At 57.0% G+C, this 134,143-nt stretch overlaps 7 protein-coding genes and 1 non-coding gene across 18 annotated transcripts; 3 read left to right on the top strand and 5 right to left on the bottom strand.

Moving 5' to 3' along the window:
• Nucleotides 1-28,682: 28,682 nt before the first annotated feature.
• CRABP1 (cellular retinoic acid binding protein 1) lies at nt 28,683-34,724 on the bottom strand. Its single transcript, XM_037053445.1, has 4 exons — nt 34,571-34,724; nt 33,934-34,112; nt 32,086-32,199; nt 28,683-28,968 (listed from the first exon to the last, which is right to left on the bottom strand). The coding sequence occupies exons 1-4, from the start codon at nt 34,638-34,640 to the stop codon at nt 28,918-28,920; spliced, it is 414 nt and encodes a 137-aa protein (XP_036909340.1). The 5' UTR covers nt 34,641-34,724; the 3' UTR covers nt 28,683-28,917.
• A 636-nt stretch (nt 34,725-35,360) lies between these two features.
• On the top strand, nt 35,361-56,294 carry SKIC8 (SKI8 subunit of superkiller complex). Of its 5 annotated transcripts, none has more exons than XM_037053440.1 (12): nt 45,220-45,289; nt 47,111-47,198; nt 47,891-47,941; nt 48,496-48,523; nt 50,232-50,337; nt 50,687-50,859; nt 52,346-52,494; nt 52,677-52,770; nt 53,141-53,234; nt 54,708-54,800; nt 55,251-55,329; nt 56,001-56,294. In XM_037053440.1, the coding sequence occupies exons 3-12, from the start codon at nt 47,930-47,932 to the stop codon at nt 56,088-56,090; spliced, it is 918 nt and encodes a 305-aa protein (XP_036909335.1). In that variant the 5' UTR covers nt 45,220-45,289; nt 47,111-47,198; nt 47,891-47,929; the 3' UTR covers nt 56,091-56,294. The 5 variants fall into 5 exon arrangements, with proteins under 5 accessions (XP_036909339.1, XP_036909334.1, XP_036909335.1 ...); XM_037053441.1 differs by lacking the exon at nt 45,220-45,289 and adding an exon at nt 45,631-45,725; XM_037053444.1 differs by lacking the exons at nt 45,220-45,289; nt 47,111-47,198 and adding an exon at nt 35,361-35,509.
• On the bottom strand, nt 40,982-66,689 carry DNAJA4 (DnaJ heat shock protein family (Hsp40) member A4). 3 transcript variants are annotated; one of them, XM_037053437.1, is made up of 8 exons: nt 66,366-66,689; nt 63,273-63,453; nt 61,435-61,539; nt 60,284-60,511; nt 59,971-60,201; nt 58,892-58,992; nt 58,556-58,798; nt 40,982-40,994 (listed from the first exon to the last, which is right to left on the bottom strand). In XM_037053437.1, the coding sequence occupies exons 1-7, from the start codon at nt 66,495-66,497 to the stop codon at nt 58,583-58,585; spliced, it is 1,194 nt and encodes a 397-aa protein (XP_036909332.1). In that variant the 5' UTR covers nt 66,498-66,689; the 3' UTR covers nt 40,982-40,994; nt 58,556-58,582. The 3 variants fall into 3 exon arrangements, with proteins under 3 accessions (XP_036909332.1, XP_036909331.1, XP_036909333.1); XM_037053436.1 differs by lacking the exon at nt 40,982-40,994 and having other exon boundaries at nt 57,100-58,798; nt 66,366-66,688; XM_037053438.1 differs by lacking the exons at nt 40,982-40,994; nt 63,273-63,453 and having other exon boundaries at nt 57,100-58,798; nt 66,366-66,447.
• Nucleotides 66,690-73,013: 6,324 nt separating this feature from the next.
• On the top strand, nt 73,014-100,039 carry ACSBG1 (acyl-CoA synthetase bubblegum family member 1). Of its 4 annotated transcripts, none has more exons than XM_037053426.1 (16): nt 73,014-73,605; nt 74,275-74,415; nt 82,870-82,968; nt 83,885-83,985; nt 88,348-88,568; nt 88,865-88,953; nt 89,181-89,301; nt 91,345-91,425; nt 91,514-91,663; nt 91,964-92,128; nt 92,773-92,954; nt 93,778-94,008; nt 94,629-94,846; nt 96,211-96,350; nt 96,742-96,988; nt 98,465-100,039. In XM_037053426.1, the coding sequence occupies exons 2-16, from the start codon at nt 74,309-74,311 to the stop codon at nt 98,548-98,550; spliced, it is 2,238 nt and encodes a 745-aa protein (XP_036909321.1). In that variant the 5' UTR covers nt 73,014-73,605; nt 74,275-74,308; the 3' UTR covers nt 98,551-100,039. The 4 variants fall into 4 exon arrangements, with proteins under 4 accessions (XP_036909321.1, XP_036909324.1, XP_036909322.1 ...); XM_037053427.1 differs by lacking the exons at nt 73,014-73,605; nt 74,275-74,415 and adding exons at nt 79,272-79,531; nt 80,063-80,232; XM_037053429.1 differs by lacking the exon at nt 82,870-82,968 and having other exon boundaries at nt 73,015-73,605.
• Nucleotides 99,284-111,716, bottom strand: IDH3A (isocitrate dehydrogenase (NAD(+)) 3 catalytic subunit alpha). Its single transcript, XM_037053431.1, has 11 exons — nt 111,611-111,716; nt 109,670-109,732; nt 107,560-107,643; nt 105,942-106,056; nt 104,926-105,113; nt 104,305-104,438; nt 103,532-103,634; nt 103,366-103,430; nt 102,487-102,571; nt 101,914-102,066; nt 99,284-100,638 (listed from the first exon to the last, which is right to left on the bottom strand). Exons 1-11 carry the CDS (start codon nt 111,635-111,637, stop codon nt 100,555-100,557), a joined length of 1,101 nt encoding a protein of 366 aa, XP_036909326.1. The 5' UTR covers nt 111,638-111,716; the 3' UTR covers nt 99,284-100,554.
• A 2,520-nt stretch (nt 111,717-114,236) lies between these two features.
• On the top strand, nt 114,237-123,326 carry CIB2 (calcium and integrin binding family member 2). Of its 2 annotated transcripts, XM_037053435.1 has the most exons (7): nt 114,241-114,419; nt 117,027-117,061; nt 118,100-118,154; nt 119,077-119,188; nt 120,469-120,616; nt 122,622-122,817; nt 123,158-123,326. In XM_037053435.1, the coding sequence occupies exons 2-7, from the start codon at nt 117,049-117,051 to the stop codon at nt 123,177-123,179; spliced, it is 546 nt and encodes a 181-aa protein (XP_036909330.1). In that variant the 5' UTR covers nt 114,241-114,419; nt 117,027-117,048; the 3' UTR covers nt 123,180-123,326. The 2 variants fall into 2 exon arrangements, with proteins under 2 accessions (XP_036909329.1, XP_036909330.1); XM_037053434.1 differs by lacking the exon at nt 118,100-118,154 and having other exon boundaries at nt 114,237-114,419.
• Nucleotides 123,327-123,420: 94 nt separating this feature from the next.
• On the bottom strand, nt 123,421-130,448 carry SH2D7 (SH2 domain containing 7). Its single transcript, XM_037053430.1, is given in 7 exon segments — nt 123,421-124,684; nt 126,010-126,423; nt 126,425-126,676; nt 127,803-128,015; nt 128,300-128,465; nt 129,209-129,298; nt 130,191-130,448. Coding segments are annotated over 7 exon segments (1,434 nt in total). The 5' UTR covers nt 130,439-130,448; the 3' UTR covers nt 123,421-124,633.
• A 2,234-nt stretch (nt 130,449-132,682) lies between these two features.
• LOC118992106 (U2 spliceosomal RNA) lies at nt 132,683-132,881 on the bottom strand. Its single transcript, XR_005067552.1, has one exon. It is a non-coding gene; the product is annotated as a U2 spliceosomal RNA (small nuclear RNA).
• Nucleotides 132,882-134,143: the final 1,262 nt, after the last annotated feature.

Genomic DNA, 134,143 nt, shown 5'->3' with positions numbered 1-134,143 from the left:
CTTCCCCCCGATCCAGGATCTAATTCAGGGTCTATCACTGCGTTGGCCATTTTGCCTCTTTAGTCTCCTACAATCTGGAAGAACTCTGCTCTCTGTTTTCTTTTATGACATCGCCATTTTTGAAGATTACTGATCCGTTGATTTGCAGTGTGTCCTTTAACTTGGGCCAGCCTGATTGTGTCTGTGTGATTAAATTCAGACTGTGCTTTTGGCAGAATGCTACCTCAGTGATGTGTCCTTTTTAGTATCATGACCGGTGGCTGCGGATTTCACTTAGTGTCCGTTTGGTAACTGAGCCATCTCTTCAGTCTAAAATCAGAGCAGGATTTCAGGCCCGAGTCTGCGAGGCTCTAGGGCCCACGTTCTTACCGGTCCACAGCTTTGTCTCAGGTATTATAAGGTGTGGGGTGGAGGCACCCACATTTCCCTAAATCTGAGGATGGCTTATTGATAACAGCTCTGAGTGCTGTCACGTTCTTCCACTCTACGTTTTGGGTTTTTTTGTTTGTTTTTTTAATTTCACCCAAGGATGTTTATTGATTTGGGAGAGAGGAAGAGAGAGAGAGAGAAACATCCATTGGTTACCTCCCATATGCACCCTGACCAGTGATCAAACCCACAACCTAGGTGTGTGCCCTGACTGGGAATTGAACCCACAACACTTTGGTGCATGAGATGGCGCTCTGACCAAGTAACCTACCCAGCCAGGGCCAGTCTACATTTTAATCATACACAAGGCAACCCTACTTGATTTTTGATAGTTCCCAAATAAAATGCCAAATCTTAAAAAAATCAAAACCATGATAAACAAGGACACCCGCCACTCCATGGGAGCCACAGCTGAGCCTGGCTGGAGGTACAGTGAGAACAGCTGGCCACCAGCCCTTGGCACATGAAGTCAAAAGGAGCCATTGTCCACCCACAGCCCCGTAACCGAGCATTCTGCCCATCTGGTCACACGGAAGACAATTAGGAGGTTTTCCCTCTTATTTATTTATTTAATTTAAGCCTAAGGTTTTTATAAATAAAATTAATAAGATACTTATTAATAAGATACTTCCCATATATATAAATAAAAATCTTATTTATTTACTTGTAGAGATACGGGAAGGGAAAGAGAAAGAGAGGGGGAGAAACATTGATGTGCAAGAGATACATCAATTGGTTGCCTCTCTCACATGAAAAGCTGGGGACCAACCTGGCCAGCAACCCAGGCATGTGCCCTGCCTGGAAATCAAGTTCTTAACCTTTCATTTCACAGGCCAGCACTCAATCCACTGAGCCACACCAGCCAGGGCAGGAGGTTTTTCCTTTTAGCAGCTAAGAAGACACCACAGTTTGAAGGTTTTTAGAAACTTCCTGAAATCCCAGGTTTTTTTTCCAGCTGTTTAGGTTAAGAAGGTCAGCGCATGGTTGTGCTGGACAGCGCATGGACAGAAGACTATCCATGGAACTGTGTGGGATAAGACAGAAAAGAAAGTGAAAACACTCATTTCTCAGACCTACATATCCATTCCTAAAGGAAATAGGATGCCCACGAGGTGACAGCCGAGCAGGGCTGGGAAGCCAGGTTCCAGTCCCACATCCCTTCTGGGAATGTGAGCAGCTGCCTAGTCAGCGTGAGTGGAACCCTTGAGGACCACCCGTCAGTTCTCAGCCCTTCTGGGCTGTTCTGCCTGGGAGCCCAAGTTTATGCCCAGAAACTTGGCGGTGAAGTTCAGAGGTACAGCTTGGACTGCTATTGGAAAAGCAGCCTCTAGGGGGCAGCCGCAGGAGGCAGCTTTCCTCTGTCCCTCTGAGTGACGTAAATAGAGAAGGGGTGTGGGACCCTGGTACCGCCAGTTCATGAAACAGTAAAGGAACGAGATTCCCAATTGGACCCTCTAATATGGCAATAAAAACAATCGAGACACCCAAGATGTCCCTTTGAAAATGCCGCCGTGTCCCACCAGGCTCGCTCGGTTTCCCAGGAATGCGCCCCCGTCAGGACACTGCGCAACTCTGGGAATGGACTTTAGGCGGCTGCCGAACAGAAGGGTCAGGCTTGAGGAGCAGCACTGGCTTTGGAGGCCCTTCTTCTAAAGCCCATAATGTTAAAATCTGCCCTTCCCTCCTCAAATCACAGGTTCCCTGGACCTTCTGAAAAATTCCTCTCCCACGATGATATACATCGCCTTGATCTGACCAAGCACTGACTGGGCTGGGCTCAATGTACTAGCCGAGGGCTCTGGGCAAATGGAAGCCCGCTCAGGTCAGGCTCTTCTCCGGACGCCACAGGGGTCCTTTCTGATCATCAGGGGCTGGACCACCCGCCACTACATTTTCAAGACTCCCTTGCAGGTCGGGACCTGGTTGATTTCTTGCTGGTCAAAGGCACACGTGTGAGACTGACTCAGAGCTGAACTGTGTGAAGAAAGCACCAGGCCATGGGCATGCGTCTGCTGGCACAGAACGGGGTGGAGGTCACCCTTGGTAGCCCAGTTCTGCGGGGGAGTTTGTGACCCGTTCCCATAAGCTTAGCCTAGACAGAATCCCAAGGATTGGCTAGCTTCTCCACACCTCTCTGCATCAGCCAGTCCTGGATTGCAGGGGACAGGATCCGGTCTGGCTCACTTGAGCTCATCTAAGCAGAAAATGACTCTGTATGGGGTATGAAAGGGCTTTAAGGAGTTAATGGGGAGCTGAGGACACCCCATAGAGGTTAAGGCTGTTTAAAACACTCGTAGAGGCCCCAGGGGAGCTGCCCCACCTCCACCCCCCGCCCGCCATTTGTGTTCCACAGCGATGCCGCTGGGACCCAGAGGCCTCTCTGACCACCAAGCCATCGCAATTCTGTCAGAAACCACACCACAGGCCCCGCGGCAGCTCCAGAGTCTCATTACGTCTGCTGTGCTGGTTGCCAGGGATGCCGCGTGCCAGCTCTTTATTACTCCTAACATTTAGCGACTGGACACTGGAATTTCTGCAGGGGCCACTGAGGTTCAGCAGAGCCGGCACAGGTGTGGCTGCCCCCTTACCTGCACCTCGGGGTGAGACTACTGCCCTGGGCTGCCAGCAGGTCCAGGAACATGGAGGTCAGCTTCCCAGCCTCCGAGAGGAATCGATGCTCCGTGCCAGTCCGCCATCGACACTTTTCTGTGGACACTAAGTGGACTAACTGGATGTCAACAGCCCAGAACCCAGTCAGCACGACTTGTGTCTGGTGACAGGCTGCTCGCGGCTTCCAGAAGGGTGCCTGCTCAACCTGGGACAGTCTGACTAGAAAAGCATTTTTTGTTTTTTGTGTTTTAACACTGAGCTGAAACCAGTCCCCCGCTTTGCTTTCTGGGGCTGTTTACCAGCCCTCCAGAGATCTAAGGACAGTGACGATGATGTTCCCCGAAGTGTGCTCAGCAGCACTGAGAACACTGGCTTTGCAATGACAGAGGGGGCTCAGCCGGTGTCCAGAAACACGCCCCACTGTGGTTCCTACTTCCTCCCCCCATTTATCAGCACCCCACACACTTCTGGCACAACACCGTCCTACGGCACATCACAGCCACAGCAGCCATCAAGGTGCAGTGTCCCACTTGCGAGACTGCTGGTCCCACACTTCCCTACAGGGACCAAGTCCGTGCGCTGGGAGAGCCGAGAAGAGATGGAAGAGATGGAAGAGATGGCAGGACATCCCTGAGAGGACGATATCTTCGTGGCAACGAAGCAAATTCACTGCCATTGGCAACTCCCAGGCTCCTGAGAGGCTGAGAAACCAATTAATTCAAAACGCATTTGTACAGTACGCTAAATTGGTCACCAGAGGGAGTTTCGATATAACGGGAGCTTCGGCCAGACCAATCATTACAGAGCTTGCCTTCGAGGATTTCCCTCCTCCTCACCTCCCAGGTGCTCCCCGCACCTTGCACCCCGGGGGTCTCATCAGTGAGCAGGCAGGTGGCCGCTCCCCTTCTCCCACTTTTTGAGGAAGGGCACCTGGAGGTCAAGCAACTTTTTTTTTTTTTTTTTGCTTCATGCTAATCACAACCTTCTGTAGCTGTTATTTGCAAGTTCATGGGCTCTTTTTAGAGGCTTTGTCAGTCATTGTAAAAGCTGAATTGGCCTGCCGGCTGCTTTGACACGCTGGTGGTGAAGCTGAGGAGTCACACAGGAAAAAAGGCAGATTCCTCCTGCTTTCGGTGCTTACGCCTGCGCGTCAAAGAATGTGGTCAAAAACATGAGTTTATTGCTTCATAATCCTTCTTGGCTTCCTCTGTCGAATAAGTGTTATGGGCTATCCAGACTTGAGAATGCGACCCCCAAGAAATAAACAGTTCAGCTGGGAGAAGCTGTGGGTGTGGGGCGGAGGAAGACAAAGCCACTCTGGCTGGGGCCCGTGGAAAGCTCTGTAAGCAGTTGACAAAGGACAGGAAAACCAAACAACGCAAAGCACTGGGCTCCTTTCCAGGGCAGATCTGCGGGGCCAGCCGAGGGTTCCGGATGCCCTGGTCCTTGCCCTGCTCCGGGCTCTGTTCCCCAGCCTTGGCACCAAAGCGGTGCCTCCCAGTTTTCCTCCAGTAAATTCCCTGTGGCTTGAGCTCTCCCGAGCCCCTGGCTGATGAAGAGTTCCTCCTGGGCAGAAGAAATGAGTGAGCAAAGTTCTGGAAAAAGGGGAGACCGGACCTTTCACAGAGCTGGGACAGATGGTTCTCAAGGGCAGGGTGTGAACCTCCAACATTTTTTATATTGGATCCCGACCCCATGTTTACAAGTACCAGACACATAGTTGAAAACAGTGCCGCTGCTAATGTGAAATGTCTCCACGGGCTCAGCTGGTTGGATGTCATCTGGCAAAGCAAAAGGTCAGGGGTTCGATTCCTGGTCAGGGCACATGCCTGCTTGGCGGGTTCAGTCCCCAGTCCAGTTACATTTTTCTCACATCGATGTTTCTCTCCCTCTCTTTCTTCCTCCCTTCCCTTCTCTCTTAAAATAAAATAGATCTTTTAAAAAATACAATAAAATGTCTCCACAGGAGGAAACCAGGTACAAAGAACATCTCTGTATTATCTCTGCCAGCATCTCCATTTTAACGTAAGAGGGTTTTGTAACAGCGCAATGTGCCTAGTGAGACAGCGTCTGCATTTTTCTCCTCCAGAGCTCAGGTTTGTGGTCAGCAGGAAAAGGCGGTCAGACCCGGAGGTGGAGCTAAACCAAACCCACCCTGGAGAGGAGGCCGGGGAAAATCCAAGAGGCTAAGGCAGGATCACGTCAAGCTGAGCACCAGGGGGGAGGGAGGGAGGCCCCACTGGCAGAAGGACCTGCAGCTTCAGGGGAAGGTGTGAGCAATTGCCTCCTGGGCCCAGGTAAGTCTGCAGTTTGCTCCTACAAGCTGCTGGGCTGTGATGAAGGGTGTGTTGGCTTCCACTATAAAGGGCCCAGGAAGAGGGGAAGGGACTGAGATAGGAAGCACAGTAATGGATAAAGGAGAGAAGAGAAAACCTTGGCTTGCTTGAGAGGGAGAGAAACATCAATGTGTGGTTGCCTCGTGTGTGCCCCCTCCTGGGGACCTGGCCTGAAACCCAGACATGTGCCCTGACTGGGAATTGAACCGGCGACCCTTTAGTTCATGGGTCAGTGCTCAATCCACGGAGCTACACCAGCCAGGACGGTTGTCAGGATTTTTCTTTTTTAAATTTTTGCCCATCGAAGGGTAGTTTTCTAAAGGTCAGCATTATTGAGGAATAACTTCCCTGTGACCACAGGGCAGTTCGGATTCAGACTCTCCCTGTTCACAAGTGCGGCTCCACCTCAGTGCCTGGGCTCCAGGAATGGGGACAGTGTAGGGTCCCTCACCCTAGAAAGGGTCCTGCTGCTTGGTGTCTCACCATCTTCACCGATCCTGTCAAAGCCCCTGTCAAAGCCCCTCCCACGCAGCCATCACTGGGGACTCTACAGGTTTAAGTCCCCGAATGCATGCAAACCAGGTGCATCAATCACCCTGCTTCACGCTGCGAGCGGTTCTTGTTACCTCCCTGCAGGGGCGAGGGTGCAGAGGGGATGCAGTGAGCCTGCTCAGCCTGCGTCCACAGCCCTGTCACCCTCCTCCACCTCCCCTGTTGGAGCAGGACCCAGACCTCCAGGACTTGTGTCCCAACCCCGCCGTCAGCTGCTGTGGAACACGGGGGAGCTCTCCCCTCTTGGCCTCCGTGCTGTGCAGGGTGCTGACTTCCACGTGGGAGACAGGTCCGGAAACAGCCCAACACCGGCGAGACGCCAATCCTTCATCGCTCATCAGAGGCAATGAGAGGCTCCAGGAAAGCCACCGCCCCCCACCCCAGTCCCTGCGCCATGTGGCACTCATAGATCCAGCCCCAAGCCCTGGGGGAGGGGGAGGGGGAAGGGGAGGGAAGAGGCCCATATTTCAAGCATTCACCCAACACATGCAAGGCAGCCCAGCGGCCCTGTCAGAAGGGTTTCCTGGTCCCAGGAATGAATTACAGAGGCAGGTGGAAGTAGTTATCTCTGTTGAGAGAAACAGGGCACCGGAACTTGCTCAGAGGCCCTGAAAAATGACGGGAATGAAAACCAGATTCCACAGTCGGTGATGAGAGAGAGAGCGCGCGCACAAGCTGCCATTTCCCTGAGGGACCCGGGCTGGCTTGGGGCGGGGGGCGCCTATTAGGGTGGGAGAATGAGGTGCAGACCGCCCAGCGGCTCGCTCCAGATCACACAAGCTTTAGGACTTAAACACACACAATCCCTCCTTCCTAGCAGAGTCTCACCACCTCCCTGCAACCAACAGGGTTGCACCTTGGGAAAGGGCTCAGGAGGCCAGGTTTAAGTCTCCATGGTGCTGACGCAATCCATCAGCCAGCAGGGCCTCATAATTGCGCTTTTACCATTTTTACAGTAATGGTCTCATTGCATAGACAGCCTTTGGATGTCTGGCTAAAACATCTCTGTGTTCGTCCTACCATTCACTGGAATCTGCAGAGACAAAACTTTACTAGTAAGGGTTGGTTATAAATGAAAAATCCCAAAGTTGTAATTCAGCCGAAACACGGGGTTTTGAACCAGAGGTGGTCAAATATCTCCACCTCAGCCCCTCGCAGCTGTCCTGGCCCATGGACTTGGTTCCCTTACAAAAGTTGGGGACCAGAGGGGAGAGAGCACACTGCACACATAATGACTGTTGGGGCTGCATGTGCCGTGGGACGGGGTGTGCAAGCAGAGCCAGGAGTGTCTGGGGTGCTGAGAAATGGGGGGAGGAAGAAGGAACCGCAGTGGGACGTGTCTCTGAACACTGGGTCAGCCCCCTCCGGCCCTCCCCACACTCTCGGCAGCCACCCCCCCCCAAAGAAACAATATCGGCTTTGACTGCACCAGGAGACACAGGTTGAACCCCCAAGTTTTTAACTTTTTAAAATATTTATTTAATCGTCTATGAAATCCTCACCTGAAGATATGTTGACTGATTTTAGAGACAGAGGAAGGGGGAGAGAGAGAGAAACAGCAGCCAGTTGCCTCCCCAGAAGTGCCCCCCAAACGGATCAAACCCTCGACCTTAGGCAAGTGCCCTGACCAGGGATATAACCTGCGACCTTTCCATTCACAGGACCATGCTCCAACCAAGTGAACCATGCTGGCCAGGGCTCAGCCTGTGTTTCGTTAAATACTTTTACATTTATGGATTTATACGTACCTATGATCAATATGGATGGAGGACTGGATTTTCTCACTGAACATTTAAACAGAACCGGAATCTTCTCTTCTACCGCCATTTTCTGCTCCCGCTCAACAGTATACTTTGAGGGCTATCCACATGTGTCGCTTTAATTCATCCCTGTAACCTGCTGTGAAATGCTCCATTAAACGACTCCGCCATCTCGGCCCGAAGCAGTCTCTCATCGGTGGACATCCGTGCCGTTCCCAGTTCTGCGTGCGGACCAACACCCCGCGGTACAATCCCCGCGGGGTGTCTCCCGTGCGCAGGGGAAGCCAGTCTGGGCACGCACGGAGGGACCACCTCCCACCTCCCATTTCACCTGCTGCTGCCACGTTATCCTGCTTGGGAGGGAGCCGCCACGACGCCCTGTCGTCCTGCTCCCTCCGGACGAAAGTGGTTCCCAACACGTGGCACCACCGCTGGGAGCCTCCCTTCCCCCAGGGGCGGACCGAGCATGTGTGTCTACGTCCACCGTCCACAACGAGTGTCTCCTCGGAAAGGGCGGGACTCAACAGGTGGAGGGCACAGTCCTGCTTGACCGCAAACAGCGTACTGAGGTTGATGAATTACTTAACAACTAGCTCACGGCAATTCGCGTCAGCCAGCCAGACACAAACCGCCCTGACGACACAGCGGTCCTTGGATTGGCGGCTGCGATGAAAGAACTTTCCCAGAGGGCCTTGCGAGGCGGCCTCCAGTGCCTGGTAGGTCCCTCCTTGGGCTCCCCTGTGGGCGTGTCTCCCTGGAAAAATAATGCTGAACCTGGAGGGTGGCCCTCCCACAAGACTGCGCGTGCGCACAGGTAGGAAACTAGGGGCCCAGAGCTCGAGCTCTGAGACCTGCTCCCAATCCACCCCCCCACCCCCGCTGCCACACTTGTCCAGGTTGGCAAGGCTGCTGGCAGGGGGTCTCCATCCCACCCCGGAGAAGCCAGGGTGCAGCAAGCGGCGGGGCCACCTCCTGTCCCTGTCCTGCACCTGCTCCTTCCAGAGTCCCCGCTTTCAGGAAGGGAGGAAAACACAGGAAGCCGAGGAGTCAGATCTGGTTCCACTCCTGTCCACAGCTCTCCTCCCTTGGCTGGTACCCCCCTACCCAGGGCTCTGAGAACTGTCAGGCCCCCTAGGTGACAGGTTGGCTAACATATACAGGGTGTCAACTAAATGCTGGCACTCACTGAGGATTTCACAGGTAGTATTTTATTTACGATCCCCAGTAATCCCGTAAAGTGAAGACTCTAATGATTCCCGCTGTGCACTTGAGGGAACTGAGTCACGGATCAGGCGGTGAGGAAACTGGCCCAGGATCGCACAGATAACAAACACCGGAGCTGCGACCTCAGCCCTGATGGTCCCCAACCCTTCAACATCAGTAACACTGACCTCTCGTGTCCCTCTGGACTCCAGACAGGGATTCAGTGACCACGAATGATAGGAGCGGTCATGGAGTGTACCGTGACCATGAGAAAGGGCAGAATCATAGACAGGCAGACCCCGGTTCTGGTCCAGGTATCAGTTCAGCACAGCAGGGCCCTGGGAGCCCCCAGGTGGGGAGCAGAGGACAGGTGGGGGACACTGGCAGGGGGCTTGCAATGAGGCTTTGCGTGGCAGGGGGTCGGGCCCTGGCCCACCTAGACCTGTGAGGTCATTTCCCCTCTGATAGCCCTTAAAGCAGACCTGCGAGGGAGGTGGGCAGAAAGGTTGTCCTCCCCCAGGTAGGGCTGCTGAGGCCCAGGGCACTCGAGACTCAGCGACGCCCTCCGGCAGCTCCTGGGGGCTGGTCCCTGCAGAAGCTGCCTGTGCCCCAGACTCTGCAGGGAAAACACAGACAGAACTTCGCCTTGGGAAGGCTGCTTTCCAGGCCGACCTGTTTCTGAGGTCGGCAACCACAGTGGGACCCGCTTCTCTCTCTTTCTCAGTCCCTTGGGTCCCTCCAGGACCTGCAGGCTCCCACCGGGCCGCTCACAGTGAGCTCCCGAGAGAAGATCTGAAACCAGCCTTGCAGCATTACAGGAAGGAAGCGCTCGTAAGCACTTGTAACCCGGTGCTTCACAAACGGTATCGCGCCCCCGATCCTGGGGGATCTTGTTAAAAATGCAGTTTGTGAATCTGGATGAGGCTGAGGCTCTGGCGTAACAAGCTCTCTGAAGAACCTGCTGGCTGAGGACCACATGGGAGTGACAGAGATATGGGGCGAGTGCCAGCATTTAATTGACACCCAATATAGGTTAGCTAACCTGTCCCCTGTGGCTGGTGACAAGTTTCTAGGTCCTGGGGTGCGGGGAGAGCCTGGAGCCAGAGGTCTGGGCTCCTCACCGCCACCTTTGCAGTTGATGCTAGGAAAGCCACTTAACTTGCTGTCTCAAAGTCTCTGTCTGCCTGCAGAATAGTCCATGTTAGTATTTAGTAAACACCCGAATATTAGTAACAACCTAGGATAGTGTAATAATACCCACCTAATGAAATTACTAAATGAAAGGATTAAATGAAAAAAAATATCTACAGGGTACATAGTCCAGAGCTGGGTGTACAGAAACATCCACTAAAAGTTTTTTATCCTTCCAGGAGTGCATGCTTATTGATTTTAGAGAGAAGAGAAGAGAGGGAGAGACACAGACAAAGGAATGGAGAGGCTGGTAGAAACTCAAGCACCAAGAAGCCAGCAAGGAGGTGGGTAGGGAAGGGGTTCTTTCGGGCGTCTTTCGGGAAAGAGCAAGAAGCCCGGGTTCCCCCAGGCAGGTGGGAGGCCGGGGCCGGGGTCCAGGCTGAGGGTCTCAGCAGCTCGGTATGCGCAGGAGCCTGTCTGCAGGTTTCTCTTCCCCTCAAATCAGCTCCGCTCCGCAGAGTGTCAGCCTGCCTGTCTCCTGTGGAATATGAACGGTGCCCATCGGCTATTTGTCCTGCTGCCTTTAAATCGGTGTCACGCACAGCGTCCAGGTTGGGCCTGTTTGCAGGATTGGCAAAGCCATTCCTCTCCTCAGTGACATTTTCTGGGGGATAGCCTGGATTCATCATGAGGGACTGAGGATGGCCCTTGCCTGCTTGGGAACCACCTGACCCACTCCCCCATCGCCATCGGTGTCTGTGTGTCTGTCCTGCCAGGCCCCCCCACCCTCAGACCAGAGCTGGCGCCCAGCGCTCCCCTGACACACTGCAAGTGCATGCAAACCAACCCCGGGGAGCTTGCCAAACTGCAGAGTCCGTGACTAAAAGGACCTTTGGCCTCAGAGATACAGTTCTCTCTCTTCCTCGATGTTGTTCCCCAAGTCCTTCCAAACTTGGCAGAGACAACTCCTGCCTCCACGGCCCTGGGTCAACTTCCGGAGCCCGGCACGCAGTCAGATCGTCTGTCAAGAGAGAAAATGGATCCCACCGCCTGCTACGGATAGTCCAGGGAGTAAGAGGACTCAACTGCTCAGGAACAAGCATGCAGGGCTCCCACCAGTTTGGCCCCACCCAACCACAGCCCCCCACGAGGGGCCTGGACTCCAAATGGCTCAGCTCTTCAGACAAGGAAAGAGCGGGAGAGCTCCGGCTGGTGTGGCAAGGCTTCTTGGGTGTAGTCCCCTCGGCCGAAGGGTCTCGGGTTCGATTCCCAGTCAGGCCACATTCCCAGGTTGCATGCATTGGTAGGAAAGAAACAATATGCATTGGTGTTTCGTTCCCTCTCTTTCTCCCTCCCTTGCCCTCTCTAAAAATAAATAAATAACGTCTTTAAACAGTAAAATAAAATAGGAACTCAGTGAACACATGCAGGCTGGCAGACGGGACCTCGCTGGCGTCTCTCTGGGCCCACCTCAATCCTTGGCCCCTGGTAAAAGCAACGATGTCTCTAACCCTGGGGTCACACTTCTGATCCCCACCTCCGCCCCTGGAGCTGCAAGCCCTGCCCTACAAGCTGCACTGGTGTGGAGTCTGTGTGTTTCCTCCCCTGCTGATCCACGGGGCGCTTCCTGGGGCCAGGGGGTGCCGCAGCCAGAGGTTCCAGAACCTGTAGGTGGTCCCCCCTCGAGGCTCGTAATTACTTCCTGATTCCAGAGGCTCATTATGTGAGCAGCCCGCTGGGTGCCGCCCCATCTCAGCCGTCAGCGGGAGGCGCCTGGATTGCTCTGGGGGAGACAAGGACAGAGCTGGAAGGTCTGCTTGCATCCTCTCCCGGGGACAGGGACGGTGGCCCTGCCCTCTGGGTGCACCTGCCAGCCACCAGGGGTGGGGGCTCAGGGGGCACAAAGGCGGATTCGGCAGGAAAGGACTATTTCACAGCTTGTCCACAAATCCAGTGTGGAGCTTGAAACGGCGCTGACCACCTCCTACTGGGGGAGGGGATTGCTGCAAGGAGTTATCATCACAGCAGATGCCGGAATGAGTAATCGGGAGAGAAGCCTGGGAGAGTCACGTCCATTCATTCTCTTATATCCCAGGACCAGCAACCTGTCGGCAAGCCCCTCCCCTTCCCTGGAGGACTCAGGGACAAATGTTTATTTTGGAGGGGACATGGGAGGACCGAAGCCACTGCGAGTGGAGTAACTGTGTCACAGCCCCATCAAAAGAGGAATAAACATCAGTCCTGCACAGCACTTGTCCTAAAGCGCCTCCATGCGTTAACCCGTGAGATACCGCTTCTGTTATTCCCATCTCACAGAAGAGGAAACTGGAGGCTGGAAGAGGTTAGATAGCTGACTCAGTAAAAGGCCCGGCTGGGGTGTGAACCCAGGCAGCCGGCTCCCGATCTGTTGTCCTAACTCCACGGTTCTGCCCAGACCAGGCCTCCTCGGCAGACGGCGGCCATGAGAATCCTCAAGGATCAGTTTCTGCCCCCCCCCCCCCCCCCCCCCCCGTGCTCTGCCAGCCTCCCCAGAGCCTGGGCCCAACCCCAACAAAGCAGGGAGGGGAACCCCACGTGGACCGAGATTCGATTTCTACCACCTGCTAGGGCGCAGCCCGTCCCGGAGATCTGGGTCAGTGACAGATAAAAGGGGACTCTATGCACAGAGATGCGCTGCTGTCACAATAACCACCCCAGGTGAGAACAAAGACACACCTAGCTCGGCTGCCTCCTCCCATGGTTGGGGGGTGGGGACTTCCAGTCCCTGGGCTTGGGTCTCTCCCCGTCCGGGGGGCTGCCGGGGCTGCTGGCGGCGCCTGTCACCATGCTCGCTCACCCAATTAGGCCTGCCGGTCCTCCCTCATCTGGAAAGAATGAAGGCAGCCTAGGACTTGGGTCACTAATGCAAACCATTTGTGCAGCCGCAGGACACGGACGTGATCCGGGGACATTCCAGCTGCCCTCGCAAGAAAGAGGCCGCTGGTCAGTCTGGAGAGGGCGGGCATGCTGCAGGGAGGGACGTTTCTGGTCAGGCCAGACTCAGCCTCCCGTAACCACCCGGGACCTCTCCGGGAGGCCGGGTCCTGGCCATCCTTGGTTCCCCGCTTATGGGCTCTGGTGTGGGGGAGGGAGGCCAGTGACTTCAGAGATTCCAACTGGATGAGCTGGACACCCTCTCACTTCCTCACAGGCACGGCCCAAGACGCAGTCATGGGTTTGACACACCGAAGAACCCAGGAAGGAAATGCCCGCAGTTACCAACGTGCTTCACTTGACTGTCAGGTTTCCCTGACGCTCCTCGAGGCAGAGGTGCTCACCATTGGTTTGACCTCCACGCCCCAGCACGGCCCCGGGGGAGGCAGAGACGTGTTTTTACATCCGCTGTCTTCCTGCTCCATCCCCTGCATGGGACCCCTGACTCGCAGCCACTCGGCCACACCGATCCGGTTTTCATTCCTTGGGGACCCCCAAGCACTCGCCTGCCCCAGGACCATTACACGTGCTATTCTGGGAGGCCAACGCTCTTCCCTCCCTAGTTTGCACAATTAACCTCTAGAACTTCTGAGTGCTCAGCTCAGACATCACCTCCTCAGGGAAGGCAGCCTTCCTGTCCTTGGTCGGTGCCCAACACACATTCTCCCTAACACTTTATAACACTGCTTGTGGCGTCTGTCACGGTTGTCATTCCACTTTTTCATGCGAATCTGTGGTCAGTGTCTCTGTCTCCCCCCACACTGTCAACTCCACGAAGGCGGGGACCGTGTCACCAGGATGGCCTCACCCAGCGCCTGCGCCCCAGCAAGTGCACAGTGGAAAGGCCGACTGAGTACCAAGTGCTGAACACTCCCAAAACACAGGCGTTTGCCTCCTTGTGCAGAGCAGTGAACAGGACCGGAAAGGGCCAGAGGCAGGCTCTGAATCCAGTGCTGACTCAGGCACCAGCCTTCCCTCCACCTTCTGGGTGGTCAAAGAGTTAGGCTGGTATCAGGGATGGATGGCATCAGCCTTGCCTGTGAGTTTATAGGCATGAGGCGGTGCTTCCAACACCAATTGCAAAGTGCTTGCCCAAGACATGAGGCTGCTTGGGTTCAGCTCCCGGCCAGCCCCTCGCTGCCTAGCTAGGGTCCACAGTGCCCAGCCAGACAGTGAAGTGGTCCCGACCTCTGTCACTTCCAGCCCTGCTGGGTCACGAACTCCGAGAGAAACAGGGGCACGCCTGTCTCCCCACAGGCGTGACTGTTGCAGCCGGCAGGCCACATGCTCACCAACTGAGCTCTGGGAAATCGCCCTGGGCCCTGGCTTACAGAAGGCTCCGGGTCCACATGAAAGGCATTCTTGGAAAATGCCTCTACCCTCCCGCCCTCCCTTCCTCCCTCCCTCCCTCCCCTGCTGGAGAAGTGTGTGCTGAGAGCCGTGGCAACACTTGCTGGCCAGGACCAGTCTGAGAGGCAGCCGCCCCAGCCTGTGCAGATCTGCTCAACCCCGAGGCAGTTTCTCTCGTGTCCACTGTCCACTTGTCTAGAGGGACAAAGATGCTCTGCGAAGTGAACGCTGCGGACAAAGGGCCTCAGGTTCCCCACGCCTTCCCCTGGAAAGCTGCTTCCACATTCCAGACCCCCGTACAGGGCGGGGGAGGGGATGGGAAAGGGCTGTGGGGACCACGTCGTAACCGCCCCCCTGCACTGAATCCCTGTTTCATGTCTCCCACACTTCTTAGAAACTTCCCAGAAATGACAGCCGTGCTCAGGACTGGCCAAGAGGCACCTACAGCAGAATGCCCTCCCCTCCGTCTTCAGGGGCTGCCTCCTTGTTACTACCCCCAAGGACTCCGTTCAAATGGCACTTCCTCCAGGAAGGCCTCCCTGACCACCACCGCACCTCTGGATTTGTTTTATGTTCTTTACATCCCTTCTCAGTTCCGAACAGGAGGAAAAATGCAGCGTGAGCCGGAGCAGTTCCTCTGGACAGAACAATACATTCTGCTACCTGTGGCTAGTGGCTGTCCCATCGAGGGACAATGCAGTGCTCAGGTCTGCTGCGAGGAGCGTGATCTCCTGACCAGCCACGTCAGCACCCCCTCCAAGCCTATCAGGAGGGAGCCGGACTCCAGACTGACCGCACCAGACTCGCACTGTAACAAGATCCCAGGCGGTTCTGCGGGCATGCAGGAGCGTCAGAGGAGCGTTCCTCTGGAGCACGGCCAAGACGAAGGGGGAAGGAAGGAAAAGAAAGGACGAAGGGAAGGAAAAAAGGCTCCTGGGCAGCGAGCACACGGATCTGAGTCCGTTCGTCTTTTGCATGGAATTCCCTCAGCACCCACGCGGGGCGTCTGGACGTCCGTCCACTTCGGACGCAGCTCTAACGGCTTCGGCCGCAGGATTTGCTTTTCCAGCTGCGGCCCAGAGAGCGTGTCTGCCGCCTCGGACGCTGCTGGGGGAACCGGCGCAAAGCGCCAGGTCACCACCTATGGGCCGCGGTTCTGCAGGCCGGGGGCAGCAACCCCGTCCGGAATTTCCCTGCGACGTCCCTCGGAGCGTCTGGAATAATGAAACACATGCTCTGCGCCGACGAAATTCAATGTTCGAGCTACATCATAAAACGGCTTATTTATGGGCAGATTTTACATCTCCCTGCAGGGAGATAAGTTAGCGTGTGAGTCCTTGCCACTTCTCGTGGCCTCCCCTTGACATCTCAGGGGAACATATGGGGAGCGGGGGCAGGCGAGGGGCGGGGGATGGGAGGCTGCATACTCGTAAACCTGTGGTACTTACAACCGTCACCGAGGACGACAGTTCTGCTGGATTTGCAGGTTCAAGGCTGGGGAGGAGGGAGTTGAGTAGCATTCACTTCCCGACCGCTGACAAATCTGTTACTGTGGAGGGACTGAGGGGGAAAGAGCAGGCTGTCCCAGAGGCTAGGACCCTGCTGGGGGGGTTTGGGGTTTTTTTTTTTAAAGATTTTATTTATTTATTTAGACAGAGGGAAAGGAGGGAGAAAGAGAGGGACAGAAACATCAGTGTGTGGTTGCCTCTCACACGCCCCCTACTGGGGACCCGGCCCGAAACCCAGGCATGTGCCCTGACTGGGAATAGAACCAGTGACCCTTTGGTTCGCAGGCTGGCATTCAGTCCACTGAACCACACCAGCCAGGGCTCCCACTGGTCTTTCTTGGAGCAACAGAGCCACAAGCAGAGGAAGTGCCGCCCTGGCCCAGAGCGGGGACAGGCTGCTTACCTGTTGGAGGTGAGCAGGTGACTCAGGAAAACAGTTTTGTGCCTTGTTTTGGGAAAGCTGGAAATCTGCTCTCCCTGGGCTGCTTGGCCTTCGGCTTGGCTTTCTCAGCCTGGTCCCAGGAAGGGCAGAGATCAGAAGGGCCCCAACGCCCTCTCTACGCTGCAGAGATTTGCAGCCAGAACACCCACTAGGTCCTCATCTGCAGGCAGAATGCAGGCATCCCAGGGGCATAGACGGGTCACAATAGCAAAGGACCTCTTCGCTTCCCCTCGCCTCTCCGTGGAGCTCAGCGTTTCGTTCCACTGCAAATGCAGGGGACAAACCCCAGAGGCGGGAGCAGCGCCTGGACTTCTGTCCCAGCAGAAATGCCCCGTGTCTTCCTGTCATACCACCGTGGGTGCCAGTGTCTGCAGATCCAGTCTGTGTGCCTCCCTGCTTCAAAATTAGGGGTGTCATGAGACGCACTGCCTGGTCTTCATCGATGGGCTCCTGTTTATTACTACATCAGCTCTCAGACTCTTTTGATCCCCACGTTGCAATGTCATTTGTGCATTTGTAGTCCCATGCGTGTTATTTTATGTCTTCATTCCGAGCCCAGGTCCGAAGTACCAGAACAGTAAAAACAGTTTGGATCTGGTGCAGCCACAGGGACCTTACAGGGGGCAGGGGCTGCGGGTCACTCAGTGGATGGGGTGTCCATGTACAGGCCCCAGGACCCTGTCACAGGCTGAGAGGCCTCAGGGCAGCCGGCTCAGAGCTGGAGCGTCGAGTTCAGAGGGTGTACGAGAAAGTCCCGCTGGGGGAGGGCGGACGTGGAAGCGGGCAGATGAAGACGCAGTCGCCTGGCATCTCAGGGGACCCGGGGTGCCGCCCTGAAGCTGAAATGATCCTTCCGAGTTATCCTGGGTGGGAGTAAGGAGCCTGCCCTTTATGCCCCCACTTGAACCAGGTAGCATATGTGCTGACCCCTCGGAAAGGGGAGTGACTGTGGGGGACTAGGCTTCTCTTTCCCCAGGCAGCTGATGGCGGAGGGCCCCTTGCCCGCCACTGGGGAGGAAGTGGCTCCTTCCCTCAGGGAGCTGGGGGTGGCTCCGCCTAGGCCAGAGGCCGCTGCATCCCTGGATGGAATCCATCTCTGTCACTTCTAGGGACACCCCCCGGGACCCTGATGATTGCCGTTTGGGGAGCCCTTGGTTCCAGGTGATAAAACGGGAAGAAGCTCCAAGACTACAGTGTCGGCGGGATGAGTAACAGTCACCAGACAGTGCCTGGCAGAGCGTGGTGGCTGCTGGCCTGGTCTTTCGCCTCGTCAGGCACGGGGATGCCTTCCTCAGCCAAAGGGACACCATTCCTGTGCTTGGGACGCCGACAGTCCAGGTGCCCACGTGCCTGTCCTTCTGCTCTCGTGCTGCCAGGTGCGAGTTCCCTCTGCAGGGAGAGTCGGCGGCATCCGGCAGCTATAAAGGTGCCTACTCCGCACTTCTGCCCCTAGGTGCGAGTCCTGCAGAGAAACCTCCTGTGGGTGAAGTAACTTGCATGCGAGGAGATTCACCCAGGAGTTATTTATCACAGCACAGTCCTGGCACTGGCTGGATAAATTGTAGCGCGAACAAAGGACTCCTATGCGGTCACTAAAAAAAAGGGGGGTGGGGTGGGAAGGCAGCTTATCTATGTTGACATGGAAGAACCCAACAACCCTGCAAGGCATTATCAGAAAAAAAAAATGAAAAGGAAGTCACAGCACCACGTACAACATGTCACAGTTAAGCGGGAAAAAGTACGAGTAAGTCCACGACGGTGTTCAGCCAACCCGACGACTGTGAGAAAGAGGACGTCCGTCCATCCAGTTGGAACAACAGAAGCCGCTGGAGGTGCCTCGCACAGAACTGAACTCAGGAGACTGGTCGGAGGAGTGACGTGGGAGGTGAAGCAGCCCCGACACTGCCCAGAGGGGGAAGCGGCTGGGCCGTGAGCTGGACGAAGCCACAGGCTGTCACAGGCAGGCGCTGAGGGGGCAGCAGTCCCAGAGGGTCTGGAACCCTGGCGGAGGCCACTCAGGAGCCAGCGGAGGGGCCGCAGAGACAGAGGGAGGGAAACANCAACAACCCTGCAAGGCATTATCAGAAGAAAAAAAATGAAAAGGAAGTCACAGCACCACGTACAACATGTCACAGTTAAGCGGGAAAAAGTATGAGTGAGTCCACGACGGTGTTCAGCCAACCCGACGACTGTGAGAAAGAGAACGTCCGTCCATCCGGTTGGAACAACAGAAGCCGCTGGAGGTGCCTCACACAGAACTGAACTCAGGAGACTGGTCGGAGGAGTGACGTGGGAGGTGAAGCAGCCCCGACACTGCCCAGAGGGGGAAGCGGCTGGGCCGTGAGCTGGACGAAGCCACAGGCTGTCACAGGCAGGCGCTGAGGGGGCAGCAGTCCCAGAGGGTCTGGAACCCTGGCGGAGGCCACTCAGGAGCCAGCGGAGGGGCCGCAGAGACAGAGGGAGGGAAACAGGGCGTTCGTTCCCTCTCCTGCCCATCACCTCCCACTAGGTGTGTGGCCTTGGCGGAACCCACCTGAGCCAGCTGCCCCAGGCCCTTGGGAGACAGTAGCCGGGGAGGAGCAGCCTCCTGGGGTGCGAAGAAGGGTGAGGGGGTCTGGTGAGCCCCGGGTGTGCTGCTGAAACAGAGAACCCCTGGGGTCCTGTAAGGGGTGACAGGGAGGGAGACTTCGTCAGTATGAGGTGCCCCGTGGTACTTCTAAATTTTGTATGTGAACATATATTGCCTCTTTGAAACAAGATGCCTGCTTGACATTCCTGTTCAGTACATCAGAAAGGGCAAAGCTATTCCCTTTTAATTGCAAAACATCCTCCTGGAAGAAAATGCCTGCAAAATCCGCACCCTCCCCCCTCCAAAACCTCCCGTAATTACACCCCCAGAGACAGCTCAGCATTTCTCCTGTTCGCCTTTCACAAGTGTCCTCTTCAAACCCCTCCGCTCGCGGCCCCTCCCTGAGCGGAGGTGGGTGCGGGCTGAGTGCAGGGCGAGGGCCTGGCTCTCTCAGCAGCAGCTGGCCTGCCGGCTGGGCTCGCACCACATCTGCAGCCACTTAGGGAACTGGCGACGGGAGGCCTCCACTGGCAGCCCGCCTGCCTGCTGCCAGGGCGCCGGGCTCTCCACCGCCCCGCAGGGTGCTGCCCACCCCCTGAGGCTCTCACCCCCCAACCCCAGGAAACAGCCCCCATTGGCTGCCACCAGCCAGAGCCCTGGTGCCTGCAGGGAGGGATGCGGGTCCCTGGGCCCCTCTCGGTCCCGCCCTGGACCTACGTGCTCTGTGTTCAATATTCCACAACCATGAGCAGAGGAACAAGCCCAAGGTCACCTGCATTCCCTGAAGGTTAACCTGTGAACTCGAGGAAGAGGCAGCTGAGCACAGGGCGCAGAAGTCACTTGCCCGAGGTCAGAGGAGAACCCGGACTGAGGGCACTGGGAGGACACAGGCGTGGGCCCCTCCGCGCTGCCTCCCTGTACCCCCGGGGATCTCGCGTTGGTCGGAAAGCACTTCCCGACACACTCTCGAGGTCTTAGTTTTCTTGGCTGCGCAGTGGAATCACTTCGACAGGTTGTGATGAGGTTACGTTTGTCAAAGCCTCTGGCAGGAAACAGGTCTCGGCAACGGGAGGCCCCTTCCTCCTCCTCTGAAGGGTCCCTGTCCTGAACCCTCGGGGCCACCTGAGGCTCAGGTGGGAATGCCCACCTCTCTGCAGGGGCCTGGGGCGCCAGACCTGGGAGCTGGCTCCGATGGCCACCGCATCTGCGCCCCAGACCCGAGGCCAGATTTGCTAGACACACAGCCTCCCCTCTCCTCCCTGCCCAGGGCCGCGAGTGTGGGTTGGGTTGACTTTCCCTGTTATTAACATTCCCATGCCTGCTCTCCCAACCAGATTCTGGACAATTTTCCTAAGATGAGGAGAAATGGAAGCGCTCTCCGCGGGAGCCTGCGGCTCCTCGTAGGTGGGGCCATCAGGTTCGCTGAGAGATGAGCTTGTGTCAGCACATCTGGGGCTCCCCTCGGCTCCCAGCACACCTGCCGGAGCCCCAGGCCACGGTGCTATAAATAAGCCGCCAGGTCCACTACCAAACGGGACAGGTGCAGCCTTGTTTCTAGGCAGAGTCTCCAGGGCACAGGGCCCACGCCTGGCCCCTGGCCCAAGAGCTCTCCCATCTGGACGCAGAGGCCTCTGCAGCCTGGCTGTGGCGTCAGCTCCTCCCTGGTCTTCATGCCTGGCACAGCTTGGAGTGGGGGGGGGGGGCTGTCATTCACCTCAGTCTCATCCCAGGGCTGTCCTCTGCGAAGGTTCAGCAAGTTCATCCCTTGGGGGTGGAAATCCGCAGATGAAGGAGACACTGTGCTGGCCCCGTCTCCCCAGGATGTCAGAGCCCAGCCTGGCGAGGCCGGGACTCTGTACAATGAGGCAGAAGCAGGTATGGAAAGGACAGATGAGGCCAGGGGCACTGAGGTTTGCCCAGAGGGCTGAGGATGGCGTTCCAGTTGTCTCTCGCTCTGGAGCACACCGCCCCCGCACTTCCGACAGCCACGTGTGCTCGGCTTCCGTGGGTCAGGAGTTTGGACAGGGTCCTGTGGGGCTGCATGTTCCCTGCCTAGTATGCCTGGCACCTCCGCTGGGGGGCTCTCGTGGATGGAGGCTCAGGGGTCTGGGCTGGGCAGGCTCAGCCCGGACCGCCGACCAGACCGCCTACATGTGGCTCTGCATGCAGCCCGGTGGTCTCGGGAGCGTGGCAGTCTCGGGGTCATCGGGATTTTACGTGGTGTCTCCAGGGTTCCCAGCGAGGTGTTCCCAGTGAACAGGGCGGAAGCAGCCCGACCTTTTGTGACTCAGCGTCGGAAGACACACGGCAGACGGAAGACCTGACACACTCTGTTGGCCGAGGTTGTCAAGGCATCAGGTCACCCAAGGTACCTCCTGATGGGAGGCGAGGCCGAAACTTGCGGCCCTGCTTGGAAGCCACCACAGAAGGATTTCTGAGAGAGGTGCCCCTTGCCCTCAATCGTGAAGGCAGAGAAGTTGGCTGAGCAGACAAAGTGGGGAGGGCTCCAGGTTGAGGGATAAGCACATGCAAAGGCCCAGTGGCACAAAATGGCATCACCTGAAATAAATCCCATCAGATTTCCTGGGAATTCGCCGAAGGCGCCCTTCCTGCCAGCTTGCCATCCTCTGCGGGGCCACCTAGACAGCCAGGGACCTCTGTGCCGGGAGCTCAGACGCCAGCCCCTCCACCAGGGCCTTCCCTGATGAGGGGTTAAGTGACCTGCCCACATCCCAGCACCCTGGGGCCCCGGCTCCCAGCCCCTCAGGGAGCACAGAGGGAGACGCCTCTGGAAGAGGTTCGGGTGGGGTCCGGCCAGGCCCCAAGTTCCCGTCTCCAGCTTTCGGTTCAGAAACCCCCAAAGGCCTGGCCAGAACTGCCTGGGTGTGGTTTTTCAAAGCACCGAAGGCTCTGTGTATCCACTGGCCTCAGTCCCAGCCATTCTTTCCGTAATGGTTAGTTCTTCTGATTGCAGGCGTAAAAACACAGACTGGATTAAACACAAAAGGGAAATGATCGGTTTCTGTGACTAAGCTGTCCCGGGCGCGAGCCCCGGACATGAAGCAACATCAGAATTCTCTCCCTCTCTCTGACCCTCAGCCGTGTCTTTTTCCCCATGCTGGCTTCCTTTCTGAGCAGAGTCTCCCCAGGTAGAACCAGCAGACCAGCCAGAGGGCGACAGGTGTCCCCCGGGCATCAGCTGCAGCCCCACAGTGGGCCTAACTAGGCCTGCTCGGACCCCCACAGGGTTAAGGGGTAGCCTCACAGGACCCCCACAGAAGCACTTCCTTTCAAGAACCTGGGGTTCTGTACCCAGAAGGGGAAGGAAAACGTGAAGGGCACACAAGTCTTAGCTGCCACAGTCCTGGGTGTACTGGAAGTACGGGAAGCAGACGGAGCCTTGGGTGTCTGCCTGGAGCGGCTCCTTCTGATTCACACGAGGGGGGTGGGTGGGCACATGGACTCCAGCTGGGCTTGGCAAGGCGGGCCACACTTTCCTCGCCCCAGGGCTCCAGCGCCTCCTGGAAAACCCTCCTCATCCTCGTCCCGGTTCAGAGGCCGGCACCCCTCCCTGCAAGTGGCTGCAGTGAGTCATGAGTCACTCACACGCCCACAGCATTCTGCCTCTCCGTCTGGCTGTGTCTCGGTGCAGCTGGGATTCCTTGTCTGTCTCCTACCTGGCCTGAGACAGGCTGCATGAGGACAGAGGCATGTCCAAGCTGCCCTCCCTGCCTGGCAGGGGAAGATGCAGGGGCAGGTGGGCCCGGTCCAGGTTGGGAGCAGACAGGGTCAGAGGTCCCAAGAGGCAGTTGGCCTGATTTGCGTGTCTGCCTGCCTCCTTTCGATCAGCCTCTGGGGACGTTGCCCCTAGGAAGGAGCCGTGCGTGGAGCGCCTATGGGGCCACGACCCCAGGCCTCCGGAAAAGAGAGGGTGCTGGGCACCTCCGGGCTTCCCCGAGGATTGCTCAACCCTTCACTCCTGATGAAAACCAGATCCAGGAACTTGGAGTCTGACGTGAAACTGGATACACATCGCCGTGGGCAAAGGAAATTCGCTGTGTGAGAGGGACAGGCTGGCCAGCAGCCGGCGGGGCTGGGCAGGGAGGCTGAGCTTTCTGTCCAAAAGGCCGCCAGGAGCCCTGAGACACAGAAGCCCCCGGGGGACCAAGGGAGCTACCCGCCTCTCTGTCCCGTTCTTCCCGAGTCCTTCTCTTCGTCGGCTCCTTTGCTTCAGTTAGAAGACCTGCCTTTGATCCCTTACCAACCTTTATTTTGGGGGGATAAGGTGAGCTAACCTCTCGGAGCCTCAGTTTCGTCATCTGTATGATGGGGGTGAGAGCAGAACCTGCTTGGTTGGCTTATTACAGGACTGACAGAGATGCTCTGTGAAAAGCACTTTGTGCAAGACCCAGAAGACAGTAAGACCTTATTAAATGTCCCTTCTGTTCAGCTCCCTCCTTCCCTCCTTCCCATGAAACCATTCACACCACCCCTGATGGTCCTAGTGAGGAATGTACCTCCTGTCCCTAATGGCTGGTGCGGTGGAGGAAGCCCTCACTCTGGGGTCGTCGCTCTGGGGTCAGTCCTGCATCCGGCGGCCTCCTCCACGGCCTGACCCTCGGGGACAAAAGGGGACACCAGTGACACCTGCCTTGCCTGTGCCCCGGACAGCTGAGCCTCTCGCCTGGGGACTTAAGCTTCCAGCACTGCGCCTTCCTCCTGCCTGTCTTCTCTCGTCCTGCCGGTTCCTTCTCTTCCTCCAAAGCCATGAGTCAAGTAAACTCGCCGGGCAGGGAGAGAAACTCTGTGGCCGTGGGTTCGGTTGCTCTATTAGAAATCGCTTGAGGAGCACAGAAATTAACATTCCTGGCTCCAGCCCCAACCCAGAGAAGCAGAATCTCTGACTTCTCAAATAAGATTTTGTTTTGAATGACAGAAGTAATACAGGCTCACTCTCAACGCTGCCAATAATACAGAAATAACGAGAGTAAAACCAGCCAGGCCTCAGAGGTAACTGTTATTAACAGCTTGCTGTGTCTCCTCCAGGGTTTTGTGTTTTTCCTGGAACAAGCTGACCATGTAGTTTTAATCGTTACTCTTTTTTTTTTTTTTTTAGAAATGTAAAATCACTGGCACATCTTTCTGCGTTAGTGTACACGTGTCTCCCTTGTTCTGTTTGACACTGCGGATGCTTGCCGACGATTCACACGCAGCCAACCCAGCCTCTGCCTGCCCCTGGCAACCTCAGCCCCGCACTCGTGGGCACCCCAAGGCCCAGGGCCGAGTGCAAGCAGGCCAGGGCCACAAAGCCAGGGCTGGTAACTCGGGCCTCCTGGCGTGCTCTCTGCCTCAAACTACACACCCGCACTCACTGTTTTTTAAAAGGCGGTCAGAGAGGACATCACACTCATCTGAACCTATTTCCGAGAGCAGGGAAGAGGGGAAAAACCCCTAATGCTCATTTCAGTCCATGTGTTTCTGAGAACCGGATTCCTTTCCCAAAGTTTGTCCTAGTTTTCACTTTTCATTACGTTCTTTGTCAGAGTTTACGACTCCATATATTTTTCCTACACACCGTTTCAGAAGCCAACATTTTTCATGCTGGAATCCCGAACTCCCGCTCGCCCTGAGGATGACTGCTCAGAGACCTTGATCAGATTCCCCTTCAGGGACCCATAACCCTTCCCCGTCCTTCGCCTTAACTGATGAACCTTCTTCCCTTGTGGAAACAAATGGAATTATAAAAATTGTGACTGTCATCTATTTTTTTTATTGAGTACGTTTCTCGAAGTCGGCAGGAAACTTTCCCAGAAAGATAAATTACCCACTTGTAATAAATAGAACACATAATGTTTGCAGAACCCTCGTGAGAATTTGCTCTCTGCCCAGACATCATGCTTACTCTTGCTCCCAAAGCCACTGGAACACGAAGCCCGCCTCCCACGAGGTAAGAGGTGTGATTGGAAGTGACCGCTGCCCATCAAGTCACGCCCTCTTCCAAGAGCTTGCCCTCAAGCCTAGTACTGAGCTGCAAAGATTTCCCAGTTCCTCCTTCACCCCCATCCCCTGCCACAGGGGCTGGGTTGGAACCCGTTAGGTTTCTGAGCAGAAAGGAACAGAGGCTGTTCTCAGCCGACCAGAGTACGGGAGACACATGAATGTTGTTCAGCGCTGTCTTGGGCAGAAGAAGAAGGGACAAAGGACCACAGGGTAACTCTTGGCTGCGACCTGCCTCCTGGGCTCTCCTGACCCTCTCCCAGTGGCCAGACCACAGTCTCTTTGGAGAAGTGGCTGATGCCTGGTTGGGAGCAGGAAACGTGCGGAACGAGCCTGGAGCATGGCTCCTCACACCATGCGGCCAGGAAGTTCTCAAAGACGAAGAGGGCCCTCCCCCAAAGATGCGAAGGCCCATTTAAGGAGGCTCTCTCTGGCCAAGGGTGGACCACTTCCAACGTCCATAAGGATTAATAACTGCAACGAATTAAAGCACATCAAGTATATTTCCATCCACAAATTCACAGGGGCAATCAAAAAAAGGGGGGGGGAAGAACAACAAACCAAACCCCTAAAAACCCACAAAAATGCACGGGTCCTTTGTGAAGGGTGCCAGGACCACCAGCTCCTCGCTTCGGAACCAGGAAGTACAGGGGAAGAATCAAACACCATTTCTGCCTTTCTCGCACACGCGGCAGTTCAGGCCGACCACCTCGGAGAGGGCGGGGGAGTGTGTTTTCTTGGGACTGTCCCGGCTCGGAGAGGAAGATGGAATGGGGGGACAGTCCCGCTTGCAGCCTCCAGCGAACTGCGGGTCCAGCAGGAACCTCCGGTGGCTGCCAATACCCCCGAAAGGGGGGCAGTCGGACACTGAGTCATCTGCGGGGGGGACAGTGCACCCCCTCTTGCAGCGGCCTTGCCCAAAACATCACGCCACACGAGCTTCGAGGTCTCACCACCAACTTACAAGAAATACAGGGGACAGAAAGGATGACGGGCATGTCATCATCATAAGCCGGACCGGGGGAGCTTCACAGGACGGACAACCAGTTCCTCCCACAAGCATGATCAAAAACCCCACAGGGCGAAGGGGAACTCCCAGAGGAGCAGGTTCGGGCGAGGATAGGTCACACAACTCAGGCCCTGCCAATCACCGTGCCCTAACCCAGTTGCGATTGGTCCAGACCTGGTCACCAGACCCAGACCAGCTGCATAAGGAGCGAGAGCCTTCAGGTTCCAAGTCGGAGTCCCGGCCTCCAGGGCCAGTCCTGCCCCTGGGCCTCCAGGCCTGAGAGCCTCCGCAGCGTTTCTCTCCACCGGGGTGGGGGGGTTGGGGGCGGGGGGTCAGCACATTCTTTTATGCAAGAAAAACAGCTTTATTCTCCTTTGAATTTTTGTCAGAGTTTATTTGAGCCAAACTGATGACATATGCCGGGAGCAAGCTCTCAAATGTCCCTCCCACCCCGCCCCGCGAAAACGGCTTTATTAAAGTATAACTCACATACCATACAATCCACCCATTTAATATGTACAATTTGGTGGTTTTTAGTGTGTTCCGAATTCTCCAACTCCCACCCCATCAATTTTAGAGCATTTCATCGCCCTGAAAGGAACCCTGCACCAGTCCTCGCCCCTCCGCGCCCCCGCTTGCCCCCAGCGCCCCCAGACTGAGGCAGCCACCAGCATCGTTCCCGTGTGGGGGTTTGCCTCACCTGGCCATTTGGTGCAAATGGGAGCGTGTGCAATGCTCAGTCCCCTGAGACTGGCTTATTCCCCTTGGAGCGATGTTTTACAGGCTCACCCCTACCAGTGGGCCAGCAGTCCCAGCTGGTGCTGACCAACACCCACGCCCCTGTTTCCTGACGCACCTGGCGAGGCCACATCGGAGCAGATGAATCCCAGGCCACAGAGCCGGACCTTTCTGCTGTAAACCCGGGGGGGGGGGGCTGCGGGGCAGGAGAGGAAGACGTTCAGAGAAGGGTTTTTGTGAGGTTGTCGACGGGGCAGGTTTTCAGCCCACACACATGTGGCACATCCTAGGCCACACGTAACATGTGCACACACCTCACAGCAGCGATCCCCAGACCAGGCTCCGTAGAACCCTGGGGTCCCATGGGAGGGGGGTCCCCAGAGGGAAGGAGAAGCACTGTGTTCCTTTTTGTCCCCCTGGAAAATGAAGAAGAAACAGGATTTGAGGGAACCAGGATGCAGCCAATGTTGTGAGTGGGAGGGAGCCATCAATTCTAGATACCAACCCAGTCTTCCCCTCCCGAGAAGCCCACCACAGCCCCCTTCCTCCAGGAAGCCACCCAGCAATGCCTATGATACCCACGCTCTGCCCCAGGTAACGACGTCTGTGGGGCACTGAGCGTGCGCTTGCTGTTTCTGGTGAGCGATCAAGCCCCAGATGGGGAGAAAAAACCAGGATGGGGTGGCATGCTGCCCGTGCGCACGGGTCCTGGGGGCCCTGGGGTGCAGCCAGGCACTGGAGCTGTGTTCATGAGGCTATCTGGGAGGTTCGGGGCACAAGCAGAGGTGCCATGGAGCCCCCAGGCAAAGGGTGGCCCAGTGTGAGGCCCTGAGGACTCTGACCCCGAACCCAGGCCTGCCCTGCTGTGTCAGGGCCCAGTGGCTGTGGGGCTGTGAAAGGGGGGCAGTTAAAGGGGGGCGGTGGACAGAGCCCTTTGGCACTTTCTCGGGGAGGGGTCCCCACAGAGGCCCCAAGAAGCAGGCTGCAGGAGGGGAGCTGCATCCCGACTGGGCAGAAGACCCTGCCCCGGAGCTCCAGTGTGAGCGGTGGAAACTGAGTGGGACCCAGGTGCCCCTGCCCCACCCCAGGAGCAGAGCTGCCCCCTGGGCCGTGGAGGTGTGAGGGGTCGGTGAACCTGCCCTTGTTTCTTTCAGGTGCCCGGGCCTCAGGGGTCTGCCAACCAGTGAGCTCTTTGAGGGTGCCCCTCTTCAGGACTCGGCCGTGTCGGAACGCCGCCGCTCCACGGTTCTGCCAGGAGAGACGCCCCCAAGGAGCCAGGTCGCACCTGTGTGCGACACAGCATCCCCACGGGGAGGCAGAGGGTGCGGCTCCACGAACAAGGGAAACAGCCGGGCCAGCTGTCCCTGTGGGAATGTAGGGCTGGGGACGCCAGATTTCCCCAGTTTGTCTCGAAAGAGAAAGCCCAGATTTTCATGTGAAATCTCCTGTGTTTCTAAAGTAAAAGCTAGCAGCTGCAGCCCATCCATTTGCATGTTCAGATCCACTCTCTGCCTGGTTATGTCCTCGCAGGGTGAGTCTCTGGGTAGCACCCTCATCCCCCCCTCCCCCACACACTCTCCTGCCCTCTGGAGTCCAGCTGGGTTTGGCCAGTGGGCACAATAGGAGGATCCTTAACATCCCACTTCCAGGCAAAACCCAAGCAGCCCCCACTCATCCTACACTGGAGCCACGGCCTCAGGTTACAACTCCTGGGGTTCTCTGTCCCTTCTGCCTTCAGGCCGGGGTCAGGGTCTGCTGCTGCTTCTCCCTGCGCCCCTCCCATGCTTATGGGCCCTCTTCGCCCTGTCCATGTGAGCAGCCCCTTTATTCTGAGCTCTCGTCACTTCACCCTTTTGAATGTGTCCCCCTTTCCTGCTGGGAACCACCAACACCCCAATGAATGCAAAGAGCACACACCATAGTGAGCTCCACACACCTTCCGGTGCTGAGTGGGGGAGCCCAGCCCACAGCCCCTGGGAAGCTCTGGGCACGGCCCAGGCCAGCGAGGGCAGGGGTGGGGGGCCAGGCACAGCCCAGGGTCCAAGCAGAGAGACAGTGCAAAGAACAGAGACGCCTTGAGACGTGTCCAACCAGTTTAATGAAGAAACCGTGCAGATGCCAAACTAGGGGGCCAGGGACACGGCCCGGAGGCCTTGGGGAAGCTCTACCAGACGGGCGTGGGGAAATGGGACGCCTAATGCCGACAGCGGGGGCAGGGACGTCCACTGGCACCTCAGACCTAAGACATTCCTCGGGGAGGGGGGGGAGGACATGCACCGCACCCCCAGAGCAGGAGCAAGACGGCCGCAGTCACTCCCGGACATAAATTCTCGTGCAGACCACGTCATCGGCGCCGAACGTCTGCAGAAGGGAAGGAAAATGTTTAAAGCATATCACTAATAAGGCTACTTACTGCCCTGTTAAAAACTCTTTGAAACAGACATTCAATTTCCTGTGCCATGTGCTCACGCTAAGTGCTAAGGGCTTTTTTTCTTTCTTTCTTTCTTTTTTTCCTCCCTTGAGCTCTGTGTTGGCAGAGAGGCAGCCAGGGGTATAGAATTATGTTCTATGCAGTCTTCCTTTGCTCCTGGAACCGGTGAATGCTGACATCAGCCATCCACGTTTCCGGGCTTTGGTTTTGAAATTAAATTGAAACGGAGAGTGTCGTATTGGGCATTCCTGGAGCGATTTCTATCTCTCTTTATACGACTTCAAGGGAGACGGGGCTGGGGGCAGCCGGAGCCCTGGGGTCCAACGCTGACCAGCAGATGGGAGGGGTGGGAGAGGGGACAGAAGTGCCTCCCGGGAAGCAGCTGTCCAGCCGGGGCGACAGCCTGAGGCTGCAGCCCTAGCACTCAGTCACCTGCACGCTCGAAAACAGTCTCAGCTGCAAGAGCGCAGCATCGGCCCTTAACCACGACTTGGCCCGCCTCCACTCCTGAGACTCTTTGGATGGAATTGAACGAGATGGTCCCAAGGGCTCCTTCCCGCCCAACTCTACGGCTCTTTGTTTGCGGGTTTGCCACAGGGAGGACTCGAGCCACGGCACACGGGGCGGGGGGCGGGGGGGGGGGGGACTGGTCTCTCCCGGCCCCTGAAGTCACGTCGCCCGGGAGTCAGCTGAGTCGACTCTCCCAGACCGGCAGTTGCTCACGGGGAGTGGGACAGAAAAACCGAGATGCTTTTTAAAAATCAAAGCCAACCCCGCCCCCCCCAAAAAACAAGACTTCCCCAAGCTGCAGCCCTGACAGGGGTGTCTGTGTACAGAGGGATGATTTTCTGCTGGAGGGTCTCTATCTGTCAGATTCTCGCTGAGGTCTGAGGGTCCAGTGAGGTTGGAAGCCCTGGATCTGTGTGGACCCTCAGGTCCTCGCTGGGGTCCCTGGGTTGGGGATGAGATGCTGTCACAGAGCACGTGCTAGGACGTCGAGCCAAGGCGTGTGTTTCAGGGAAACACCGTCCTCGGTGGTTCCTAAGGAAGCAAATCCTCATCACGGCTTCCCTTCTCTGGAGGGAGCTCCTGCTCTGGACAGCCCTCTGTCCTGCCGTTTATCATCTCTGCATTAGCCAGGACAGTGGGCCATTCTGTGTGTATGCGCAGGGGGAGGGGAGAGCTCCCACCGACATTCACCTCTCAGAACCCAAACTCTCCGAGGAGGTTGTCACGGGAAGGCCCGAGTTCGCGGACTGAACTCTACCCGCGCTGAAAGGACTGGAGCTGGCACCTCACCCAGTCCGACTCGCGCCTCCAGGACACGAGGAGGATGCACTGTGTCTCCAGTCACATTTGAGACATCCTTCTCGGCCTGGAAACTGGGCTGAGAGGCTCCCAAAAGACACGGTAGAATGTTCCAGAGTGGTCTGAGGGCTGACACTCAGTTTTCAAAAGAGCTCGGGAAGCGATGTGCTGCTGGCCCCGGGGGACAGCTTATGTCAACGTCGCTGGAATTAATTTGCCTCTTATTATTCGAGGCAGCATCTCCCTGCATTTGGATGTGTTAATGAGGATAACTCTCGAGATAAAAGCCCGCATTTCATACTCCACACTCCGGGAATTAGCGCTCCCTTTGCAGTGCGTGTGCACGTCTGCCGAGCCACGGAGGCTGTGCCTGCGCGGTGGCGCCTCGCAGGGGTTGGAGGGGGCCAAGTCCCCCTGGCGGAACTGGGCTCGGGCGCTCTGGCTGCTGGGCTACTGCGGAGCTTCATCGGGTCAGCTGCTCACAGAGCGAACTGAGCCGACTCGGCCTCAGTCACACTCAAAAATTCTAGAACCATCTCCCTCTTTGCTAACTCTGGCACCGGTGAACCCGTGTGTGTCCTCTTCTCCTAAATGTCCTTGTCCCCGATTACCCCCACCCCCACCCCCACCGCGTCAGGTATTTGCTCCCTGGAAACAGCATTATCCAGGCTGCGGGCTAACCAGCTCCAGGAAGGAGAAAGCCTGGGAAATCGTCACAGGACAGGACGAGAGCAGCAAGCCTGGGCTACAGTCACAGAGACAGCTGAGTTCTGGACTTCTCACAGAGCAAGTGCGGAACCCCAGGGTGGAGAGGGACCTCGGGGAGCAGACTTCAACCTGATCCCTCCCCTCACATCCCGGGAAGGGAAGGGCCACGCCCACCCAGGTCCGGGCAGTGAGTCCTTCCCCACATTTCCGGGTGGCGCTGGGTGGGGCGGGCAGGCCGTCCTAGAGGGCGGGTGTGAATGACTCGCCTGTGGAGAACAGAGGCTCTTGCCTTCTGGTGACCCACAAGGGCCTCCGTTTCCTAGTCTGGTGGACCGAAGGTGGCTGCCAGGAAAGCCGGGTGTGTTCTGAATACAGAGGGAGAGTGACAGGGGTGTCCTGCTCTCCTGCCTAAACACATGATGAAGGCGGAGGCGGCCTGTGATTAAACTACGGGGGTGTCTAAGTTTGCCTCCTTCGGGTAAATTTTGTGTGGCCGGGGCTGCTGACCATATTTTAATCCAAATACTTTCAGGGTAGAGCCCGCCCTGCCCAGTTTTCAGGCCCCCTCCCCGAATGTCTGGCCCACACAGACACTTCCCAAGTTAGCAGGACTTGCCGGGCTCTGAAGGCCATTGGAATTTGTAAGTCTGGGAGCGGGGAGAGGGGCGGGAGGTGAAAACGTTCTCTGAGGCTCCCAGAGCTGATGTGAGGAAATTTCTGAAATCTTTCCCAGGCAGAGGAACGGGGAGTGAGAAGGGGAAAAAAGTGAACCCTGAGACCTCACAGGGCCCATGCCTCAGGAGTTGTTGGGGCAGGGAGCCAAGTCACCGCAGGGAGGGATCACTCTGGGGGGTGTCAGTCTAGCCCCCCGCGGTGCCTCACTGAACAATGAGGTCCTCTGACCCAAAGGGACACCTCAGGCTTTCTGCTAGCGTTTTACCCCGGGGCCAACAAAATCTCTCCCCAGGTGGGCAAGAGAGGACACGCTCACAGCGGCGCCCGGTCTGGGGAACAGGGTCAGGGGCCCTCACCAGGATCAGCTCGTCGTTGGCCAGCTCTCGGGTCCAGTAGGTTTTGGGGCCATCCCCCTCGAGGAGAGTTTGTGTGCAATGGATCTTGTTCTCATTCTCCCAAGTGGCCAAACTCTGTGGGCAGGAAAACCGTTAGCGACATGAATTACGGTCACGGCAGCCGGAGTGCCAGCAACAATGAGCGCCAGAGAATAACCGCTGCCTAGAGAAGCAACACATGGTCCCCGTCAGCAGGGCTCGGACCCCCTGCCGCGCCTCTGAGCCCAGCTTCAGGGCCCCGGGGGGCAGACGGCCGGGGCACGCGCATCCCTGGTCTCGCACAGACTCGAGGCAGCAATGCTCGGGCGGCCTTTATATCTCCAGGAATAAAATTCAGAGTGTGCAATGATCCATTTATAGACTACCCTTCAAGCAATTTGGATTTTAAGGGCAAGAACCCTCACGTCGGAACTACAAAATTTTACAACAGCCAAGACACCGTGTGTGTGTGCGTGTGTGTGTAACCACATCTGCAGGGAGATCGGGGGCTCTGGTCCCTCCCTGTGTGCGTGGATTTGGGGGTAATGCCAGCCTGCTGGGAGAAACGGGGGGGGGGGTCTCTGGCCCCGAGAATAAAAAAGCTGCCTGTTTCTAGGTGATGTCCCTCTAGGGAAAAAAGTGTAAAAACCACACTAGACAGCCCTCTGAAGAGTCCTCATGCTGACGGAAGTGGGAAGCAAAAGGAGCAGACTGCCGCCTCCCCAGTGTCTGCCCAAAGCAGAGAGACGCATGAGGCGGTGGGGCCCTTGGCATTTTTACCAGAATCGGGGTCTCTGGCAGTAGCCAGCATCCCTGTCCCCAACTGGAGCCCTGCCTGTCGCCAGGCTGTCTCTCTAACGACACTGCTGCTCTCCTGTTTTTACCATCAGTTTGGTAACAGGGGCTCAGATCCCCGCCTGGCTCTGAGCCTGGACATCACGTTCAGGCCGGGCTGACTCCGGGGGCCAAATTCCACGTGCTGGGTAAGTGTGCCCCTAGGGCTGCCTCACTGCATCCCTGTCTGGAACCCTGTGCCCAGGGAGTCGCCCCCCCACCCCACCCCAGCACATCACACAGGCACCACTCAGAGAAGGAGAAAACAACTCCTCACTCTCTGGAATGTTGTTAGTACTTTTTTTTTCTTAATACCAGGGAAAGAAAGACATGTCGCTTTTTATGTAAGAGGTGGCAGCAGCGATTATTTTCCCATCCGTCCTCAAAATGCTGGAGTAGCCAACCGTCCATTCCTCTCGGGGCGGGGGCGGGGGGGGGGGAGTCAACCGAACGCAAACTTGCCCATCTCCAATCCAGCCCCTTGCTCCCCGCCCCCACCCGGGGTTCAACAGGGACTGATACACGGAGAAATACAAAACTCTTGCCCTTGAGGACTGAGAGACAGAGAGAGCACTCAGTCCATTCCCAGCAGGAATCCGCCTTGCTTTTGGAAGGATTCCACCTATTCTCTAAGGAACCAGGGAGGGCGGGCGGCAGAGGTGCCGACAGAAAAGGTGGCGGCCACCTGCGACAGAAAAGGTGGCGGCCCTGCCGCTCCTGCTCCCTAGCCGCCCGCACCCGGGGTCGCCGCCAAGCGCTGCAGAAACCTCGGCAGGAGACGGCTTAGGGACGGCGCTGGAAGGGAAGGGTTAGGGCTTTCTCCCGCCCAGAGCGCCCGGCTAAGCAGATGTCTGAAAACCGCGGTGCACACGCCCTGCCGGAAAAGCGCGCCACAGGCTGCAGGGCCGGGGGGCGGGGTGGAACCCGGTGCGCGTGGCTGCGCGGTCCACGGGCCGGGTGCGGGGATACCGGGCGATGCCCAGCTCTGCAGCTCACCCTGCACTTGCGTCCATCCACGGTCTCCTCCTCAAAGCCTTCTCCGACTTTGAAGTTGATCTCGGTGGTGCGCACCGTGGTGGATGTCTTGATGTAGAACTGGTCCCCGTCCTGGCGGATCTCCACGTGCGGCTTGGACGCCGCCGCCACGGCCACCTTCCGCAGCATGGCGTTCACACCTGCCGGGAAGCACGCACGCCGCGGGCTCGGGTCCCTGGACTGGGGACAACTTCCACACCCTCTGACTGCAGGTAGGAGCCTTAAAATGGAGCCGTTATCCCCTTGCCTCGCTCCGATTTTCCGGATGAGAAAGTCAGAAAGGGTAAGTGAGTGGCTTTCCCTGGGAGAGCCTGGCTTCAAACTGAGTCCCCAAATTTAAAGTCCCTGACTCTCCTGGGACTCCAGAAATAAGTCTCTCCTCACGACTATCGGGCACGAGATAAAGGCAGAGCCGTCGGGGAAGGCGCCCAGCACCCAGCCAACGTGCGCTGGACGCGCGGGCCCACTCCCGCTCCTACACGGCGAGCGCCGAGGATATATCTCCCCGGGAACTTTCTGCTGCCGGGGGTCGGTCCCCAAAACCCACCCCCCTGAGGTGCCCGCAGCACCTCCAAGGGTTGCGTCCGAGCCCGCTTACCCAGGGCCTTGAGGAGCTCGTCGAAGTTCTCGCTGCTGCGCATCTTCCAGGTGCCGGCGAAGTTGGGCATGGTGGCGGCGGCGGAGGAGGAGGAGGAGGCGGTGGTGGTAGTGGTAGCGGCGGCGGCAGGCGCACTCGGAGCTGCACAGCCGAGACTGCGCTCTGCGCCCAGCGCGCGCCCCGAGTCTACGCAGAGCGCCCCTCACCCCGCCCGCTGCAGCCCCGCCCTCGGCCCCGCCCCCGCGGCCCCTCGCGGCCCGGAGCCCAGCCCCCAGCTCCGATGCCCCTTCTGCGCCCTGGAGTCCAGGTTGCAGGTCTGGAACCCACTGTCCTCCAGCTGGACGTGGAGGCGCTTCTGCCATCCGCAGGCCACCCTTCTTAAAGTGGGTGCTGGGAGAGGGTTAGATGAACCAAGATGGTTCATTACAAGGGAGTATGTGGAAGGTGTGCCATGTAGACTTGTGGAAACATTACACTATTCTCTCCACTTTTGTCTGTTTGAGAATACCCATAATATGAAGTAGAGGGTACACCAGGAGATGGGAGCCGCTTTCTCCCACAACCAGTGACGGCTCTGGGTGTGCCCAGCCATTTCCCTTCTGCTCGCAGTCAGGCACCCCTTTCCGCATACCTTACCCATCAGGCGCAGGACCAATGGGAGCGAGAAGCGGGAAAGCCTGACCCCCAGCACGCTCCTGGGCGTAGCTGCTGGAACCCAGCATCCCGCGAGACCGGGCGACCTCACCCCCACCCTTGCCCCGGCCTCGCGATCACAGGGAACGGGGAAGAACAGTTTGTGCCAAGACAGAGCTGTGTGGTTGTGGGTCCCTGTGCCTCAGCGAGGCTGCTGTGCGTGGTCTGAAGGGGGTGAGGCAAGAGTGAGCAGAAGCCACTAAGCACACAGGGCCACGAAGTCACCTAGAAGGGTCTGGAGCAGAGATAAGCCCTGCACATGTTGCATTTTTGTAAAGTTGCCTCTGCTTTAGCGTGGAGATGGATGGGAGGGGTGGACATCGCCAGGGGCACTGGAAGGGGTCCGTAGCCCTGTGCAGGGAAGGGTGGTGCTGTGGACCGTGGAGACGTGAAGGGGACCGGGACAGGTTACAAGAAGAGCCGCGGTTCCCCTACCTGCTAGTCGGGATTAGGGCCAGGCATCAGAGCAGCCCGGGCAAGCTGTGTTGACATGTCGACCCCGGCCCTGCCCTGGAGATGTGGGTACAGTAAGTCCGGGGTGGGACCCAGGGAGCTACGTTTCCCAAGCTTGTACAGCCGCGATGGCCCTGCAATCTTCCAGGACCCGCTGTGACCGTAGGGCAGCGGGGCGTGGGAGCGGGAGGCCAAATGACTCCAGGTTTCTGGCTTTGTCAGGGGGAGAAAAGGAAAGAGCTTGAGGCCCCGACTTCCTGTGAGGTTGAAGGGCGCGTGTGTCGGGGTGGCAGGAAGGTATTCAGGATAACGATGAAGCCATCGTGAATCGTGAATCCAGCAGAGGGGCGAGTGGTGTGCAGCATTTCCTGAGTGTATCTGTGGGGCGGCCTGCAGAACCCACTGCACTCAGCCCCCTGGAGGGAAGTTCACTGAGTCCACCTTGGGTGTAATGGCTTTAAGATTCCTAGGGACACACAGATGGAGCTGCTCAGAGTGTGAAATTCAGGGACGCGAGGAGGGAGCATCCTGGAGGGCCTCCAAAAGGAGGGGAGTCCGTGTCTCCTTGTGGCAGTTCCGGGCGGTGGAGAGAGAGCCAGGGGTGGGGGGGTGGTGTGGGTAACATGGAACACAGCATTGGAATTTGGGGGTACCTCAGGCTGCAGAGGGGAGGTCTGGTGAGGCAGCAGGAGGCCTGGGGACAAGGCTCGGAGTTTCTAGTGGGATTCTGGTGACACGTGGTGTGGATGGTGCCCAGCCCCTGGCCTGTCAGCCCCTGGCCTGTCAGCTCCCTCAGCCGGGAGTCAGGTCCCGGCCCCGTATGCCTCAGTCTGAGGAGATTGTGCCAGTGGGCAGGCAAAGGTGGCTTCCCGGCTGAGGGAGCTGCCCACAGTCACTCAAGCCTCTGTCTGTGGCTTCTCCCGTGTCCCCAGGGCGCACTGGGGGTGTGTTGCACGCTCACTCACACACGTGCCTGCGGTCAGGATCCTCTTGGGGTTTTGGCTGGAACACTGATTTTTGAACCTCCAGAGCAAAATGACTCTTGGAAGACCAGCTCCGTGAATAAACAGATTCATGGACTCGCTCAATATGTTTGGAAGAAACACTCTGAGCCCCGCATGGGGTTCAGGGGCAGAGGGGCAGACAGGGGGAAGATCAGTCTACCCAGACCAAATTTGGGACCATGTGGAGAGGCCTGTAACTTCTGGAGGTGTCAGACCTTCCTGGGGAAGGTGACAGGAAGCCCAAACAGAGCCCTGAAGTGTGACGAGGGCCTCAGCAGGTGGAGAAAGGGGACAAGCTGGCAGTCGCAGGTGAGGAGCCTGGCGCTCCCGCCAGCTGCACTGGAGACATCTGCAAGGAGCTGCCCATAAAGGGGCTCCCCTGGGTGTCCGGCGGCCTCACTGTAGGAACAAGGCACCCCGAGTCCCGGCCAGAGTGGGTGTCATCAGCTGGCTGCAACTGCAGCCCACTCCTGGTGTGCCCGCCTAGTCTGGATCTCGGAGACAAGAGCTGGGCCTGGGCCTCCTCTCCAAGGCCCCTTTGTTCTCTGCTGGCCCCTCCGCCTGACTCCTGACTCTGCAAGACCCCACGTTGCCAGCTCCCCCCAGGCCACTGACCTGCCTCCCTGTTGTCCCTGTCAGGGAAGTTTCTGCTGAGGTCGGCTTCTTCTGCTTGGAGGGGCGCCAGGGCCTCAGCTTCCCGGGGCCTGTTGGCCTGGCCCCGTGCCCTCCGGCAGGCTGGGTTCAGGCTGGAAGAATGGGGGTCAGAGTTCAGTCCCGAAAGCTGGGGGCTCTGAAGAGGGTCCCAGTGGGGGTATTCAGGATGCTGCGGTGGGGCCTGGGGCCACAGTGTGGGGACAATCTGGGAGTCGGCAGAAGACAAAGAAGAGCCGGATTCCTGGGGTAGGCTGGGGGTGGGGCCGCACCTGCCTGTGCCTGGGAGGGGACTTCTTCTAGGGTAATGGGGTGGAAGGTGCATCGGACGGGGAGCCGAGGGCCTGGGACCATGCATCCCGAGGGAGAATAAATACAAGCGGTGGACATTTACTGAGGTCTGACCGAGCCAGGCCCTGTACCAGGTGCTCCATGAACATTCATTCATGCATGCAGGCATCCGTCCATCCCTTGTCCATCACCAGGCCCAGAGACTGACACTCACACAGGTGAAGATGCAGCTCCCTCGGCCGCTTAAGACAGAGTTGGGGTGAGCCCAGTGGGCTGCCCACCCCCTCTGCGTTTGATTGTGCAGATGGGCCCCTGGAGGCCCGGGATGGGGGTGCTCCTGGTCTCAGATCACACCACGGAGCAGGGGGACCCTCATTCCCTGCCTGCCAGCCCCGGGGATCCCAGAATGTCTGACTCACTGAGGTCTCACCGGGACAACTCTGCTAACCACCAGGACCCGAGAACCAGGTGCAGCAAGTCCGAGTCTCTGGGCGTCAGTCATGACTCTCCAACAGTCCTTGTTTGCCTGGGGCCGAGGGGCTTCCAGGACACGGGACTCTGCGAGGTGAAACAGGACTGTCCCGGGCAGACCGGGACGAGTCGGTCACCATGTCCAGTGTCGTGTGAGCTCTGAGAGACGTGCTTCGTGTCCGGGCCCTGTGGAGACGGATCCTCTCTTCTGTCATTTGTCTGAGACCGGGGCTGCATGTCTGTGTGCGTCTCCATCTCGGAGCCTCTGCACGCTCCGGGATGGTCTCTGTGTGGTTGTCTCTGTGTGTGTGTGAACCTCCTTGCCCACAAGCATCTGTTCTCTGGTGACCCCATCTGGTCATACCTGCCCCTTCTCCAGCTCAGTCTCGTTGCCCTCTGTGCCCTGCTGCCCAACAGAGGGGCTTGGTCCAGCCGGCCCCTCTAGCCTCCAGCCGGGCGATTCCAGAACCATGGCAGCACACTGTCCCCATTCACCCTCGCCCTCGGTGCCGCCTCCGCTGTGGCCCCGAACTCTGCTGCCTCACACTCCACACCCCCATCTGGGTCTCCGAGTCAGCACCCTCTCTCCTCCCCCAACCCTGGTCCTTGACGTCCTGCTTGCACATCCCCTGCTCAGTGAATCCTCCCCATGTCCCCAGGTTGGGTGAGCATTTCCCCCTTGGCCTCCACCTTCCCCTGAGACCCCTATGCGGTCTCACCTCCGGTGTCCGGAGCAGAGGAGACAGAGGGAGCCTTCACGGTTCACTGTGCCCTGCCAACTCCGTGTCAGGCACCGGGCTGTCATCGAATTTTCACAACCATCCTGTGAAAGGGGACCACAGCTCAGAGAGGCGGAGGCACCGGCCCAAGGCACACAGCTGGGAGGTAGTGGAGCTGGTTTCCCAGGCTGCCTGGTGGCTGCCACCTGCCCCACCCACCCACCCTGGGCCTTCTCCAGGCTGGGCCCCCCACCAAGCCCCTACATCCCAGTTTGTGTGCATGTCCCCAGTGGTCCACGCAGGCCCGGGGGGCCTAGCGGACACCCCATGAAGTGACTGCCTGCTCTTGAAAATGACAACCCAGGCTTTCATTAGTCTGATTTACACAAGAGCTGGGATCCTGTGGGCGCAGGGCCCGGGGACGGGCGGCTATAATTTATCAGGAAACTCGGCAGCCGTACCAGCGTCCCTTGCAGTGCTTGGAGGAGAAGGTAAATGATGGCCCGCATCCCTGTGTGGGGCGAAGACCGGTCCTGTTCCCGGCGCGGAGGAGCACGTGATGGGCCCTCCGCCGTCCCCCACGTGGGCTCATCCACCTGCTGCCCGGAGGTGCCACAGGGGGGTCAGCTGCCTCTCATCGATCGCCAGCTCAGGATGCCAAATGGTGCCTTTGAAAGTCCATAAAGAAAGGGACACCATCGGGGCCTGATCAATCACTGCTGCGTCCCTTGCGTGGCGCGTGCGGGCAGGGACAATGGCCGCCGGTCACGGGGCTCAGTCGCAGCGGCCGGATTAATGATCTTTGGGACAAGAGCGACGCCCACCTCCGCTCCCGCAGCCCCAGCAGCACTAGCAGCCCCAGCGCCCTGCAGCCTTCCCTAATCGAGGTGGAGAGGTTGACGAATGTGGGGCGCGGGGTCTGTGCGAGCCCCCGGGCTTCCCCGCACCCCCCCTCGCCGGCGGTGGGCAGGACAGCTGCTCTGCCTCCCAGATGTCCGAGGTGGGGGCGGGGAGGCCAGTCCCTTCCCCCTCAGCCAGGCAGCTGGGAGAGCCCTGAGAGCCGCACCTGAGGGGCCTTGCAGGGTGAGGGCTGGGGCGCAGTTCCCCAGACAAGCTCGGTGCCCCTCTCCTTTCGGAGGCGGCGCCGCAGGGTATGGGTGCTGCACGGGGTTTCTGGCCTTTGATGATGATTGCATTAGCGCTGATAACTCGAAAATTAATCTTCCTAATAAGACGCCCGCATTCCGGCAGCGCTGCAGGCCCGTCCCCCTCTCCAGGCTCCGCAGGCCCCGCAGGATGTGAGTATTTAATTAACGTCAGTCTCCTGCTCGCTGGAGTGTTTGTAAATATGATTCACGGGCGTATTGTTACCTCGCTGAGCGCCGTGGGCCCCTCTGCCTGCCAGCCTCCCTCCGCACAGCCAGCTCCTGGCAGCTGACCCGGCGGTAGAGCTGCCCCAGCCGGACTGGGCAGCCGTGCTGGGGGGGCCCGGGCCTGCACACAGGCCTCCTGCCCATCCACAGGACCCAGGGTGGCAATCAGAGGCCTCATTCACGTGGAACTTGGACTACAGTTGGTTAAAAGGCCTTGAGAAGGGCCTGACGCCCCCCAGGAGTGGTTCTGGGGAGCAGGGGATGACCCCCCCGCCCCCCTCCCCCCCGCCCCCCTCCCCCCCCCGCGAGAAGTCAGAATTCCGCCATAGACCCCACCTTCCCCGCAGTGGAGAGAAGCCAAAACAGGGTCCCAGGAGGCCCTGGCTGCAACCAGTGGGAGGGTCTTTGGGGCCCAGGTGACCTCTCACCTTTGCTGACACCTCTTGTTGCTACCTGGTGTGGGTGCCTCAGAGACAGGGAGGAGACTGGATCTCACGAGGGAGGTGGGGTGTTCCCGGCTGCTGTCATTTTGAGGGATGTACATGAAGGATTGCCCTGGGCCGCTGGAGCCTCCGGCCCACGGAAGGAGGCAGGGATGGGGCTCCCTGACTCATTAACACGGACCTATCCATCCCTGCCTGGCCCTGACACATCCATGGCAGCGTCACGCTCTGTGTGGGGGGCGGGGGCAGGGCTGTCAGGTGGGAGGGGGAACGCCTGTTTGGGAAATTCTGTCATCGTTCAGGCCACTTCAAAACCAACCTGAGGCCTGTGTGTCCTGTTTCCAGTTCCTTCAGCATCCTCCTCCCCATCCCTCCCTCGATGAGGGGTCAGCTTAGGTGTGACAAGGAAAGGGAACTGCCGGCCTGCCCACCTCAGAGACACCGGGAGTGTTAACCTAGAAACGGCCCCGTCCTGCTCTCCCTGTGTTGGGCCCACTTTGAAAAGTGAGGCCGACCGCCCCTTCGAGGGGGTCACAATGTAGGCCACATTCCTCACGTGCAGTTTAGGAAGGGCCTCTGGACACAGAGTCCAGGCTCTGGAGGGGAGGGAAGAGATCGTCGTCCAGCTGTTTCCTTCGCCCAGTCCTCCGTGGTCCAGGCCCGGGTTCTGCCTGCTTCTGCGTGGAGGTGGCTTTGGGTTCTTCAGTGGTTTTCCGCAGTGTGGTTGGCCTGGATCTCTTCTCCCTGCCTCCCACCAGAGACCATCCTGTGGGCAGACCTGCTCCAGGGACTGTGTGGCTTGATCTACCCCAAATGGGGATGGGGGTGTCTGTGGAAGTTCCTCCATCGGCTCTTGTCCAGACCCGGTGGCTGATTCCTGAGGGGATGTTGGGCAAGTCCTCGGCCTCCTCAGGCCTCTGTTTCCCCAGTGGCCCTCAGAACTCTGTCTGCCTGGACTTAACACAATGCCACTGGAACCCCAGCTCCTGCCAGCCCTCGTGGGGCTGACACTGGCCTGGGCCCAGCAGAGTCCCTGCCTGACTCTCACAGCTTCCCTGGACTCCCCTGTCCTGCTTCCTCGTATGGCTCTCTCTGGGTAAGCCTGTTTGATCTGGTTCTGTCCAGTTTGCAGCCCACACCCAGCCCGGGTCTGTCCCGGCCTGAATGTCCCCCAGGCAGCAGCGGCCTGGCCACAGCCCTCATTCATCTTCCCCAGTGGCCCGGAGACAAAGGGCCTAATGTGTGTGCAGCTGGGCCTTTCCCGCATCATCCCTCACAACCAGCACCGATAATGGGCCTCCAATGAGTCCCCCGTGGCCACCTGCTGACCAGGGGTGGCCGGGCAATGCCGCCAGCGAGCGCATGGACCCGATGACAAAGCAAGCCTCTGGGGCGAGGGGGTGGAGCGGGAGGCATGACCGCGGCCCCACGGCGAATCTCATCGCTCATTTCTGACGTGGATGCATTATGCCCCTCAAGCACCACTTGCCCCCAGACACTGAGCTGCCACATTAATTGACAGGGGAATCTGCGGGGGCAGCTACTGCAGAGCAGGACTTTGTCCTCAGAGGCCTGGCCCAGGGAGCCCTCATCTTCTGTGAGGCCGGAGCTTGGTACCCTCTGAGAGCTTGCCTCTGTTGAGGGCGTGTGTCTATGTGTGAGTGTGTGTGTGTGTGTGTGAGTGAGTGTGTGTGAGAGTGGGTCCCAGGGACACCAGGCTCCAAGTGACAGCAGGTCCATGAGTTGGCACCCAGGACTCCTGACCACCCTCCCACCCTTTCGCTCATTCTATGGGACGTTCCTGCGCGCTGTGTAGGGCTCTTGGGTGCTGCTGGGCTTCCCCGGACTCTGCAGAGCCAGGGCCCCCACCTGCAGTCTGTCCTTTCACAGCCTGGCCTCCCCTGGAACCGGGCCTGGCCTCCTTTCTTCCTGAAGACCCAGAAGGTGGCAAAGCAAATGGGACATGGTAGGTTTTGCGGGAGTGCCAGCAGCCCTGGGTGGCTACTCCCCCAAATCCCAAGGATCTGTAGTAAAGGGGCAGAGGGGTGTGCACAGAAGTGGGCATCGGACGCCTCAACGCATGCTGGCTCCACCCCAGAGTGCGCTCCCTCCGATGGCCTATGGGGTGGACACTACAAGGTGGACATACCCCATGTACTCTGGGGTCCAGCATGACACCCAAAGAAGGTGTGTACCTTCTTTGTTTATTTTTTAGTTTTATGTGTTCATGTTTAGAGAGAGAGGAAGAGAAGGAGAAAGAGAGGGAGAAAAACATCAATGTGTGGTTGCCTCTCATGCGCCCCCTACTGGGGACCTAGCCCGCAACCCAGGCGTGTGCCCGCACACTGGGAATCAAACCAGCAACCCTTTGGTTCACATTTCTGCGCTCAGTCCGGCGAGCCACACCAGCCAGGGCTGGCGCACACCTCCTTATTACAGCAGGTTCTTCATGCGGGTCAGCTACTGCACGTCAGTAACTTAAAACCACCCACGGGAGCTGTGATCACCACAGCCATTGGCACGTGCTGCGAACCAGGGTTAGCTCCTCCCCCAGGAGCCTGCTGTTAAACCTTGGCCAGCACACCCCTGGAGCCCTGCTCCTCCTCCCTGTACTCCTCCATCCAAGTGGGCACCCCCCCCACCTTCCTCTCACCCTCACTCACCAGCCTGCCCTGTCTCCTTCTCTGCACACTGTGGTGCCGGCTCACAGCTTCCACACCCAGTTCTGCAGACCTCCTGGGCCACAGCCTCCCCCTGGCAGGCCCACCATGCTGGGCTCTCTGGCTTACCTGCCTAACTTTGCTGCTTCCTAGGTCAGCAGGTAAATGACCAAGAGGCTTGCAAAGTCGTAATGGGTCTGGCTGCAGCAGAATTCTGTGAGCTGTTGGGCGTGACCAGCCTCTATCTTTCTGATGCACAGGGCCCAGTCCTTCAGCCGCACTTTTACTTCTCTGGGCTTGGGACTCAGTCTTTCGGCATAGGAGGGCTCCTACCCATTTTCTGAGTGTTTTGGCCTCCATTTTCTGGGTGAGGAACTGGAGGCCCTGGAGGTCTTTGCTTGAGGTCCCATAATGACTCAGCAGCAGCTAGTCCCAGCCTCCGGTCTGCAGGTGCTGAGGAGGGCGGCAGGTACCTGCTACTCCCCATCTCCTTCAGCAAACCCCCGCCAAGTGGCCAAGAGCAGGCAGAGACTGCCACTGTGTGGCCACCCGTAGTAAAGTCCTAGGTTGGTAGCTCCATTGCTTAGACTGTCCAAGTGGAGAACCGGTTCCAGGTACTTCTCTGGCTCAGCACCCCTGGACCCGCTGGGAGAAGACTCTGAAGGGCACTCTGAGTGTTTGGATTTCTGCCCCCCTCCCGTTTCCTTCCTGTGACCTGTTTCCCACCTTCCCCTCTCCTAACCCTGTGGAATGGGGAATGAAAAAACTAATAGCCATCCATCTCCCAGTGGAGCCCGAGTTCCCATTCTCATGCTACCTGTTGGCTGAGTGACCCTGGAGAAGTCACTGCGCCCCCTAGCGGTGAAACAGGGTGAACCCCGACGCGGAGGTGTTACCACGGGTACTCTGTGTTTGTACCTCTGTTGTAGCTCTCCAAATGTTTAAAACCAACACAAAACTGTGGAGATGCCCGGGTCTCCCGAGTGGGGTTGTGTACTCCAGACGGTGAACAAGCCCATCCCCTGGGGTATAGGAAGGAAACATTAGACCCTCTGATTACATTTATTATCTCACCCTTTGTATTTGCTTTATTATATATAACTGTATTAGCAGAGTAGCACATACACACGATTTATAATGTGCAGCATGTATGTGCAAATAATTTAACAACATGTATGTGTGGTCACTGGTCACTGTGCAACATGTATGTGGGGTCCCTTGACATTTTTCCATATATGTAGATATAAAACAGCTGTTTTTTTAAACAACACAACTTTACTATTCATGATACACTCTTACGTCTTCTATTTTTTAATGTAGTCTGTTTCTTTTGGGGGAGCTACATAGTTGTATTCTTGGTTGACAAAAACTGACTTAATACCCAAAACAATTTGCTCCAACTGGAAATTAACAGTAGCGGATTTGGAAGCAAGCGAACAGAGGGTGAAAGCCTCAAGTTTTCTGACAACAGATAAAAGGCATAAACGCGACCGGTGTGCTTTTACAATAATCTGGAGGAGGGGTATGTACACTTGCATTGATATTTGTCACACTAAGAGGTTGTGACTTGAATTTTTCAGAACAAATCTCTATTTTTCTGAAAATTGTTAAACATCAGAACCGGGAAGTCATCAGGTTTAGTCCAATAGCAGAGCAGAAACGGAGAAACCCGAGACCGCACCTGCGGCCGTAAGAACCTGAACCTGGGCCTTGGGAGCAGTTCCCGGGGCTCCGCCCCTCGGGGAATGGGCGGGGAGAGGCGTGGTCTCCCCCGCCACCCGCCGGTTTCCACCCACTTCCCCCCTCCAAGGTGGCTGGGTGTCCGCAGGGGGCGCTGCGGCACGCGCCGGCGCCCTGGAAGCGGGCGAAGTGCCCCACCTCCTCGTGAGTTCATCACCGTGCGTCGCGGTCGCGCCGAATGCGTCGACGTGCGCCCGGGCTGTACGACTGGGCTTGAGTCGGTGAGTCTGGATTCCGGGCCGGTAGGGGTGCCCGTCGTCTGGGCCGCTGATGGCCCAGGCGGGAGGGCGAATCCGCCAGGGTGGACCCGAGGCTGCCCCCAAGCAGAGCTGCTCCCGGCAGCGGGCCAGAGATGGCTTCTGTGACTGTTTACTCTGCTGCCTCGCGGGGTGCATCCTGGGAATGTTCGGTGCAGCCCAGAGATTGGGGCTGGTGTCTTTGCGGGACAGGTGCCTGTCCCAGGAGATGGAAGGACCGCCCTAACCGAACTTTTCCCGAGAAGAGCCATGCTCTCTCCCTAGATAGCGAGCCTCCCATCACCGGACAGGTCCAAGCGCAGCCGGGTTCGCTGTGCTTCAAGTCCCGTTTGGTGTGGTGGGTCATTCATGCCAGAGCGCTCCCACCCAGGCACGAGGGGTGCCTTTTGGAGACGCAGAGGTGCGAGTCTGAATCCGCTTAAGGAATTGTGAGAAAATTGCCTAAAGAGAGAAGGGGGCAAAAGCGGGCTTTGGGGTCCCCTGGGTTCTGAAGTTCTTGCTACCAGAGACTGGTGTAGGGGGTGATATAGCTTGGTGCCCTCTAACGTAGCTTGTATCACCTACTGTCAGACCGACTTTGGGGACGCTTCCTTCACAGCTGTCAGTCTCACTTCCCGTGTCAGGAAGGAGATGATAATAAGAAAACTTACCGAATGGGTTTTCTTACTGAAAATGAGGGTTAAGTGAGCTAACCCAAGTGTATGGGCCCGACTCAGTACATCCTCAAATGTGACTCCTTGATGGAATCACGCCATTGTGTGAGGAGGCTGCTTCTTGGAGGCTGGCTTCCTGCAAGTCCCCTACCCTTTCCTCCTTTCCCTCTGTTGCTGCGAATGAGGAGAGGGGATTGGAAGCAGGGAGGGCTGGGCCTGAGTAGAGGTCCAATGCCAGTCACTTTGGCAAAACTGTCCGTCCTACCCTGGGCAGCACTGGCTCTTGGGTCGCAGATGAATTGAGCACCACCAGCTTGGATGTGATCTTGACAGGCAAGAGTTATTTAGATATATTATTTGGGGTTCTTTTTTTGTTTGTTTGTTTTTTCTGTATTCTTGGAAAAACTTCACAGTACACTTTTGGGATTTGCAAAGTTAAAGCAAGTAACCTGAACGCCTTAGCTGTGTGATATCTTTTGCTCATGAATAGAATGAAGAGGGCCATGAACAAGAGTGAGAGGAAAAATTGCATCCTTATGTGCTCCAACCCCTAATTGAAATTTAGCATTTTTTTCAACGATAAATGTAGGCAACAAGTCATAATATTAACAGTGCTACTTTGTCCCTAAAAGAAATCACAATTATTTTCATATGCAAGGATAACGTGTAAGCACATCACAACTTTGAAATTATGGTAGTTACTGGGCTTGCGGCTGGGTATTGTTACATCATGTATTACTAAAAAGTGACATGTTATACTCTCACAAGTTTGTTTTAGATAAAATTTCAGCATACAGTTGCTCATTATTTTCAGTGTCTGTATTTAAATGTGTCTGTGTGATTTATATAGTGTCTGTATATTCAGGGTCAGTGTCAAACTTGCCTATGAGTGAAAATTTATTGGTAGCCCCCAAACCAGGATTTAGGGTGCTTTTGCGCTCTTCTGAGGATGTGTGTGAGGTGGTGAGAAGTTCAGGTCACCTGTTGCACATGTGACATCGGTGAACAGGGAGGTGCTCACATCTGCTTTCTTGTTCAGCTCACACTGTAAACAGGTGCCCTTTTCCAGTCTTTGTAGCACCACAATCTGTGCATATTTGTGCTTTTTTTTGGTGTTCACTGTTTACACTAGCCTCCAAGCACAGTGCCAAAGTGCTGTCATATTGTTTCTAAGTGTGGAAAGGCCCTGCTGTGCCCTGCAGAGGAAATGGGGGTGTGAGGTGAGCTTCGTTTAGGCATGCAGAGTGCTGCTGGCCAGGAGCTCAGCATGAAAGAATTACCAATGCATAGTAAGTAAAGTGTCTTTACAGAGAAACTCACACATAACAAAGCTACGTGTTGATTGGCTAACAAAAATGTTGTTGCCAGAAGCTTGCAGGACCTAACCCGATATTCCCCCTGGGAGCAAAAGAAGATTAAAAGGTCCTTTGGTTTTATTTCTCTGATGAACAGGAAGGAACAGAGACTGGTCCCTCTGTGGTCAGACTTGGGGAGAAGAAAACATGGGAGGGGTAAGGTGTTAGTCAAGCCCCTGGGCTCCAAGGGGCTTGTGACAGGAACTCCTGGGACTGACTCATAGAAAAGGGCCAGGGCACATCCCTGGCAAAGGGTTGCCTGATTTTTTTTTTAAAGATTTTATTTATGTTTAGAGGGGAAGGGAAGGAGAGAAGGAAAGAAATATCAATGTATGGTGGCCTCTTGTGAGTCCCCTGCTGGGAACTGGCCCGCAACCCAAGCATGTGCCCTGACTGGGAATCGAACCGCGATCGTGTCGTTCGCAGGCCCGTGTTCAATCCACTGAGCCACACCAGCCAGGGCTGGTTGCCTGATTTTCTTAGTCAAGGGGAACCTCCTGTAGCCCCCTCTGTCCTGGTGACACCCCATAACTGAAAGCCTTGTGTTGTTTCCACAGAGCTATCTGGCCTTCGGCCCTTCATCCTTGGCTAAGGAAATGACCAACCAGGTAAGGCTGAAGTGAGGAGAGGACACCAGTGGGTCTGTTAGGCAGGTGTGCGACTGCAGTGGGGAATCGAGGGTCCAGGCCTGCTCTGCCTCTGAAGGGTGGGTGCGGGGGCACCAGCGGAGCGCACACACCTGGAGGAGGATTATGTTATCTCAGTCTCACCAGGTTACGGAGGAATTGAGGAACTGAAGTGAATTTGTACACAAAAACCAAAAAACAAAGACCAGGAAAGGAGAGACATCTTTCTAATAAGATTAGGGACAAAGTTAACAGGTTATTCTGTAGGCTGTACAGTATTATCCAATTGCAAAAATTAAGCTGCAAAGTGGACTCTGAGCTTCCTGGTGGCCAGAGTACATTTATTAGTCTGTTTCCTTAGAACTAATTTTTTTCTGGTGTGGCTCCAAATCCTGCATGAGCAGGAGCCCAGGAGCTGGCAGGAGGGGAGGGCGACGCCGTGGAGACCGGGTCTGCTGGGGCAAGCGTTTTAGGCCGGGGATGTGAGACGTCTGAGACCTGACCATGGGTCTAATGTGGCTTCTGTTCCTTTTCAGTACAGTATCCTCTTCAAACAAGAGCAAGGTAAGCAGCCTGCTCATTTGAGCAAATTCACCCGTGAAAACAGTGTTGTCTCTGGTGTCTCTTGAGATTCTTGTCACGCTGACCAGACACCCAAGTGTACTCGCTTTGTGGCAAAATTGGCAGAGGCAGATGAAGACAAATACACTTAAAAACAAGCAAACAAACAACAACAAAAATCAAAGGCATTCAGATGACAGGCTGGAGAGCTCCCGGCTGAGGATGTGGCCGTGAGCTTCCCAGCTGCCAGGTGAAGCAGGGAAATGCGCCAAGTGTCGGCTCATTGGGAGGGTGAACTGGAGCCTGGCCCTGAACTCAGAACTTGCTTCGGAGGTCTTCACTCAGCCCACAGAGGACTTTTGACCTTAATGACAGCGGAGGATGTGACAGTGAGGTGGGAAGCACCAAGGACCGCAGCAGTGGCAGTGGGGATGGCAGCAGGGGCAGGTCCAAGTCCCCGCCAGGAGTATGGCTGGCCCGTGACAGTGGGCGTCGCACCTGGAAAGGGGGTGGCGGCCTCTCTGCACGCATCTCAGCTCTTAGCACAGCGCAGATGAGTTAGGAAAGGCCCGGAGGAACGTGTGGGATGGCTGACGAACGCTCTTCCGCACTAGGCAGCTGACATTCACGTGGTCTGAAGTTCAGGCTAAAGCATTCGTCCACCGCAGTCGGAATGGGCGACCGGGGCTAATCGGGCCTCAGCAAACAAACAACATCCAGCAACATCCAGTCTGCAGCCTGGGATGCAGCCAGTGCCACCCTGCTCGCGCCGGGTGGGGATCGGCAGAGCCGTGATGCTGTGACTCGCAGTTGGGTGCAGTGCCCTCACGTGCACAGCTTGCAGGGGTGTCCCCGCAGAAGTGCATCCAGGCAGGAAGAGCGCCTCCACGCACACCGCCACACTCACACTCCCGCCAGGGCTGCAGGCCCAGTGTGGGGCCCACAGGGGCAGCCTCCACACTTGCAGCTCCAGGGGGACTTCAGTTATTGGGGAGATTGGCTTTGATTTCCAGCTCTGCCCTTCTTGGCTTTTGAGCTTGGCTGAGCTGCTGGGCCTCTCCAGGCCTCTGATTCCTCATCTGTAAAAGGAGGTGATGTTAACAGTGCTTCCTTCCTAGGGTTGTGGTGGCGAGTAAGTGAGGAAATACAGAAGGACTGATGTCGGAACCGGCCCATCGAGAATAACACAGCTCGTGTGGGGGCCGCAGCAGGTGCTTGCGTGCAGACCTCTGCTGCTCACGTGAGCTGCCTGCTGCTTCCCAGAGACCTGGCAGGTCGCCGTTAGCAGGTTTAGGTCTCTCTTCTGGGCGGTGCAGGAGGGCGCCCCGCCGGCTCTGCTCGTTTTGGTCCAGTGGTAGTAGCCATTTCGGACAGACACATGCTGGACAGCGTGTCCGAGTGGACCAGTCAGACCACTGGGGGACTGCCACCCACCTGGCAGATGTGCCTTGGGCAGGTGGCTCCTTCAGAACCTCCTGTTCTCACGTGTGGCTCCGCAGTTGTAGTAAAAGCTCTGGGAAGGGCACTTCGTGAAACAGGAAGCAGACAGGTGGGTTGGCCTGAGAATTGTTATAACCGCATTTAGCTCCATTTTATTTAGCACATTCAGTTTAGAAGTTGCATGAAGTCTCTTTAAGTGACTTTTGTGTGTGTGCGGTAAATTTTAATCCAACCATTTGGATAAATGACTTTTTAATGTTTTCTATTCTAGCCCATGACGATGCCATTTGGTCAGTGGCCTGGGGGACAAACAAGAAAGAAAACTCTGAGACAGTGGTCACGGGGTCCCTGGACGACCTGGTGAAGGTCTGGAAATGGTGAGCACCCTCGCCCCTAACATACAGCCTTGGAAGTTGGGGCTTGGGGGTTTGCTTCCAGGCTCCCAAGTGAGGTCAGGAAAGTACGCACTGTCATGTAGGCAAGAAAGCAGTGGGTGTGTGGGGGTGTGACAGAGCAGCTCGTCTCTCCTTTGCCTTCCTGTTACTCAGTGCTGAGCCCAGTGGTATTTTAGAAAAAGGCCCATGGTCACAGTGTGGCTGCTCGTGGTGTGCAGGGCCTCCTCGTGCGTCTCTGCTCCCCCACTTCTCAGACCCTGGGGGGCATGGTCAGGTGCCGGGCACGGTCGGTTGTGTGTGAAGAAGTCCATTTCTTTGTCCCCCATCGAAGGTGTGATGAGAGGCTGGACCTGCAGTGGAGTCTGGAGGGACACCAGCTGGGCGTGGTGTCCGTGGACATCAGCCACACTCTGCCCATCGCTGCGTCCAGTTCCCTTGATGCTCACATTCGTCTCTGGGACTTGGAAAACGGCAAACAGATCAAGTCCATCGATGCAGGACCTGGTAAGAGTTCCCGGTCAGGCGTCTGGGGCCCGAGCACAGCCCCTCGGAGGCAGTGCTCCGCATCTGCTCGAATGAACACCATCATCCTTTGGGAGTAAAGCTGGATATTAAAGAGAGCTGTTGGATGAATAGGTCTTTGTTGATCGAGTATTTTTAACTTAACTTGCTTTTTAAAACAAACATTTCATAAGATATGTGATAGAGCTAAATGATTCATCATTACTTTGAAGGTGTGCATTAAAATTTGCAAGAAACTTTTATTTTAAAACTCCCCCTGGAATATGGAGCTGGCTCCTCTGTGCTGGGAGCCACTGTCCACCAAGAGTCCAGGCCTCTCCTTCACTGTCCTGTGGGCTGAGCGGGGCACCAGGTCCCTGGTCCTTGAGCCCCAGGATTGAGGCAAGGGACCTGGGAGTCTTTCTCTCCTTTCCCTCTGACCCAGCTGGCCCTGGTTCTGGCAGGTGCAGGAGGAGAGGGCTGAGGGCCCGTGGGACAAGGCCTGGGTGGCAAGTGGACAGCTGGGTCATTCCTGCATCTGGGCCCTGGCCATACTGGCTTCCAGAGCCCTGTGCATCTGAGAAGAGAAAGGCTAACATAGCATCCGTGACCCACAAGGAGGTACAAACCGCGCAGGCAGGAGTCTGCAGCCAGTCCGTCCAGGCAAAGGACGGGGCCGTTGAAAGCAACTCAGTTGTCCCGGAACACTAGCTGATTTGCCTTCTCACAGTGCCTCTTCCCAGCCCTGTTCCCTGTAAATCTGTGGAAAATGCTTGGTCACACTGTGGTTTTCTGTAAGAGTATTTCTAGTCCATCTCCCTTCATTTGCAGTCTTAGGTAGGTAAAATGTCACCTCTCTAATTTCACTCTGAACTTAAGTACACAGCTCAGCGAGTGTTAGTGACAGATGGTGCCTGTGAGGCCGGCCCTCCGTTCTGTGCCCTCCCCTCGTGCCTGTTTATGGTCCATCCGTCGCCCTGTCAGCCTCAGGCAGCCACTTGTCTGCTTTCTGTGTCTAGAGTGTCGCGTTTTTGAAAAGTTTCATGAAGGTGGAATCGTATGGTCTGGCACAGCTCGCTCCTTCTCAGGCGTGATGTGTTCCGGGTTCCTCCGTGCTGAGGCACGGAGCAGCTGTTCGCTCCTCTTTGTTGTCCAGACTGTCCCCCTGTGCGGAGGCCCCGCACTTAGTTCGTCGGTTCCCCAACAGGGGACACCGGCTACCTCCCAGTTGGTGACGCTGAGTGAAGCTTCGTGCACACCCGTGTGGAAGCCTCGGCACAGAGCTGGCTTTCTTCGTCTCTGGTGGGTTCCTGGCAGTGCAGTTGCCTGGTGTTAAGGAAAGCGGTTTCACTTCAGAAGCTATCAAGCGTTTTTCAGAGTCGCTGTACCATTTAATGTTCCCACCAGTGTTCTAAAAGTTTTTAAAATCTTAGTTAAGGTCACATCTTTTCTCATGGTAGTTTTCTTTGTTTGTTTGTTTCCTATGCAGTGGATGCCTGGACTTTGGCCTTTTCTCCTGATTCCCAGTATCTGGCCACCGGGACTCATGTAGGCAAAGTGAACATTTTTGGTGTCGAAAGTGGGAAAAAGGAATATTCTTTGGACACGAGAGGAAAATTCATTCTTAGCATTGCCTATGTAAGGAAACGTTGCTCTCTTGTCTCTGCTTCTCTGCGTTCGCCCTCCCAACCCGCTGTGTTTGTTCCGCGGGGCAGGGCCCAGGGGCTTGTCGGACGCTGCCGTCTGGCCGGTGGGTTGCCTGCTGGGCAGGGCTGGCTCTACGTGGGGTCTCATGCGTTCCCCATGTGTTGTGTGCGCAGAGTCCTGATGGGAAGTATCTGGCCAGTGGAGCTATAGACGGAATCATCAATATTTTCGACATCGCAACCGGAAAACTGCTGCATACGCTGGAAGGTGCGGCTCGTCGCTTCCTTTTGTGCAGATGGGGATGTCGGGCCCCAGCGGAAGCAGTGTTGCTTCACTGAAGGGCGGAGGAGCAGTAGGTCTGCAAGGTAGCCGTCTCGGAAACCGGGGGTGCCTCCGGGTTTCAGTTCCGTGACTGCAGGCATCACCTAGAGCGTCAGCTGCGGAGAAGTGGCTCCAGGAGGAGGGGCCTGGGTCATATGGACGATTCCAGAACACGAGGAGGCTGGGTCCAGTCTGCACCCTCCTCTCTGATGGAAGCGGCTCGGTGTCATTGGGAGGGACAAAGCTGGTGGGAAGCACATGTGAGGGGACGGGAAACGGTGGTCACCAGGTTAACGAGGGCCTTTGTGAACTGCAGGCCATGCCATGCCCATTCGCTCCCTGACCTTCTCCCCGGACTCCCAGCTGCTCGTCACTGCCTCAGACGATGGCTACATCAAGATCTACGATGTGTGAGTCACCCTCTGGGATGCAGGCTTCTCCCCTGACACCGGTGCCCGCTTGTCTCTTCTTGTTGTTGTTAAAGACTTGTGCTCGGGTCGCGGGGGGCCTCTCCTCCCCATCAGGCCTTCCTGCCTGTGAGTGCAGAGAGTCCTGCAGGGAGGCGTGTGTGGATTACCTGCTGGGATCAGAGACTCGCTGTTGTGTTTTGGGCGTCCTGTCTCTTGCGGGACCCACTGGTTGTAAATTCTTTGGGGTAGGTAAGCAGCATGAAGATGGGGAGACAGAGCCCTGGGCTGTAGCTGCCCGGGGTGATGGCCGAGAGTTCCCAAGGGGTGGACCACTCCCGCTGGCACCGCTCGGCCCCAGGGGCAGCAGGTCCGGGTCAGGGAGCCCTTTGTCATTGGGGTTTGACTCAGGTAGGGACAGGAGTCGATCATCCTCTTTGATCAATGGTTCTCTGAAGCCTGGCATTTCCCATCAGCCTCAGTCCCACACCCGCTCCCCCAGGACTCCCTCTGAGGTGGCAGATATGGGTCCTGACACTTTGACTGGGCACTGCGGTCAGCATGCCTCTGGCTCCCAGCTCCCAAACCTGGCATTGGGATCCACGGGGCATGTGCCCACAGTCATAGCCATGGGAGTCGGGGCAGCGCCCCTTCTCACTGGTTTTGATAGACCTGGAGTCAGAGCTGCAGCTGCCGGGGAGCCGCACCAGGACGTGCTGCCCAGAGCGGTGGGCGGCTCTCGGGCTGGGCCGTCCATGGGAGCAGAGCCCGTGCGGCCTGGAGGGCCCAGCTCTCATTTCTACAGGCCTTCATTGCCGAGCCCCATCCTCACTCCCTGCAGCCCGTGCGGTGGCCGCAGGGAGTAGCGCCCCTGCACTGTGGGAGCGGGACCCGGCTGAGGTGGGGTACCGACTGAAGACCTGGAGCTTCCCACGGAGGCTGCATCCTATCCTTGTACCTACCCCCGGGGGGTTGTTCACAGGCGTGAAACCGCAGTCAGGCCTTCGGGTGGCTCTCCTGTCGTAGGTCATTTGACTTCACTTTTTTAGAAAGGGAGAACGGCAGTAGCAGTTACACTCGCACTGCCCCTGGTCAGGTGAAAATGGACTGTGCAGGTGAGCCGCAGAGGCGCTGGCCCCGCCTGGAACCTGCTGCTGTCCTCAGCCTCCCGTCGTCGGAGCCGCCTACTGAGCCCCTGGAGTTCGGCTCCCCCTCTGTTTTGACTTCTAAGCACTCCGCTTGTCATGGGTCTTACTGTCAGCGACACTGACCTGTTTTGGGTTAATGCCACTGTGAAACTGACTTTCTGTGGTGCATGATGCCCTTTCCCTGAAAAGGGGGTTGTAGATCTACTGATGTTATTATCGAGGCCAGCAGATTGGGTCCAATTAAACAGGCAGAGTTAATGATGTACCTTCAGTGACTTGCTCCGGAGCTAATGACATCTCTATTTTCTCTGACACTTGCTCCTTTCAGACAACACGCCAACTTAGCTGGCACGCTGAGTGGCCACGCATCCTGGGTACTGAACGTGGCGTTCTGTCCTGACGACACTCACTTTGTTTCCAGGTATGTACGATCCTTAGCCCTTCCTCAAAAGTGTGAACTGCCTTAAAATTTACAGAAGGTGTGGCCTGTTTTTTATTCAGTGGCCTTTGTCCTCTGCAGTGTGTTTTATTTTTCGGTTGTGAAGTTAGTTGCCCTTAGCTGGAACAAACATGGATTCTTTTGAACAGTTCAGCTCTTAGTTTTTCCTTATAAACTGAGGATTCTGCCTTCAGGGCTTTAAGGATGTGAGACTGCCGGATGAGAGTGCCGGGGCCAGGCAGGGGACAGCGTCAGAGGTGGCTGCTCTGGGAGCAGATGGCCGCCCCTGCGGAGTCCACGCCCTGGCCAGCTCCTGGGTGAATGCGGACAGGGTGCAGCGGAGCGAGAGGGTAGGGTTTTTGGTCACGAGTCCTTCCAACTTCAGACCAGTCTGAGAGCTTTGCTAATACGAATGTTTCCTTTTTTAAATAGTTCATCGGACAAAAGTGTAAAGGTCTGGGATGTGGGGACGAGAACTTGTGTTCACACCTTCTTTGACCACCAGGATCAGGTAGGACATCGGTGACATTGCAGTTCTTTGTGGCCTGCTCGCATTGACCGACCACTGCGCTAAACGCTCTCCTTTCCTCGCCGCCCGAGTCATCGGGCCAGTGGACCCGGCACCAAGCTGCTGCCGCTCAGACGTCCTGCAGCCTGTGTCCTGTGCGCACTCTCTGGGCAGCGCTGGGCACGTGTAGGCCAGGGAGCACGGTGCCAGACGCGCAACCTCTAAACGCCGTTTGGAAAACACTTTGGTGGTGTCTGGGCCCCTCACCTGGGGTGGCCCGGCTGGGGCGGCTGGGGAGAGGCCTTCCTGTTCAGAAGTTTCTGCTGCTTGAACAGTCATCACTTGTCATTGTGGGGCCTGTCCAAGGAGATGATTTGTTTAATTTTTTAAAAAGGTTTATTTTTATAGAGAGGGGAAGGGAGCGAGAAAGAGAGGGAGAGAAGCATCCGTATGCCATTGGCTCCCTCTCGCTGGCACCCTTCTCAGGACCTGGTCTATAACCCAGGCATGTGGCCTGACTGGGAATTGAACCTGCGACCTTTTGGTTCCCAGGCCAGAACTCAATCCACTGAGCCCTACCAGCCAGGATGGAAATGAAAATAGAGTAAGGATGTTTGTTTGCAAAGAATAAAGAAAGGCATTAGCAGAACTTTTTTCTTTTACTTTATTTACAGGTCTGGGGAGTAAAATACAATGGAAATGGCTCAAAAATTGTGTCTGTTGGAGACGATCAGGAAATTCACATCTACGATTGTCCAATTTAAACGTCAAGATTTTCCATGCTGATGCTGCCGAGAGAATGTACAGAGAGAATGTACAGATTGAACATAACATTCCTTATCTTTGTAGCTTGTTTCAAAGAAATACAGCATTTATTATAGCAGAAACATAAACTTTGTAGATACAGTATAAACCTTTTCATGTTTTATTGGAAATGCTGCTCATAACATTTGTTCTTAGTGCAAACACCAGATTCTCAAACATGCTCCTTTTCCTCGCGCCGTTTTGCTGGCACACGGTGAGTGGAGTCGGCGTTGTTATGGGAAAGTGACTGTCAGTCTCCCACGGAGATCCAGGTACCCACTGATCCGGGTACAGCTTAGAAATACTGGCTCGCCCCCAGGGTGCCAGGAGGTTGAGTCGTGCAGAAGCTGTGACGAGGAAGAGGCTGTACTGCAGGAAACATTGGACTGGCTGGGTACGTCCCTCTGTCCTTCCTGTGTGGACGTCCTTCCATTTGATGAACTAGTAATGGCCTCGCCACACTCTCTCTGCTTCACTCTGCTGATTTCAGACAAGTCTCCAGCTCGCTGGTGGACATTGTTGCCTCAGCAATGTACAGGCTCCCGCCCGCGCCTGCTGCCCACTCCTGCCCCACCCGTTGGCCCCGGCACCTGTGCCTGAGATTGGTCTGTGTGTGAACGGGAGGTGTGCACAGCCGACACTGGAGCTTGCTCTCATTGATCATAGCGGCACATGCCTGTAAGTCAGGCCCTGTGCCCTGCTTCTCTCTCCTGCCCCCCTGCCCTGCTCACCCCGCTGTGACCGTACAGGCCATGGTCCTCCCACAGTCTGCCGGCGACAAGGCTCCCCCGCACCCTGCCACCCTTTCCCATTACTCTCAGTCTTCATAGCCGTTGTCACTGCCTGCTGGTTGTGTCTGTCCCCCAAATGAAGCTCCATGTGTGGAGACTTCATCCCATTATATCGACAAGCTGGCACATAACGCTGTTCGTTTGAGGTCCGGAAAATAAAACACCAAAGCCCTTTGTCTCTCATACCAGCTCAACTTTAATTTTAAAGTGACAAATGTACAGGTGGAATAAATTTGAAGCAACACCCTCCAGATTCCATTCACATGAGAAGGAAGGAGCCAAATGTAACTGTGCCCCATCGCCCACTAAACAGCTCTCTGGAGATCGTTTGTGAGGAAGTCGCAGCACAGGAACAGGGCGCCCTGCAGGTGTGGTCCGTCTGTACACTGACGTCCACATGGGCTCCATCGGAAGCACAGGTTTTATGTCTGTCCTGACCAGTGATCACAGTGGCACCGCAGGCTCTTCCACACCCACGTCAAGCAAATTGCTTGGCCTCCCAGGGGGGGCCCCCAGTGTGTACCACACTCGCAGGAGCCGTGTGTCCCAGTGAGTGCACGTGACGAGTGGCCTCTGCTTTAGCCTAGCAGCTCAGAAGGTAGCTTTTCTTTGCGACTGTTTTGGGAAGGACAGGAGTGACGGCTCCAAGTTGAGGGAACCCCCCATTTAAACTGGCCTGCCTGCCAGGACTGAAAGGACACATCCTGAGCAGGAAGCCACCTCTGTGGCTGAGTGGCGGGAGGCACCGTGCTTCAGAAGGTGCGGAGTCTGGGCGGGTCAGGTGGAACACAGACGTCGTGTGCCCCTCCAGACCCCCCAGGTGTCCAGGAAGCGCCAGGGGCAGGCCACCTGCATTATTCAGTGGCTGCACTGAGGCTGCTGGGGACACGGAAGGTTTCATTTTCTTCACAAGGAAGCACTTTGGTGGGCAAGCATTCCAACATTTGTTGACAGAAAAGCATTAAAACCATCAGAAAGGTGCAGGAGGCACAAGGCAAACAGTTACATCCATGTTTCACTGAAAACACAGGTCCGTCCTCACCACGAGGTCACAGGAAGCCTCCAGGAGAGGTGATCAGACACACTGACACTCCATTCCATTCACTCGGGTGCAGAGCGCTAGGAACCATGGTGGCCGAGGCCCAGTCCGCCTGGACCAGGCACCGCAGCCAAGGCGAGTCCACAGACGCGCCTCTGCTCTCGAGGAGGGTCAGCTGGAAGCCAGACTCGGATGTCATGTTAGCAGCCCTGAGATCAGCTTCCCTCCGTGCCTCTGCCCAGGAGGGAAGGAAAGCGACCCAGACCGGGGGTGGGCCAGGCCCCAGGCCCCAGACGGAGGGCTGCGGCCTGAACTGCGTCTGTGGGGGAACGAAGTCGGGCAAAGCCTCGACGAGCTCACCACGTCAGTGTGGTCGCTGGCCTTGCCGTGGATCCCAAACATGGAAATAAACTGATTCTGTATGCAGAGTGGAGGTGGTTTACACTTAAAACGTTTAAATATAATTAAGTTATAACAGGTTACAACCAAAAGAAAACCCAAAAGACACTCAGCCATTGAGAATGCTGAACACATACACAGGACACCCCGACCAGGCTATCAGAGCGATGCTGTTTTCACTGTGCTGACCTCACACTCGCTGCGTGCTCGTGCAGCGGGGCCGTCAGGCTGTCTGGCACTGCACCCCGGCCCGCGGCCCGTCGTCGTCCTCCTCGTAGGCCTCCCGGTGCTGGCGCCAGCTCTGGTCGTTGGGGTCAAACTCCTGCAGCTCCACTTGGTCCATGTCGTCTGTGACCCTCACCTTCTGCCGGGGGGGCAGCAGAGCTTCTAGCTGAGAAAGCCTGTCTTGAGGAAGCCAGTGTTTTTCGGGAAAGATTACCTGTAAAAGGCGATGGGAGAGAGCAGGAGGTGTGTGTTCCCTTCCCAATGAAGCCCTTTGCTCTGTCCCATGAAAACCAACAGGTGAACTCACCAGGAACTGGATGATCAGGCTGCCCTTCTCCAGGGGCGCTTTGTAGATGGGCATTCCCTCGTTCCGCACGCATTTCAGGTCCCCATGCTTGACCACCTCACCTGCCGTGGGAAAGGTTCAGCTACAAGATGGGGGCGGAGGGAGCCCTGAAGGGTCAGACTCCCACCCTCCAGCCTTACATCTCAGATGGCCACAAGAAAAGTTGCCCCCGGGGCGGGGGTCTAGGGTGCGTGGGTGGCTTAGCCTCCACCACACCTGTGCAGACATTCTGTGGCATGGACAAGGGACCTTAAGTGTATTCTGAGGCAGCTTCAAGCCAAGGTGCTAGCCTGACCTCCCCTCTTCCACATGCCTGCCATCCCCTCAGCCCCTCCCAGGCAGGGGCACTGGTGCCCTTGCAAACTCTCGCCCTCCCGAGAGCTGGGAGCCTGGTGTCTACCCAAGCTGGTGGGCTGACCAAACTCAAGAACCTTTTTGGTTCCTCAAGTAGCTCCCTCCAGCTCCCCCAGGTAGTGCAGACAGTCCTATGGATGCCTGCGAGGGTACACTGAGAGGTCCTTCCTCAGGAAAATTCTGTTTTTAAAATGTCTCTTGCATGCAGTCGCCAACATTGAGGCTGGAGGAACATGTGGATGGATCACAAATAACCACTGACTGAAAAACACTTCTCATCCGCCAGGTCTTCCTCCTATGCAAAAATTAAGTTTAAAATTCTAGCCTCACTGGCAATTTCCAGGTAGAATCTTAGTACACTTGCATTGATATTTGTCACACTAAGAGGTTGTGACTTGAATTTTTCAGAACAAAGCTCTATTTTTCTGAAAATTTTTAAACATCAGAACTGGGAAGATTCCCGTTTGAGGCTCTTCCCCCTGCTCCCACTGTGAGATTTTTTTCTAGGAGATTATTTTAAAATTAATAAATTTTCCAAGCCATTAACGGGGACTTTAAACCTAGAGAAAATCTAGTCGTAATGTATGTAACAGAGTGCAGCCTTTCGGGTGAGACCAGGCTCCGTGGCCAGTAGTTTCAAGGCAAACGTACTGGCAACGACGACGGGCGCACACGTGAACCGTTACCTGATTTGGACGTGATGACGAGGACTCGTTCGTCCAGTGTTTGTATGGTCTTCTTGAAGCCGCAAAGGGCTTCAGAAAGCTGGATCTTCATTTTCATGATCAAGTCATGGCCTCGCCTCTGAAAGACACTGTGATCCTTCTGGTCCAGCACGATGATGACGTCCCCGGGCTCCAGCTCGGGCTCCTGGTCGCCTTCTCCGTGAAAGACTATCTTCTGCCCATCCTTCATACCTGCGGAACATTGTCCCTCCCTGATGCGCCATTTCTCTCAGAAACCACACTTCGTACAGAGCACCAAGGGGCACGCCCTCACCTTTGTCAACGTGCACCTCGATGATCTTCTTCTCCCGGACCACCTTGGCGCCCTCGCAGCTCTCGCAGCGGTCCTTGGGGTTGATGCGCTCGCCCTGGCCCTTGCACTCGATGCACATGGTCTGGATCTGCTGCACCATGCCCGGCCCGATCTGCTGGATGTGGACCTGCATCCCGCGGCCCTTGCACAGCGGGCACTTCTCCACCGAGCCCTTCTTCCCGCCGACACCTGCGGACAGGGTGGGTGGACAGACGAGAGCTGAGCTCTTCCCAGAGGCACGGCTGCTGTGGGACCACCGTGGGGGATAAACCGCCACTTGGACTATTTATAAATAGTCCCAGGACAAGGAAGGTGGAAGTGGCTGGGTGCTTCTCGCTGAGACGATGGCCAGATGATAACACGGGATCTCCACCATTTGTGGTTTTGGTGGTGCCACACCAAATCCAGTGCTAAAGCCCCATCAGCTGTAGTTGCTTCCACCCCAGGGGGAAACACCCAGGCCACAGGTGACCGAGTAGGGTAGGCTGTGGAGGACCAGAGAGCACAGCCCTGTCACGGGGTGGGGCAGCCACCCGGCTCAGCCCGTTCTCTGGGGGACAGCGAGTTCCTTAGAAATCAGATTTTAAAAGTTACACAGACCACATGTACATTTAAGTCAAGTGAATAGAACACAGGCATGTCTGTTTGTATTGTCTGTTTGCACTACGAGTTGAATAGCTGTGACAGGGACCACGTGACCCACAAAACCTAAAGTATGTACTAGCTGGCCCTTTGCCAAAAAAGTCTGCTGACTCCTAGAGTCAGCAGGGGGAACTGCTGTATTTTTAAATGGTTTAAATACTGTCATATATTAGTGGCTTTGGAGGGGGTGGGGGTGGGGAGAAAACACAGACAACTGTAATTGAGCAACAATAAAACAATTTAAATTAAAAAGTAAATTAAAATAATTGTTATATATTAAATAAATATGCAGTCAACATAAAAATCATACAAATGAAACAAATTTGTTCCTCAGGTTGCCTGCTGGCAATCTGTGTTTAACCCTCCCTTTGAAAAGATCATTTAATTTTTTTCTGAATTATAAAACACTTAGAATTGTTTCCAGATCTAAGGAATCAGAACTTTGAGAGTCATTAAAAAATTGATTTTACCTTCACATTTCTCACAAATTATATTTTTCTGCAGGGCCAATTTCTTTGTGACTCCATTATATAAATCTTCAAGAGTTACAGACAACTGATGTACAACATTCTTGCCTTACGAAGGGGGAGGAAAAGAAAAAGCAATTAGTAAATGAGTGAATATACCACTGTATCAAATGCCACACATAGGACTCTCGTGTGAAGTCTCTCTAGAGACTCGGAGCTGGGCCTGGGCCACCGTCCCCTCCCTGCTCATTCCTCTGGCTCTCTACCAACAATGAGAACTAACACCCCTTCTAGCGAGGAGCTAATTAATCATTTATAGATGTCAACACAAATACTTTCCATCTTTATTTCCAAAACAAATCTGAGGACAGCGATCGCTGAGCGAACCTAAAGCAATGTTACAATGAAATGGATTGCCCAGGTTCTCCCCGTGAAAGGAGCCCTTTGCCCACAGGGGAGGGTACGAAAACCCGTCTCTGGACCTTTCAGTGAAACTTCCTTGAGCCTAACGCACTTGACTCTGAGCTCTTCTGTAATTTGCGGCCAAGTGGAAACCCTTTCATCTGTGCAGGCAGGACAGTGGGCCTTTTGTCTTCAGTTGGGGAGTCTGAGCTACTGCTGTGCCCACCTGTCAGGACCGGAGCATCAGGGCCCTCGCTGCTGCTCACAGCCCCTGAGACAAGCTGTCCTTGTTTACCGGCTGTCAACTTGCAGAGATGACTGAACTAAGGACAAGAAATTGTTCGTCCCCAACAGAGAGAGAGCTGGGCAAGAGACGTCCAAGGTTTTCATCACATCTACATCGTCCAATCTACGAGCGGGCAACACACCCAGGAAACAGGGCAAGGACTTCTCCCCCAAAACACTGAGATTTTCAGCATATAGTTCACAGAATTGGCAGTCAAGCTTTTTGAAGCTCAAGTCAACCTTAAGGTGAGAACCAGTGTAGCCTTGTTTAGGGGCCTCTTGTTGACCTCCCACCACCCTTCGTCAACCCCAAGGCAGAGCTTTTTCATTCTGCTTTTGTCCAGGGTCATGATATTGGTTATCCACCCGGTTTCAAGGTCCACACTGTTGACCATACTGTCAACAGTATGCTAAGCAGACAGTGGGGGCTATGAGACATCACCAGTGACAGTCACAGGGGACAGCCTGTAGTTTGGCAGGAGATGAGAGGTAGAAAAATTAGGAAGAGCAAATCCCAGAACTCAAAAACTACAGCCTAGGGCCATTCAGCTCAGGACTAAATCCCTCATCTATTTCATGGGGATCAGGCTGCTAATCTTAATGCATTCTGAAGAGGGAGGCAGCTAGGTTCTTTTACCCGAGATGTTTAAACATAAAAGGGTAGATTTTGTTGCCTAGAAAGTCTCCTGAGCAGGCTGAGAAAAGGAGGCCACCCGCACACAGCAGAGCACCCGCCCAACACAGGGCCCAGGCCCAGGGCAGAGGCGGGGGAGGGAGAAGGTGCAGGCAGGCAGAGAGGTGCTCTTGGCAGTGAGGTCACTGATAGCCCCAGGAGGTGCCACCATGTCTCTGAGGACACTCAGGAGCTTGACCCCAATGACAGAGAAAAGAGGGCAAGATGAACCTGACCTTCCTCCTTTCTGTACACCCCTCCATCTGCTCCTTTATATGTGGTATTTAGAGGGTGGCAGCTTATTGCTAAATGTACTGAGAGATTCCAGGAAGCCTGGATACTAGACAAGGGATGAAGTAGTTAAAATGAATGGTTCCCAAATCATGATACTTGTACCCTCTTAAGTCATGATCTGTCCTGATCCCAATAATGAACAATTTGGAAACTATACGACCTGCTTAAGGTCTTCAAAAGCATTTACCTCTTCTCTCTCTAGCCATCCGCCCTCCGCCACCGAAGAACATGTCGAAGATGTCCATGGGGGAGGAGAAGCTGGGGCTGCCCAAGCCTCCCTCCTTGATGGCCTGCTCGCCGCCCTGGTCATAAATCTCCCTTTTCTTTGGATCTGAAAGCACTTCATATGCCTGGGATATGAGCTTAAACTTTAAAAGAAAAAAAAAAGAGCAATTAAAAAGAGATAAGGTGCCCTAGCACCTTAGGAGTTAAGGTTAGAACATCATCCTGATACACCAAGGTTACGGATTTGACCTCAGGTCAGGGCACATACCAGAATCAGCCAGCAAATACACCAGTAAGTGGAACAACGAGTCAATGTTTCTCTCTCTGTCACTCTCTCTTTCTTTCCCCTTTCCTCTCTCTTTCTCAAATTAATCAATAAACAGAATTTTAAACAAGGTAAGCTTCAGGTTGTGTTATTAAGCAAACCACTATATGGATGCAATGTCAGAGGTTCTGCACCCAACACCCCAGGGTAACTGGTCTGTCCATTATCTGGAACTCGATTTTTCCATTTACTCCCCTTGTAAGGTGGGAGACATGGGGTGAACGTTATTATGGGACCAGTGGCAGGCAGGGCCCCTGAAGAGAACAAGGGACAGCAGTGGGGAGGAAAGTGTCTCCTACTCAGGTGGCACCGGACAGGAAAGTCATGTGGAACTAGGAGGCAGCAAGCCCAGTTAGGACTTCGCCTACAACCGGAGCCAGCCCAGGACTTGCGAGGATTGCTTTACGGGGTTACTAGCATGAAATTCATCTACAGATGTCTTGTGAGTGGCTATCCACCACAGGCTGCGAGCACGGTGTGCAAACCTATACTTTCCCCCAAAGTCCGGCCCCTCCCGCAGTTTCCCTGATGTGCCAGTTATTGGCAAGACCAGATAACTCGCTCCCTCCTGTCTCAGCTGCCAACAAATCCTTTTGGCACTACCTTCAGATACACCTCTTTGGTGCCCTGAGACAGACAAAATACCCCACGTGTTGCATTCCCACCAAAAACGTGATCACTGGAATCCAGTTGCAAAGAAAAAAACCCCCAGAAAACTCAAATGGAAGGACACTGTGCAAAACTAAAATACAGGAACGTTCAATGCAATGTGTGATCCTGGAAGGCACCTTGCACTGGAGAAAAAATGGCTCTTTTATGATTTTTTTTAACTTTCATGAAAATCTTATTCAAACTAAAAGTTACAGTGAAATTGGCCAAAAGAACAAAGGCACCTGGAAAGCCGGTTAAGGTAACAGCCAGGAATATAACCCCTGTCCTTGCCAGAGAGGGAGGAGCTCACTGGCCCACCTCCCGGTATCCCACGGAAACCAGCCGCGAGGAAAGAAGCACGGACTCCAGGACAGAGAGCCCGACAACAAACACTCGCGACCAGTGCTAAGCAACACAGGACAACAGGGCACAAAACAAAGATCAACACACCAATGGCCGTCTCAGTTATCCTGGAGCCGGTGGGGACAGGACCGCCTTAATCTATTTTTGAAGAGACATTAATAATACAGTGAGACACTCAGGAGGAAAGAAGGTTCCACCTACGGCGGCTGAAGTGGACGAGCAATACACACAGACTTGCACGAAAAGAAAAGGTCGACACGGTGTGCCCCGCACACAGGAGGGCCAGGCGGGAGGTTATCTGGTGAATGAACAAACGAGTTCTCTTTTAGGGACCATCATATCGGGACAACAGGGACATCGTTCCCTTCGATTTCCAATCCCGCTTCCGCCCGCACTGCAACAATGTCCCTCCACGGGGCTGTCTCCTCCTCCCACACGGAGTTCTTTCCATTGTGTTCTCCTCCGCTGTCTCCATTCATTCAGCCAGCCGACAGGCACGCGTGGGCGTGGGGCCCTGTCGGCGTGGCGCTGGGGAGTGCGGGTGTCACCCGCGGAGTCCCACTCAAAGCAGGCTGAAGGCCGGCTCTGCAGCCCAGCCCAGGGGCCAGGGGCCGCCTCTGGAGGAAGTCCGGGCTGAGAACAGGTTTCCAGGGCTTTCCCCTTCTCTGGAAGGTGAGCCCGTCGCCTGCTGAGGGGGGCCTGCCAGACTTGGCCAGTAAGGGCCTCACGCACGTGACACTAATTCAGTGCTGCCAACAAACATTGGGCTAACACACCAAACAGCGCACCCGGACAGCTGTGCAGAGGGCAACGCCCAAGGAAAGGCATTTTAACCCTAACCTGGGGGCGCCCTCCTTCCCAGGGATTCTCAGACACGGGGTCCAGGGACCGAGCAGAGCGAATCCAGGAGTCACTGACACCCGGGCCCGAACCCAGCCGGCCTCAGACATATGGTCCCGCAGGGAAGCTTTTTAACTTTGTGGCAGCCCCACTCGGCACCTGTAGCTAAATATAAATATTTTATCACTGTCGCCACCCGGCCACCCGTCCTGAAGCAGCTGTCCCCAGTTTGGCAGACAGGTTGTTTGATATCGGCGTCGGTTGCCCCGACTAACTGCTGGGGGGGATAATGGGTGACTTCAAAAGCGGCCGGGTGCCCCTGCGCTCAGCTCCTAGAAAAGCCTCCCCGCCCCCCAACCCCGCTGAGGACAGCAGCATTTTGTAAGAAAATGACACGACGTGAACGGAGTGGGAAGGGCGATCCGCCTTCAGCAGAGAGACGCCGGTCGTTTGAGGACAGACGCCGGTCGTTTGGGGCCCGGGTGAAAAGGGTGACCGACGGTTTCCAGGACGCAGGTTCCAGGGGTTAGTGGTCCTGAGGATGAGCTATGAGTCATTTGTCACCGAGCGCCCCGAACATTCGAGTCAGACGAGGTCCCTGTTTAAAAAGGGCCACCGGACCGCGCGGCGAGGTCCGACCCGGCTTCTCCCGCCGGAAAGAAGGGCGCAGACCCCACTTCCGGCTCGGGCGGCGCCGGGCGCCGGGCGCCGGGCGAAGCCGGTTCCCGCGGGTCGCGCCGCGCGCCGACTCCCGCGTCAGCCCCGCCCCCCGCCCGCCGGCCGCGGGCCCCTCAGGCCCCCCACGCCCCCCGGCCCGCCCCCCACGTCCCGTCCGCGGCGTCCCCCTCGCCGCGCACGCCCCCCACGCCGCCGCACCTTCTCGCCCTCGTCCGGGTTCTTGTCCGGGTGGTACTTGAGCGCCAGCTTCCGGTAGGCCTTCTTGATCTCCTCGGGCGGGGCGCTCGGCTTCACCCCCAGGATGTCGTAGTACTCCGTCTCCTTCACCATCTTGTCCCCGCGGCGCCGGCGGGCGACGCCGCTCAGGAGGCCGCTCCGCGCCCCGCCGCCCGCCCGGCCCGGTCACCTCACGGCCAGTCCCCGTCCCGTACGCCCCGGGCGCGTCACGGCCACGTCACGGCCGCGTCTCGCCGCAACCCCGTCACGGCCTCGGTCCCGTCAGTCGCGCTCCCGCTCGCTCTCGGGCGCCGGCGTCTCCGCCGCGGCTTTTATTGGGCGCGGGCGGTAGTTTCCGCGTGGACGATGACGCCACAAACGCCCAGAACTTTCCGGGGGTTTCGACCGCCGCCGCCTCGGACCTCCGGCGCGGGCGCGGGCTGTGCGGGGCCAGCGAGGCCGGGGGCCTCTGTGCGGTCACGGGCGGCCGGCACCCCCGGGAGCGGGCCCGGCGTGGGGAAGGGGCCCGCGCCGGTGCCTCCGGGCAGGCTGCCGCGTGCGCCACGAGACCCGGGCCCGCCGAGACCCCGGCCCGGATCAGACCGTTACCTGCATCCAGCAGCCACCCGCCCCATCTCCCAACCCTGTGCACCCCCAGGGGGATCCCTGTTCTGACTTCTAAAACAGACTCACTGCGCCTCTTTGTACATACTGTATTAATGGAGTCACGTACTAGGTTTTTTTTTCCCCCCGTTTGGCTTTTTTTCCTCGATGTCTCGCTGCTGTTGGGGGGGCATTTGAGTTGTTTGCAGGGGACGCCTGTGGTGCGCATTCTAGGGCGTCGTCTGCGCGTGGGTGTGACAGTTGTCTGTTGTATACACTCCCAGGAGTGCAGTTCCTGGGCAGGTTGGGAGTGACGTGCCCCTCTCGCCTTCCCCCCGCCCGCCCCCCCCCCCAGCCCCATCATAGAGATGCCTACTTTATGCTTTGAGAAACCCCCAGGGGGACCCCTTGTGCCGTGAGACCCCCGCGCCGCACGTTGGAGAAAGGACAGTGGGCAGAAGTGGGCATAGACGGGCTGCAGCCACGTGCCCCCCCCCCCCCCCATTTGGAAGTGCGGTCCTCAGAGCCCCGGGGATAAGCAAGCGGCCTGTAACTGCCAGATGGGGACTGGTTCTGCTCAGGCCGCTGGTTAGAGATAATCAGCTCACCTTGCCCCCCCCCCGCCCCCCCACCCCCGACCTCTGACCTAGGATGGGGTGGAGAGACCTCCGATGACACTGTCGCTCCACCCAGGACACGGGGCTGCGTCTCTCTTTCCCACTCTTCCCAAGGTCCAGCGCAGTGCCTGAAAAATGGAAGGTGCCTGGTAAATATGCGCGGCATTTAATCCACCTTTTTAAAATGCCAGTGAGCCCTGGGGAGTGCGGCTCAGTTGTCTCAGCACCACCCCATGAAATGAAGGGTGGCAGGATCGATCCCCAGTCCAGGTGTGTACAGGAGGCAAGCAATTGATGTTTCTCTTTCCTCTTTCTCTTCTTCCTCTTTCTCTAAAAAGGCAACAATAATAAAAAAAAACCCTATGGGTGAGGATCAAATGCGCGTGAGTTGAGGCTGCTGAAAGCCCCGGTGCCCTACACTGTCCTCACCCAGAGCCCTGCCTTTGTTTCCTGTGCTGCTGTCACAAAACGCCACAAACTCAGTGGCTTGTCAGATGACATGTTCATTCCCGTCTAGTTCTGGAGGTCAGAACTCCAAAATGGGCTTCACTGGGCTGAAATCAGGGTGTTGGTGGGACTGTGTGACTCCCACAGGCTGGAGAGAGAGGTTGCGTTTCTTCTCTTTCTGGCTTCAAGAAGCTTCCAGCCTTGGAGGGCTCATGGCCTCTTTATCTTCAAAGCCAGCAGCATAGTATCTTCAAATCTCCCTCACGTGTCCGTCACATCTTCACACACTCTGACCCCTCTGCCTCCCTCTTATATGGACGGATCCCTGAGATCACGTTGGAGAAACTGGATGATCCAGTATAGTCATACCTCAAAACCCTTGATCACATGTACAGAGTCCTTTCTGAGTTGCAAGTGAATGCTCCCAGGTTTGTGGAAGTAGGGTACGGACGTCCTCGGGGGTCCATGTCCACGTGGTCGGTGCACCCGTGAGGAATCAGAGCGTCCGGCCTGTGAAGGCTGTGGTCCTGCTGGCTGTCAGTCAGGTACTCTGCCCCCACTGCCACCCACTCCCCAGCTTCAGGGGCAGCAGCAGCACCCTCCGCCCAGGAGGGCCCTGGAGAGAGTCGTCTAAATCTCCGTTTTCCTCATGGTAACCTGCCTCTGTCCCAGTTTAGAGCTTTCTAGGGTCTCTGTGATAAAAATAACGAAGGAGTAGCTCTCGTTGAAAGTGTCCACACAGCTCCAAGTGCTTTCTGTGCATTTAACTCACTGCAACCTTGGGAGGTAGGAATTACTGTCTTACAGATGAGAATATTGAAGCCCTGAGCGGTTGAGTAAGGTCACACAGCTCGTAAGCAGCTGTTTGGTCCCAGGTGTCCCTAAAAACAGCCCACAGCAGAGCTTCTGCCCTGAAGCTTTGTTGGGAGCCGATCCCAGGGCACAGAAGTAAGGGTGGAAAGGAAGTGAGAGTGTTTCTCACCTGCTCACTGTTTCACAGGAACATCCAGGTCTTTGCTCCGTCACATGGGACATCCACACAGGCCAGTGCTCTGCACTGGCAGACGTTTGGACCGGTCTTCTGAGGGAGGGACCCAGTGGAGAATGAGGACAAGGAGGTGGCAGACCCAGATCCGTTCCGGGCCGCACCCCTCACCCTTCTGTGCTGAGTTGTTCATTCTCATCTTGGGTCACATGAGTTACTTTGTTGTCCTTTTTGCTAAGCTGGTTTCAGTCAGGGTTTCTGCCCCTTGCAATGAAGACTTCCCATTTTACAGATGAGGAAACCAAGTCTCAGAGAAGTGAGGTGACTTAGCCTGGGTCACATAGCTAATTCAAGAACCACCGTGATCCCGGCTGGTGTGGCTGCGTGGATTGAGCATTGGCCAACGCAATAACTGGAAGGTCTCTGGTTGGTGGGGTATGAGAGGCAGCCAATTGATGTATCTCTCCCACATTGGTGTTTCTCTTCCTTTCTTTCCCTCTTTGTAAAAGTAAATAAATAAAACCTTAAAAAAAAGAGCCGTTGAGCCCCACCCACCTCTGCCCTGGGCCATCCAGACCCACAGATCCACGCTCCCCAGGCCAGGAAAGGAGGCGCCTTCTCAGCAGAGGGCGCTGCCTTCTTTTCTGTCCCAGCTTCCTCCCCCAAAGGGCCCACTTCCAGCCCTGTCCCTGCTCATTGGAATCCTGTCTGTGCCTACTTTTTTCTGCCCTGCATGCAGGACAGCTGTCCTGGTGACCTAAATCTCTGAGAATCTGAGTCCCAGGGAGAGGGGTTTGAGCCTCAAAAGTCCCTGGGTTCTCTGTGGAGCTGGAGGAAACTTGGCTCTGACCCTGGGCCCCAACGGCCACCCATTTAGTTCAGAAAGGGATCAGAGAGGACAGGGCTGCAGTGCACCCAGGTGCTCTTGGGACCAGATGCAGAGTCCAAAGCTGGGGCGGAGAGGCGGACGCCCTAGGAGGGGCGTCCAGGAGGCGGCAACAGAGGAAGGTGGCGGTTGAGAGGTCCCTGAAGGTTTTCCTTGGAAACTTGGGCTGGTGGGAGCCTCTGCAGCCACCAGGGGCCAGCAGAGGCTTGTAGTTCTGCCTTCACCCTGGCCCTGGACCAGGAGACCTCCAGCCAGAGCCCCAGACTGCATTTCAAAACTTAAAAAAAATAAAAATTATGTCTTACAAATGTATGCACACGGTGACAGAAAAGTAGGCCAGAGGCTGATGTTCAAAGTACACAGCAGTCCTCCTCCAGCTCAGCCCCCGAACACCTTTCTCTTTCAGTCACTGCTTCCATTATGAGTACCTCTTTCCTGAGGGCTTTGCAATTTTAGAGCAGATGCCTGTCCCTAGACCTCGACTGATCAGCTGAACAGTGATCCCTGTGCGCAGTGACTCTGGTTGTCTCCTTGGCCCCCTCCCTGTCATGGCACAGCTCTTTGCTCCTGACTTTGAACATTGTCACCACTGGCCTTTCCTCTCCCCACATTGACGTCCATGGCATCTTGAAGCCCTTGGTGAGGATGTGAGCAACCTGGTTCCCTCTTGTGTTCTGTCAGCCCTTCCTTAACTTTGTCTTGTTACCGGGAATTACATTTGCATTCTTTGATGAAAACGAAAATGAACGTTCCCAGCTTTTTCTGTAACAGATTCCGGAAGTGTCCTGTGATGAAACATTAGAGGTGGTACACAGACATTTGAAAGAACAGCTTCATATATATTTTAATAAACATTGGGAAATACCTTTGTATGTATGAGTCAGGAGACAGTCAGGAGGAAACTCCGGAGGTGCCCAGGGCTAAGATAAAGGATGTCAGTACAGGACAGAGACCCTGGTTTAAGACTGGTGGTCCCGATTTCCGGAAAAGCACTGAATCTTGGTGAGTCACGATTGCACCTGCCCAGAAGATGCTACATGATCCCTGCTTCATTATAATGTCATTATAATGAATTAGCATTGTTCGACCTCCTTCTCCAGCGGCCAGTCATGGAAAATCGTGGGAGACCATATGCACAGTAGCTTTAAAGTAGTGCAACTGCTTGTATATGCACAATAAAACCCACCAAAACTAGCCAGGAAAGATCTGCCCTATAAGAACAGAATCCCTCCAGCCCAGGAGGTCAGTCTGCTCAGAGTTGGCCCACTTCCACGTTCCGTGGAGTGCACTATCGCTTAATACATCTGCCCTCTCTCTGCCTGCTATAAACTCTGTGTTCGGGTCAGTTCTTTGTCCACGATTACCAGGAGCCTGGTTACCTGTGACACGTGTGTGTATACATTATGAGCCCTTCAGTTTGTGGTTTCACGATCTAATTGCTTAGGATGAAGGTAGAGTCGATTTTCGCATTATAAAGTGAATCGAGGTAAAGAGCAGGATTAAATGATGTGTAGTCCCAGAGGCAGGTGTGGTGAAAGTCGTCAAAGGGGGTTCGAAGATGGATCGGAACATGGGTGTCAATTGTCATAGTGGAAAGCCAGGGGGCGAGCAAGGACTTGGCTGTGACGGCTGAGTGGCGGTCGGCGGTACTTTCCCTCCCAGTGGGCCGGGGCACAGAGACTGCTGTTGACAATAACGCCACCTTCCTACTTGTCCCATGATTTGTTTTTGCAAGTTGTTTTTCTTGGTGTTCCCAATCACCCTTCTTTCCATCATTGTCGTTAACCAGACAACATATCTTCAGGTTGAGTCACTGTCTGGGTCACACCGCCTGTTACATGGAATCCCCTTTTTGCCTGGAGACTCCCAGGAACCCTTTCAAAAAGGAGCTGCCACAGTGCTCATTGTGCAGCCTCGGCTGCACTCATCGGTCACAGGTCATTCCTCTGAGAGAGGTTTACCGAGTGCCTGCTCTATGCCAGGCAGAGAAGGTCAGAGAAGGAACTGAAGGGGCAGACAAAATCCCCTGCCTACCGGGAGCCTGCATCCCAGGCGACAGACAGGTGATAAAGCACACAGTGCTGCGAGTGAGATGGTGGTGAGGGCCTGGTGCTGGATGGGGGGTCCGGGAAGGCCTCTCTGACACAGCTGCATCGGGTGACGGGTGACGACAGGGAGATGGAGAGTCAGCTGATAGGTGGCATCATGTGTCTGGGCCGAGGGACCATCCGTGCAGAAGCCGCAAGCAGAGGAGTGAGATGCAGGCCGGGGTGGCTGGGTGAGGTTGCAGCAACTTCAGTGCTGCATGGGCCTTCGTGGTGGGGGTGCGGGCAAACCACAGGGTGCTCAGCAGCTCAGGCCCCCAGATGATGGAGGGCTCTGCCCTCAGCCTCCACTGTTTTCTGAGTCCCTTCCAGCCCCTCTCCTGTTTCAAGGACTCCTCACTCCTCCCCACCCACACGCCCTGTTCCCTTCTCATCTACTTTCGATCTCCTGTCTTATCTCCAGGAGTGGAAAAACTGGCTCTGTGTGTGCCCTGCACCCTCCTTCTCCAGGCCAGCAGCTTCTGAAATTTTGGTTCGTGGAATATTTGTTTCTGCCTTCGTGCAGTCCCACGGGGGAACACAGCCCCCACTGGGCACCAGTGGAGAGAAGGAAGCAGGCAGGTGTGCAGAAACCAGGGTACGCCCTCAGCACCTGGCAGTGGCATGAGGAAGCCCTGCCGACCCAGCTCTGTGCTGGGTGCCTCCCAGCGTTCCTAGCTTACTCCTCACTGACACCTCCAAGACCCACCCTCGGGTGACAAAGCTCAGGTGCAGAGGGCAGAGTCCCTTGCCCAAGGTCACTCAGCAAATGATCAGAAGAGGCAAAAGTTGAACCAGGTCTGTGTGGTGCCAGAGGCGGGGGGCTTCCACTTCCTGTGGTTCCTCCTTGGTGCACCCTCCTCGAGGATTTGCAGAAAGCCAGGAGCACCCCCACCCCAGAAAATACAGACAGATGAACACGTAGACACATGCCCACACCCTGCACACAGAGATATGCATATACACCTGTCACACACAGACAAAAGGGACATGCACATGTGTGCACACACCACACAGAAACGCACACACACCACACGTTGCCAGTGCCTCAGGCCTGTCCAGGCTCCAGGTAAGGACACCTGCGTCATCCCTGGACTGTCTGGACAGTGTACCGTGGGCTGGGCCCCACCTTGCCACACTCTGCTGGTTCCCAGAGCACATCCGGTTCCAGCCAGCAACCTCACCCCGGCAGCAGCCCCACTGGACTCACCAACCCCTTCTGGAGACAAAGGACTCCCACCAGCATCTCCTGTGTGCAGTTATACCGGGTAGAATCACGTCCCCCCAAAATTCACATTCGCCCAGAGCCTTGGAATAAAAGCTGACTTGGAAATTGGATCCTTACAGATGTCATTAGCTAAGACGTGACAGGGGAAGCGGCCCTGTGAAGATGGCAGTAGAAACTGAAGTGACGCATTCGCACGCTGAACGTGGGGGTTGCCGACAGCCACCAGCAAGGATCCTATCTTGGAGCCTTCAGAGGGGACAGGCCCTGGTGACACCTCGATGTGGCACTCTGGCCTCCAGCACTGAGAGCATGCGCCTCTGTCATCGTGAACCACCCCCTCCCACCCCTGCGGTACCCAAGGACTGACACGAGGTGAGTCTGGGGCAGACGTCTGTTGCTCAGAGGAAGCCCTCTGTGCTCCCTGCCCCTCGGTCGTATGTGGTCACCAGCTCAACTGCCACTACACTTCCCTGTAGCTAAAGGACAGACCCTGCCGAGGTGTAGGTGCCTTGGATGGTCCCCTTCCAGGTCCCCGGTATTGTGTCACCTAACTAGAAGCCCTCACTGTTGGCAATGTCTCCTGGAGGGCAGCACCCGGGGGGTCTTCCTCCGGCGTCCATTCTCCAGCGTGGGCCTGGGGTAGGTGGGCCGAGTGGGTGAAATCCATTCCTGGGGCCTCGTCCAGTGCCCGTGAGGCGAGGCAGCAGAGTGCAGGCAGTGGGGGTGCAGCTTGGTGCCCGGGAGGTTTTCTGGGGACCCAAAAGCCCTGAGCCCATTGGCCAGGCTTCCTGGGAGACTGGGAGCACATTTGCATCAAAAAGAACACTGGCTTCATTGAAATTCTCCTCTGAGGGGAACAAAACCACCAAGGAGAAGAAAGTTTTAATTCCGAGCAACTTCACCACTGAGGAGGAGCGTTGTGAGCTTCTAAAAACAGGGAGGAAACGGCCTCTGCAGTGGCCTCTCCCCTGGCCCGGTGCCCACCCCGGCTGCCCACTCAAGGCTGGCCTCGAGCAGTGCGAGACTGAGCCCTCTTGGCAGGTGCCCGGTGGACACTGCGCAGTTGTGGGGCCGTATGCAGCCGCCCCCCAAGGACCCCAGCATGCCAGATAGCAGAGAGGTCCTGCAGGATGGCCAGCCAGACACAAGCCTGGGGACCACCCTGGAAAACTTGGGGACCGGGTGAGTTGGCATTCGGGTCTCTGTCCACTGAGCATGGGCCCGGGGCCTGGACTCTGCTGTGCGAACCTGGGCAAGCTGCTCCACTCTCGGAGCCTCGGTTTCTCTGTCTGGGCATGAAGGGAGGGTCTGGACTGAGACGTGTGTGGTGTGGAGCTGCTCCTCAGTGTCCCCATTCCGTGTGGCCTAGGGGGCTCCACGGAGCGACAATTCACGTGTAGGAGTGAGAGTCGGGCTTGGGCAGGAAGGAGGAAGAATTTTCTAGTCACTAAGAGTGCCCCCCTTTTCGTCGGGCACATGGAGTCAATGACAGACAAGGCCCGGGAGAGCCAAAGGGTCTGCTCCAGTCTGCTGTGTGACCCTTGCAGGTCACTGCCCGTCTCTGGGCTTCAGCTACCCTGTCTGTCTGAGTGCCGTGGGTCAAGGTTCTCTACCGCCTTTCTACTGTGTGTGTCCTTCTAATCTGCAATTCAGAGGGAGGGGCCCAGGCCCTGTCCATCCAGGTGGGGGGCACCCTGAGAAGTGGGACCCGCCTCGGCCCCAGAACTCCCCAGCATGTGGAACCCCCGAGCCGGAAATTCAAGGGCAGTGTCAGTGGGGGAGGAGAGGAAGGGCTTGCGGGCGGAGAGAACAGTGTCAAGACGGTGAGGAGACATGTGGGAAGACAGGAAATTCAGGGACAGGAGAGGTCTGGGTGGTGGTGAAGTACAGGACAAGGGAGGGTGGGGTCTGAGCCCTCTGCAGGGCCAGCGTGTGTGGTATGTGGCTGCCTCTGACGGGCTGGGGGTGGGGTGAGGTGGGGGGGTAGAAGGGGGAAGGGCAGAGTGTTGAGGGAGTTAGTATGAATGCACCTCAGGCACAGAGTCCCCCACAGCTGGGCAGAGAACCCAGAGTGAACCCCGGCTTCCAGAAGTAGGGGCTCCTCACCTGCAAGGCCTCCAAGAGCCTGAGGTCCAGCCCCTCGCTGGGCAGCGAGGCTGTGGCTGTGGACCATGCCATCCATCGGGGGTGCCCATGTGGTGCGTCCGGTGGAGACTCCTGCCTCTGTGGACCTGATGCAGTCCTGGCTGGAGGAAGGGTTCCAAAGGACCTGGAGAAGGGGGCAGTTCATCCTGGGTGTAGAAGGTGTGAGTGCCCAGGGGCAGACAGTGGCTGTGTGGACTGAGGGTGTGCTGAAGATAGGGCAAGTTAGGGCCAGGCAAACTCCTGGGTCTGGCTAGGCTGGTGTGGCCAGATGAGGGGCAGCCAGGCATGGGGATGGCCGGGGCCACAGGAGGAGTGCAGAGGGGCCGCAGGACACACCGTGGTAGCAGGAGCCTGGGAGAGCCTGGCTGGGGAGGGGTCTGGCAGCGGCATGAGTTGGAGTGGGCCGGAGGCAGGAGGCCAGAGGAGGGAACCCGCGGGGTCAAATCTGGCTCAGGGAAGGGTGGTGAGCAACCAAGCACACCCCACCTGGCGCCCAGCAGCCTCCCCCAGCATTGCCTGCAGAGAGGGGTCCCCCCAGAACCAGGACTCATTTGTCAGAGTGTGTCCTGTCATTATCCCATCATTAAGCAGTGCACGACTGCAGTGATGACAGACACAGCTGGCTGCCCACTGGTGTCCTCGGCCCTCATGGAGAGGGCAGTTCCGACCTAGATGGAGCTTCCCACATACCTGGGCCGTCCAGTGTGGCCTGCTGCTCCTGGGCTGCCAGCCCGTGCCGTGCATTAGTGCCCCAAACAAGACAAGATTGAACCAAGCACAGGAGAAGATGACGCTATTGAGAGAGAGCAAACTGGATGAGGCTGCTGCTGGTGTGGCACGGCTCACAGGCTCACCGCGAAGCTGTTGCACGCGTAGAAAGAGTGTGGTTTAGAACACGATACAAACTCTGGGACGGAAACACGAACCTATAGCACAGTCATTCATTGTCCCTGGCGATAGGCGTGTGCTGGACCCAGTTGTGTCTGCCGTGCTTTCGTGCACCTTGCCGGCAGCAGGTTTCTTTGCACCTGATCACACACGTATGAGCAGTGCAGTGTGCTGTCTGTCCGGAGGGCTGCAGCGTCACTGGGTGACAGGAAGTTTTCGGCTCCGCCATGATCTGTCACACTGAGGTTCATCCGCTGAAACATTGTGGCTTCCTTGTGAGTTGTCACATGCGCCTTGCTTATGCACAAGACTCTTCCAAACACAGTTGAGGGATAGGCATGCTGTTAGGGTCTACAGGCAAATGATGGGCAGCAGAGCAGCAGAGGATCGTGGGACACCCCCTCTACACCTCCTCATTTTCCATTGCTCCCCCCCACCCATCACTTCATAGCCCGGAGACCACAGGGTGCAGCCGGCTGGTTAAGAGCATGAGACACCCACTCACCTGAGTTTGTACCTCAACTCTGCAGACAGAAGACCTTGCCCGAGTTACACGATCTCTCTGCCCCTCAGTCTCCTCATCCATGAAGTGGGGACGCCGGCAGCAACTGCAGCACCGGGCTGTTGTGAGGACTAAGCGGGTCAGGTGTAGGCAGCAGTGCTGGGCGCACAGCAGTGCTGAAGGCCTGGCGGCCTGCTGGCTGGCACTGGCATGGTTCCTGCTGTGCTGTTTCCCCTTGCCCCACACGCCTGGCCTCCTGGTGGTGCCCCACCTTAAAGCCTGGCCCTGCCCAGCAGGAGGCTAGCCAGGCACCCACCGCAGCCCCAGGGAAGTTGGAAAGCCCTTTGTCTGTGACATGGCTGAGGAAATGATTCCCACACAGGACCAGGGACTTGCCCATGGTCCCCCAGCTGAGGCAGAGGCTGGGCTACGGTCCTGGTGTCTCAGTGCCCAGAGAGTTTCTCCTGGGCATGGTCAGACTCCCTGCCACCTCCTTCCCAGCTTGGAGGCCACCCTGATGACCAATGCTTGTTCTGTGTGACTCGGCTCCATGGGGTTGGACACTCTGGGCACTGCCAGCTGGGTCAGCAGTGAGTGGGCCGGCCACATCACCCCACCACCTCGGCAGCAGCCAAGGGGAGGCCTTCAGGGCTGGGGCCTTGGACTGGGGGCTGAGAGAAGGCCAAGGGCCCACCTGGGAGGATACATCCTAAACCGCGCCCCTCCATTCCAGGAGGCTGTGGGTCCCCAGAAGTTCTCTACCTTGGCAAGCCCCACAGGAGCTGGGTCTCCCCTCCAAACCTGGATCTGCACCCTGCTGATAAGCCTTCCCTGCTGCCTATTTCCCAAGGGCTCTTGCCCTCTCTCTCACACGGATAATCGCACCTGCTCCCTGCCCCAGCCTGGGTCTGCTGCTCCGCAGTGACCTCGAAGGCATCTTCGTTTATTGACTGCCAGTCCTGTCGTCTCTGAGCCTTCGAGGTGGGGCCAGGCTCCCCTTGCTGGCCTCTGTCCCTGCAGTATCTGTGCAGAGCCCATGCTACGCTGGCAGTCACGGTCGGTCGAGAGGCAGACAGAGTTCACTTCCAACTCCAGGAAGGTGGACTTGAGGTTTCCATTGCACAGCAGACAACTATGTTTTGAAAAGGCACCACCCAGCACCTGCACACCAAGTGTTCTGGGAGGGGCTTGGCTTGGCGGCTGCAGGAAGAAGCATGGGGCTTCCTGCAGGAGGAGGGTCTGCCAGGGCGGGGAGCAGGGCGGTTGTGCCTTTCCTGAGCCCTTCTGATCCAGGAATAAGCCCGTTTGCCTGACCTCGTCAATTTGGAAACTGCATCTGGCCTGGCCATCAGGGTACTGGGTGGGGCTGAGCGACTGGGGCACGGGCTCTTTTGAGCCCCCACATGACCGTCATTTCCCCCACCCGCATCTCCCCAGGGCTACCTCCTGTCGTTGCCATCAGTGCAGGAGGAAGAGCAGAGGACACAGCAGGGGCAGCCCGGATTTGTGGGGTTCACTGGGCTGGGGTTCACTGGCAGCTTGGGATTCCAAGCCTCTGGGACCCAAACCAGCAAAGAGCATCTGGGTACACTGATGAAGGCAGACAGTCTCCCCGCAGGTTCTCAAAGGGGCTCATACCCATGGCGGGGCTCAGGCCAGTACCCCAGACCCCAATTGTCAGAATCTCCTGAGGTGCCATGGGCAAGGGTTGCTGGGGAAAGAGGCCTTTAAGGGTCTGGATTCTGGTGGAGGGCAGAATCTTCTGGAAGTTGGTGCACTGGCTGTGGCCTTAGTGCAGCGATCCAGGGATCGCCTGCTCTCTGACTGGGTGGAGGGCCTTGGAACAGCTGCGTCCCCACTGCTGCCTGTGCCCTGCGCCTCGGCCTTCAAATGAGCAGGCTGCCTCCGTGCTTTCACCTCTGGCAGCCCGCTCGCCCCAGAGGCGGTGTGGGATTCTGGTGTCGGGGCGGGCATCTCGGGGTGGCTGGGGGGCAGGGCTCCACGAAACAGGGGCCCTGGTCTTAGAAGACGCAGGTGTGATGCCACAAACCTGCATGTTTCTGCAGCGAGGGAGGAAGTGGAGGGGGCACTGGGGGCAAAGGGAAGGGTGCAGGGATGCCTGTGACCATGCAGCGGGGACTCCGGGGACGAGGACAAGACGGTTGGCTGGGTTTTACGATGCAAACAGTGGGTAAGTTGGCAGTGTGTTCGCAGAGTCAGGGTCTCAGAGTCAGACCCGGGTCTCGAGGGCCGGATCCTGCCTCTGGCGGGGCCTCTGTCACCTCATGTGGAAAACGGGGCTTTGACCAAACCCTCATCAAAGCTGCTGAGAGGCTGCAGGGGGCCCGTGCAGGTGAGGAGCTGGGCACAGCCTGTGCTCACTCAGTAAGGAAAAGCTGGGCAGGCGAGCTTCCTGCCGGTGGCTCCAGGTGAGTCAGGCTGCCGCGGCGACAGTCCCTGCGGCTCTGCCCAGGACAACAGCCAGCACCATGCCTGCCCCACCTGCACCAGCAGGTCCCTCTTCGGCAAGTCCCACTGGTGGGTAGTGAGTGGGGCCCGTGCCAGGTGGGTCAGAGGTATCTGGGGCAACACCTCGAAGGCAGCCCCAGGCAGACTGGGCTGGGTCTCCATTCACACCCAGCCCACTGTCTCATTACCTGGAACCCAGGGCACCGGCCGTGCGGCTCCCACACTCACGGTGCCTCCACTGAGTCCACACAGGGATGTGGAGCTCCCAGCCTGCCAGCCCCTAGGAGGAAGCAGGTGAGCCCCACTGCAGCCAGGCCCTCCTGGCACGCCCTCAGGAGTCTTCTGTGGGGTCTTCAGGCAGGTGGGGTTGGTCTTCGGGGTGACACAGGCGTGCGGACTAAGAGAAGTGAGGGGTGGGGGTTGCAGACGGAGGTCACAGACAGGGGCCTGGGGAGGCCCTGTGGAGGCTGCTTGCAGCCTCAGCGGCTGCAGCTGAGAGCACGCTTTCCTGCCGCACAGTGTTCTCAGGACCCAAAGAGCAGGCAACACTCTCCTTAGGGAGCGTTCTCTGGTTCTGGGAGACAGGCCTCCCTCCTTCACCCACAAACACAGAGACAGAGACTGGAAGCAGTGACAGGAAGGCTGGGGCTGGTGACGGGCCCTGGGCACAGGGAGCCACGATGCCCAAGGCAGCACCGAGTTCAAGGCTGTGTTGGGCTCAGGAGGGAGCGAATGACAGTTGGCTGTTCAGCCCAGTGAGTCACGGCCATGAAGGAGGGTGACAGCCCTGGCCTGGCCGTGACTCATGCCGTGTCTTTGTTGCAGGGCGGTTTGGTGGCACGGGGCCTCTCTGGGGCTAACACTGCCCCCCGGGGGACACCAGGACACGTTCTCTGAGGCCCATTTCTGGGTGAGCTTGTGGGGTGCGGCCATCCCTCAGGGACCATGCCAGAGGTGCTCCTGCTCAGGTCTGCCAGCTCTGTCCTGAGGACCATGTAAGGAACAAGGGTCCCCTGCCCCTGGCCCCTCGCTGCCACTCAGGGGGTATACCTGGGCCTGGCCTGGCGCCTGAACCCACAGGTGTGGGTTTGGGGTGTGCCCGCCCACTGGGTTGCCCTCCTAATCTCACCAAAGAACTTTCTGCTTCTTACTCCCCCAAAGATCCCTGGGAGCCCACCAGTGGGGGCGATGAGAGCTGGCTGTGTCCTGGGCAGTTTTCGTGTATCATGTCATCCTCACAGTAGCTGTAGGATTGAGGCAGAACATGGAGGCCCAGAGACGTACAGCGACTTCTGCACAGGCCCCCAGCCAGTAAAGCCGGTCGAACCCAGACAAGCCAACTCTGGTGAACCTCAAGGCTGTGTTGTTTTAAGAAAGCACTTGTTAAGCACCTACTGCGTACAGAGCAGTGGTCTAGCTGCTGAGGGCTGAACAGAGAGAAAGGGCAGCAGAGGTAAACAGCAGGTGGACGGTCCTCCACGAAGGGCTGGAAAAGAGGGCCCCCTTCGAGGCATGGGTGCCACACAGGATGTGAGAGGGTTGGTTGAGCCCCTCGGTGCCCCTCGGTGGTGCTCGGGGCCAGGGGCCGGGGGACAGCGTGTGGACAGGCGTGGCCCTGCTCTCAGGGAACCTCCCAAGCCACAGGGGCCTTCAAAGGCCACACCTGAGCTGAGACAACAAGAGGGTGCTGGGGATAACCTGGGAGGGCTCCCTGACAGAGGGGCCGGAGGAAGCTTGGCAGGCTCTGTCTTCATACGGTTCCTGTCTGCTCCTCCAACAAGAACAGCTGCAGGCAGAAGAGGCCCCTGGGCCAGAGGCGGTTGTGAGAAAGGCAGGGAGCGGGCTGTCCCAGACTCCTCCGCCTCCCCCACCCCCACCCATGTCTTCACTCAGACGTGGCCTTGGAGTGTCGTCTTGCTCCCTGTGCTGCTGGGCAGGCGCCAGAGAAGTGCTGTGTCTGTGAGCGAAGGGTAAGGCGCGGTGCTCCCAGCGTGTGAGTGAGCTGGGCGCGGGCACACACCCATCCTCAGCAAGCTGATCCTTTCCAGACCTCCTACCGCCCACGAATGGGAGAGCAGACATGGCACGGCGGCTCCCTCAGGGAAACGGCTCCCTGGGGCCCCGGACACTCGGCCCCTGGGTGGCAGCCAGGCCCGCAGCCCTGCATTCAGAGGCGTCTGCTCTTCAGGAGTGGCAGGCACCCTGTGCTCCTTGCTGTGGGCGGGCTGGAGGCTGACGGCAGGAGTCGTGCCTCGCCCGTCAGGACATTGTTCCGCCACTGGACCGTCGGGGTAGCAGCAGGAACCAGGGAGGCCCCCAGTGTTCTTGGGGAATCAGAACAGTAGAGACTGCTCCCCAACGGTCCTCCAGGCTTGGTCCTCGGACGCGTTCACCTCATTTTCTAGTCGGCTGTAGAGTAGGGGATGCCGGGTTGCTGCAGGCCAGCCCACTGGCTGTGGGGAGAGCTGGCCACTAGCGATGCGAGAAGGGCTTGAAACGCCGGAACTGCCCCGCAGCATCCCCCTCGGTGACATGCAGGCGGCGGCCATGTTGGAAAGGGCACAGGGGGTCATGAGCCCGGACGGTGTGGGCTGTGACAGGGCGTGACCCTGGGTGAGCTGGAGGAGTCACGGAGTTCTCGGCGACTTCTGTTTTGGATGACGGGCAGGGATGACGTCCCACTGCAGGGGCTTGGTCTGAAAGGTTCCAGCAAGGTCAAGGCCACCCTGCACCCACCCGGGGAATTAGGTGTAGACCAGGCCGAGGGGCTGGGTAGCAGAGGGCCGCCAGATGCCCCGAAACGGCCCTGCGGAGACAAAGCACTTCCCACAGCCCCTCCTCCCCATAAACAGAGGGTTCGCATCACGATGAGGATGGACGCTTGGCCTCTGCTTCCTTAGTAGCTTTTTGTTTAGCCTTTGTTCGACTGTTTTAAAACTAGAACCAGTTTACACAGAGTTTATGAGGTGGAAGAAGTGCCGCCCGTCCCTTTTGATGGTGAGGATTCAAAAACAGGCTTGTTTGAGAGGAAGCGGGGAGGAAGACGGGTGGTTACAGCCAGGGCCGGCCCCCGCTAATTTGGGGGTGGCAGCCCAGCTGCTGATGGCAAAGACCGGTCAGCTCTACACCCTTGGTGACCCCGCGGCCAGCCCTGCCTCCTGAGGATGGCCCGAGACACAGCATGGACATTACACCAGCGTGGGGACCTCCATCATCTGTGCCTGGTCCCCCCACTCTCCGTGACTGTCTGAGCCCAGAGCTCAGGGGCTCTTCAGTCATGTTATAGTCATTGTCGTCCCAAAGTGGATGTGGCTTCCGCTTGACAACCCCCAAGAGGAGCGGCAGTACCAGTGGTCCAGAGTCAGCAGGACAAGTTCTGCGGGGTTCATAACCTTCCCTTTCCCCTGCCTGGCACAGCAGGCCTCACCCCAGTCTTCTTTATACCCTTCCAGCAGCATCCCCTCGACGGGTCACCACAGCAACGGTCACCATAGCAACAGAAGGGCAGCTGAGGCCAGGCCTTGCTCACCAAGTTCCCAAGAAGGGACAGCTCAGCCCCCTACTTACCCCCTTCTCTCCATCCCTCTCCTTTCATAACCTCCTGATATTTTTTGCTTTAAAACTTATCTCAGGTTCTTAAGCAGACTGCCACCAAGTGGGCCCAGGTGTATTTGCAAATTTAGTTTGAACCCGTGGTACCTGCAAAGAGGGAGGCCGAATCTCAGAAGCAGGTAATTGGCCCGGCTGCCCAGGAACTTGGCCCCCCGACAGACAGGTGCCCCAGAGCCAGGGGCCGCCCTGACCGGCCTCACAGGTGGCTCACCACACCACTCTGGTAGACTCTGTTTGCAGAGCTGGCGGCTGAAAAGTGTCCCCTTGGCTGTAGGACACTGCCTCCATGCTCAGTTGTGCCGGGTGTGCTGGACTCCGCCTGCTCACCCGCCTGAGGTGGGGTCTTCCACCTCGGTGTGGTGCCGAGGAGCAAGGACCCGAGTTGGTAGTGGAGGCCCATTGACCACCAGGGCTGTGCTGCCTGGAAGGGGAGTCCAGGGCCACTAGGCCTGGGAGGCAAGGGGGGTCCGGGCCAGGCCCAGGGGCACGTGGTGTGAGTCCAGGCCTCCCAGGTCCCATGCTGTTCTCCATGTGGGTGACTAGACAGAGGGCCCACCCACAGGCACCCCCAAGAGGAGAGGTTCTCGCTGGGCCTCCTCAGGACCCCGTGAGAGCCTGGGAACGTCGTCACTCCACTCTGAGTATCCAAACATGGCTATTCTCAGTGCCCGTGGGGAGTAAGGGGTTGGGACTCCTCCCAGCTCTGAAAGCCTGCGCTCCGCTGGGGTGGCGCCCAGAATCCTGCAATGCCAGGCCAGGAGTTGCCTTTATAGACAACTCCTGAGAGAGTTGTCTCTCCCGAGCCCAGAGAGAACCATGCACTTGCCCAGAGTCAGACAGCAAAGTAGAGCAGAGCTGGGCATGGTTTCTTTTTCTGCTGAGCCCTTAGAACCTGAAGGGAGTGGAGGGCTGCGGTGGTGGGGTGGGGTCAGCCACTGCAGGCATCCAGTCGCTTGACCCCCCCCCTGGCCTGGCAGAGGCCGGGACTGAGAGGCACGTCTGCCCTGTCCTAACAGTTGTTCTCCTCCCTGCCAGCTCCCCGACTGATGGGCACACGCTCTCCAAAGAGTCCCTGAGCCACGCTCACGACTTCTCGTCCCCAGAGAAGGCAAAGGATGCTCCACCGAACTCCCCAGGTGAGCCAGCCTGGAGCCTGGACTCAGTGGGGGGGCCGGCTGGGCTGCAGAACCGGGCCGTGCTGAGGGCAGAGGGGGTCCCAGCAGAAGCAAGTAGGGCGGGAGCCACGGGGCAGAGCTTGGAGGTCAGGGTGGGTGGAATCGCCAGCACCAGCAGGGCCCAGTGTGACGCAAGGGGGTGGGGGAAGGTCTTTTCTTGTAGAAGTTTGGGAAGGGGACAGGCAGAGGGGGCCTTCACACTGCCCGTGGGGCGAGGGGCGGGCCTGCCGGCCAGGGCTGGCAGAGCTCACTTTGCAGGCCGACAGGTGGCAGGTTCCTGCGTGACCTTCCCCGTCAGACAGTCTCGCCGCATTCACTCCCATTGGCCACCCAACGTTGTGGCGGCAGCAGAAGTATGGGAGGATGGGCACGGCTCCCACGCTCTGTGCGGGTCCTTAGGATGGGGCCTTGCTGCTGCCCAGTCATCCGCCTGCGTCATCTGTCAGGGGTGCAGGGCTTCCCCCAGGGGCCAGGTTCCCAGCTGCGGATCATCCCGGCTGCAGGCTCCTCCGGGCTGTGGGGGCTGACTGTCAGTGGCAGAGGTTGGACTGGTCGAGTGCCTTGCTTGCTGTCCTGCAGTTTGTGTGCCCCTCACCTCTCCCTCGTGGTTAGACAGGGGCTTGGGTTTGGGGGCGTGGGGGAGGCCCTTGAAGCGCGACCTGCCAGGAGCCCGGTGCCGAGCATCTCTGAACGAGGGGCAGTGACGAGGCACACCAGAAGGTCTCAGCCTGGCCTTGGCAAGGAGCTGGCCTGGGAGTGCCCTTCCCAGGTGTGGACACTGCCTGTCGTGTCCGCCCCTAGAGATAGAGATAGAGAAGGAACCGGGCCAAGGAGAGGTGAGGCTGGTGTCTGTGGGAGGGGCCTCCTGTGTCCTCCGCCCAGGGCCAGGGCACCTGATGGTGGGCCAGGTCACTCTGCAGGTCCGTCCGCAGGTTCAGGCCCCGGTTCTGCAGGCTGTCTGGTGCTTCCTTCGCTGCAGTGCTCGAAGAGCAGTCGGGTGCATGGCAAAACCCTGGCACCCAGGGAGTCCTGGCCGTGATGGCGGGACTCAAGGGGCAGGCAGGGAGACAGCCTGGTGTCCCTGGAGCCCCAGGAAAGCATGGGTGTCCCCAGGCAGGGACAGGTCATCCCAGACCTGTGTCCTCAGTAGCTCTGCAAGCTGTCACCTGCGTGTCCCTGCAGCCATGGGTGCTGGGAACAGCAGGTCCCATCGAGGGCTTACATGGGGCAGGGGAGGCATGGGCCCTGGACCCAGGCGTGTGGTGGGGAGCCTTCTGCCGGGCATGGGAAGGCCATTCTGGCTCCTGGGGACCATGGGAAGCTGGCAGGGCGGCCTGGCAAGTGTGCACCGGTGCCTCCCTCCAGGGGCAGAGCCAGGCCCCAGGGACTAGGATGCACAAGCTTCTCTCCGCCATCCGGGAGCTGCCCTCTGAGGGCGGACAGGCCGGGGCGTGGGGCACCAGTAGGCTGAGGGAGGGAGGCCTGCTGCCTGGAACCTGAGTGGCCGGGGCAGGCTTCCCAAAACAGGAGGACCCCCGCTCTGGGCTGGGTTTGAGCTGAGGGGTCTGCCCCTGAGAGCTCAGTGTTCAGGGCTGGAGGTGAAGAGGGAAGGACAGTCCCAGGGGCCGAGGGAGCTTCTCGACACCACTGCTGTCAGCAGGCACCTGGGACAGAGGCCCCAGGGGACCCCACCCCCCCCACCCCCACCCCACGCAGCCTCCAGCTCGCCCCAGAGCCTGCCTCACACCAGGCTCCGAGTCCCTCGTCTCCACGACCCCCCTGCAGCTTCAAGGGCCTCTCCAGGCTCTGCATCAGGGAGGACACTGGGGCAGCCACACCCGGGGGGGGCTCGAAGCTGCCCTTCCAGAGGGCACGTTGCAGGGGAGTGAGAAAAGGCAGCTCTCTCTGCAGCAGAGATGGGGGGGCATTTGGGGACCCTGAGCAAGCCCAAGTCCCCCTTCCCTCACAGCTGCCCCCTTCACAGCGAGAGCGCGGACCGTGTGCCCGGCTCGGAGGGGCTGACTTGCATTCCTTCCTTTCGTCTTCATGGCAGCAGCGGGATGGGCACTTGCTCGTTCTCATCTGATGGGAGGAACCGAGCACAGAGAGGGCCAGTGATTTCCTCAGGGCCCCACAGAGGTAGATCTCCAAGTGGGCGTGCTGCTCGTGGGGGACCTAGATGACACGGAGTGATAGCACAGCGGGGTCCCCCGGGGCCCTGCCTCCCAACCGCTGAGCTGGCAGCCTCTCTGGGAGCTCTGGGAGCTTCGCTCTCAGGAATTCAGATTCACCTCGGTCTCCCCGAGTTCACAAGAAGCTTGAGGGTCCTTGAGCCCCAGCCCCCAGATGCATTCCCAGGGGGCAGCCTGCCGGAGTTGGGCCGCAGAGCTTCCAGAATCTGACCTCCACACAAAGACAGCCTTGTGCTGGCCCTAGAGACACATTGCTGTCTTGACCTTTGCAGGCTGAGAGTGAACCCCTGCCGGAATGGGAGGGGAGGGGGTCCGGCCTAGCAACTGCTGGGGCTGGGCCAGTGGACGTCTGGTGAGGGCCTTTCCCACCCCTGCTCTTCTAGATAATTCCCACACCCGCTGGGCACTCAGCCCAGCCTGGTCTCCGGCCCAGTGAGGCTGAGGGGTGCACGGGGCCAGCCTTTGTCCCTTGCCCGTGCCCTTTCCCTGGCACAACAGGCAGTTGACGAGACACAGGCCAGGGTCAGGCCAGGACTGGTGGTGACAGGACAGCAGGAAGGGGGCAGAAAGTACACCTCGGGCCTTAGGAAAGCCCCCCACCCCCTCCCTTCCTGCGGCTCCCACGCCCAGGCTGAGGCCCCTGAGCACCGGGCTGTAGTGGGCCCAGGCCAGCGGGGCATGAGCAGGCGGGGCCTCCCCAGGCCCGCCTGGGGCTCTCGGGCGTGCAGGGAGTGGGTATTGGGGGAGGGGAAGGCCTGGGACCCTGGACACACGGTCATGTGTCCTTCAGTGTAGCTGTCCCAGGACTGGGGTGGGACAGAGGCTCTTTGTCCTCCCCCGAGGGTGCCCTGACCTCTGCTTGCAGGACTCGGGAGCTGAGGGCCCTGCCTTCCAGGGCCAGCAGCCTGGGGGTGGGGGGAGTCGGCTAATGGGGCAGAAGAAGTTACCTGAAGGAACTCAGTCCAGAAGGTCCATCAAAGTGGTGCGTGTTTTTTCTCCTGGCCCAGTTAGCCCACTTGCAGAAACCTGCCCTTTGGGGAGGCCGGGGGCCTGGGCTGCATGTCAGTGGAGAGGTGGCTGAGGACAGTGGGAGGCGGCCAGACAGCGGGGTGCTGTGTCCCCGCACCCACTATGAGAGACAGCTCTGCTCCAGCTCACAGGTTGGCTCATGGCTGTGTTTGCTTTGGTCCACATAGCGTTTTTTCAAGTGTGAGCCAACATTAAAAACCAGGTGACTACACGTCAGCCCCCACCTTGCAGGTAGCTCTTGTAGCTCTTGTAGCTCTCCTTTCCAAATGGGTGCTAAGTCCTAATGTGACAGCCCCCCCCACCCCGTGGATGTGCGTGTGCTGTCCCACCCGCAGTCCCCACCATGCCCTGCTGCACCCGCACAGGCGGGGACGCCGCCCTCAGTGAGGGCCGGCCCCGGGGCCGGGGCCTCATCTTCATCGGAGACGGGAACGTGAGAGCGTCCGGGGACCTGCGCCACTGGGGTTCGCCGCACGTCCTGGGTCACCTCCTCATTCATTATTGACGGTCATACGTTATTCATCACGGTGTGGGTACATTACTCACCCGGCCCCTAAGGGCATTTCCGGTTTGCTATTCTCAGTTAATACAGTGAGAACACGATCCTTTCCCCGCTTTGGGTAAAACCTATCTCCCCCTCGTACCTGTGTTTCTGTGACACGGCACCCACACGGCAGGTCAGGGTGCTGACCTGGCAGGGCTCCGCAGGGCCTGCCTCCCCTGTTTAGACCATGTGCTTCTAGATTGCTTCAGGGTTTTTAGAACGCGTACTGTTTTGTGATTTTTAAGGAAAGGTGGTCAGTGTTGCAGGTAAAGTCTTTTGGCTGAGTCCGGGTTTGGTAACAGATGGTAGCACTTCTCTCTGATCCCGGCAACTGGTGAAGGGGTTAAGGCTCTCCACCCCTCCCGCTGTTCCCTCTCTTCCTTCCCACCCTTCAAGGCTGTCAGCCCTCCTCCTCCAGGCAGCCTCCCGCCTATCCTGGCCCCGGGCCTGTCTGCCTTCTTGGGACCAAAGGGCCAGCATCCCCGCTCAGGGGAGGAGCAGGGGTGGCGGGGCGGGCCCTGAGCCAGCCTGGCCCCAGCTCTGGTCTCCCCACCTCAGAGGAGGCACTGTGGACCACTCGGGCCGACGGGCGGGTCCACCTGCGCATTGACCCTGGCTGCCCTCAGCCCCCCCACACCATACATCAGATGTTCCTTGAGGCCGTGGACAAGTACGGGCACTTCAGTGCTCTGGGTTTCAAGCGCCGGGGCTCGTGGGAGCACATCACCTACTCCCAGTACTACCTGCTGGCCCGCAAGGCCGCCAGAGGCTTCCTGAAGGTGAGTGGCCCTCGAGGCCAGCCCTGCCCTCCCTGGGCCCGCCTGCCAGTCGCACTGGGCCCTCACAGGCCCCCACCCCCATTTGGGATCACATGCAAATCTGGGTGGACTGGGAAGCCGGGTGCTGGCCTGCAAAGGCCCTGGTAGGGGGAGTAAGGGCAGCTGGGTGACAGACCCACAGGGCCTTCTTGGACTGAGTGGGCCCCCAGGAGGGGCTCTGAGGTCTGGGAAGGGCCTTGATGGGAATGGGAAGCCCCATTCCCTGTTGGCTTACTGGCCCATCTCTCTGGCTACAGCTCGGCCTGGAGCGGGCACACAGCGTGGCCATCCTCGGCTTCAACTCCCCCGAGTGGTTCCTCTCAGCGGTGGGCACCGTGTTTGCAGGGTGAGTGCTGGGGCCAGGCAGGGTCCGGGGGAGGGAGGGAAATGTGCAGGGAGTGGAGAAAGGCCCCATCCTCCCCAACATCCCACCTCTTCCCTGAGACCCTCTGCAGAGCTCCTGGGGGAGCCCTGCCTGCGGGGCATGGGGGCAGGTTGGGGGCTCTCTGGGGCTGGGCTAAGGGGTGGGGTGGCCATCTGCAGCTGCCTGACCCCAAGCCTGGGCCCCTGCAGAGGCATCGTCACTGGCATCTATACGACCAGCTCCCCCGAGGCCTGCCAGTACATCGCCCTCGACTCCCGGGCCAATGTCATCGTGGTTGACACGCAGAAGCAGCTGGAGAAGATCTTGAAGGTCTGGGTGGGGGTGTGGGGGTTAAGGCTGGGTGTCCTTGGGGACTTTCAGCTCCAAAGGACTCCCCTGCCTCTGGGCATAGCCCCGTTCCTCTGCCACAACACCCGTGCACGCACTGGTCACAGCACCGAGGCCCAGAAGGTCCCAGGGGCATGCCCCATGTCACTCCAGAAGTGGGTGACCGGGCCTGGGCTGGAACTCTCAGCCACCCCGCCGCCGCCGCCTGTGGCTTACTCAGGGCTGGGCCCCCTGTGGGTCCAGGGACCTGTGGGGTGGAAGGGCCAGCTGCCCCGAGGTGGTGGGGGCCCCAGGGCGGGCTGTCAGGACAGAGTGGGGGAGCACACCTGTGGAGCCAGCTGGGTCTTCCTTAGAGGGCTGACACAACCTCACTCGCACGAGGCCCTGTCCCCACATGCAACACACGGGTGCAGTGGCCTGGGGACACCTCGGTGTCTGGATGCGACAGCCGCATGCGGGGGCCCTCTGCGTCTCGGTTGGCCTGCCCAGGATCCCAGTGCGCAGGCTGGCTCTGATGCTCGTGTGTGCTCCTTCTTTAACGCCGCTGACGATTAGCGTGGAAACCCTCTGCCGCAAGCACTGCAGACCTGCCTTCTCTGACTGTTAAGGGCTCATCACACGGGCTCCCTGTACTGGGGAGGGGACTGTCCTTCTGCTTGGGTGTCCTGGTCCACCTGCACCCCTACAGGAACCTCTGTTTTCAGGGTCTCCCATTCTAAGTGTCTCCGTGTGTCTGACTGGGACCAGTGCTTGGGGAGAGGAGATGCGGGTGTGGGTGATTCGGCCCAGGGTGAACTCCCCGTCTCACCCTCCCCACCCCTGCGCCAGGCCCTCCCTGAAACCGATAAGGGGCCAGTCCTCAGGAGAGTGGCAGGTTCCTGGTCTGCCGGCTGCACTAGAGCCCAGTGGGCCCTGCTTTCCTCAGCGGTTGTGGCTCCCAGGGCCCCAGAGGCCGACCCCCTTCTCCCAGGGTCCCGCCAGGTTCCCGTGGGGAGGGCCGGGAGCTTCCGGGTCCCCCAGGAGGCTTTGCCCTGTCTCTCAGGGAGAGACCTCCTCCTCATAGGTGTAGATCGAATCCACGCGCCTCTTCCCAGCGCCATTTGCAACTGAAGGAACAGGCCCACAGTTAGGAAATGTCCACTCTAGGCAGTTACCCAAGTTACACTCATTACGAAAGTTTCCAAACACCAATAGGAGTGTCCAGGGGACCCCACAGGTCCACCATCCAGATTTAACCATCGTCAGAGATGTTTCACCCCTCATTTCACTGACTGATTTGCCTTTTGTGCTGAAATATTTGGAGACAAATCTCACATTGTCATTTCCATCCCTGAAAATTTCAACATGCATCTAAGAAACAGACAAAAAAATAATCACAGTAACTTTGTCACATTTAACACGAGTCAGACAGGCCCTTCACATCCAGTCCCCACACTGTGTCTTCACGCCCGGGTCAGTCCCACTGAGCCAGGATCCAGGCCGTGCGTGTGGTGGTCTCAGTTCAGATCAGAGCCACGGGCCCCTGTGGTCCTGACCAGGGAGGCCCCACCTGGAAGAGACCCACTGCCTCAGAGCTTGGTGTGCGCCCCCAGTGCTGCCATCAGCACTCGTTGGGGAGCTGACACTGCTCCCGTGAGAGAGCCGCCAGAGTCTGGGTCAGCCGTGCTGGACAGACAGACGGCCTCTCACAGCTGCCTGCTGTCTTGTGCCTCCGGCCTTGGACTTCAGGCATTGCAGAGCCAACGTTGTGGGGCAAGCACACCCTGTAGGGGGCGCTGCTGACTTCATTTTGCACCACCTCACCAGGCTGTCAGGTGGGGGCCACCTGTAGAGGTGCTGTAAGTGGCCACAAGCTCATCCACTGTGATGCTCCCATCGGCCTTTCTCCGTTCGTTGTCTTTACCTGGGGGAGGCCAACAACCTTTCCCACAGTGTCTGCCAGGCAGACTGACACCCAGAGATGGGGCTCTTCTCCAGAGGTGACTATTGTTAATGAAACTCCATGTATTTTTCCTGCCGACACAGATCTGGAGAAGCCTGCCCCACCTGAAGGCAGTAGTGACCTACCGAGAACCCCCTGCGGAGAAGATGGCCAGCGTGTACACGGTACGGGCAGAAGGCCTGGGCGCCCGGCGGGGCCCATCTGGGCCTGCACCGCTGACCCGGAGGGCCTGCTCTCACCCTCCGGCCGTAGATGGAGGAGTTCATGGAGCTGGGGGAGCAGGTGCCTGAGGAGGACCTGGACGCCGTCATCAATGCCCAGCAGCCCAACCAGTGCTGCGTGCTCGTCTACACGTCCGGCACCACGGGCACACCCAAGGGCGTGATGCTGAGTCAGGACAACGTAGGGCCAGCACCCCGTCCTGGGTGGGCTGGGCTGCCCTGGATCCGGGTAGTGGCCCCCAGCAGCCCCCGGGGAGGTTCCCCTGGCCCGCAGCTCGGGGAGCAGGGGTGCCTCTGTGATCCAGATGGAACCCAGCGAAGGGAGGGAATCTGTCCCTGGAGGTTTGTCCCAGAGACGCCCAGGAGGACAAACACCCCAGGGTGCCCCAGAGAAATAGCCCAAGCCCCCGGGTACCTGCACTTGTGAGCACGTCCAGGTCTGGCAGGTGGACACTGCCAGGCCCGCCCATGCCTCCTCCAGATCACGTGGACGGGCCGGCACGGCAGCCAGGCCGGCAGCATCCAGCCGTTGGAGGTGGTGGTCAGCTACCTGCCCCTCAGCCACATTGCCGCCCAGATCTATGACCTGTGGACGGGCCCCCAGTGGGGGGCCCAGGTCTGCTTTGCCGAGCCCGACGCCCTACAGGTCAGCCTGCCCCGTGCCCCCGTGGGTGCCGAGCATGTGTGCCAGGGCCCTGGGCGTGCACCTGCCAGTCGGGATTCTTCTGGGTGCAGCAGCACAGCCTTCAGTGGCCCCACAGGAAGGGAAACGGATGGCACTGCCTGAAGGAAAGTCGGGCGGGAGTGGCTCCGGGGGGCCCAGTGCCATTGGGACAGCCGTCCTCGGAAGGTCACGATGGTCGCAGATGGCCACTGCCTGCCCTGCATCTGCCTGAGCAGCTGCACCTGTTCTTTGGATCCTTGTTTAACCATAAGGACTTTCCCAGAAGTGCCCTCCACCCACCTGCAGTGGACTTGTCCCCACCTGGCATCTCACTGGCCCAAATGGGGTCACATGTCCACTCCTGAACCAGTCACTGCCTAGTGGGGTGGGAAGTCAGGCCCACCCGACTTTGGGTTAGCCAGGGAGGAGTTACCACGCGGGACTTAGGAAGTATCAGGGCTACACCAGGGTTCTGTTGGCAGAGAAAGCAGCAAACCCATGGCTGTTGAGTTGCAGCTGGCAGCACACCTGTGCGCACACCTGTGTGTGGGGTGACCCTGGTGACAGGGCCTCCTTGCCCTGCTGGCCCTGAACCAGGAGGCCTCTCTCCCTCTGGCGGTGAGCAGGGGAGCCTGGTGGACACGCTGCGGGAGGTGGAGCCTACGTCCCACATGGGGGTGCCTCGCGTGTGGGAGAAGACCATGGAGCGCATCCAGGAGGCCGTGGCTCAGTCTGGCTTCATCCGGCGCAAGATGCTACTGTGGGCAATGTCGGTGATGTTGGAGCAGAACCTCACCTGCCCGGGCAGGTACGGAGGGCTGGGTCACACCCCGGTGTGCAACCAAGGATCTGCTAGGGCAGGCCTCTCTGGCCCGGAGCCTGAGCAGAGGCCCCGGCTGTGGCTGGGCTGAAGCCCCTTCCTCTCCCCAGGCCCCACAGGACTCTCTGGGTTCTGGGAGGACTGACTTGTTGCCCCAGGTGCGTTCACCTCCCGGGGAGCAGCTCCTGACCTCAGCAGGTGGCCAGAGCAGGGGCCACAGTGATGGGCTTTTCCAGCCTTCAAGTGACCGCTCAGATCTCTCCTGCTGTCTCTCAGTCACCCCTTAAACTGTCCCCAGTGCTGTGGGAGGGGCAGGGGCGCAGACCTGGCCTCTTCTGGTTTAGGCACCTTTTCCAGATGTTTCCTCAGGCAGCCTGTGAAAGTGCATCGTGTCTCATGAGACTGGTGTCCATGTGTCTGCGCCTCCATGTCATGTCACATGCACATGGCGTGAATGTGCATGACACCCCTGTCATGGGTTTCAGATGGGCTCACACATGCCTGTGCAGGTGTGTCCATGCCTGTGTGCTTCCAGTCTTGGCACATGTGTTCTGTGTGCATGTGTGCCCGTGCACAGCTGACTCTGCCTGAATTCTGGGCTGAAGACTTATTTGCACACACAAGCACAAGCACACACATCTGTGTGGGCATGTGTGTCGTAGGCAGGGCCAGTGTTTAAAACATGTAGTGAGGGGTTCGGTGTTGGCACCAACCAACAGAACAGAGAATGGCCAGGCCAGTGTGCACCACTGAATGGCCCACCCTGTTCACATGTGGGTTTCTCTGTGTCCCGTCTTCCTTCCTCCACCAGCGACCTGAAGCCCTTCACAGCCAGACTGGCAGATTACCTGGTGCTGGCCAAGGTCCGCCAGGCGCTGGGCTTCTCCCGGTGTCAGAAGTGCTTCTACGGAGCCGCCCCAATGACTGTGGAGACACAGCACTTCTTCCTGGGCCTCAACATCCGCCTGTACTCGGGCTATGGCCTCAGCGAGACCTCGGGCCCTCACTTTATGTCCAGCCCCTGCAACTACCGGCCGTGCAGGTGCGCCTGGGCCAGTGCCCGAGCGCACACTCCCTTGTCACGCCCCTCGGTGCCACCTGCTGACTAGCCCCAGGGCCTGGGCCCCTGGCCAGGCCTCAGTCTCGTGGCAGGGGTCTCTGCCGGTGTCCCGCAGTCTGTGGTGGGAAGCCGACTAACGGGCCCTGGATCCAGGAGCAGGGCTCTGACGGAGGAATTCCCCTTCATACCCACTCCTGTGGGGAGGGTGTGACAAGTGTCCCAGCATCACTGATAGCCGAGGCCCCACTTGGGGTCAGAGGGCAGGGACAGGCCAGCCTCCCCGAGGGGCAAAGAGGACAGTTGGGTCTGGGGGTGAAGCGAAGGACCACCTGTTGGGCTTAAATACTCCCTTCCCTGCTTGCCTGTCACGGAGCCTCAAGTTGTCCCATGAGGGACACCCGTTCATTCATTCGTTCCTCTGAAAACTCTCAAATGGCCACATTCCTCAGTTCTGGGTCCCCTGTTAAAACAGAAAGGCCTAGGAGGCACCGTGTGGGCATCAGTGGAAACAGAGAAGTTGGGGATCCCAGGCTCTCAGGGGGCTGACCCCGGGCTGGAGGAACCGGCCCCCTCTGACCAGGCCTCCGGGCCCATACCCTCAGCTCTGGCAAGGTGTTGCCTGGCTGCCGGGTGAAGCTAGTGAACCAGGACTTGGAGGGCACCGGTGAGATTTGCGTGTGGGGCCGCACCGTCTTTATGGGCTACTTGAACATGGAGGACAAGACACGTGAGGCCATTGACGCTGACGGCTGGCTGCACACCGGCGACCTCGGCCGCCTGGATGACGACGGCTTCCTCTACATCACAGGACGACTGAAAGGTGGGGGAGGGCTCCCCGGCCACCAGCACCTGGACAAGCAGGGAGTCCTTGGGCGCCGCCATCTGGATGGCTGCCACGTTCCTCGCCCTTGGCTTCTATGGGGCAGACGTGATTATTAGCCCAGGTCACCAAAGAGGGTGCCCAGGTGTCCGAGGGCACCCAGCTGGTAGACGGTGCTGCTGGGATTCAGACTCCCAGACAAGCAAGGCCAGCCTTCCCAGGAAACGTAAAGGCATAAATACGTGTTTTCACATGAAACATGGATGTGATGTAGAGTAGAACACAACTTGAACATGAAATTTTAGAGCATGAAACCTCCAGGAAATTCCTCACGGAGAGAAGTTGGCTTTCCCAGGGAGGAAGCTGGGACTCCTCTGTGGAAGGGGTTTGCTGACTTCACTCCAGTGATCTAATAATATCCACCTGGCCAGGTGTCTTGCTCCATTCTGTGCCCGAGGCCAACACAGGACCTGTGCACAGAATGGGGCCAGCTCATCTTTCTTGAATTAGACAGACGTGGGGGCAGGAGCACAGCGCAGCTGCATCAGTCAGGCTGTGTTTATGAAATGCCCTGGCGTCACAGCCTGGACGTAAGCCGTCACTCTGCAAACAGACCACTGTGCTGAGAGCCCGGCTCCCGGCCCTGCACACGGCACCCACTATGCATGTGGATGAAACAGTGGGCCGTGGACGGGCGGGTGCGGGAGAGCTTGGAGAAAGAGTTAGTGAGGATGGGAGGGTCGCACAGGCTTCGAGAAGGAGGTGGCCGAGCTGGCCTTGCAGAGGAGACAGCCTGCTGGGAGGGAAGGACAAGGTGTCCCGAGGGCAGGTGTCCGCAAGGGGAGAGGTCGCAGGGTGGGGCACCACACTGCCCTTGCACCAGCTCTGCTGTGTGACCGTGTGACCGTGGACAAGTTCTCCGTGCCCCTGACCCCTGTCAGAAACGGGAAGAGTCCCTGCTTCTGTGTAGGCAGCGAGGGTTCGGTGAGCTGTTACACGTGGCTCTCCGCACAGAGTCTGCCCATGGTGAGTGCTGTACGAGGGGCGGGGCATGGTCACTCAGCAGAGGTGGGTGAGGTAGGAGGGTCAGCGAGGACCTGGGTCCGGTAGGTGTTGGAGCAGGCAGAGAGCCTCAGCCGGTGCGCACAGGAGAGTGAGCCCCGGGTGAGCGTTTGTCTTCGGGCACCGCCCCCGTGCCGTCCCCAGCAGGTGCGAGGGGCTTTCTGGGGGTGCTGCTGCTCCCCACACAGAGGGGCACCTCTGGCCTCCCCGAATGGCTAACGGAGCTGCCCACGGCTCTAGCCTGTGGGCTGTGGCCGGGGCTTGTGTCCAGATTCACCCGGGGCCTGGCCTTGCCTCCCCAGAACTAATCATCACGGCCGGTGGGGAGAACGTGCCGCCGGTGCCCATCGAGGAGGCCGTGAAGACGGAGCTGCCCATCATCAGCAGCGCCATGCTGATCGGGGACCAGAGGAAGTTCCTGTCCATGCTGCTCACCTTGAAGGTGTGTCTGCGGGTCTGTCCCAAGTGAAGCCACGTTCAGACAGAACCTCGTTCTGGGGCAGGCAGTGCTGCGGCACCGAGGGGCAGCTGCCCGTGGGGACATGCCTGCTGCCCCCACAGGCGCAGTCAGCAGCCCGCTGCCACAGCTGTCTTTGTGTTCCCAACACAGTCTGCTCAGCAGGAGCGTGGCCTGCGGGGCAGTGTTTGGGGTGTCGTCACCCGGGGCCTGAGTCTCAGGCCTCCATTCTTTTCACCACAGTCAGGGTGGTAGTCGCACCCCAGAACTGCAGCTTACATGATCCACCTGCTGGACAGCTGCAGGCTCGCTCCTCCGAGCCCAGGCCGCATCCTGAGCGGTGGGGCGTGGAGCTGACCCCGTCTCTGGTTCGCAGTGCACTCTGGACCCAGACACCTCTGAGCCCACCGATCAGCTGACCAAGCAAGCCGTGGAGTTCTGCCAGCGCGTGGGCAGCAACGCCACCACGGTGTCCGAGATCGTGGGGAGCAAGGACGAGGCCGTGTACCAGGCCATCGAAGAGGGCATCCAGAGGGTGAACAGTCAGGCTGCCGCCCGACCCTACCACATCCGCAAGTGGGCCATTCTCGAGAGGGACTTCTCCATCTCAGGTGGAGAGCTGGGTAGGTTTGCTCTGGCTTCCTTTCCCAGGGCCCAGGTGCTATGTGGGAAGACAGGGCCGGGCCGGGCCGGGCCTGGGAGCTGCCTGTCAAGCAGCAGCCGTGGTGAGCAGAGGTCCCTGACGGCCCTTCACGAGGGAGGGCACTGCCCAGGGCATGGACTGTGCTGCAATGTGTCATTTTGAACATGTGACATGTGACTTTGCTTTGACTCCGGGGCCACTGTCCCCTGAGGTAACTACGGGGCCACCTGGCAGACATAGAGGCCCTGCTGGTGGTTGGGGTGGAGCCCCCTGTCTCTAGGGGGTAAGGCCACCATGACCTCCTGTGATGCCACCTCATCTGGCAGGGACGGTGGTGAAGCCCTTCTGGACCGTGGCGCACAGAACCAGAGGGACTCCGGTGCAGCCTCAGCTGGGGGCGTGGAGTGTCTTGTGGCAACTTGGGGTGTTCTCACGGCCCAGGGGGAGGGGCGGGGCTCCCTTGGACCGCTTGAGGCTGACCCCAGACACAGTGACACTGAGCTGCCGTCAGGTCTGGAACATCAGCCAGACGCAAGTCCTCTCTCCACAGTGCTGAGAGAAGGGACTCTGACTCTGAGCGCTCCAGTTCAGAGTGAGTTAGCACAAAGTGGACTTCTTGCTGCCCAGTACCTCGGGTCTGAGCCATCTTCACCCTCGCTCCTGAGGGAGAGCTGAGGCCTCTGGGCCAGGCGCCCCCGCCCCATCCCAGGCAGTCGGAGAGCACAGCGTCCAGCAGCACACGCACTTCCCCTGAGTGCAGGTGTGACTTGCACGTTAGTTACTGTTGTGTAACAGAGTACCCCCAAGTTTAGCAGTTTAAAATAGCACCGCTCCTAATTCCTGTGGGTCAGAAATCCAGGCAGCTAGACTGGGTGGTTCCAGCTCAGGGTGTCTCAGGTTACAGCAAGTGTTGGCTGGGCAGCAGCCCCCTGGAGCTCGAAGGGCTCCATGTCCGTGGCTGTTGGCCAGACCTCAGGCCTCGAGACAGCTGCATGCATGCTCACAGCATAGCAGCCGCAGGGCCCCGGAGCAGCAGTCCTCAGCGCCCGGAGCAGAGCCTAGATAATCTTGCAGTTTGGGTTGTTTGAGTCATTTCTTCATTCAAAGGACAGCACAGAAAATGCATCGAGATCGGAAATAGGTGCAGGTCGAGGGTAAGGTGGAGGTGGCTCACATCACATCCGGGAGAGAAGCTGGTCTGTTGTAACCATTCTGTGAAGTGCCGGTGGAGGGGTCATGGAGGGCCAACTCAGAGGCTGGCTGCCCGTGCGTCCAGCTTAATCCTTGCAACTTGCTGAGGGAAAGCCAAGGCGTCTCGGCCAGGCGCCCCCACCCCCTCCCAGGCAGTCAGAGAGTTAAGGTCAGCAAGTTACAAGGCTCAGCAAGTCTGGCTCTTGACCACGTGCCTCAGATTTCTCAGAGGCCTCTTGCACTCATGCTTTCCCATCTGCTTTAGGTCCCACGATGAAGCTGAGGCGATTCACAGTTCTGGAGAAGTATAAAGACGTCATCGATTCCTTCTACCCAGAGCAGAATAAGTAATGGGAAGGCCTCCTCCTTCCTGAAGCCGGTGGGCCTCCCTGAGGGACCTGATCCACCCCCTCTTCGGTCTGGGCACAGGGCTTCCGGCAGGTCTGTTAGGTCTCAGGTCAGGTATGGCACCAGCACCTACACTTCCCAGGTCTCGTGCCAACAATGGCCAGCAATTCCAAGCAGCTTCTCGTGCACGTAGTTTTAAGTGCCACTTTGTTCGGGTGATGGGAGACCAGTTCTCCTTCCAGAACTGAAGGCCTGGTACTTTATGGCTTTAGTTCCAGGTAGAATTTATGAGCCAGTAGCTCACTGAGCAGCCTGCCAGCAGGAGGCTGTGTGTGGGGGTGGGGGTGGGGGGAGTCAGCTCATGTTACTGCAGGTGCCACCAGGACAGTGGCTGTAACTCGCTCACCCTGGAACGTGCTGGACCGGCCACCGGCCACTCCACACCTAGGCCGTCCCCAACACGCGCCTACTGACATGCTGCTTCGTAGGACTGCTGCTGCCAGTTTGTATTTAATGTGCAATTCGGATATTAAACTTTTAACAACCGTCAACAAGTACGTGGCTTTTCTGGTTGGTTGAGCAGGTGGGACCAGCGCAGACGGTGGCGGGTGTTCACCTACAAGGCTGTGCACCGAGGGCGTGGGAGGGCCGCCCCCGCCTCAGAGCCCTACTGCGGAACAGCCACTCCTAGCCTGGGGCTGAGCCCTGGACCTTGAGACAGCACACATCTCAGTCAGTTCTGGAATTCTTTATTAGTGTGAACACAAGACTAATTCACAGATTTCAACAAAACAGAGGAAGCAACATCTGAAACAGGAAAATAAGTGTGAGATTGCAAGTCTAGTTACAAGCCTTAAAAAGCGCCCAGGCAGCGATACCTGTCGTTAAGACAGCCCGTGACCTGGGCCCATTATGCAAAGCCTCAGGTTTGTGTCATTACACGAGGAACAAGGGACATGAGTTGCCTTTGGCTTGGGGCCAAAGAGTGCCTATGAGAACAGGGACTCAGCACCTGAGGCTGAAGAAAAACCATGCTGCCAGGGAGTGGTGCCTGAGGGCAGGGGCTGTGACCCGGCTGAGGCCACATCTGCGGTCTGCAGCCTGGCCTCTTCCCGGGGGGGGCTTGGGGGGAGTGTGGTCCTGGTCCTTTCGGCAGGACCAGCTGGAGGGGACACACGTGCTGCACAAGTGTGACCACACACGGGTCAGCCACCATGCCCGACTGTCAGTTGCCCCCCCCCCCCCCCCCCCCCCCCCCCCCCCCNACCCAGGGTGCTTAGTGCGTGTCGAGTGAAAAGGAAGTTCGGCCCCTCCCTTCATGAAAGGTTCAAGGTAACAAAATAGTTGAACAGCGTAGCTGTGTCTTTGTAGCCAATGTCTTACCATCCCTTATTAAAAAAGTTATCTCTCTCGTATTTCTTGGATCTGAAGTCTTTATTCAGTCAGTAATTCATATAAAGGACAAATCTGTCTTAATTTTCCACATCATAAAGAAATACACCATAGTCAGTTTGTGAGGTGAACTTTCCTAGGAAGTCTCTCTGGTGCCCATTCATTTAAGAATGTCATCTCGTGCCATTATGTCAATATTCTGTTTTATTTCTATTAAATTTTTCATAAACTAATGACAATTTTTCTTTAGAAAGTTAGATGTTTTCTCTTATTAATTCTGTACCATATTTACAGAATATGGTAACTGTTTTGAGGAAAATGGTTTTAACTGAAGTGTAAAATGGTTAACAATGGCAAATGATACAGTCCACTTAAGAGTTTACAAAAAATGTATACCAAATAGACATTAATAAATAAAACAAGCACTTGGAAAAGTCCTTTGAAAGCACACCTAGGGACATCACCTGCGTCCTCTGCAGACTTTGTTGAAAGGCCAGACCGACAGGTGCACCGGCAGAAGCTAGGAGACCCAGTGCCCTCGGAATGGAACGTGTTCTCACGCAGCTTCACGTGGCTTCGGTAGCGGGGACTGATGCAGATGCCGTCTGTAAAGCCTTAATCTAAGTCTTTCACTCGGTGACAGATTTCCTGTGTGAAGTCTGAGCATTTTGCATTGCCTCCCAAATCTTTTGTTAAGCTCTGAGAAAAGGAAAAAGCAAAAGGAAAAATGTATCTCATAGTAAACCAAAGCAAGGATATTTTTGTTTAAAGCGTGGTAAGACACCAGCTGAGCAGGCTGCCCAGCCGCTGTTAGTTCATTCCAAAGCCAGCCCCCTCACCACATCTGCCTACCCCAGGAGGATGGCAGAGTCCCAGGAAAACGTCTGACGATGGACATTTAATATCTAAGCGAGGGAACCATAAATCCCATGGGGAATTTCTGAAGTTGAAAAAGCTTAAGACATATTTTGATCTGTTTTTAGAGGCCGGGAAACAAACACTAAGGTAATTTAAATCACTAACTACTAAACTTCCCTCTATAGGCAGGAAATTCTGCCATGCATCCACTCTGCTCTCTTCCAGCTTCTCTTCTTTGCACCCCCAAACTGACCTCCAGACACTGACCTTGCATCACCGTGTCCTGCTCAATTAGAAGGGCCTGCTGGGTAATTGCCACCCCTCTGCTCGGCTATTTGTGAATAGGTTAAATTCACAAATACAGCCAGAAAAAACAAGTGAAATCATACGCCCTTCAATAGGACCACTGGGCTGTTAAAAACAGGCTGGGATTTCCTGTAAGAAGTCAGCAGCACCCCTCCTTCATGCTCCCTTGGTCAGAGTAACCCACCGCAACCCTTCCAGGGCCACAGGTGCTTGTGGAAACAGGGAAGCTTGGTGGGCACCCAGGTTCTCACCCGGACTGGGTGGGAACCCCAGCTCTACCATACGAAGCTGTGAGACCTTTGACAAATTCACTGATCTCTCTGTGCCTCAGTTTCCTCATCTGTAAAACGGAATTCACTGTAGGACCTACCTCACAGAGTAATAAAGATTTGCTGAGACGACATATACAAAGACCAGCATGTAAGGACTGGGTTAAATCAGCCATTGCTAACACTTTCTAGTTCAGACGCACCTGGTACAAGTGACACCACGGTGTCTCAGACACAGCTGCGCCTGTGTCTGCTGCTGGCTCCCAGCTCCTGGAGGCCAGGACCTCATCCTATTCCTCAGTTTCTTTATGCTTCACATCTTAAAAGGTACACCACAGACTTTTGTTGGGGGGAGAAAAAAGCCGCGTGGACAAAGGTGAGGGCCTTGGCCGCGATCACACTGCCAGCCACGCGACACCTGGGCCCGGACCAGCTCTGACTGGGGACCCTCCGCTCTCCCCACGGCTCACTCCCCGCCTCTCAGCCCTTTCCGGTGAAACCGTGGGAGACACGCAGGAGGCCAGCCCCACCACGACGGTACCTTCCCATCCTTAATGGTGGCGAAGCAGGCCGCCTCGATCCGCGCGGCGTGCTCAAACAGCCCCATGTGGCGCAGCATCATCACCGCGCTGAGCAGCAGGGCCGTAGGGTTGGCCATGTCCTTGCCGGCGATGTCCGGGGCCGTCCCGTGAACCTGCCTCGGGGAAAGGCGGCGCAGTCAGGGCCGTGGGGCTCTCGGTCCTCTCTCTGGACCAGCGGGCGCAGTCGCTTAACGCAGCTGCGCCCAGCTCATCAGGCACAGGTCTGGCAACAGAGCCGCAGAAAAATGAAGGGCGAAAGTAACTGTTTCCAGAAACTTCAAAACTACGGACTACCTTTCTCTGCCAGCTTTCAGTGAAATATTTCAACTGAGGAAGTTTAAATATGAAGGATACCATACAAACAGGGGAATGAATGAACCATGCTTATGTTAAAAAAAACTGTATTAAAAAAACTATTTTCTTCTAACAGCTGGAAAAACTCAAAAGTTCTAACACATTTGAGCAGATCACCCCTCCTGCATTCTCGTGCCATTCTGGCCGATTTCTGCTTTGCATGTCAGCAGGGTCCTTACCGACTCAAAGATCGCGACCCCGTTGGCGCCAATGTTGCCACTTGGTGTCACACCGAGACCTCCAATCAGTCCCGCACACAGGTCACTGGGGGCAAAGAACATCAGGAGTGTGGGTTTGAAAACTAAAACGTCTCACCCAGCACCCAGACTTCCACTTTCAAATATCACCCTCCACTGAAAGGAACCGGACCCCTTGGAGAAGTGGCCGATCCCAGGACTAGGTTAGGGACATCGGGATGATCCTGGAGCGTGTGACCGTGCCAGGCGCTAAGCAACAGCTCAGAGGGATGCCCTTGGCCAGGTCCAGACAACCCCAGTCTCCACATGAATGATGGTGGCGTGTGCAGTGCTGGACAAAAGACACGAGTCCCCACTGACCGACACAGACACACACGAGACGGGGGAAAGCTTGTCCCGGGGCAGAGCACCAAGTAAGGAATGTAAGGACTGATGGACTCAGAAAATCACCATTTGGCCAACAGTATGAGTGTGAGTGTGTAAAGAGAGGGACAAATGCAGTAAAAGTGGTAAAATGCTGACATCTGGGGAATGGAGGTGCTGAGTACACAGGAATTCTGTGTACCATTCTTGCTACTTTTCTGTAAGTCTGAAATTACATCAAAAGTTACAAAAATGACCACCCACCTACCTAGTGATATAGAAAACATCGAGGTCAACCAATAAAACACAGGAAGACTGCACAGAACTAGCGATGAGGGAGCGGAGACGGCCCAGAAATGGGGAATAGCCCACCCACGTGTAATCATGAGACCACTCCCTAAACTGTTACAGCTCAGCTCACGTCCCAGAGCAAACAACGATTCATTTTCGGACCTTTATAAAAAATACTACAGACTACAAGGGGGCAACCAGACTTACCTCAGGATGTCTCCGTACAAATTTGGCATAACAAGAACATCAAACTGGGACGGATCTTGGACCATCTACAAGAAACGCACGTGTGCATTCAGCTATCAAACCTGCACAGCAGACAGACACACCGCGCGCCACGGAAAGGAGCAGGCCAGCAGGAACGCACACTTACGTTCAGACACACTGTGTCGAGGTACATCTCGTTAAATTTAATGTCTTTACAGTTTTCTGCAACTTCCCTGCATTTTTGCAGAAAAAGCCCATCTGACATTCGCCTGTATTTAATCAAATAAAAATTGTTGAAAGCAAAAACTTGCAGAAAGAAAAGCATCAAATCAGAGAAGTAAAGTAAGTTTCGAAAGCCAAGATGTGTGATTTCAATTACAGTAAAATTACTTCTTAGGTAGTGGTGTTACCCAGGACAAATGAAGAAATACGTATTTATAAGAAAATGCTAAAATCGCTTTAAAAGGTTGACTGAATTATTGGAATGGTTTGACTCTTTTTACATGCTCAACACGTTCTTAGGTCAGGAAACCTGTTTCTTCCCACATTCACGATGGCCTTTAACCGCGGGGGCTGAGGAGAACTTCACGGGCTAGAATCGTGCACCCGCGAGGGCGACCACTGTGAGCGCTGATTACTGCCGTGCCCCTGAGCACGTGACCGTCCCACAAACACTCCTGCGGGGGTTCCAGACCCTGCAGCTTCCTTCTCTTGGACCTGCATTCCCAACCAGCCCCCACCCCAAACCTGTTCCACTCACTCACCCATGGAGGCATATAAAAGTAGGAGGCTGTGACAAGAGAAGTGCCTGACCCTCTCACCGTCACACGGGGTGTTTTTTGGAGACACCAGGAATCAGTGCACAAGCCGGACAGAAGAAAGTAAACCCCACTGCTCCCCCACAAAGCATGACGGGGTGCTGGGCCCACAGGCACTCACATGATGTTGGCTTTGTGCACGGCGGTGACGTTGCTCCGGTGGTTGTTCCGGGCATACTCAAAGGCGAACTCTGCGATGCGCCTGCTCGCCTCCTCGGTGATGAGCTTGATACTCTGCACAACGCCGTCCACGATCTGAAAGAAGGAAGTCCAGACAGGAAGTCCTGCCTTGCTGGGAAGGGGGTGGCAACATCCTGGCACTGGATGGCTGTATGAACTGTATCGTCAGGGGCATGCTCACAGAGCACCAGCAACCGTGGCTAGCATCACGCATACGGTGTGCCAGTGGGGTGAATGTTGATCCAGCCCTATGAGGTAGGTCGGCACCGGAAGCCTCATTGCACAGATGAGGAAAACTGAGGTTCAGAGATGATCACTGCCCAAGAGGACCCCTGTGAAGCCAGGATTCAAAGTTCACACAGAGGGTGTGTCCCCAGCCCCGTGCCGTTTTCCGAGCACCCATGGGAGCACATGGCCCAGAGACCCAGGGCCAAGACAAGCGCCCACACCTCAGGCCGCAGCGGACTGCCTCCGGAGTTCTTTTCACTGGGAATGTAAACAACTGCCCGAGTGCATGGGAAGCAACCCAACTGAGCATAACAAGTATCGGAAATGAACTTACCACATGCTCGATTCCACTGTACTCTCCTTCCGTGTTCTCTCGAATGGTGACGATATTTACGTCAGTGTAAGGGGTTTTATAGCCTTCGATGGAGACACACGGTCGGACATTTGCATAGAGGTCAAAGGTTTTACGCAGCAATAAGTTCATGGAGGGGTGACCAGCAGCTATTGGGGTCTTCAAAGGGCCTGTGAGAAAGAACACCCAGATGACAATAGGGTCTTCTCTTCTTTATAAACACAAGTACACAAGGTTTGTTTAAAATTGCAATTTTTTGGTTTTAATTTTCCATCAGAATTGTATTTAGGACCCCTCCTTTAACATACCTGCTTCATGAACTAAGAGACACTTTCACAAAAGAGCAAGTCGCTTGAAAGGGCAGATAGCTGCTCTGTTTGTGAGCTGAATGTTCTCTTCGCCGTGGGCGAGTCCGTCCTGGCTGGTCACCCTCGGTAGCCCTTCAGTGCCCACTGACCCTGCCCCCAGGCTTCCTTGTACACGTGTTCTGCCTCAGACTGTAGCCGTCCCTCAGATCCAACTGACAAAAGGATCTCCTCAAGGGAGCTTTCTGGAACGTTCCCTGAGCACCTCATGGCTGAGGACCAAGCGTGACATGATCTAATCCTCACCATCATCCCATGAAGTATCAACTCTGTCACTGTCACTTGAGAGGAACAAACAAAATTCTTTTTCAAAACCAGGAGTAAGAAATTCGTGCAGGCCTCCCAGGAAATATGTGGCAGAAATGAAATTCAAATGTGATCTGTCTGGACTTAAAGCCTCCCATGTGCTAGGACTTTGAATCATGACCTTAAGTATGTATTGACTAAAGTACATTTGACATTAGCCAGGAATACTCTATTTTCACTGCGGAACATATGTCCCAAAATGAAAACACAGCATCTTACTATGACTGCGTGGCTTCACCGGAGGCTAGCTGTATTTAGCTTAAATGCATAATCATTCAAAAACACTAGGCCGAGAGCAGAAATCAGCACCGTGCCCCCTTCAGTTACCTTTCAGGCCCATCTTGTTCTTGTCCATGGACTCCTTGGCTTCCGGAGGGATCATCCACTTTCCTCCCGGCCCTTGGATGGCAGTGACATTCCGCTCCTCCCACTGAATGGGCGCCTGGACGCCACACCGCAGAGCACAGTGTGGGGAAAGGTGACATGAGTGACAGTCCCACACCATCACCAACACACTTTCTCATCTTTGGTGTGAGTGGTGAAAACGCACTCCATGAAGGTCCAGAAAGTCCCTGGCATTCGAGGACAGATGTCGTTCTCTAGCCTGCCCTGAGGGACGGTCCACCCCGTCCAGTCAGGCCCCTAGCTGCCACCTGCCCACTCCAGTTTTCCACAGCGCTTAACGTGGCTATAATTAGAATATGATCATCAGCAGAGAAGTACAGTTTGTAGAGATGTTACACAAAACTGATACATGGATGCACCGGGAAAACACGATGCTAAGTGAAGTAAGCCAGCCATAAAAGACTGTTTATCATAAGCTTCTATTCACATGAAACAGACGGAGCAAATCTATGGAGACAAAGTAGGTTAGTGGTTGCATGGGCTGGTGATGCAGGAGTAGGGTGAGAGAGTTGGCAAACAGGGAGCGGCTGCTGTTGGATATGGGGTTTCTTTCTGGGTGATGAAAATATTCTAAAATTAGATTGTGGTGAGGGTTGCATAACTCGATGAATGTACTAAAAACCGTTAAATTGTACAGTTTAAATGGTGAACTGTCCAGTATGTGAATTATCCCTCAGTAAGCTGTGAAAAAAGAAAGCTATACTGCGTAACCTACAAAGGCAGCAGTTTGAAGGCATAAACCACAGCGTCATCCTTTCTTCCCACCCACATCCTTCAGCACGCAGGCGCACACACGTCTGGCTGCTGGCACACCGAGTGTGCTGGAGTCAGGGCAGAGCAAGACGCGTGCCTCGTGAACAGTGCAGGGAACGAGCCCGTTTCCACTGCACTGCTCCTGGACCAGCATCACTTCCTCTGCAGGAGTTCTATTTCCAAGGTCACGCAAAAAACAATGTGTATTTTAAATAAATTGCATTCCTCAACTTATACCTGTTGGTATCATTAACCACCACTAATTTACTCTTCCACATTTATCACCTGCAGCTATGAACAGCAATAATAAAGCATCATGTGAAAACTGGTTCAAGTTTCCTGATTTTCCCAAACAAAATGAAAGCTGGGCTGTTAGAAGAATACCTCACACTTGATGATAATACCACACCAGAATTTCTGCTAACCTTTCAAAATCTGCCATACAGTGTTTTGAAACAGCGATTCTGTTCTCTGGGGCAGGAAGACAGAAGGCGGTAGGCAGGCGACTTGGCCAGGCCGGAAGACCTAAAAGTCGAGGCAGGACTGAGATCCACAGAGACCTCGGTTCTGCTCCCATCACTTTGCGCAGAACTGGTGCTGATGTGGCTTAAGACACCAACACAGTGACAGTGGCAAACCCCGATGTTCCACTTAAAATCGTGAAGATGAGCAGACCATACCAGCTCCATGCAAATGCAAACGATTCGTCCTAAGAGGCCATGGACTCCCACAGGCTAAGAAACTCTTCTACAAATTGCTCTTTAAGGTATGTTTAAAGTCCACTTACTTTGGCAGCATCAAAAATCTTCATAACCGAGGCTGAAATCTCAGGGCCAATACCATCTCCTGGAATTAAAGTTACTGTCTGAACCTGAATATGAGAAATCATCGAAGACGACAGTAAGAATTGATTTTTGAAGGTTTAAAAAAGAGTATCATTGACAAAGAAACCCACTTTATATGTGTTGGGAGGGGGTGAGTTTCCAGAAAACCCAAATGCCATTAAAAAACCAGACCTCGCTCCCCCAGGCTCATCGAAAAAGGCAAGATTCAAGAGACTCCACAATTCTACTCTGTAGCTGAGCTCAGAGTTACAAAAACAACTCCAGTGACAGTCTTCAGATAAAACAAAAATAAACTACCAGACTGATATTGATATTGATATTTCTTTAAGTCTGTAAAAGCAGAGAGAGCAAAATGCTTTCAACAGTGTTCTCTCCCTAAAACGGTGGGCTTCTACGAAGACAAGTGCTTTTCCCTCCACTGGGGTCCCGGACAGCTGATTGTCTCACGCAAACCAGGTCTGTCTCATCCAACACTTTTCGACCACTTCCGAAAGCAAGTCTTGGAGAAGACGAGGCTTCACAGTAAGAGAGAGTCTCTGGTTTTCTGAGTTCCGCTATATAACTGGCTCCTTAATGGCAAATGTAATTGAAATAAACTCAGCAAAGTTGACTCGGAACCAATGAGAATAGCTCATGTAATCATACCTGCAAAGTCTGAGTTACACTCAGAGTGACAAGTGTATTTATAAAGTAACTGCAATGATTTATTTCAAAGCTCCAAAGTAAATGAAGCCAGCATTTCAAATGTAGAGATAAAAATGTTTGAAGGGAAATGATGAGAGAATTTAAATTAGTTAAGATAATATTCAGACTCTCTCCACTTAGAAACTATATGTCAGTGTTGCAGACATTCCTCCACCGGCAGGTTTGGCCCAGACAAGGTCCTTGGCCTTTTCCAGTTCCAGCTGCCTGTGCTACTTTTTAAATCACTGGTTCAAGTTTCCCTGGTCTTTTGCCTTCCAGTGATACTCCCTGAGCAGGTGGACCGAGTCAGTTTTTCTGTACGACTGAAGAAATCTTTTGGAAAATTCGTTTATCTTCATATTTCTTTCAAATGTACTCCCCTCCCCACCAGGCTAATATTTTTTTTTTTAAATGGATAGCCTGAAAACTAAGTCACAGCAGAGTGCAATGATCATTCCATCGGCTTTCCGAAACGCGTGTAAAATGCTCGCTTCACTGTCCTTCAGCTGCAAGTGCCGGCCGGCTCTGCATCTTTGCAGGAGCAGAGCCCAGAACCTCTGGCTGCTCCTTCCTGTTCTCCCAACATGTTGCAATAAATGCCATCAGGCCACCCCAAAAAACCCTACTTTATACTACAGGAGAGAAAGTAAATGAAAAAAACCATATGCTTTAGCCTTATAGATGCCACATAGAATAATACGGTATGGGAGCATAGAAATCATGAAATCCAAACCAGATTCTGCAAGAAGGCTAAAATAAAAGTATATAGGAGGAGTCACTGACCCACAGTTTTAGAATGCTCTAAAAATGTGGTATCAGCTTTTAAAGCACAGAACTCTTGAGTTCCAAAAGCAGTGGATTTCATGAGAAACAGACACGGACATGACAGCCTGTAAAGGCTGCGGAAGGAAAGCATTCAGCCTGCAGGAGTTACAGATGTTTGAGACGCTTCTATTTGGCAGCCAATCTACCGTTTTTAGGGACGCTCACAAAATAAAAATGCAAAGCAGGTTTTGAAGCTTCTCAATGATTTTTTTCTCAACGTGGAGTCGTTTTGAAGAAAAAACTGTCTTACCAAAATGAGACTGAAACAAAATAACAGGCTCAAGGGAAATTTCTATCTATTTTTAACAAGGCTCTTTCCAGATATTAATGTTACAGGCTTACACAGCCAGCTGTAATATAATTCTTTTAAATGTGACCTAATGATTTCTGCATGTTAGCCAATAATTTAAATGTACAATATAAGTATGGCCAATTTTCCCTAATTTTAAATAAATGCAGATAAAAAGGCTACATGTAACATGTTAGAGCACCTTTCTTGAGAAACTTCTAATAGGAAAAAATAAAAGATGTAATTATACTCACACCACCAGCAAAACCTCTGGTCACCTGTTTTGGGTTGTGAAATGCCCCCAGCAGCCGAGAGACCTATATTAATGTCAACAAAGAAAGGTCACGCACAAAATTAAACCACGTGCATTAAGAGGCACAGATATTCGGGAATTTTCAAGTAATACTTTCTCATGTATTAGCTCAATGTGGCACACTACCTCAGATCTGAAAATCTAAATCCAGCATTCAGATGACCTTTTGCTTTGAGAACTTAAGTACTATAAGTACTCCAAAGGCAATTTTATGAAGGTAATTGTCAAAAGACGTTGAAGGTAGAAAGAAACTATACTTTCTCAGGTCAAACAATGGATTTTCCTCCTAAGGTATCTTTGAGGCACCTCCGGCTCCAATCTCTAAAGGGAGAAAGTGGCCCCACAGAGGTCAGTGGACTGTCCAAAGTCCCCACAGGAAGTCCATGCCAGAGGAGAACCTCCCTCCTCTTCTGATTCCACGCCCCAAAGGGCTCTCACGTGATTTTTTTTCTTGTAGACAGACCGCCCTAAAGGCAAAACAAATTGACTAGTGCTTTGATTATCAACAGTTAGAAGGAAGGCTTTAGTCCCTCCTCTGAAGGCTTCACATACCTACCACAGTTGAATGAAGAGCTAAGAGTGTAAGCTCAGTGATTAAGGGAATGACTTCTGTTGAGACAGTGACACACAAGCTGCTTCCCCTTCAGGAGCAAATGTGACATCACAGTCATCATCACACACAAATCCAGATCTGAAGAGGTACCAAGCAGAACCCAGTTACGGAATAAACCCTTAGTAACTTGGTCTGCATGATGACTGCAAAATAAATCCCCTGATAATCCCTTAGGAAAGCTTCAGGCATGTGTTCCTTCTGCAGGAACCAGGTGATTTCACGTTTTTAAAATTTAAGGTCAAACAATTCTGCGAAGCAAGTATGGATATTTTACGCATGGACATATTAAGGCTCAGAGATGTTAAGTAATTTGTTCAGGGTCACACAGCCACTTAGTTGCACCGTCAGGATTTAAAACTAAGACTCCTACATCCCAGTGTAGACCTTTCTCCACCAAATAACAGAGCATGTAGACCTCACTTTAAACTCAAAACAAAGGAAAAAGAGAATTAAAATCTACAGGAAAAAGAATTAAGATCTTTATGGTAGATTTCTAGGGGGCTTTTCTTGACCAGCACCAGGAAACCTGAGCCTATTTCTATTTCTCCTCCCATGCTTATAACCTGTGGTGTGACCTTGGTCCCAGAGCAGGCAGAACGGGACTCAGAACCAGGAAAACCCAAATGCCACAGTCCTCTGGGTTCCTCTAGGTCTGACACCGACTTTCTGCGTAACCTTGAGGATGACCTCTAAGGGCGCGAGTGAGCGCCACCCAGAAACTAAGAAGCCGAAAAGACGCGGTCTGAGCCCTGCGGCGCCCTGGCATCCCAGCTGTCAGGGTCGCGGAAGCTCTTCAGATCACAGATCCTCACTAAAAAGGTGGAAGAGCTGCTGGTTTTCCTGTACAAGGGCTCAGATGGCAATTCTACGGTTGAAGGTGCCTATGTCCTTCGAAGGGGGCAGAGCCGCAGGGGCAGACGGGCGAGTGCCTGGCAGGGGCGGGGAAATCTGGCAGGAAGCAGCCTGGGGTCGCCCACGGGAGCTCGCCTGCCCCGAGTGCGAGGCCTGCGAAGTGACCCGGCCCGGCCAAAGGAACCCGAGGAGGCCCAGCAGTCAGCGCGAAGTGGGTCCGATCTCGGACAGTCCAGATCTGCGCGGGGCCTGGGCTCCGGCCTGGGGTACCGCGGGGAGCAGGGCCGCGCATCCCCTTGTCCTTGTCATCCCCCTCCAGCGCGGCCCTCCCTAGGCGGGCTGCTCACATGCCACGCGCGGGCCTCCTCCGCATCAAGCCCACCGGATCCACGCTGCCGCCGCCCTCCCGACGCTCACCTTGGACATCCACGCGGGCCCCGCCATCGCGTCTCACTCCTCACCGAGGCGACAGAGCAACTCTACTGCGCAGTCGCGAAGCCCGCTCTTCTTCACTCACGATGGAGGCCCCGCCCCCTAGAAGTCCCGCCCCCGAGCCCATCCCGGGAATTCTGGCCTCTCCTCCACCTCCCGGAACACGCTCCGCCTCCACTAGCCAATCGCCGGGCTTGTCTCGTGGTGACGTAAGCAGCCAGAACCCGGAAGCCGCGCGGGTTTGGCTCTTCTAGGCTTTTCGGCTCCTCCATTCATTGACTCACCTTTTAGGTAGGATTGTGACTCTGAGACTTCTAGTTGCTAGACACTTCTTACTATCTGCTTTTTTTATTATAGCCATCATTCCTAGAGTGGGTGAAATAGTATCTCATTGCGGCTTTGATTTGCATTTTCCTGAAGGCCAACGTAAATAAAGCCTTTCTTGTCCACTCTATTTTAAATGGCAACCCCTCTCCTCCCTACTGTCTATGCCCCTTCACTGAGTTATTTTTCTGTAGAACTTATCTCGCTGACATACCATGTATATTTCACCTATTTATTTGTTTACTGTTTGTCTCCTCCCCAGGGGTAAATTCCAAGAGGGCAGGATTTTTGTTCCGTGGTGCACTGTATTCTCAACGCCCATAGAAGCGGTAACGACGTGTCCCCTTGCGCTAGTCAGGGCTGATTTAAACCCACCGATTACCAGCTGCGTGACCGTGGGCAAGTCACTGTCTCTGAGACAATTTCTTCATCTGTGAAATGTGATTATGACACCAAGCTCTATAGACTTAAGAGGCATTTGTGGAATTATGTCCAGTAAATGGGCACAGAGCAGATAATCAATGCTGCCTTCCCTCCATCCGAGAGCCCATGAACAAATACACACACCGTCTTTCTGGGGACCACACCCAACATCTGGGAGCCCCAGGAGCATGTGATTTGGAGTCAGAGAATGAGGTTGAGCCTTACTTTGCTCCTTTCTAGTTGAGTGGTGCTGGGCAAGTCACTTTTCCTCTCATTTGTAACATGAGAACTCCTCACAGCATTGTTGTGTTAGTTCCAGAGAGAGCCTCATTCAGAGCACTAGCAATGATAGGGGCCTTAAGATTTGGAAAATTTTATTTTAAGTAATAGGTAATAAGCTTAGTAATCAAAGCATGTAAAAGCTTTGCTCCAGAAACTGAAGGTATGCCCCACCTTGACTCCAGGAGACCATAAGCAGTTCCACCTTTGTTCCTCCAGAGGACTGCAAGCAATTCAAGGTGATATCTGGCTCAGATATCAGAGCTTAACTCCATTCCCCAGGTGGCAGCTAGGGGCCTTTCTTTGTCCAATGCTCCAGGGTGATAGGACCACAGGCCAGGACACAGCTAAAGACCACCGCCTGGGGCACAGCTTAAGACCACTACCCAGGGGGAGAATGCTGGAGGGTTTTTTTTGTTTTTGTTTTTTTAATCCAATTAACAATTAACTCCTCCCTGAATTTCAAAACCCCTGACCACACCTTGTTTATTCCCCGCTACAAAAACCTTGGCCTGGGAAGAAAAGGCAAGATGGTCTGTTAGGGTATGAACTGACCATCTTCTCAGATCGCCAGTCATCTGAATAAAGCACCCATAAAGATTCAATCCCTGTCTCTGCTTATTGGGTTTGGTAGTGACAGACAGCCCGAACTTTGGTGTCTTTTCCGGTTTCAGCAATAGCGATTAAAAGGAATTTCTTATGGAAACTGTCTAGTCAAGGTGGTGCTTCTTTTTCACCTGTGGAAGGAGATTCCAGAAATGAAAACTCAGTCTTCTGCAGAAGTTGTGACCTTCCTTTTCAACCTGGAAGGCTGCAATTCAAGTGAACAGAGATTAAGAATTGTAAGAGAATGTGCCAGAGCATCTTCTGAACACAGAATACTGGCCTGTTCACGGGGAAGAAAGAGAACCTTTGTAAAAGTGACTGTGTGGTTTGGATAAGTTTCGATTTCTCCAGCTCTAACCTGGGAGAAAGGGGAAGTGCAGATTTGGGGAATCTTATAAAGGCCTGTCTCTACTCTAAAATTCCACATTCTCTGAATTCTTAGTCACATGTACTAACTTCCTTCCCAGGTCTGAAGGCTCTATCCCACGGGTGCAATATAAACAAAGGATGAGGACATGGCCTCTGAGTCCAGACACTTTCTGCCCCTTCTCAACCATGAGCTCCTGGGCAAGTTGCTGAACTACTCCAGTGCAGTGCCCTTGTTTGTGAATTGGAGATAATGCCTGTAGAATTGGCTGCCCCGCGGTTAGAAATAACACAAGTGTGAGCTGGATCCCTGGAAGGCATTTGGTGGGGACTGTATTTGCATAAAAGCCCCCCAAAACTCCCTGGCCTTTGTCACAGTCACTCTCTGCTGAAAGTGCCGGGGTCGCCACGCCCGCACCAGCTGGAGCAGGACTTAGCAGCAAGGGCATTTTCTCCCTACCTGCTCCCGGTAGCGGAGCCGCAGCGCACCCCAGCCAAGGACCTGCACTTTTCTTCCGCCACGCCCCACTGCTCAGGCCCGCCCCTCTTTGGGACCACGTCCCGTTCAGCCCCCGCCCCGCCTAGGCTCTGCCCCTCCCTCAAACCACGCCTCCACATCTAGGCTCCGCCCCACGCTCGGACCACGCCCCGCCCCGGCTACACCCCTCCAGTGGACTGCGCGGCAGTAAGCGTGCCGGGCTCGGCGTGCGCGGTGGGAGGCGGTACCCGGCTGGCCGCGCGCATCATGGGGAACAAGCAGACCATCTTCACTGACGAGCAGCTGGACAACTACCAGGTGAGCCCGCGCCCCTGCTCGCGTCTTCCCATCGCTGCCGGTTTCCCGGGTCACTCCTGGCCTCTGCCTTCACCCCGAGCATGACCTTGGGTGGGCCGCTACTTCTCTGAGCCTCCCCGGGACCGCGAGCCTCTGGAAAGCACAGCCGAGCTGCGTCCTGCCTGGGTTGGGAGTCAGGTACATCAGCCCCCAGAGGCAGCTGTAAGTTGAGGCGTCTTGTTTATCCTGGGGAGCCTTCCTCTGGCTCAGCATGGAAATAATGGAGCAAGGAGGCGGCCCGTTACCAGCCTTGCTTACCCGGTCACTCTGCTCCCCCAGCCACTGAGAGCCCTGTAGACCCCCTTCCTCAGGAGGTCCCAGATGGGAGACCGTGCTGCAGATGACTCCCACACTCCTAGGTGCCTGCCCCTCCGGGTGGTTCTGCATCCTTCAGAGCCCCGTTCCGGTGGGGGGGGCCTCCCCCTGACTCCCTCAGGCAGAGGCCCTGACCGGGCTGTCGCCTGTGTGCAGTGTGCTGTGGGGACATGCCACCAGCAGGGTCTCCACAGCTGCCCCGTGTTGCCGTCAGGAATAGGTATTTGGTGTTGGTCTTGAAATGTGGGTCCTCTGCCGTGGGCAGCCCCTAAAATGAAAGCCCCTCCTCCTGGGTGACTTAGTGTGAATGACAGATTTCCCAGTTCCCCATGAGGACCTGACAAGGAATGGGGGCCCACACATTCCTGCAGCGTCTGTTGTGTCCCGGGCACTGTACTTCCTGAATTTACCTTATGGTCAGCTCCTTCCATCCTAGGCTGGTGGATAATTGGCCCCATTTTACAGACATGTAAACAAACCCATTCAAGACCCTGCCATGGGTCTCACAGGGGAATCTGAATCATGAATCCCTGGCTCACTCTTTGTTGGGGTTGGTGGGGCTGTGTGTGTCCTTTGTCATCAGGAGGGACAGTTGCCTCCAGTGCCAGGGAAGGGCACTAGTGGGAGTGGGAGACCTGTAGGGAAGGGGGCTTTTGCTTTGCTGGAAGGTTCAGAAATAAGGCAGCCCTGCAGCAGGCCTGCCTTATGGGGGCTGGCAGGAGGTGTTCCAGGTGGAGGGCACAGCTTGGGTAAATGCCCAGAGGTGAGCACAGGTCAGCAGGTAGACCAGGCTGAGGAGTAAAGAGTAGCCCCGTGGGGGCAGGGGCCTGGGTTCCCACTCAGACCAGCCTGGCATCCGGTTACCCTTCGCAGCCACCCCTTGTGTTGGGTTCTGCTCTTTGCCAGAGCCTGGCTGGACCCTGCCAGGCCGCTGGGATGGGAGAACTGAAGAGCTGTCCCTGAAACCTGAGACCCTCACATGCCCCACCCCCACCCCGACTCTCCAGACAGCACCCGGCCAGCCCCCGGGGGTTGTGGGCAACCCTGAGTTAGAGCTGCTCCCCAAGTGATCTGCAGGGTTTCTCATCCTCCCTCCCCAGGTGCCAGTAATCCCTAAGGCTCAGGGTTCTTCCCAGGCCACTTCTCTGCCTTGCAGATCCATCCCCCAGACTCCCTCAAGCTCCAGAGTTTTGCTGGCTGCCTTGCCCAGACCCCAGGCTGCTCCTCCAGCTGATCAGTGAACTATGCGTCCTGAAACTCAGCCTCCCTGGGGATCCCTCCCGTCTCCACCACCAGGGCACTGGCCAGGCCTCCTCAGTCTCATGCAGACTCCAGCCACCCACACTTTCTGCCACAACCCCTTGCTTTTCTCACCCCACCCCTTCCCTCCCTCCTTTCTCTTTCTTTCAACAGACACTGAGCATCACCCCGCTCAGGCAACTTTTTCCAAGGAGAAAGAGTTGCAGTTTGTTGAGCCTCAGGGCTCCCGTCTCTGCCCAGGAAACAGCGCAGTCCCATAGGCTAGCAAGGAGGATGCAATGGCATTGGATAGTCAGAGCCCCCTGGGACTGGGCCCCTGAGTGGCTCTCAGTGATACTGAGTCAGAATCACAGATAACCATGGGGGGACCTCTCCCCTCTGCCCCTTCCCCGCCCCCTAGCTGGGTCCGGTCGCTCCCTGGGGCACAGCCCTTCCACCCCCATGGGCCGTGAGGTGTGGTCCTCAGCTTGGGCAGCACCCAGCAACACCCGGGTGGCTTTGAAAACAGCTGATGTCCCTCCCCTGTCCACGGGATGCCTCCAGTCACTCACTGCCACCATCTTCTCCCCCCACCCCACCCCCCACCAGCCTCTCTACTGCCTTCCTGGTGTGACCTTGTCAATTCCTGTGACTTTGCTGCCAGGAAGGTGCTGATCCCCACACCCCCACAGTCTGCGTGTCTGGGACTCGGTCTCCCAGCAGGAGGTTCCCTTCTCCCAGCCAGCGCTGTGGTGGAGGCTGCCTCCCAGTCACTGCCCCTCCGACCCCTTACATGCTCTCCCTCACCGCCCTTGTCCCTGCACTGAGTCCCCTGGGTCAGGTCCAGAGCTTCAGGCGGTTTCTGGACCCACGAGACTGCTGTGGGTCACGCGTGGGCTGGGTGGCCGTGAGTGTTCCCACCCCAACACTGTGGAGGGCTGCCCACGTGGGGGGGGCGGTCTGAGGAAGGAGGAGCTGGGACTGCTCAACCGACAGCATGTGTTCTCTCTACAGGACTGTACCTTCTTCAATAAGAATGACATCCTCAAGTAAGTGTGGTTCCGCTCGCACCTCAGAGGGGCGGGGCCTGGGGGACGGGTGGGGCGGGGCCTGGGACCCCAGCGGGCTGGGCGCGCAGAACTTCCCACTCCTCCTGGACCCAGATTTTTCTGCCAGAAATTGAACATCTGCTGGCCGTATACCCGGCTGTGTGGTGGGTGGTCTCGGGCACATTTTCATGTAATCTTCATTGTCACCTTGTAGTGGGAGAATCCAACTTTATCCCCTGGGTGGCCAGCGTCACATAGCTAGGGACTGAAGACGGGGCCTCGGACTCCAGGCCCCTTGCTAATTCTCTGTGTCCTGGGGCCTCTCGGACGAGGGGTCCCTGTCCGTCAGACCCGGGGCCCCTCAGGGCCCTCAGGCTCTGGCTCTGATGACCTCTGGCCCCTGGGACCCCAAAAGTTCTCCCACTGCCCCCGCCGCCCTCGGCTGTTCCCTAAGTATGTCTTCCCTTCCCAAGATAGCCCTTTTCTTTAGGGGTTGGGGGGCTGGGCCTAGACAGAGAGATGAAGGGGGTGGCAGTCTCAGGGTGCCAGGACCAGATGGTGAGCGGGGCACACAGAGCGCCAGGAAACCTGGCCCCCAGCCTGGGCTATCAGGTAGCACTAAAAGCCTCCAGGGCTCGAGATCACTTTCCCTGCAGGTTGATGGGCAGGCTGGGGTGGGAGCCGGTGGTGGCTTCCCCAGAGGGCTGTGGGGGCCACTGCCCCGACCCCTCGGCTCGGACAGGCCCCTCTTCCTCCCTGCCCCCTTGGTGGGCAGGGACACCCCACCACCCCACCCGCCTTGGCATCAGCACACCTGGGCTCTGCTGCCCCCTCCCAGGTCTGGAGTGGCCTGGGGTGACATCTGAGCCTCACTGAGCCTCAGGTTCTTCTATCGAATGGGACTGTGCTCCCAGCCCCGGAGCGGTGTCCAGAGGCAGGAACACCAGGCTGGGGGGTGGGGGAGGGGTTGACCCAGGCCCTGTTTCTAGGACCTCTGAGCACTGCTCCCCGTCTCCGCCTCCCTCCACCCCCATCCAGGTGGGTTTCTGGGTGAGCTGCACCCCGAGCACCAACCGGATGGCGAGGAGGAAAGGTGAGCTATAGGTTCTTCTTGGCAGCGTGGGGCCCAGCTCAGTGACCCTGAGTCAGAATCACAGATAAACATCAGGGGCCTCTCCCTCTGCCCCCGCCCCCCCAGCTGGGTCCTATTGCTCCCTGGGGCACAGCCCTTCCACCCCCACGCCGACCTGGGGTGGGCAGCCCCCAGGCAGCCACCTTTGCTCCTGTAGGTAAGAGCTCAGCACCCCAACTCCTCCGTCATAAGTGGGCCAAGTCCTTGTCCCTTCGGCGTGGAGAGAGGCCCCCCCCATCAAGCCACCCCTGGGTCTTTGCCTGTTCATTACTTTGTATCATCTGTTTTACTCACTCTTGATTTTTTTATTCCACATGTGATACATGACCATAGAAAAATTAGAAAATAAAACCAGTCAAGAGAGAGCAAAAAAAATGACCTCTAACCCTCCCCTGCTGCCCTCGAAATAATGACTATACACCCCTCAGTAGATTGAACCTTTGGGTACGCTACTTTGCCAGTATTTTCCCCTCATGCATATTTATCGAAGATTTGGATCGTGTTGCGTGGTCATTTCTTTAAAATTGCTTTTCTTTAGGCAAATGGTAAAAATAAATAAGAAAAAAATGATCTCACCACCTCTATAATGCATTTAGTTGGACATTTTGGTTTTCAGTGTTTCGCCATTATATTAGCCCCACGGTGACACTGTGACATCCAACCCTCACCTCTGGGATTATTTCCCGGCATAAATGTCTAACAGAGACTTCTGGGTCAGAAGGTGTGCAGACTATGAAAGCTTTTGATTTTTGTTGCTAAGTCACCCTGCAGCAGCGTCGAAGCAGCCTGCCCTCCCCAACCCTGAGTGGCCGGGAGCTGGCAGGGGCATCGGCCTGGGCGTGGGGTGGCGCCCCCTGCAGGGCTTCCTCCGCTCCCCTCACAGGCTCCACGCGAGGTTCTACGAGCTGGCCCCCAACCTTGTCCCCATGGACTACAGGAAGAGCCCCATCGTCCACGTGCCCATGAACCTCATCATCCAGATGCCGGAGCTCCGGGTAGGTGAGGGGCTGCCCGTCATAGCTGTGTGGCCCTGAACATGCCTTGAACTTCTCTGTGCCTCAGTTTCCTCCCTTCACTGTGGATAAGTGAGCAACGTGTGGGGCTCTGGGCCGGCACTCGCTTGCCCCTTATTTATTTATTTTTAGAGAGGAGAAGGAGCGCCCTCTACTGGGGACCCGGCCTGCAACCTAGGCATGTGCCCAGACTGGGAATCGAACTCGTGACCCTTTGGTTTGCAGGCTGGCACTGAATCCTCTGAGCCACACCAACCAGGGCCGCTTGCCCCCTTGTTAAATGGCCAGTCTGCTGTCTTTCACAGCTCTTCCTCGGCTTTTTTAGACAGTTTTCCTCTCCTGCCTTGTCTGGCTGTGGCTTCTCACAGCCGGGTCATCCTTGGCATCACTTCTGGATTTAACTTGCAAGGACTCCCCTGGGGATCTTCTCAAAACGCCTACTCAGGCTTGGGAGGCCTGGGGACCCAGGGCCGTGTTTTTCTAGAAAGCTCCCAGGTGGGTCCTTGACCCACATGTGTATTTGACATAAAAAATGTCATCCATGAGTTCCTCACCTGTGATGGCATGTGAAGTGCCCTCTGCCAGGGAAGAGGCTTTTGGGGCACAAAAAGCTGTTGTGTGGGACTTTGTGCAAAGAGGCTCTCGCCAGGCCTCAGATATGCGACTCAGGGGTCCCCACAGGGTATCCACAGGGGCCCGTGCCCCAGTCGTGACCTCAGTCCTGAGGGACGGTGAAGCCAGTCTCGGTCTGGTGGTCACTCAGTCTGGCCTGCAGAGGGGATCGAGTCCAGGCCTGAGAGCACTCAGGCAGGAGGTGTCCCTGGGGTGAGGAGGGAGTCGGAGGCCTTGGAGCTGGTCTAGGAGAATCCAGGAGCTGGGTGATAGGCCAGCCTGGGGTCTGCTGCGCTCTCTGACTCTTGCTGCTTGTCCCGCCCAGTTATCCAGCCCCTTGTGGGGATAACTCATTCCTGCCTCCCACTGCGCTGGCCTGGCCCAGCCTGAGCTGCGCCTGCTTGGGGACGCCCTCTGCTCTCATACATCAAGGTGGAGGCTGCCCCCATGGGCTCCCCTGGGCATTGGGTCTGCCCCTACCCCCGCCTCCCCAGAGCTCACCCTCCAGGGAGCACGCCCTGGCTCGGCCGAGCTCTCTGTGCTCACCTGAGTGACACAACGTGACCTAACGCCCCAGCGAGGTCACGGTCTGGCCCCGGGGTTCTCCCAGCTGACTGGCCCCTAGGAGACTGTCGTGGTTCTGTGTCCAGGAGAATCCCTTCAAGGAGAGGATAGTGGAGTCCTTCTCCCAGGACGGCGAGGGGAACCTCACCTTTGACGACTTCGTGGACATGTTCTCCGTGCTCTGTGAGTCGGCTCCCCGAGACCTCAAGGCCAACTACGCCTTCAAGATCTACGGTAATGAGGGTCTGCGGGGGAGCGGATGCGGGGGGCCTCTGCCACTATGGGGGGGGCACTCAGGTGAGTGGGCCGTCCAGTTCCTGCTGGCTTCCACCCCGGGGGATATGGGGACACCAGGGAGACTTAGGAAAATGCCTGCCCGGCAGGGTGGCCAGAACTGATAGTTGGTGCACGAGAGACTCCATGGCCCTCAGAGCAGAGGAGGGACCCGCCCCACCTCGGTGGGGAGGAGAGGGCTCATGTAGAAAGGTTTCAGTGGGGCCTAGGAGGACATGTGGTGCCCCCTAGGGCCGGGCTGTGGGGTCCAGTCAAGGAGTTTGGGCCTGGTGCCCAGGCCAACAGGGGCCACTGAGGTTTCAAGTGGGGCAGGGCAGCTCTGTGTTGTAGAAGGGTCTTGAGGCATCAGCTGAGGCTGGGGCTGGAGAGGAGGCCTCAGCCAAATAGTGAGCTCCCAGAGGTCCCCAGGCGGTGAGAGGTGGGCCACTTTTTCTCCTGCCAGCCCTGCCCTCCTGACGCTGCCCAAACCGCCACCAGAGGGCGCTGGCCACCGCAAAGCCCTGGCTGTTCCACAGCCGTGGGAGACATCCAGCCTACTGGTGTCCAGTCCTCAAGACTGTCCTCAGACAGGGACAGCGAGGCCCAGGGAGGGACTGAGACCTGTCCGGGCCCAGAGAGCCTCGAACAGACCTCCTGTCCCCAGGGGACTTTGATCAGCCAGACACCAGGGCCCCTGTTTTTCATACAGGGAGTTTCATGTTTATTTAGAGGACTTTGGTCTAGATGCATCTGGTCCCCCCTGTGTTTGCACGTCAGAGACAGAACCCGCCCTGCCTGCCTGCCAGCCAGCCGTGGTTGCTGGCTCCTAAAAAGCTTCTCGAGTTCCTCCCGTCACCCCTCGTGCCCTGAACCCTGCAGCCCCTCCTCTGGGCGGGCCTGCTGTCTGCAGAGAGGGGCTCCCTGCTCCTCTGGGCTGGGGGTGTCCCTGGGGAGATGGGGTCCGCCCTCCAGCAAGGGTCGCCCCCTGCTGGACCCCAGTGTCCTCATGTAAAACGGACACTGGTGTCCCCCTCTCCCCAGCCCATCAGCCAGCACAGGCCTGGGTGGGGAGCTGGGCAGGGCGGGCACCTATTGGGGGCTTGGGCTCCAAGAGGAAACACTGACTGCCAGGGATGTGACCTCGGGCAGGTCACTTGTCCTTCCCACGCCTCCATTTCTTCATCTCTGCTACGGGGTTCTCAGTGCATCTACTGGGCCGCCTTGCTGTGCAAACTCGGCGAGCTGGCACCTGTTGTGCTCGTGGACGCAGTTAGGCCCTTTGTTACCACCATGGGTCGGGCTTTGAGCAGCGGCAGGGGCTGCATGGAGGGAGCCCTGTGTCTAGGCAGCAGCCCCCACCGGGAGGCGAGGTTGGAGCCGCAGTGTGAAGGCTGAGTAGCAGTCTGCTGCACCGATGGGTGCAAAGGGCCCCCCAGGCAGACGCAGCGTCCATGCGAGGACCCGGTCGCCGGTCATCCAGCAGGGAAGCGGTCGGAAGGGCGCTGACGCTTGCTGTGGCAGGCCTGTCGCCCAGCGGAGTGACACTGAGTTCCCCGCGCTGTGCACCCTGGCCAGCCATGGGCTCTTCCTGAGGGGAGCCTGCATCTCCTGACTGGCGAGGCGAGTCTGGCTGGGGGCGGGGGCAACAGGGTGCCATTGAGGATATGTGGCCTCAGAGTCACGTCAGAATCCTCCAAGCAGCCCTCTGGCCTGGATTCAGGCGCTCAGCCTCTCCGCACCTGGGATTTCTGAGCTTTGCAAGGACCACAGGGTCACTGGGGTGAGGACCCAAGTTCCCAGGAAGCTCCACATGTGGATGATTGACGCACCTCGGTTGGGGTGGGTTTTTATGGGGCTGCCCCTACGTCATGCCCAGCAGGGGATGAGAATCCAGTGTCCCCAGCATGCATGCGGTTGGGGACATGGCGTGCCCAGCCTGGTCTGAGCGGCCCCGCCTCCCCTGCAGACTTCAACACCGACAACTTCATCTGCAAAGAGGACCTGGAGATGACGCTGGCCCGGCTCACCAAGTCGGAGCTGGAGGAGGACGAGGTGGTGCTCGTGTGTGATAAGGTCATCGAGGAGGCCGACCTGGACGGCGACGGCAAGCTGGGCTTATCCGACTTCGAGGACATGATCGCCAAGTCCCCCGACTTCCTCAGGTGCCGCCCGGGGCTGCGTGTGCAGCTGCAGCCAATGCCCAGCCTCCTGGGGCCCCCGGGGACCGAGGCCCTGTCACCACTCAGAGCAGCAGTGGGGTCCCAGGCCACGCAGCGGGGGGGGGGGTCTCAGCCCGGCTCCCGAAGGGGGTGACTGGGAGGTCCCCCATCCCCAGCAGGGCCAGCCCTCAGGTGAAGGTAAACAGCAGAGGCCCTGGGGTGGATCCCAGGGCACAGCTGGGCCTGCAGGCCACCCTTCCCTTGGCATTGGTAACCACGGGCCCTGCATCCCCCTTGAGAACTGTCCAGGCCCTGACCCCCTCTTCCCATTCTCTCTTTCCAGCACCTTCCACATCCGGATCTGAGGCCCTGGCCGAGGTCACAGGGCCCCAAAGCCCACCGCCCTCCTCGGCTGTCTACACAGTTGTGACCTCCAAGCTCCCAGCACAGGAGCTGCAGCCTCCAGGGTTTACACCCACGAACAATATCTTGGCCCTTTGAGCAAAAAAAAACCCTTCACCAGGGAAGGGGGAACGTGAGGAGCAGGGCCCTTCCCAGGTCCCCCTGGGGTTCAGCCCCAGGGCACACAGCCCCCTTATAGGCCTTCCCTTGGTCCCCCAACCTCCCCTGCACCCAGTTTTCCTGCCTCAGAAATGTCCCCATGGGAGGGGAAGACAGAGCACCTAATGGGGCGGGGGGGGGGGGCGGGGCGGGGGGGAACGACTTGACAACATGCGGGGAAACACATCCTGGTCACCGGGGCAAAGAGAAAGAAAGAGGAGATTTTAACGGCTGTGCAATCCCACTGCAGCCCCACAGCTGGGCTGCAGCCTTCCCCCCACCCCCCGCCTGTCCTCATCTCCCAGCCCTTCCCCACCTGAAGCCTTGGGAACATGAGGCCCAGAGGGCCCTGCCCCTGGGTCTGCCCCTCCCAGCCCTGTGGGCCCCTCCCTCCCTGGTGAGTGCTGTGGGCACATCTTGGTGTTGCTGCCAGTAAAGCCCTCTGCTGTCCCCACGTCTGTGTCTGTTTCTGTCGGTGTCGGGACCTTCACCCGTCCTGGGAGCCCACCACTCAGCGCTTCTCCCCTGGACTGGGCCTGCCTCCCGCGCTTCAGTGCCAACTCTTATTTCAGGGCTGGAGCCAAGGCGCCTCTGTGCCCAAATCCTCAAGGGAGCCCCATGCAGGACAGACGGCTGTCTGGTGAGAGACGTGTGCTCTTCCTCCGTGACAGCCATCTTTCCGGTGACTGCATGTCAGGGGCAGGCTGGCAGCCACACTTGGTGCCCCCAGGGTGCCCCGGTCTCTCAGCGGGGACGCTGCACCGCCACGAGGCCACCCAGGGGACAGTTCCCACCAGTGTGGGACAAACCTGCTCTGCCCGGGATGGGCGGGGAGGTCACCAGGCGGGTGGTCAGTCTTGTGCCTCCCATGCCTGTGGCAGTGGGCAGGAGCAGCAGGTGGACAGTCACCCTCAGGAAGACGGGGACATGGGTGAGACAGAAAAAAGGGTCCAAGGGGAGCGGGGCTGAGGCAGAGCCACCTGACCTGAGGGATGTCCTGAGAGGCCAAGCGCGCAGTGCCCTGAAGCTCCTGGGAGGCCGGGGCCACCTGTTGAGCCTGGGTCTCAGGGGAGGAGTGTGAGTCCCTCTCCTCCGTTGGGGTGGGAGACCCCTCCCGCTGTGTCTCTGAGCCTGCTTCTGTCCCAGGCTGGAGGGGGGGGCAGTGAGGTGTGCCTTTGGGTGAGTGAGGGCCTCCTGGGGACCCCTGTAGGGCGGGGCACTGGGAGCCCCATGGTGTGGGCTGCTGGGAGCCAGGCTGTCAGGGTCTGTGCTTCTTGTCTGCAAAGAACAGCTTCCGGAGCCTGTCAGACTGCAAGGAGGAAGAGGACACTGGAGCCTGGGGTCCCTGGGGTGCCCAAACCCCCAGCACCGGTGTCCCAGGTGGCACAGGGTGGGTTACACATGGTGCCACCAGGGACCAGAGAGGACGGGGCCTTCATGGCCAGGGACAGCCCAGTCCTGGGTGTGGCTGCCATGGTTCTTGGGCCTGGATCTGCCTTCGGGGCCCAGGGGAGGGAGGGCCTCCTGGGCACAGCCCTGCCCCAAGGGAGGGGCTGGCCGAGCTTCCCTGAAGGAAGGCCTACCAGCTGGAGTAGGAGGTCAGGGGCTGTCCCCACAGGGAGTGGAGTCTGCCTGCTCATCAGCTCCCAGTGTAGGTGGGGGTGCTGGGGCTGAGGAACCACCCCTCCCTTTCTTATCAGAAGTGGTCAGAACAGCAACTCTGTTGGAGGAGGGCTCTCTGGGCTGTGTCCCGAGCTGGTGGCGGTGCCTAGCCCTGTCCTCTCGGCAAGCGGTTTTCAACCTTCCCCATCTCACGGCACAGAAACTATTTACTGAAGTTCTGCGGCACACCAAAAGATAAATTTTTCTGCGGATCTGACAAAGCTGGGTATAATTTTGATTCATTCACCCCGGATGGCTCTTGTTCTGATGGCTGTTGTCATCTTTTTTACTTGACCATCTGAGGGAAAGGAGGTCAGTGCCCCCGACTAAACAGTCAGGTGTCACGTGGTTTAACCATTCCCAAGGCACAGGGGGTGAAAATCACTGCTCCGGGCAGCTGTCCTGCAAACAGCCTGAGGACCAGCGCCTCCTATAGGTGGGCAATAGAAGTACCAGATGCCCCATTAAATTTCAGTCTTGGATAGGGGATGAATGATTGCAGTATTTGGAGTGTGCTCATGCTAAAAAAAAATTTCCTTGTTCTCTAGAATTTGAATTAGCTGGGTAGCCCATCCTGTGTCTGGCTCAGCCTGGTGGCCATTTCTTGCTGGTGAAACTTGCCCAAAGCCACGTGGCAGGGGAGTGGCTGAGCTGTGACAAGTCAGACATGGAGCCCCTTCTCCACCTCTCAGGGGCTCAGAGACCCCTGAAGTGGCCAAGAGGAAGGGTCAGGGACCCTGGTGTGCTGTAGAGAAAGACCTCAGAAGGGCCCGGAAGCAGATATCTGATACCCAAGTCTAACAGCGGCCTCCCCTACCACCTGCGGGCCCAGGGCTGGAAAGTTCTGGGCACCTGTGGTGGTGGCAGGGGGGTGGGGGGTGGCCTGCCCTGCCCCTGCCCAAGGGCCATGGGTCCTGTCTACCACCAGCTGCTCCCTGGGAGCGCCTGCCACTCACCCCGCACAGAGCCCACCTTGTGTGTTTGTCCAGGCTCCTTGCTCTTGGCTGCCGGCATGTGTTGGGGGAGGTCACCAGGCTCTAGGAGCTCCGGGGCCCCCGAGACCCTGGCACAGGCACAGTCTGTGGGCCCGGACAGCCTGCTGTTGGGGAGACCAGCGCGAGGAAGCAGGAGCCTGGCGGGGTTGCCCCAGCAGACCGGGACTTCCTCGTAGGTGCTGCCGCCTGGGCCAGCCACATCACCGTCCTGCAGGAGCAGCGCATAGGTATCCACCGTGCTGTCCGGGGACCCAGGCCAAGCCCCGTGGCCGGGCCTCGGGGGCTTCGGGCTCCAGGAGGCAGCTGAGGGTCCTCCAGCCTCAGAACGGGGGGGCAGGCGGAGGCCCCAGGAAGTGGGAGAGACGGTCAGGCCCTGGTCTGGGCTGCCCCCCCGAGGGGGCCGGTCCCGGGCTCTTGGGCCCGTCCTGGCTTCCATCTGAGAGTCTGCTCTGGGCCCCCTTGCAAGGGATGCCAGCCTGGCTGCCGGCTGGAAGTGGCCCATGCCTGCCGGACACCTCTGTGCCCAGACCTAGCTGTGCCTGCTTTGTCTTCCTGGGTTCTGCATAAACGATGTTGGGGCTGTCAAGAAGCTGGTCCAGATGGGAGGCACCCCTTTCAGGGAGGGGCGGCACCCCAGTGGGGGGCTGGGGAGAGAGGGACAGAGAACCTGTGAAGGTCACCACCACCAAGAGGCCGATGGGTAAACTAAGGCATTCTCAGACCACCTGGGACCCCGACTTGGCCTCAGTTTACCTGACTTATGTGTACAGGGCTTGTTGTATGAGTTCAGGACCCAGCCAGCAACCATGCTGGACTCTGAGGAGTCTTCATTCAAAGTCTGGGGTCACCAGCTGTCCCTACCGCCCAAGCTCCTCCTGCCTCTGGGGTCGTCCCCTGCTCTCCCGGAACCCAGACCCTTCAGAATGCCCCCCAAATTAGTCATTTGCCCCAGCTGCGTGCCAGGCTGTGTCTGGACTCGGTGATCGTAGGTGAGAGCGTGTCAGCCTGAGAGGTGGCAGTGCATCGCCCATCACTGTCACATGGGCCGACGCCACTGGCCTGTGATAACACGTCAACAGGCAATGTGCTGTCAGGTCCCAGTCGGAAATGAGGAGGAACAAAGCAGGGTCACGGGACAGAGCCACCGGCGGGAAAGGGGGCGTTTTGACAGCCTAGGCGCCTTTGCCAGGAGGTGGCGTGGGAGCCGGAAACGGGATGCACCGAGCGTGAACCGTGCAGGCAGCTGCTGGATGAGAGTTCCAGGCAGGGGGAACAGGAAGAGCAAAGGCCTGGAGGGGGGATTCCAGAGGCTTGAGGGCAGGAAGTGGAGGCAGGGCAGTGGGGCACCCCGTGAGGAGCTGGGGAAGGTCTCAGCCTGTGTTGTGATTGCGGGGGTCTGACAGCAACAGGGGCCTCTGAGCCTCCCCCCCCCCTCGGCCACAGTGCTTTCCCCCTCCCCCAGCCACAGTTACAGCAGATCCCAGCTGTCCTGGGCCCACTCTCTCATGCAAGCCTTGCTCGCTGGAACCTCAGGAATGCAAACGAGGTTCCCAGAGATCGGGCACTTTCCCCACCTCACCCAGCTAGACAGGCCACGCTGAGCAAGATGTGACCCAATTTGACTTGCCTTGAGCAGGTCATGCAGGGCGCGGCAAGCCACCGGGGGGGGGGGGGGGGGGCCTGTGGGGCCTGGGGGGGGCCNGGGGGGGGGGGGGGGGGGGTCCCCTGTGGGGCCTGTGTGTGGGTGCGCCCGGAACCCAGAGTCCTCACCTCCACACTCTGCTCCTCGGACGCATTCTCAGGACCCCCGTCCTTGCTCATCTTCATGGGCAGGAAGGAGACCTGGGGCTTAGGAGGGGGGCGGGGGCCGCCGGCCTTGTCTGGGGCCCCTGTGGGGGGCACCGTGGCAGGCGGGTCCTCCAGGCCCAGTTTGGTCTGCTGGAGGCCGAGAGTGATGGCGTCGTAGAGATCACTCTCCTCCAGCTGGGGACAGTGGACACAGCGGAGTGAGGTCGCACACCTGCCCAGCCCCCAGCACCTGCTGGAGACTGCTTGCTGGCTAGGGAATGAAACATGCCCGCGGGGTCCCCGAGCGTGGGGAAGACACGGCCTCAGTCTCCCTTTTTCGCAGGGGGGCCCTGACACCGTGGTGCATGCCCCGGCTCAGCAGCAAAGAGGGAAGAAAAGGCCAGTGGCCCCAAGGGGTGCGCACCCCAGACCTGGGCAACCCGCCCGCCACCCTTCCCCGGGGGTGGAGGGGTGCCTACCCGGGGGCAGGCGGCAGCCAGGGTCTCCCCGAAGGGCTCAAACTGCACCGCCTGGTAGTAGCACACAAGCTCAGACAGGCTGCTGTGGCTCTGAGTGTCCCCGGAGACCAAGTAGCGCCGGTTTCGGAGCTGGGTGATGACAAAATGCCGGCATCGGTCGCTGCCCCTGCAACATGACAGGCTGGCCTGACCCCTTGGGCTCCAGACGGCCCCTGCAGGGTTGGGAGCTGGGCTCCTGGGACGCCCAAAGGGGGCCGGGGAGGGGAGGGCAGGGCCGGGCGAGGTGGGGCGAGGAACGGATTCGGCTTGGTGCAAAATTTAAAGGGCACCACATAACCCAGGCATCGAGGCTTATAGACCAATATTGCAGAAGATGAAAATACCGAGCAATGCAGGACAAACAAAATATCAAAGTTAGGGATGAGATCCGGCCCTGTGCTTGCACGAGGCAGCCTGGCCCACCCCACAGTGGACCCTGCCCTGCCGTAAAGGGGGATCGAGCCCAGGTGGTGGGCTCCCACTGTGCCCACCCTCCTCCCAGGCATCCCTCCAAGGCAGCGGCTCTGCTGACACCTTGGTCTCTCACGCCTCTGGGCCTTTGCCCATGCAGTTCTGTCTATTGGAAATGCTTCCTAAACCCCAGGCACACCCCCCTCTCTGCCTAGCAACTTGCTATTCGCCCTTCTATCCTTGGCTCGAGGTTCCCTTGCAAAGGCTTTCCCTGCCCCTGCCCCATCACCCCCGTGGCCAGCTGGGACTCCATCCGAGCCCGCGGCCAGTGCAGCTGAAGAAACGTCCTAGGAACATGGAGAGTGAGGGAGTGAGGGAGCCAGGGCCCGGGAAAGCCAGGCGGCGTGGGCCGGGGGTGGTGGGGGCCTCCGCTTACCTGCACAGCGCGTCCTCCCTTACCTGTAGGACAAGATGTAGCCGGTGGCCCTGTCACTGAGGCGGATGAGGAAGGAGCCAAGAGCTTTGTCCCTGAGCAGCTGCTCCGCCTGCCTGGGCAGAGCGCACGCCCTGAGCTGGGTCTGGGAGTCTCTGCCCGGCGCCGGCCCCACAGACCTCTGCACGCTTGCTCAGCCCTCCCGCCCTTCTGGGGTCTGTCCAGGGCCAGCTCAGTGGCTCCGGGTTGGAGTCCTGAAGCCACATGTCCCCGGGCTACCCCTGGGTACAGCCTCCCTGACCCTGGCCACGCAGCAGAAGGGCTGTGCGGCGTGAAGGAATCCACGTAGATTCCAGGTCTGCCAGGTCCCTGCTCAGTGTGGGACGCACTCTACTTGACAGTCCCTGTCCTGTCCTCCTCGTCAGCCCCCAGGCCGCGCTGTCTGCGGCTAATTTCTAAGTGGTGCCAAGGACTTTGCAGGCACGGTGGGAAATTCCGGCTGCCACCCGGTTTGGCAGCCCGCAGGCCAGGGCGTGCCCGAGCCACGGACTCACCAGGGACACAGAGTGAGTGCCTGCTGCATGCATGAGCCATGGGCCAACGACACACATGGCCCATGCATGGGCCAACGACACACTTGGCAGTGCCCAGGGCAAGCGACAGAGGGAACTTCCAAGACAGTGACAGTAGAGCATGAGAACCAAGAACAGGCCTCCTGAGCAGAGGGCCTCGAGCAAGGAGGGCTGGCGGGACGGCTTGGAGAGTCGGCCCACTCAGTCCTTCAGAGCGGGCCTGAACGCACCTGTTCCCAAAGGCCCTTTGTGTCCCAGTCTATATGCAGAGCAGGGGCCAGTGCCCCAGGGAACGGGGTGCTCCCCACTCTGTCCCCCTACCCACTGCCTCCCGGGGTCCCTGCCCAGCTCCGGGAGAGGGCAGGAGTCAGGTTTGTCCCAGAGTTCCCAGACCACCTTCTCCACCCCGAAGGGCTGCGGACAGGGGCAGCCTTACTTGCGGGTGATGAATCCGTGAAACCAGGGGGGCAGGGCTCCGTGGTGCAGAATGAGGGGGGCCTGCGTCTCCATGAACCACCTCAGGGCCAGCTCCTGCAGCTGGGTCACGGCCTGGTTGTCTCCCGCCTCCTCGGGCCCCCGGCCCCCACAGAGCTGCGTTGGGCTGCCCTCCATGCTAGCGAGTGCTGAGGCGGGGGCCGAGGCCCGAGCCCACACGCCTCTATATATGCATGTGCTCCCACTCATTTGCCTGAGCCCTCAAGTACCTCAACCATCAGCAGCACACAGGAGCTCTATTGTCACCTCTGGGCTGGCTGGTGGCCCTGGGGGGAGGGGTACCTCTACAGCCAGAGAGTGAGGGAGGCCATCCCTGACCTGCACACGGCAGGGACATTGCCCTGCTGGGCTTGGCCTCCTTCCCAAAGGCCAGCCCTGACTGAAGTCCAGAGCACAGCCCCTGTCCACGGAACCTTGGACTTAAATCTACATCTGGCTCCCTCATGGAAGCTGCTTGCATTTTGGTGAAGTTCTGTGCCGATTAATTCCCCTTTCCTCTCAAGATCTATTTTCTTTCTTTTTTAAAAAAATATTTTATTTATTTATTTATATTTTATTTATTTATCTTTAGAGGGGAAGGAAAGGAGAGAATTATCAATGTGTGGTTGCCTCTGGTGAATAATCCCCTGCTGAGAACTGGCCTGCAACCCAGGCATGTGCCCTGACTGGGAATCGAACCGCGATCGTGTAGTTCCCAGGCCCGCGCTCAATCCACTGAGCTATACCAGCCAGGAAGATCTATTTTTTTTTAGAGATTTTATTTATTTACTTTTAGAGAGAGGGGAAAGGAGAGAGGAAGGGAGGGAGAGAAACATCGGTGTGTGGCTGCCTCTCACACACCCCCTACTGGGGACCTGGCCTGCAACCCAGGCATGTGCCCTGATTGGGAATGGAACCAGCGACCCTTTGGTTCACAGGCCAGCACCCAATCCACTGAGCTACACCAGCCAGGGCTCAAGATATGTTTTCTAGATTCCTTTAGGGTCGTTATGGGGGCAAAGCGTGGCAGTGTAATGGTCAAGAACAAGGGAACATCTATGTAAGTGCGAATAAGACAGAACCCCTCGCAACGGTAACACGAGTTAGGCCGTCGTAGCCCCCGGGGCGGCCCCGACTGGCCAGGCTGAGCAGTGGCCGGTGCGGTAATGTCCTGCCTGGATCCTGGTCTGAGAGTCAGGTGACACAGGTGCGTTCGCTTTGGGAAAGTTCATGGAGCCCCATGCTCACGGTTTATGCACTTTTCTAGGCACATGTTCTGCTTCAAGAAAACAGTTCATTTCTTTTTTTTTTTAGACTTTATTTATTTATTTATCTTTAGAGGGGAAGGAGAGAGGAAGAGAGACATCAATGTATGGTTGCCTTTCGTGCATCCCCTGCTGGGAACTAGCCTGCAGGGAACCGGCCTGCAACCCAGGCCTGTGCCCTGACTGGGAATCCAACCGCGATCCTCTGGTTGGCAGGCTTGTGCTCAATCCACTGAGCTACACCAGCCAGGGCGAAAACAGTTCATTGCAAAACAACCCTATTTCACTGGTTCCAATTCTGGCAGACCAGCTAAATGACGTTGAGCAGACGGCAGCTTTTCTGGGCCTCAGCGTCTTTGTCTCTGAAACAGGGACCATGATACCACCTGCTGTTAGGTCCTTAGTGTCCGAATAACAACGGATTAGAATTGGCCGTTACCTTGATGACGAGGATGATGAGGATGGTGTGGAACAATTCTGGGTCCTCCACAGCGGGTAACCATTGTCATCATTACTGTCCACTGTCATTACACTGTGGTCCTCTCAGGTCACACACACTGGTGTAGGGTGCGTGTGGATCAGTGGGAAGGCAAGGGCTCGAAGCCCTGGGATCTCAGCCTGGGCAGCGCCTTCCCCGTCTGAGGGTCGCGTTCCACACCTGGACCCAGGGAATGCGATGTCCCCCTGTCTCACGGGCAGATGGAGTGAAGTTCTGCAGGTCACGCTGTCAACACAGGCTCACAGCAAGTGTTTCTGGAGGGCCAGGCCCAGCGAACATCACTTTTATGGACAGTTCATGTCCGGCCTTGACAGGGAGGTGTGGACTCCAGCCCAGAGTCGCGGGAGGTGGCCATCCACCATGCGGTTGCTCCTTGGTTTTCCCGCCACAGATACGAGCCAGGCACACGTTGGGTCAGAATGGAAATCCCAGTCCCAAGCTGGGAAGGACTGTGACTTCCTGAAAGGGGGCAGGTGGCTGGCGGTTTCGTCTTTGCCTTCTCTGACCTCCGACTGACGTCCGCACGCCCTTCCACGGCAAGTGCAGGGAGGAAACCTTAGTGTCCGTGCCCCTCCCCCCACCCCCGCATGGCTCCGGCACCAACACAAACGGCAGAGGTTTCCGTGTCCTGTGACAGCTGTTGAGGACATCTGGAGACATCGTGTTTGCTTGTGATTACCTCAGAATTATAGTAATTAGACCCAATGCTGAATCTTGTTATTGAACAGGCAAATAAGAAGCACATCGTATCAGTACCTCGCAAATATTTTGACAACCACCTTTCCGTATAACTTATTTTCCGCTGTGGTTCTAAGCATTTCATTCTGCACATTTAAACTGATAAGAACAGATACTACACTTGATCTTAGCCAAAAGGCCGAGAAGCGATCATTCATTCTGCACATTTAAAAACACTATTCTGAGGAGCCCGCAGCTTTACCAGACACCAAGGTGGCCGACAGCACAAAAGAGGCCGAGGGGGCTGGGGTCAGACCCAGAGTCGGGCAGCTGCCAACATGAGGTCTGGGAAGTATTCAAATGCAAAGAAATTCGCTGCCGTAATTTTCCAATGACGTGTTCTCTTTCCACCTTCCTCTTAGGTCGGACGCTTTTATGAGTGGAACCTGGGTGTTTGCATAAGGAGACAAAGGTTTTGTGTACAGGATGGGAGGCAGAGCCCAGGACGACTTGGGACAGGGTGACGATTCTGAAATCAAGCAGATACGCAGGGGTCTAAATTTACACTCAAGAAATGTGGGGGAGGAGGGTGAGGCTCCGATCTGGGGCATCACGGAAGATCTGTGAAGGGCGGGTGGGGTGACTCTCACACGGCGCTCTGCTCCCCACTGTTCAGCTCAACCATGTGGTTGCCCACGGTGGGGGGGTGGCGGGCCCAGGGACTGGGGGTCCAGGAGCAGCCCCCGCCCTCCTCCACCCCGAGGTGCCTTGAGGTGTAGACAGAGGAATTAAGAGGTTTCAGGCTCTGGAGCCCGATTAATGGGCTTAGGATTCCATGGCGTCTCTGTTCATTCGTAAAAACAGGGAGGAGAGAGAGGACCCACCTGGCAGGGTTTGGGAGCTGGGAGCCGATCCAGGCAGAACAGTGGCTAGGAGCCAGCATGCACAGGCAGTAGATGTCCGCCCAGCTCCAGGTCACCACTGGGCTGGGAAGTTTTGAGCATCCAAAGTCTCTGCCTGACTCCTCCAAACCTCCTTGTCCTGGGTTCCCCTCCCTCAAGGTTATGCTTCTCCTTTAGGACCAACAGATGACCCTGGATTGTCCACAAGGTACTCTCTCCGAGGGTGCTCGGTCTGGCTCGCCCTCTGATGAGGAAACCCAGGTGTCTCCAGAAAGATGCTCACAGGCTGTGTCTCTGGGACGCTTTTGGTGTGTCCCCTTGATGTCACTGAGCGAGCTGGTCCTGTCATCTCTACAGTGTGGCTGCTGGGGTGGGACAGCGATACCCAGCGAGGCCCCTTCCAGCCACCCTCCCCGCAAAGCACAGCCTCTTCTGTGTTATTCACAGGACAAGGGCCAGGCACTGGGAACTTGACAAGGGCCTGTAACACATGTCTGAGACCTGAAAACAAACCCAAAACCCAAAACCTATACTAGTAATGGTTCCCAAATCTAAAACTACAAAAGTACAA

The sequence above is a fragment of the Sturnira hondurensis genome, unplaced genomic scaffold (genome assembly GCF_014824575.4).
Source record: "Sturnira hondurensis isolate 20B ecotype Veracruz unplaced genomic scaffold, ASM1482457v3 Scaffold0007865, whole genome shotgun sequence".
NCBI lineage: Eukaryota > Metazoa > Chordata > Mammalia > Chiroptera > Phyllostomidae > Sturnira > Sturnira hondurensis.
The sequence above is the reverse complement of the archived record's forward strand: the minus strand, read 5'-3'. Positions and strand labels throughout refer to the sequence as shown.

Coding starts and splice junctions, on each gene's coding strand:
- CRABP1 (XM_037053445.1), bottom strand. CDS start 34,640: ATGCCCAACTTCGCCGGCACCTGGAAGATGCGCAGCAGCGAGAACTTC. Junction 34,113..34,570: donor CGAGCTCCTCAAGGCCCTGG/GTAAGCGGGCTC, acceptor GCTTCCCGGCAG/GTGTGAACGCCATGCTGCGG. Junction 32,200..33,933: donor TGGATGGACGCAAGTGCAGG/GTGAGCTGCAGA, acceptor TCCTGCCCACAG/AGTTTGGCCACTTGGGAGAA.
- SKIC8 (XM_037053444.1), top strand. Junction 50,860..52,345: donor GTCCATCGATGCAGGACCTG/GTAAGAGTTCCC, acceptor TTTCCTATGCAG/TGGATGCCTGGACTTTGGCC. Junction 55,330..56,000: donor TCTTTGACCACCAGGATCAG/GTAGGACATCGG, acceptor CTTTATTTACAG/GTCTGGGGAGTAAAATACAA.
- DNAJA4 (XM_037053437.1), bottom strand. CDS start 66,497: ATGGTGAAGGAGACGGAGTACTACGACATCCTGGGGGTGAAGCCGAGC. Junction 60,512..61,434: donor AATTTGTGAGAAATGTGAAG/GTAAAATCAATT, acceptor CCCTGTCCGCAG/GTGTCGGCGGGAAGAAGGGC. Junction 58,993..59,970: donor CGTCATCACGTCCAAATCAG/GTAACGGTTCAC, acceptor TTCCCACGGCAG/GTGAGGTGGTCAAGCATGGG.
- ACSBG1 (XM_037053426.1), top strand. CDS start 74,309: ATGCAGCCGCCCCCCAAGGACCCCAGCATGCCAGATAGCAGAGAGGTC. Junction 89,302..91,344: donor AGCTGGAGAAGATCTTGAAG/GTCTGGGTGGGG, acceptor CTGCCGACACAG/ATCTGGAGAAGCCTGCCCCA. Junction 94,847..96,210: donor CATCACAGGACGACTGAAAG/GTGGGGGAGGGC, acceptor TTGCCTCCCCAG/AACTAATCATCACGGCCGGT.
- IDH3A (XM_037053431.1), bottom strand. CDS start 111,637: ATGGCGGGGCCCGCGTGGATGTCCAAG. Junction 107,644..109,669: donor CCAGAGGTTTTGCTGGTGGT/GTGAGTATAATT, acceptor TCTCATATTCAG/GTTCAGACAGTAACTTTAAT. Junction 106,057..107,559: donor AGATTTTTGATGCTGCCAAA/GTAAGTGGACTT, acceptor TGTGGCGTCCAG/GCGCCCATTCAGTGGGAGGA.
- CIB2 (XM_037053434.1), top strand. CDS start 114,369: ATGGGGAACAAGCAGACCATCTTCACTGACGAGCAGCTGGACAACTAC. Junction 114,420..117,026: donor AGCAGCTGGACAACTACCAG/GTGAGCCCGCGC, acceptor TTCTCTCTACAG/GACTGTACCTTCTTCAATAA. Junction 117,062..119,076: donor AATAAGAATGACATCCTCAA/GTAAGTGTGGTT, acceptor CTCCCCTCACAG/GCTCCACGCGAGGTTCTACG.